The 144,179-nt window shown below is 38.3% G+C and overlaps 3 protein-coding genes and 1 pseudogene across 4 annotated transcripts in view; 2 read left to right on the forward strand and 2 right to left on the reverse strand.

Moving 5' to 3' along the window:
• LOC129065595 (putative bifunctional UDP-N-acetylglucosamine transferase and deubiquitinase ALG13) overlaps window positions 1-4,788 on the reverse strand; it is a 14,235-nt gene extending 9,447 nt beyond the window's left edge. The window contains 1 exon segment of the mRNA XM_054566842.1: window positions 4,757-4,788. Coding sequence (XP_054422817.1) covers window positions 4,757-4,788 — 32 coding nt within the window.
• A 3,190-nt stretch (window positions 4,789-7,978) lies between these two features.
• On the forward strand, window positions 7,979-87,854 carry GIPC2 (GIPC PDZ domain containing family member 2). 2 transcript variants are annotated; one of them, XM_054566897.1, is made up of 8 exons: window positions 7,979-8,288; window positions 36,659-36,844; window positions 45,200-45,380; window positions 55,580-55,600; window positions 67,130-67,161; window positions 70,300-70,365; window positions 75,856-75,937; window positions 87,698-87,854. In XM_054566897.1, the coding sequence occupies exons 1-8, from the start codon at window positions 8,049-8,051 to the stop codon at window positions 87,847-87,849; spliced, it is 960 nt and encodes a 319-aa protein (XP_054422872.1). In that variant the 5' UTR covers window positions 7,979-8,048; the 3' UTR covers window positions 87,850-87,854. The 2 variants fall into 2 exon arrangements, with proteins under 2 accessions (XP_054422872.1, XP_054422871.1); XM_054566896.1 differs by lacking the exons at window positions 55,580-55,600; window positions 67,130-67,161 and having other exon boundaries at window positions 70,259-70,365.
• Window positions 87,855-106,499: 18,645 nt separating this feature from the next.
• LOC129065596 (E3 ubiquitin-protein ligase RNFT1-like) lies at window positions 106,500-107,296 on the reverse strand (annotated as a pseudogene).
• Window positions 107,297-110,078: 2,782 nt separating this feature from the next.
• Window positions 110,079-110,631, forward strand: LOC129065597 (non-histone chromosomal protein HMG-14-like). Its single transcript, XM_054566843.1, has one exon. The coding sequence runs from the start codon at window positions 110,079-110,081 to the stop codon at window positions 110,535-110,537; it is 459 nt and encodes a 152-aa protein (XP_054422818.1). The 3' UTR covers window positions 110,538-110,631.
• Window positions 110,632-144,179: the final 33,548 nt, after the last annotated feature.

Consider the following 144,179-nt stretch of genomic DNA (forward strand, 5'->3'; position numbering starts at 1 on the left):
CAATCCCTTCACTGTGCCACTTTCTGTTCTTCCTATGCAGCTGGACTCAGTGGGACCAAACTTTGCTTTCACTGGTTTCCTTATTGGCAGAGCCGCTGTGTGCATGCACGTGCAAGCACAGGGTCCCTGTCCTGTCTCACCCTAGCTCCCCTTTTAAAAGAGTCTCTCAATGTGGCCCCCACACTACAGCACCGAGTCCTGGGCTGGTCCTCTGCATGCTCCACCTCTGCCCCGAAACACAAAGCCTGTCTCGGTCAGGGCTGTCCACACACTGCCAGTGCCTCTGACAATTTTGGAGATGGAGCTTCTCTCTGTGACTCTCCCAGATGGTGCTACAGCTATGAACATGCTGCTCACTGTGCATGTAGCCTAAGTCTCCCAGACTTTGTATGTCCTTTCAAGTCTCTCCTGATTAGGGTTGGTGGTTTCCCTTTGTGGGATCAGGGCCCTGTGCTGGGAGGGCAGGGAGCCACTAAGCTGCATTTTCTGCCTGATCTTCCCTCTGCTGCAGGTGTCTCACACATGGCATTTCCCCCTCAACTTATAAAATCTCTTACCAGACTGTGCAAAGCATCCTCTGTACTCCTTGGCTTCAAAAATTCACTTCAGCTGAGATTCTGTTAATTGTTCAGGTCATTTGCCTGAAGATCAGCAGAAAATCCGTGCTGGGTGTACAAGCAAATGGCTCAGCTTCCACCTACTCAGTTGCCATGTTTTGAATCCTCTCCAGTTTAGCTTAAAACTTTAAATACTTATTTGCTAAGTAAATGTACTTCAGGATTTGATTTAATGAGTAGATAAAAATGTGGTAATCAGCATAACCAAGTGTTGAAAATTTCTATTATACTTTAAAATAATTAGATTACAAGTGTTTTTAACATTTCTCTTATAATATATTCAGTATTTAAACCAACTTTTCTTGATACTATAAATACTATAGTACAGAAAATACTACAGGATTTTATAGTATTTCTCATCATGAACATCTATTGTGCAATAATAACTAATATTTCTTAATCATTTACTATGTGCTAGGTACTATACCACTAGATTTACAATGATTATTTCATATAACCCTCACATTAACTGTAAGTTAATATCTTTAAGTAAAAAAAATTAGCCAAGAGGGATTCAAAGAATTGCCTAAAATCATTGTTAGCTACTATTATATAATATCAAGAATCAGAAGTCTTAATCTGAAACACAGACACTTAAACAATAACCTGAACAACAGCTTCCCTGATTTATAACAGTTATGGAAAGTAGGGGAAATCATACCATCTCTGTATAACTTCCCTTAAGGCTGATTTTTCCATATATATTCACCATTCCTATTTGCCTTCTTGACTTGAAAGAAAAATGAGAAGCAGGATGCCCACTTAAAAAGTCCATTTGGATCTTCAAGTTATATCCATGCCATGCAAATCAACATTCTCTGCATTCTGTTTGGCAGATACAAACTTTGGCCCTTTCTCTGCTAAAATTATAGCAAAACCTGAATTACTTTATCTTAAATTACTGAGATTATATTATAATGATCAGTTTTCAGATTAAAATCTTAATTTTAAAAACTTTCTGGGTAAGTTCAATGTTCTAATTTTAATTACCAAATGTGGCAAAATACTTTCGGATGACATTTACCAAGATAATTTTTCCAATAAAACCAAGGAACAAAATGAAAAAATATTTGGCATATTTGAAAACCTCTCTTTTGCATGTATTTCAAGTTTAAAATAGAATAGTTGGAAACAATAATCTCATCATCAGCTAATGATTCGTAGGTCCTGACAAACTTTGGCCTTTCCCTCCAGCAAATGGATAGTAGAATGACCCCAGATTTCATGTTTGGTATATAACACCATCACTTTAGAATTTCTCCTCTTATGTGAATATTTTTTCTTACAGAAATTAGATTTCTTTTTGTCTTTCCTATATCTTGACCTTAAAATCGTTATGATTATCTTTAGAGGTTTTTTTTAGGTTATTGTTTTCATTAAAAATATTTGTTTTACTCTAGGTACTATTTGGGTACTGTATAAAAGAAATTATTTGCCCAAATCTTAAAGAACCATCAAAAGCTTATGTCAACTAATTACTATTTTCAGTTTTGTATACAGTTCTTGAATGATTAAAATATGTGGCTTTTGAATGTGGCTACTTTCTAGATCCCATGCAGCCCTTCCATATTTATGTTATGTAGAAGAACTTATATTATATTAGCTTTCTGTTCTTGCTTCTTTACTATTTTATTTACCATAACCTTGGAGATGTAGAATAATTTGGATTCCTTGCCATACAGTGTTCTCCAAATATCCATGGATAATAATGCATGTGAAATACTGAGCATTAAGTCAGACTCACAGTAGGGGCTCAGTAAACACCTACTTATTATTACTAATTATTAACTTTATACTTCCCACTGTATCACCTCACTTCCACTTCTTCTTCCCATTTTCCAGTTCTCTATTTCCAATTATTCCTTAAAAAGTCTTTAAATTTCAGCTATTTAAGGGCTATTTCCTTGCCCACCAGTCATCTTTCATTGTTTATTGTTGCCATGCAACTATAAAACATGCTGTCTTTAGTTCCAGAGAAAACTGCAGACAACTTAACACATCCTGTTTTTTTTTTCCTTCCAACTCTTTGCTTGCTGGGTATATACATAACTGGGGTGGAGGATGGGAAGGATGTTGAGGGCTGTGGGCAGTGTGCATTTCTTTAGAACTAATGTTACAGGTTTTAATGAGAGGCTATATTTGCTGGGAAAATAAATTAGTAATTTATCTTAGGATTCATTTGATGACTACATGTTTTCTTATAAACAAGGTAATATTATTGCTTTTGGCAAACATATAAGGTTATATTAATTTAATCCTAGTATTTTTTTAGATTCATGAATAGTTGATATTTTTAGGCTGTTAGAAACACCAAATGTTACTGAGTGGAAATACTGTAGGTCAGTAATCTAGGTTGAACTGTACAAAAGTGAAGACAATATTTTTGATTACTTGTAGTTAATTTATTTATCTTAGGTAGTAACAAAGGTCACCTTATTTTATGCAATCCTTTTTTACTGATATCTATTACATACATAATATTATATGAGAATCTGGAAAGGATATTTAAGAGGAATATGAAAGATGGTTTCTATTGTTGGGATTCAGAATGAGTTGCTCTTAAGATGTGCTTTTGCGGATTGTTTTGAGGTAAGGAATCCAAGACACCGAAGGCTCAGGGAAACTTCCCCCATTCCCATTAACCACTTGTAAGAATTTGAATTAGGGGCCTTGCCCATAATAAGAGATTATCAGAGATAGCTATTTTTGACCCATCTATAGTGTATGGCAAACTTCTCAATTACCGAACATCTGCTCTTCTTACCCTCCTCTTCCTCCCCTCTGAAGGCCCAAGGTGATCCTTAGCTCAGAATGTCATACATACCTCAATTTCCCTTTGTCTTTGACCCTCTCATGTATTGTGGGGTTCCCATGTGTACCTATGTGTTAAATTTGGTTATTTTCTCTTGTTAATCTGTCTCATGTCTATTTGATTAATAGACCAGCCAAAAGAACCCTGAGAGTAGAGCAAAATTTCTTGCTCCCAAACTATCAAAGAACTGTGTGGTTAGGTAGACAATTTACCATATGTGAAAAAAGCATACTTGAAAATACAAAAATCTGTTGTAAAGAACTATTCCTAGTATAACAGATGTGCATTAGGAATTTAGGAAAATGAGGAGTTAGGTAGGCTGGTGTGCCCAATTTGGTGTTTTCTGGAGGCATCAGTAGCCTGGGCCATATCAACAGAGACTCCCCTTGACCCCAACATCTGAATAAGTTCAATGTTGAGTTTAGGTAGGTGATCTGAGGGAGGGAGAATGAGGTCATTCTCATCTGTGGGACCTGGGTCAAGAGTACATATGGAGGCCCAGATACCATATCCAACTATTGAAAACTAATTGCTTAAAAACAAACTATCAAATAATATGTTCTGTTCTCCTATTCTGACCAATTTATTTTCGTAGTGATCTGAAAGGCCAAGTTCTAATTACAGTTCATCAGCGCTCCATGCTGGAATGTAGACATGGGGATAAACAGGTTTCTGCCTGCAGCTTACCCCAGTCTTTTCTTACCCAGTTCTCTTTTGCCACTCTGTAATGGCGGGGCAAACCGGGGCGGGGGGGTTCCCAAAATATAGAAAAAAATCCACACAGCCCTCAATTGGGGGAAGGGGGAGCAGATGACACTGCCTAAGATACTTTGCATAACAAAAAGCAAGTTAATAACTATGCTGCCACCCAGGGCTAAAGGCACACTGACTTTCAAAATAAATAGTAACTCATGACATGGGTGGGGGTAGCTCATACAGCGCCTGTGCAAGAGGCAGGGAGGTGGATGTCCATGTGTCACCGAGAACTCTTGTCCTGACTATACATGGCAGCCAAAAGAAGGTAAAAAATACAGGGGGCCTGGCAAAAGTAGCACATTGTAGGAGGGGCCAGATATGCGGACATATACGAAGTCTTGGCTGAGCATTTAAAATAAGTTTGGACTGAAAAAGAAGGGAATTCCACCATGAGGGCGAAAGAGTAGGGAGGCAGCTGTGAGGAAGAAGCCATGAAGTAGGGGTATCTGGCCATGAGGTCTGAGGAGGAAGCAGGCAAGCAATTATTGTTTGTAGTGAAGTGGTCTGCCATGAGGGCTGATGAGTAAGGTAGAAGGCATGCTGGCTGGGAGTCAGGGTTCCTCTATGCTACCTGGAATCTGGGGTAGTGAGGAAGGCAGCCATGTGGGCTCAAGAAAGGGTGTAAGGAGAAAGCTAATGGAGCTGTGCAGGGATCTGGCAAACCTAGCCGAGCTGTGTGGGAACCAGCCCAACCAAGCACGGATTTGTGGAAGCTGCTTTGGAACTGAACTGTGACCAGGAATGCAGATTTCTGCTTCTCCGAAAGACATACGGAGAAGCCAATCTCTTGGGACGTGTGCCTCCCTGGACTCCACCATGATCCAGCGTATTATAGCACGTTTCCTGGACTCCTACACGGAGCCTGAGGACAATGTACCCCAGATCCTGAAGGAGAGAGCAGCTGTGAAAGGGTGATGATTCTGAAACCCACAAGTGTACCATCCTGAGGGGATTGAGAACTGTTTGCACCGCTGGCGTAAGAACAGATAAGAATATGGGGGAACTTTTGAGCATGTTTTTGGCTTCCAGCCTGGTTGGGAACAAGGGAAGTGCTGGGTCTTGTGGGAGAATAGGGCTCTGAGCAAGAGCGCTCTCAGCCCTCCTTTCCCTGAGGTTCGAATCCTGTAAATAAAACCCCGATTCCTTCAACACCAGTTGCTGGGATGTGTATCAAGGCAACAGGGAGATGGGTCCCAGTTTGGTCAGTTACAGCTCTCCCTTTCCACCCAGGCAAAGAGCTGCTCCTTGGCTACCCCCAGGCATAGGCTTGTGCACACCAGTTGTGCTGGTTGCCTGGACCCTGGGAAAGCCTATGCAGTTTCTGGAAGCGGACTTGTGGCCATTTGGGCAGGGAAATCCAGGATCCCGGGTATCCAGAACATGGCCTCAAAGGAAGGGCATGAGTTCTGGGTGGCCATGCCCCTTGACCCTCTGGACTGTCTACATTATAGGGCTTTGTGTACCTTGTAGGGCTGAAGCAGGCACGTCTGTTGCTCCTGTATAATGGTAACACTGGGTCAGATTATGTTATGAGTACACTTTGACCACCACCTGCCAGTTCCTTTATTAAACAATTGCCAACTAGTCTTGAGTATACCATATGTTTCCTTCTATAAATACAGCTGATACAGCTGGTTCTTTAAATGAGATTTACAGATATTGTCAACTTGATGTAGGCCTTGAGGGAAACTTTCACTTTCTAGACAAAGAAAAACAGGATTTAGAAATTAAAGAGAAAATAAAAAAGGAAATTAAAGGGGATTGAAAGACTACAGATTTTAATGTTCCTACCATATGCCAACAGTTTTGCCCTATTTATTTAATATTTTATTTGACACAGCTTATAGACATTCTTCTTTTTGAAGTTATTCTTAATTTCACACCCCCTTATATTCTCTCATATTGTTTAGGTATTGATAATGTACCTGCCAAATATCCTATGATGACTCCCTTCTCTTCCTACTTTTCTTTAATCAAACTTTAGTAAACTTTTTATCCATACACTACATTGTGAAGTCTTTTGGCTCTCACTCAATAGGAATGCATCATTTACTTTTTAGGTTTTCTCTGCTCTTTTCTCATTAGCCTAAGGCAATTAAAGTAATAGTATTTGGTTTTATGGCAATCATAAACACAAAGGCAAATTCAGGCCTTGAGCTCCTGTAGCAGTATTCCATTTTCAGTGAGTATGAACCAGAATATGTTTATATTATTTTTTTAAGTCACAGAAACATAAAACACAAACATTTTAAAGTTACTCTAAAGAAAATAGGCTCCTCTCCCCTCTGCCAGTACATCTACTAACCTTAATTTGAGAAACATGAATTTCCAGAATTGAATTGATGTGAGAGGTGAGGGAAAAGGGAAAAACTTGGTTTGGTGACTCAGAGATGTTTGGTCTGGGCCACTGGTTATGTGACCTCATTTACTGAAATCAGGAATAAAAAATAAAACGAAGCTTTCAGGAGAATGGACAAGTTTGTACAGTCTCAGTTTGTGTTCCGCAGTAGATTCCCTTTCTGGTAGACTGAACTGCAGATATAAAATTGGAGTTCAACAACAAAAAACCAAGGTCAAGTACTGAAACCAAGAGAATAGATGTAGTCATTTGCGGAGAGCAGCAGGCAAAAAAGAGAAGATGGCCAAAGAAAACTAGTCTGGGAGAACATAGTTTCTGTAGAAGAGCAAAGAGGGGGACAGGTAAGGAAGTCAAAACAAAGGCTTGATTTCAGAATGAAATGATTATTGCAGTCAGACACTCTTAAAGGAGAAGATAAAGACTGAGAAGAGTGAATTATCTGATGAAGAAGCACTGATTACAGTACGAGCAATTTCAGTGGAGTGTGGAGACAAAGTCTGATTAAAGCGAGTCTAAAGGTTAATAAGAGTAAAGAGGAAATGAGGAAATGCAGCCAGTAATTCAAGAATGGCTTGCTTTGTTTTGAAAATGTAGCTAGAGGCAACTACAGGAATGGAGGACTTGAAAACAGTGTAAGAGATGAGGGCTTTTGACTACCAATGAGGCATCAGCTATGGAAAGACAGGAGTCAACAGGTAGTTTACAAATAGCTATCCATAGGAGTGAAGATAGATTAAGTATCAAATAAAAAGAGATTTCTTCCTAGTTTGGAGAGGGGAGACGGGTGGAATTACAGACAAGGGGTAGGGAATTAAGAGAGCTCACACATCACAGTCAACAACGGTGACATTCTCTGTAGGACCCCTAGGCAGGGTCCACAGCAGAGACCTAGAAGGGAGGAAGGGGAGCAAATGACTTGGGGAGAGTGCGGAAAGTTTAGGGGAGGAAGCTTCCCAGGAAAAAGAGAGAGAGGAAAAAAAAAAGGTTACTGAGAGGTATTGAGAGTATTTGAGCATGAATTTAATCTCAAAGCTTCCTTCCAGTTCTGCCCTGCAGGATGTAAGGCACATAGAAGGCAGATGAAGGTGGATTTGAACTTAAATTCATATCCCCAATGGCTCCCCAAAAGGCCAGCACGTTTGTGTTCTAAGACTTGTTCTATTGCTTCAGCATCCCAAGTTTTAAGGAAATCGAGCCATCTTTAAAAGAAGCGGGTGGGAGTTGGGGAGAAACCTGGAGATGAGAGCGGGAATGGATGCAACTTTTCTTCTCTCCATATTCATCGGGAGGGATGACAGACGGCTGCTCAGGGTCCAGATGTCGTTCCTCTGGGTGGAGGAAGGGGCCCGGCCCCGGAGCGACCAAGCGGAAGCACCTCTGTCATTGGTCCAGCGGCCGCTTTCACCTGCGTGGAGACGGGGGCCGCGAGTGCAAACTCCGAGGCGCCCGACCGAAGCAGCGGAGGTCAGCAGCGCAAGTGGGTCCCCGCCCCCGGCCAGGCAAGATGCCCCTGGGGCTACGGGTAAAGAAGATGGGCAAGTCCAAGGAGACATACCGGCTAGTGGAGGGCGAGCAGGCGACCGCGGACCGCGGCAGGCTCCCGGCGCCCCCGGTTGCCCGACCCAGGATGGTTTTCCACACGCAGCTAGCGCACGGCAGCGCCACGGGGCGAGTGGAGAATTTTTCTAGCATCCGGGAGCTCTACACCAAGATCGCGAGCGTGTTCGAGATCGCGCCTTCCGAGGTAAGGGCCAGGTGCTCAGGCTCAGCCTCTCGCGCCCTTTCCCCTCTCTCCCACCCGCGGCGCTGGCGGAAATTGGCCCGGCCAGTTGAGACCCACGGGGGACGCAGCGGGACCCCAGGGCGGGGAGTGCACCAGGGGAAGGGAGAGGAACTTACCCGGTAGGGGAAAGGTGAGTCCCAGGAGCTGAGAAAGTCGCATTCCCAATGCTCGGAGATCCGGTTTCTTGCAAACCAGGGCAATCTTTGTTACGCAAATGAGCATGCATTAGTAGTCCCGGATTCCGCTACTGGGGCCTGGGCATGTTCCCAGGGTCCAGATATGGCTGGGCGAAAAAGCACCCTCCGCTTTACCTTGACTTCAGTCTCCTGCTTCTTCTTCAGGGGTGAGCGAGCGACGCTGAGCATCTCCCAGCTTAAGGGAGTGGGGCGAGGTGGGGAGAACGAAGTGGCTTTCAGGGGATACCAAATGGAGGCCCTCTTTGCCCCAATTTGCCCGTCATATGCGCGAATACCAGAAACTCTTTGGCGGCATTTCCAATTAGTTTATTATACAGGGGTGGATAACTTAGAGTTATACCTAAGGACGTGGGACTAGTTAACAAAATTTTTAGAGGGAAAAATCAGCCCTAAATTTTACACCATATCCTTGAAAAGGGACCGAAGTTTGCCTTAATTAGGTTGAACTAGAATTCGATATCACCGTGATTTTGAAAGCACTAGTTTTCCGTGGACGTTTATGTGACCACTTCACTTACGCTTGCCCAAGCGAACCGCAAAAGTAGGCGTGATAAGTTAGCCCAAGAAAGTATGTTGTCCATATTTCAAGGAAAAACACAAGATCTTGTTGTCCTGGACTCCCAAGGGCAGGGAACTGACTTTGGGTGGCACCTAAGCAGCCTTTGGATATCTGTTCTTTAATGTTGTTTATCAGTTCTGTTCAAGCGAAATTGAGGTCAAGGCAAAATTCCAAGAGGAGATTAAAGAGCTCGAAGTGTAACCTGTTGTTCTTTCAGGGTTCCTAGGTACAGAGGGGTAAATCACAAACCTATTTTGAGAATTATTTGTATTGGTATAGAGTGGTAACAATAATACTTCACGTTTGTAATAGGAGGTTTCAATTCAAAAAGCACTTTCATAGGAATATGTCCTTTGATCTTCTCTAGGAAAGGTAGGTGGCAGGTAATTCACTGGGTCGCTAAGGACAGGATATGAAGACTCATAAACCTGGATGTGGATCCAGGTTCTACCATTTATTGGCTGTGTGGGCTTGAGTAAATTTAACTTCCTTCGGTTTCAGCTAGCTATAAAATAAAGATAAGAACATCTGCTGTGAAGGGTGATTCTGAACACTGGAGTTTATATAGAAACTGTAGGGATTCGGAACTAGTAGTCCCAAGGTGTGCCTCTGTGGTATGTGGGTTGTTTTGAGCTAAACACAACCAAGACCCTTCCAGCTCAACAGAAACTTCTTTAACTGCCCTCCTTTAACTGCCTGAAAGAACCTGTTTTCCTGTGTCCTGTCTATTTGATTGCGAGACCAGCAGAAAGAACCTTGAGGGTAGAGGAAAGTTTCATCCTCCCCCACAAATCCTAATCACATTGCACGGTATATGGTCAGTGCTTAACAAATTGTAACAAACCTTATTAATACTTAACAGTTAGGCAGAGGTGCAAAGTGATTGGACCTTGGCCATGTTCAACGTTTTCAGTTGTGAATAAACTGACTTGCAAGATAAAATTCCAAGATAGTATTAACAAGGTTTTTTTTGTGCTTTATCAAAGTTCATAAATTTTTATAACCACAGGTACATATGAACATTAGGATGCTTATGCATATAATAGACATTAATGCACGTTTTCCATTTGGATTAAAAGGAGTTAAGTATATCCATGATAAAATTCTATTGGTTATGATACAGTAGTATAGTATGTCATAAGTATCTCAGCTTTGAAACAGAAGTCATTTATTAAAATAAAATGCACACCAGTTATCAATTAAATGAGATCCTATTTCTCATCCCATTCCCTCCTCAAGAGAAATAGTGAGGTAAGCTTTTGAGATATCACTGGGAAAAAAACAAAAAAATTTTCCCCTTAATAAATTACATATAAGGTTAACTCAGAAGTCCAACCTTTTCTCTAGAGAGGTGGCTCTAAGGGTATAAACAGCACTGTATAAAGAGCTCTTTACTGAGGAAATAAGGGAAGGACTTGGCCTGACCTGATGTCTGGTGCAGCTGATGGCTAACTATGAAAGTCTAGTGTGACCATTCCGTTCTTACCATAGCAGAGAGGCAAGGATTCTTTTCATTTTGCAGTTGAGCTAAGTGAGCCTTTGAGCATCTTGTCTAGAGTCACTGGGCTGGTGTGGGGCAGAGCTAGGATTTGAATCCAGGTTTTCTGATTACTAGCCCATTACATAGCAACTATGAGATTCTGGGTAACTGAATTCAAATTCCAAATACAACCCTGGAAAAGGTTTTTTGTTTTTTTTTTTTTTGTTTGTTTTTTTTTACTAATGATCTCTTCAATTAAAGCTTCAGACTTGCATTGCCTCAAAAAGATGCTGTTGTGAAACTGACAATTCTGGATATTACTTATTTCATGGTCCCTGTAGGAGGAAGCTAATGAAATTTATGAAACACTTGCAGGGTGCAGCCTGTGATCATTACCTTTAAACAGATGGCCAATTATGCAAAAATCCCTTACCGCCAACATTGTTTTTACTAAACAATGAAATGAGTAATTCCATAAAAGAAAAAGAAAAGAAAGTAAATTAATCTTGTCTAAAAGAATAGTTAACTCATAAATGCAGGGACCGTTTTATAAAAAGTTTAATATCATTTAAAAAATATTCAAGTTATATAAATGACTCAAACATTAATTTCTTGAGCCGTAGTCATAAAGTTTATTGAAGGGACATTTTGAATAATTGACCATTCTAGTTATTTTGCAAGTAGTTTCTGCTATGACATGTTTTCTTACTTTTCTATTATGGGAAGAGGTTGTAGCAAAAGATAATTAGTTTGAGAGAGCTTTTTAATAAATCAGTTTTTCTTTTTGGTTTATAACATCTATTTATTTTTAAATGTTTTCCTTTTAGTTTAATTTATTGGGTGACACTGGTTAAAAAATTCTACAGGTTTCAGATGCACAGTTCTACAACATATCATCTGCACACTATATTGTGTATTCACCACCTCCAGTCAAGTCTTCTACCATCCCCCACCCTCCAACAGCCCCCACACCCTGCCTGGCAGTCAACACCCTGTTGTTCCTGTCAATGAGTTTTTCTTTTTTTTCCCTCTATTTCTCAATCCCTCTGCCTCCCCTAGGTCCCCCCATCCTCCAGCAGCTGTCAGCCTGCTCTCTATCTGTAAGTCTGTCTCTATTTTGCTTGTTAGTTTATTGGATTCCATATATGAGTGAAATCACATGGTAGTTGTCTTTCTTTGACTGGCTTATTTCATTTATCATAACGTTCTTCAGGTCCATCGATCCTGTCACAAAGGGTAAGCTTTTCTTCTTTTTTATGGCCAAGTAGTATTTCATTATGTAAATGTACAACAGCTTTTTTACCCATTCATTCTACCGATGGACACTTGGGCTACTTCCAAAGCTTGGCTACTGTAAATAACGCTGCAGCGAACATAGGGGTGCTTATATTCTTTTGAATTAGTGTTTTGGGTTTCTTGAGATAAATTCCCAGAAGTAGAATTGCTGGGCCATAAACAGTTCCATTTTTAATTTTTTGAGGTATCTCCATACTGCATTCCCACCAACAAAACGTGAGGGGTCCCTTTTCTCCACATCCTCTCCAACATTTTTTTATTGATTTATTGAGGATAGCCATTCTGATAAGTATGAGGTGATATCTCATTGTAGTTTTATTTAATTTCTCTGATGGGTGTTCTTGAGCATTTTTTCTCATGTCTATTGACCTTCTGTATGTCCTTTTTGGAGAAGTATCTATTTAGGTCCTTTGTCCTTCTTTAAAATTGGATTGTTTGGATTTTTATGATACTGAGTTGAATAAATTCTTTATAAATTTTGGATATTAACCCCTTATCAGATGTAATAGCTAATATGTTCTCCCATTTATTGGATTGCCTTTTCATGTTGTTGATGGTTTTCTTTGCTGTGCAAAAACTTTTTATTTTGATATAGTCCCATTTGTTTATTTTTTCTTTTGTTTCCCTTGCTTGAGAAGATATATAAAAAAATATTGCTATAAGAAATGCTCCAGATTTTACTTCCTACATTTTCTTTTAAGATTGTTATGTTTCAAGTCTAACATTTAAATCTTTAATCCATTTTTCATTAATCTAGTTTGAATTTATTCTTGTGTATGGTGTAAGATGGTGGTCTGGTTTCTTTTTTCTTTTTCTTTTTTCTTTTTTTTTTTTTTTGCATACACCTGTCCAGTAATTTCCAACACCATTTATTGAATAGAGTGTCTTTATCCTATTGTATGTTTTGCCCCCTTTGTCAAATATTAAATGACCATAACAACATAGGTTTATTTCTGGGCTCTCTGTTCTACTGCTCTATATGTTTTTATGCCAGTATCATGCTGTTTTGATTACTGTGGTCTTATATTATAGTTTGGTATCAGGTAGTGAGATTCCTCCAATTTTGTTCTTTTTTTCCTTAAGATTGTTGTGGTTATTCAAGGTCTTTTGTGGATCCATATGAATTTTGGGATTATTTGTTATAATTCTGTGAAATATGCCATTAGTGTCTTGATAGAAACTTTGTTGAATCTGTAGATTGCCTTGGGTAGTATGGCCATTTTAAACAGGTTAATTCTCCTTATGCATAAGCATGGTACATGTTTCCATCTCTTTGTATCTTCTTCAGTTTCTTTCTTCGGTGTCTTATAATTTTCTGAGTACAGGTCTTTTACATCCTTGGTTAAATTTATTCCTAGGTATTTTATTCTTTTTGAAGCAATTGTGAATGGGATTATTTTCTTAGTTTCTCTTTCTGATAGTTCCTTATTGCTGTATAAAACTGCCACTGATTTCTGGACATTTATTATGTATGCTGCTACTTTACTGAATTCATTTATCACTTCTAATAGTTTTTTTGGTGGATTCTTTAGGATTCTTTATATACAGTGTCGTGTCATCTGCAAATAGTGATGTTTTCTTCTTCCTTTGCAAATTTGCATGGCTTTTGTTTCTTCTTCTTGTGTGATTGTTATGGCTAGGACTTTTAATATTATGTTGACTAAGAGAGGTGAAAGCAGACATCTCTCTGTTTTAAGGGGAACAATTGTAGTTTTTGCCCATTGAATATATGATGTTGGCTGTGAGATTGTCGTATATGGCCTTTATTATGTTTAGGTATGTTCCCTCTGTTCCCACTTTGCTGAGAATTTTTATCATAAATGGGTGCTGGATTTTATCAAATTTTTTTTTTTTTTAGATTTTACTTAATTATTTTTTAGAGAGAGGGGAAGGGAGGGAGAAAGAGGAGAGAAACATCAATGTGTGGTTGCCTCTTGAGCGCTCTCTACTGGGGACCTGGCTTACAACCCAGGCATGTGCCCTAACTGGGCGACCATTTGGTTCGCAGGCTGGCGCTCAATTCACTGAGCCACATCAGCCAGGCAGATTTTATCAAATTCTTTTTCTACATCTATTAATGTGATCATGTTGTTTTTATCCTTCATTTTGTTTATATGGTGTATCACGTTTATTGATTTGTGAATATTGTACCAACCTTGCATCCATGAGATAAATCCCATTTGATCTTGGTGTATGATATTTTTAATATTGTTGTGGATCTGGTTTGTTAATATTTCATTGAGGATTTTAGTGTCTATGTTCATCAGGGATATGGGCCTGTAATTTTCTTTCTTTGTAGTGTTTTTATCTGGTTTTGAAATTAGGATAATGCTGGCCTCATAAAATGAGTTTGGAAGTCTTCCCTCCCCTTGCATTTTTTTTGGAATAGTTTAGGAGGGATAGGCATTTGTTCTTTTTTGACTGTTTGGTAAAATTCATCTGTGAAGACTTCTGGTTCAGGACATTTGTTTGTAGGGAGTTTTTTTGATTACTGCCCTCAGTTTTAGTATTTGTAATCTGTCTACTCAGATTCTCTGATTCTCTTCCAGTTTTGGAAGATTGTATGTTTCTAGGAATTTATCCCTTTTTTCCTATTGTGCAATTTGTTGGCATATAGTTGTTCACAATATTTTGTTACAATTTTTTGTATTTCTTTGGTATCAGTTGTTTTGTAGTTAGATATAGATACTTTACATGTCCAGTAACTGAAAACTCAAGTTTCTTTATAGATTTCAGAAATTATTTCCTTTAACTTGGTTATATTAAATAAATAGTTCATTGAATGAGTGGATCAAACAAATATAGCCCCTTCTCAATACATAAAGGCAGTCAAATGAAGCAGTATACTTGGGAAGCAGAAAAGGCAAGAATTATGATTGTAATTTCAAGCCCTATATTCAACATAAAATCGTGCTATTATTTCTCCTGAAAACAAAATAGACCTTACCTTTCTTGCCACCTGCCCCCATCCCTTATGCTATTACACCATTTCTCCCTTATAGCAAAACTCAAAAGGTGCTGTCTCCAATGAGATACATGCTATATCTCATCTCCCTGCTGAAAACTCTCCAATAGCTCCCCATCTAACATAGAACAAAAAGACAAAATCTGATGATGGGCTTTAGGCACTGTTCCCTCTCCAACGCCTTTTTTTTCTTTCTGCTCCAGCCAGTCTCCTAGCTATTTCTTGAACTCTGGAGCCTAAGGGTTTTTGCACTGGCTGTAGTCTCACCAGAACCTCTTCCCGCACATTTTCTTCCTTTATGTCTGCTCAGATATCACCTTTTCATTGAGGCTAGTACTGATCATCCTATTTAGAATTACAACACCCCTATTCCCTTCCCCACTGAATGTTCCTCTGTGGCACTCTAACATCCTATGTATATTTAACTTTATCTATTTTGTTTATTGTCTTTATTCCTCCATGTACTATTATGTAAGCTCCATAAAGACAAGGATTTTGTCTATTTTGTTTACTGATGTAGCCCCAAGGGCTTAGAACTGTGCCTGAAATATAATTGGATTCAAAACGTATTTATTGAATAAAAGAATCCTCTCAAATACAGTCCCTAAAGTCCTGTAGCTTTAGCACAAAGCTTTAGTACTGGTTACAATACCAGTGTCTTGTGTAGGTGTTCATATTTTAATATTGTAGTACGAGGAGAGAGACTAGTCCGTAATGGGGGTTGGAATGAGGAGCATTACATGCATCCTGAAGTGGGAGGAGGAGAAAGAGGGTGAAGTATGGAGACTGGGAAGCTAAGTAAGAGCTATTTGTATTGAACACATGCGTTTCTACAAAATTCATAAATTATGGATTTGGAGGCTGTGTTTGCAAACAAAATCGCTTCTGAGATGAATTACAGGGTATGGAGACCTGCCCTGTGAAGCTTCCCAGAAGCTGCTTCCTTTTCTCAACTTGCTGGCACCAGCACTGAACTCTGGTGAAAGTCAATATTCTCTATTTATGTGCCACTTCTGGAGAACATGAACTGCCCTGCAGACTTTATCATTTCCCAGCAAAGCAGATACTTGGCAAGTGAAACCGTGTCTTTCTATTTCATAAATGGGAAATCTGAGAAGAACAGAGCAAAATAGGATTTACTGACTTTCATATAGGCACCCAAGGAAAAACAAACAAAAACACCAAAAATGGGGGAATTCCAGTCAAGATGGCAGCATAGTCAGACATGGCTTGCCTCTTCGCATGATGACATCAAAATTACAACTAAACTATAGAACAACCATCAGTCAGGAACGTCAGAAATTGGGTTGAATGGAAGTCTGACAACTATGGAATTGAAGAAACCACATCCATCCAGACTGGCAGGAGGGGCGCAGATTGCTGAACAGGCCGGCCCCACACCCATGTGAATAAAAATCTGGGAGTGATACCTCAGGAGTGAGGAGTCCCAGACCCACACCAGGCCCCCCAGCCTAGGATTCTAGTGCCAAAAAGATAAGTCCCCACAACTTCTGGCTGCAAAAACCAGTGGGGATTGAGTTGGTGGAGCAGGCTGCTGGAGTACCTTGCGAAAACCACACAGGGACTCAGCTACTCAGATTCTCTCCCTCTGAGCTCCAGCACTGGGTAGCAGCTTAAAGGGGTCCAGTGGTGTACAGGGAGGGGCTGAAGTGTCTGGCATCAGAGCAATCAGAGGCCATTATCCCTTTTTAAAACCCTCCCCCCACAGAGCCAGTAGGTTGGTGCCATATCTGAGACTCCATCAACCTGGTTAACTCTGTGGGATCCACCTTGGAGATCCACAGAGGCTCTACCCCACCCAATATATGGGCCCACCCAAACTGTTTTTCCATAAGAATGGCTAGTCTTGTCTCCTAAATCCTATCAAATGAGGAACAGCTGGCGTCAGTGACGCTAGCAGCAGCCAGATTAGAATCACAGCTTGATTTTACCTGGGACTCTCCAAGTCCGGCACAAGTAGCAGCCATATCATATTGCTCAGGCAGGGTGCCCTGGGCAAAACACAGGTGGGGGTTGACCTTGGACTGCACCACCCAGGAAACCCCAGAGCCAATGCACTCAATGGACAGCTACAGACCACATCAGAGCACCACCACCCTGCCCTTGCACAGCTGATCCTCCATGGAGGGCGGAGGTTGATGGTTAGTGGTCACAGTCAGTTGTTGCAGTGACTAGTCTGGCTAAATCCCTCCCATTGATATACCAATAGCAAGAAGGGCTTAAGTACAAGAGGAGGGTGTTCTCAGCCCATATAAAAGGTGCACCTTGAATACCCAGCTTGGGTGATAGAAGAGTCTGTATCTCTGGACTGTACAGGACACCTGCTACATTAGGCCACACTACCAAGACACAGAGTCAAAGCAGCTCTACCTAATAACATGTGAACAAACATATGGAGGCTGCCAAAACAAGGAGACAAAGAAACATAGCCCAAATGAAAGAACAGATCAAAACCTCAGAGAAGGCGCTAAATGAAATGGAGATAAACAATTGCTCAGAAGTAGCATTCAAAACCCTGTTTATAAGGATGCTCAAGGAACTTAGTGACGACCTCAGCAGCATAAAAAAGACCCAATCAAAAATGATGGATACATTGATTGAAATAAAGAACAATTTACAGGGAAACAACAGTAGAGTGGATTTAGCTGAGAATCAAATGAATGATTTGGAACATAGGAAAGTGAAAAACAACCATGCAGAACAACAAGAAGAAAAAAGAATCCAAAAAAATGAGGATAGTGTAAACAGCTTCTGGGACAACTCTCAGAGGTCCAACATTTGCCTCATAGGGGTGCCAGAAGGAGAAGAGAAAGCAAGAAACTGGAAATCTATCTGGAAAAATAGTGGAAGAAAACTTCCCTAATTTGGTGAAGGAAAGAGACATGCAAGTCCAAGAGGCACAGAGAGTCTCAATTATGATGGATGCAAAGAGGCCCACTCCAAGACACATCGTTATTAAAAGGCCAAAGTTTAAAAGTAAAGAGAATCTCTTAAAAGCAAGAGAAAAAAAGTTCATTACCAGAAGGTTGCCAGATGGGAGGGGGGTGGAAGAGAATGGGTGTAGAGGTGAGGGGATTAAGAAGTGCAAATAGGTAATTACCGAATAGCAATTGGGATGTGAAGTACAATATAGGAAATGGAGTAGCCAAAGAACTTATATGCATGACTCATGGACATGAAACATGGCGGGGATTGCTTGAGGGAGTAGGGGGTGCTGGGTGGAGGAGGGCAAAGGGGAAAAAATCAAGAGAACTTTAATAGCACAATCAATAAAATATCATAAAATAAATAAGTAAATAAAATCTTTTAAGAAATTGTACAAAAAAAAACCCTACCAAAAATGAAGGAATTGGGAATTCAGCGTGAATTATACCGTTGAGCTCCAAGGATAAGAAGCAAGACCAATAAACCTAGTAGAAATAGTGTTTGAGAGAGAAAAGCAGCCCCTAGCACCTGGGAGCTGGCCTGGCACAGGTAGGACTTGGCATTCCCCTGTTGAAGATAAATGATTTTACAGAACATCAACATCTGATAAGACCACTCTGAGACTGTGATGGATCAAGACAAAAATAAGACTACTTTGTAATTACGTCTGGACAGAGACACAAACATGAGTGTTGTCTAAACCACAGAAATGACCAGGTGTCTTCATTGCCCCCATTTCCTGGCGCCACAATATCCAGAGCAAACCCATGAGTCCTTGAACCTACCCCCAAATCATGTAACACAAGCCTAGTCCTTTTCAACACCCTATTACTGAGACTTTCACAGTTCCCCATGGTGTGCTGTTTCCCTTGTAAGCAGCAAGAAACTAGAAATGAGAATTCCTGATGGTCTTGTTATAGAAGAAACTCCCAGAAACTTGGTTGTTCTTGCCAGTGCAGTAAAACATTAGAGATCCTTAAGTCTATTAGTGTACAAGTAGGGTTTACTGGTGATCCATCTTCATGGAAGAGAACTGGCCTAGTTAAGGTGGGGGTCGGGGGCTGGAAGGCATAGAGTCAGGGCAAAGCAGGACAAGGATGGTGAAGACAAGGGCAGCCAAAGGCAGGGTGATGAGTGCAGGGGTGGTGGCTGAGGCGGGGCAACATGGCCTGGTCATCACAGAGCCAGGAGCACCAGAGAGCCAGGAGTGCCAAGCCCCAAGCCTTTTGTCCTGAGGCCTTATATATATAGTTGGCAGGATGGGGGTGGTTGAAGAAGTCACATATTGATTGACAGGTAAAGGTGCTGCTCCTCTCCAGGACAGGGGTGTGAATACCCAAAGGTATTAATGGGCTTCTTTAGGCACTATGGGCCCTTTTGGGCCTTTCAGGCATTGGGATGAAAGCACAGTTTCAAAGGTTTTCTTTCCCAGATAATGGAAAAGATACAGAGAATTTCAAGGACTGCTGAGCCAGTGGGTGGGACACGTATCCCTCCTCCCTGCCTTTGTTTCCCCTCTGGCTGCAACAGTCCTTGGCTGAGGGCATGGATGGTTGTCACTGCTGGATTGTTGTTACAAGGTGGTTTCTAAAGAGGCACCCTGAATATGATTTCCTTGATCCCACCATTCCTCTATTTTACTATTTTGGTGTTCTAATTGCCAGTTACTTATAATACCGCTGACTGGGTAGATTACAAACAACAAAAATGTATTGCTCATAATTCTGGAGTCTGGGAATTCCAAGGTCATGACACCAGAATGGTCACCTTCGGGTGAGGGTCCACTTCTTGGTTCATAATTGAGGCCTTCTTGGTATGTCCTCACATGGTGGTGGGGGGCTGATGATCTCCCTGGAGACTCTCTGATTAGGCACTAACCCTATTCATGAGGCCTTCACCTTCCTGACTTAAGAAACTCCCAAAGACCCTACCTACTACTGATATTATCCCCTTTGGGGGTAAGGATTTCAATATTTGAATATTTTGGGGGGGGCAGGAGGGACACAAACATTTAGATCATAGCACTCACAAATGAACCTCCACCATCCCACCAGCCAAACAATGTCTCCGATTCTCGCCTGCCTCTTGAGTCCTACCTGGTGCCTATTGCTGCAACCTCATGTAACAGTCTGTCCCCTCTTTACATTCTGCAATATTTCGCTGTTTCATTCCGCTATGCATTTCTTTAGGCTGTTCTCCCTTTTTTCTGATAGCTCCCACCTACCTCTCTAGTCTCAACTGTTACCTCCTCCAAGAATCCTCCCTTGTGAATCTGCCAATCTAGATTAGGTGTAGTGCTCACGATGGCGGGACTTTAACATTGCACTAGCATGCCGAATTGAATTCTTTCTGAGGGCTAAGGCTTTAAAAATAAATCTTGTTCCTAGAGTCACAAAATGGTTTTGCTGAGCTATAAACGTCTGATGAATAAAAATGGTGGATACAGTAGGAGATGAAGTTGAAGATACAGAAAGTGAGACTACAAATGTTCTTAGAGCTATATGGATTTTATTCTATAGGCAATGAGAGTAACTCAAATTTTTTCAACAGGAATGACTTTTGACTCATGTTGTATAGAGCAGAAACACAACACAACATTAATTCACTATATTTTCTTTATAAATGTTTGGTTTAAGTTGAATATAATGGTATTTTCTAGAATTTCATGGTATCATCTGAGAAATTCAAATATATTATAATCATTATGTATGCTTAGTATCCATCAGCCTTATTTGTGTATGAAAAACTCAAGCAAAACAAAAACAAAAACAAAAACAAAAACCCCCAAACATGACTTATTTTGAGAAGTGGGAGGATAATAAAACCTGCCTTATAGACCTCATTGCTATCAGGAAGATAAATGGATTAGACTGTTGCTTTTTGTTCTCGAAATCCCCTGAAGTTTCTGTGGCATGTGAACAATTTTAAAATAAAGCCCAAATTCTTGGGTAGGGGTCAACCACTCCCAAAGCCCCTGCTACCTCATAGGCTAATGGCTGGCCCCTTCACCTTCTTTCACTGGATCCCGGCACTCCGGCCTGCGCTGAGTGGGTGTGGAAGGCTCTTGTAGGTCACAAGAGATGGAGGCACTCAGGTTAACGTGGGCAATTTGTATGTATGTATTTGACTGTTTACATGATTAGGTTATACAGGGAGGTAAGGAAGCTTGGCAGAGCAGCGGGCAGCCAGGTTCCTTGGCCAGCTGACACATAATTCATGCTGTCTAGATGAAAACAGTAGCTCTAGACTCTGGAGAATTAAGAGCACATTTAGTTGTCTTTCACCTTCCATCTCAGCCTCTCTCCCTACTTCTTACCCTGTTTTTGACTGATTTTCTCTTCCCCTCCTTTTGACTCTGCTCCTTGAAGGGTCTTATTGGCTCTTCTCTTTATGTCTGTTGTTTCTCTGCCTCTTTTTCTTTTTCTTTCTTTCTTTCTTTCTTTCCTTCCTTCCTTCCTTCCCCCCTTTCCCTCCTCTCCTTTCCTCCCTCCCTTCCCTCCCTCCTTCCTCCCTCCCTTCCCTCCTCCCTCCTTTCCCTTTCCCTTTCCCTTTCCCTTTCCCTTTTCCTTTTCCTTTTCCTTTTCCTTGCCTTGCCTTGCCTTGCCTTACTCTGCGTCAAATTCCACCTTCCTCAGAGAGAATCTCTGTGTTGGTGAGTTGGGGTACAGTCCAGGTGGGACAGGACTCCTGGGCCTCTGGGTGCGGGCCTCATCTCTGGTCTAGCCTGCAGGGTCCTGTGATACAGTGGACAAGGAGTCTTGTTGGAGAGGATCATGGGAATGACAGGTATTTTCAGATTTATTGAGTTAGGGGTTTGGCAGATATCTTCCATATCCTATCCAGAATGTGAAACTTTTTCAGTTCTCTATGACTTTTATGCATTGTCTATCCCTTTCCCTGAAAAGTTTCCCCTGCTCTTTCCCTGTTGACTCTGTTGAAAGATAAACTGAGAGATATGAAAAAATTTGAGTTTATTTGAGCACAAGTTGATTCAAATTGGGCAGTATCAAACCAGAATTGGTTAGGAGCCCTACATAGACAGCAGCTAGGGGCAAGGTTTTTATAGAGAAGATGTGGAAGCAAAGCAAGGAAATTATTTGATTAGCTACAGCATAAGCAGTTACATTATTTGAGAAAACCTCAGTGACTCTTTGTCCTTAGCTTGTGGGCATTTATAGGCTTAGTTTTGGTTTGTGTCTGCTGAGGTATGTGAACCACCTCAGTCTTATGTCCTTCTTGTTGAATTAATTTTAAGAACTCTTTCTTAGGCTACAGGACTCAGGAGTCACTACAGAAAGCCTTTTCCCACCTTGAGGCTGGGTTCCATGCCTCTCCTCTGAGCTTACATAACCCTTATCAGACTGAAAGGTAATTGTTGATTTACTGTCTGTCTCCTCCACAAAAATGAGAGCTGCTCTGGGCAGGCACTAGCAGTTAGCATGCTGTAAAAACATTTTTTTTTCTTTTAAAACTTTTTATTATGGAAATTTTAAATACACGCAAAAGCAAAGAGAATAGTGTGATTAAATTCGAGGTGCCCAGCTTCAAGTTACGAACATTGGCTAATATTTTTTTATTCCCCATTTTAAAAAGTTTTTATTATGAAATGTAACACAAGTTGAGAAAAGCACATAAAATAGATGTACAACTTAATGGGTAAGTAGAACACTTTTGTAATCACCAATTTCAGAAGATAGTCCTTGCCATCCACTCCAGAATCTTCCATATACCCCCTTCCCTCCTGCCCCTAAGAGTAAAAACTATGCTGGCTTTTTGGTAATGAATCCCTTTTTAAAAAGAGTTTTATCTTTTAATATGGTTTAAATATGGTTTCATAAACATCATAACATCATTTTGACTGCTTTTAAATGTCTTTTAATCCATAATTCCCCTCTCCTCATATTTTTTCTTTTCCAATGTATTTGTTGAAGAAGCCAGACTATTTAACTTGTATAGTTTAGTTTTTTACAGTTTGTATTTTCCTGATTGCATTTCTATAATGTAGTTTAGCATCCCTTGTCATTGTATTTCTTATAAATTGATAGTTGTGTCTTAAGGCCTAATCAGATGAAGTTTGATTTTTTTCCTCTGAATGAGACATTATCAAAAGTATAGTTAAAACTTTTACTGGTTGAATGAATGAAATAAAAATCAACAGGGAAAATAGGGTTAGTTATTTTATAATGGTGTTAATATTCCTGCTGGAATAGAATGTAGCCATTTTGAAAAATCCCTTCTCTATTCTATTTTTGTTGCCTATACAGTGAAGTCATAGTGTCTAAAATCTTTGAACCCCTGGCTAGAATTCATTGGGAGTCCTTTATCCTAAATAAACCCTGCCAGCCACAGCCTTGGCAGAGCCACACAACTTCTTCCTACATCGGAATGCTGGCAGAATTTTAATTCTCCAGAAGATATCACTGGGGATATATTTTTTCCTCTATGTGTGTGTGTGTGTGGAGAACCAAATGCTGGATGAAAAGTAATGAAACCCTCCAACAGGAGGCGTTCATCATACAAAAGTATATTTTTATCATTTGTATCTGTTATGAATTTGTAATAGGAGAGAGTAATTATAATTTTTTAGTGGGTACACATATTAAGCCTGTTCATTCTTATCCTTCATTAGAAATTTTTTTGATTACTGAGTTTGCTACTTACTCCTCCATGTCTTGGTATACACCAATGAGCAGGACAGACAATGGTTCCTGCCCACGAGGAACTTCATTCTACCCTCCTTCCTGTGAGATGAGTGCTTGTGGAGTCGTTGCCAATACCAGCCAGACTAAATACACTGGGCATTTGTTGGCCTGTTATTCTGTGAGCCCTTATAATGCAGGATTCCTTTTTACAGCCACAGGTCTTGCATCTTAAGAAAAAGGGACCTAGAAACTTTGCGAAGCATGAGGGGAACATAAGCATGTCTATCCCCTTACTGGAAAACCCTCTATCATTTATTTGGTCACTTTTATATCTTCTCTGTGCCATGTACTCTGAAACCTCCCTTTTGCTTAGAATCATTGAATTACCATACAGCTTGGTGACTGGGAGTGCCGCTTACTCTGTGAGACCTTGGCTAAGTTACTCGCTGCTCTGTTTCTGTTCCTCATGTATAAAACGGTGTTAATAATAAAACCCACCATAAAAGATTGTTGTGAGGGGTAAATGAAATAATGTGTGCAAGCACATAGATTAGTGTCTGGCACATGGTAGGAGTTTATCAAATGTTAATTGTTACAATCTAGAGTTGAAAGGGCCTTCATTGTATTCCAACTTTTAACCTGTTTAACCACCCAATAAGTAACCCATGCCTGATTACACTGAACTAATCTTTGCTAAAGGAATCTACTCATCTAAGTCTTACTAAGAGTTCAGTATTGTGCTTGATGCTGGAAACTCAAGGATAAAAAATTGTTCAGAATTGTTTTGTATTGCATTTGTCAATGCTTATTACTTCTAAGCCAAAAATGACTCCTAGTAATACCCATATTTCTTTGTGCCATATTTCTAGGCATAGAGAGTACCTGTGACATAGTTTGTCTCAGCATTTAATTCTATCATTCTTCCCCACTGAACATTTAGAACTCATTTCCAGTTCTCCCCACACTTATCAAGTCTCCTAGAATCTTAATTGTGCTCAAGTCAGAGATACTGATCTTTGCTTCTGGGGAACATTACTTAGATGCTAAGGGACAGAGGAGGAACTCTACCACTGCCTTTCCTCAACATCCAGATCGTTTTTTTTTTTCCTATGCTGTCTTTGTCTTAACTATTCTGAAATGTGAACATATTTATTTGATCTCATAGAAGATGCATTACAAATAGGTGAACATATAATTTATATTCCTAACCCAGACACTTTGTAAACTGAGACCTATGTCATCCTAATTATAACAAAATTGCCTACTAGAAAGCAGGAAAGAGGAAAACTATGTGTGGTTCATCATACACTTGTCAATTAAGCACGAACGATATGCAAGATCAGTTTCCTGGGCAGTAAGGGAGGATGGGGTGGGGAGGGGCCAGTGTGGTCATAAAAATAGAAGCAGTTAGTGAGGTCGCAGTGTTAGCACCAAGCCTGGAGCCAGGAGACTCTGGTACTCCTTGTCCTGGCTCGGGCGTGGTGGCACATTCCTGGGAGTTGAGGATGGAACCCTGTGAGAGCCTGCCAGCTCCTTCGGGAAGCCTCCTGACACTGCTGGGTCCCCTTCCGTCTGCTCTAAATGCTGGGCCTGCCCTGCCCAGCAGTCTTGCAGGCTGGAATCGCAGTAATGTTGGCAAGGACAGGGTGGGAAGAGGCCGCTTAGAGTGGGGAGCGGGAGCTGGTAATAACTGCAAACAAAGGTGACAGTTTATCACCAGGACTGTGCCTAAGTGTCTTTGATTCTGTGACAGAATTCTATTCTTGGCAGTTCCTTTCCACCTCTTCCAGGTCTCTGTTCTTGGGGCTCTCTATCCTGCGTGTAACAGATTGTTCAAAATTGAGCATCCCTGAGCCTAGAAGAATCTTCACACACACTCCCCGGATTTAGGGCTAAACTCACCTGTGTCGAAGTGGCCCCATCGCAGGGGAATTGTGTTTGTGGTGGGCAGTGGGTTAGCCTTCACTCTTGTCCCTCAACACTGTCACCTCTCACCTAGGGATCCCTGTAGTACAGTACATTTTCCTTTGTCAAGTCTCACCCTGACCCTCTGTAGTACATTTTCCTACCATCTTTCAGGTGTCCTAGTTTAGAATAAAAATCAATGTCAATCTTTCTCTCTGAACATGTTTATAGTTCTTCACATGGCCCATTTTTTTTTCTCCATAAAATGATCATCTCTTTTTGTCAGAAATCCTGGTCTAGGGAATAGTAAGGAATAAACTACCCTCCCCAGTCACTCCAGCTTGACACCTGAGTGGCTCACCAGGCTTGCTTTCCAATCTCCATGATTTATTTGGGTGGTTTTAATATATCACATGCTTTGTAGACATTTAATTGTTAGGGTTGTAAGTCTGCTTCCTAGGCTAATATGAAAGCAATGCTACATGAGAATTCTGTCAAACAAATTTTAAAATTTTGTTTGAGGACCCTTTGGGATCTAATGGCCATTTTAAAATAAATAGTATTTGTATATTTATTTGGGAAACTGGAAAGTTTAATCACAGGTCTCTTTACTATTGTTACAATTTATCATATTATTTTTCTCTTTACTATTGTTACAATTTATCATATTATTTTTCACAAACCACCCTACTGTATCATTCTCATTGTTTACATGGAGATGTAAAGCGTCTCCCTGTTATAGCCTCTCCTTGCCCTTTTCTGTTTTCTTCCTAAGTGTCAAACAAGAGGAGGCCTTTGAGAAAGTAAGTGGTTTAGAAAGCTGGAAAATTTGAGACTGCACCTGACAAGGGATATAGCAGTGATTTATGATCTCTTTAAAATTGGCATGTAACCTTACAGCATTATTAGAGTAGGAAAAAGCTCAGTCGGATATCTCCTCTGCCTGGAAGAATATTGTGGAAGAGGATGTTATATTTAGCCACACACATTTGATTTATCTTACTTGTGGGTTTAGTGTCTGTGTAATGTTCACAAGGCAAGACTAAATCCTATCCCTATTCTTTTAACTTTTTCTTGTGTTTCAATAATTGATTTTGAGATTTTTCACTTTCTTTGATACATAGTTGCTTTGATTAGATTTCATTAACAAAAAATGATTTTTTTTTGTTACTCTGGGAGGTTGTTTGGCAGATTAAAAGTGTGAATTTTTTTTTTGGATAAAGTTATTTTTGTCACATTATTTTTCTCATTAAAAATACTGGGGGAAAAATGTAGTGGAACTGGAGAAGGAAGAGTACAAAGATGATTCACCTTTTATTTAAGACTTGCCACTGCTGACCCACAGCTAATTTAGAAGTGAATCATTTATAGAAATTTCTACACAGTTCGAGGCAAGGCTTTGTACTATATCCTCTTGAAGGTCTAAATAGAGCATACAGTATCAGGTTTCTAAATCTCTGTCTTGTAGCCAATTTTATATCTTTTCTAAACTGTGAAACTTGTTTCTAGATGACTGCAGCCATTGACAAGGTTAAGGCAAAGACACTGTTTGATAAAATAATGTGTATTTTTAAAAACAAATCTTAGAAATTTATTGTGTGTATCATATTGGGAAAATAATAGGCATACGATTTTAAATGTTTCTAATACGAAGACATTAATGGAACTAGTTTGGAAATGATTTAACTGGAAGAAATAATTTAAAAATTACTTACAGTAAATCCAATTAAATAATGTTATTAATATTTCTATGTTTATTAATTATCTAATACATTTGGCTTTTGAAGTCCAATTATGAATAGCTCCTTTTTGTAAGCTGTACTCACTTCTTTCAGGTAGTGGGTGGTTAATTAAATATACACAATGTATTTGGCTTTGTAGAGATGAAAACTCTAGTCTCTGCCTTCTAGGAGTTTTAAATTTAAAGCTGAATTTATATTTACATCACAGGTACAGTATTGTGGGTTAGAAAAAGCCCCAAAGTCCGAATTCCAGTTGGTACTCTTTTATTTACTAGCCATGTGTCTTAGACAAATTAGCCAATGGGTCTGAGTTAATTTTTGTCCTGTGCTCCCAGGGCATAGTAATGCCAGCCCTTATGACCTGACTCACTAGGATTAGTTGAGCTGATGCTTTAGGAAATAATCAGTAATTTAGATGACTGCATGCAGATATTAGGAGGAGGAGAGGCATCATTGCAAGGAAAAGAGCTTAGAGTTGAACAGTCAGAGCTGGAGTTACATTTGTACCACATACTATTTAATCACAAGCCATTTTACCTTAAATCTTTATTTTCAAATCTGTAAAAAAATGGTTGTAATAATACCACCCACAGAGTTGTTGAAAAGATTAAATAAGATAATATGTGAACGTGCCTGGTACACATTAAGTAACCACTTAATGTTTCCTGGACCTTAATTTTGATTGTTTTCATCCTTCTAGAACTTTATTTCCCCAGTTCTTTCACTTTCAGAGTACTTTACTGGAAGTGGGAGCCAGTACCCAAACTGGATGAGCAGGTATCCTAGTCTGTGACTGTAATTGAAGAATTATTTGAGTTCTAGAAGCTCTTTGGTACAACACATTTACCAAATATTTTGGGGGAATCCTGTAGGATAAGACACCCAGAGCTTTGGGGAAGAGTTTTGAGTAAAATAAGCCTGTCATGGCGGCTTGACTAAAGTTACTTCCTTGTTTTCAGGCATTCGGGGTAATTGGGTAATCTTTCTCCCCTCGTAATTATTTTGTTCTTAGTTTCAGGTTATTGTTAATTCCTGATATTTTAAGGATAATTAAGTAGATGGAGGTAAGATAATCTTTTTTATCTTTTTGAGAAAGTCTTTGAGACTTAGATAATAAGAACAGCCCAAGTGAAATCTTAAGTCATTAATGAAGGAAACATAATCCCAGTGGTTTTCTTGTATATAAATATATGGTCTTAACTTCTGATGAAAGTTTGGCTTAGTTAATTACTAGGTTTATTATTATGTACTTCCTCTTTTTTATTTTCTGTAATGACATTGGCTGATATGTTTTATAATGCTTATTTTAGAACATATGTAAAAAGTTAGCAAGGTTCTTGGGGTAGATTGAGATGTAGAAAAATAGTCATATTAAAATATTTAATAACACTGCTGTTTTAAATGTCCATAAGACATAGCTATTCCAGTTGCTTATATTTAAAATCATATCCACAAATAAGGTAATGCAAGCAATGCAAGCTACCCAAACCCATAATTTCTTCCAGAGATCTTTGGAACGTGTGGAATCTTGGGCCAACTCAGTTCCTGTTTAAGGAAAGCATTACACAAAAGAAAATAGAAAATCGACTTCCTGGAGTTGTAAAAATGAATTTTGATATGTTCTTTGAGACATTTGTAACCTGTTTGTGGACCAGGATAGCTTTTGAAGCACTAATGAGAAATGATTTCTTTAACCCTATTCACAAAGTGCATTTGTGGCATTATTATATATAGTGCCATCAGAGAAAAAGCAATACTAATTTATGTTAATGGGCTCTACAGAGTAGTTCAGTCTTTATCATCCTAGCCATATCGAGTTTCAAGGGTGCGTAATCATGACCATGTGAGAAGAGCTAGATAGTAACAATTGATCTGTAAAGGCATGGTAAGATTACTGTCTATGAGTTACCCTTCCGCAACAAAGAAAGTTGAAGGATAATGTAATTTATGGGAGAAAATGAAAGTCATCATGGTTATGACATTAGAAAGGAGCAAAATCTTAAATCTTTTGGAGAACTAATATAATTTTAAGAAGCTGTCAAGCATAGGTATATTATTTGAGAAACATCTGTATTCCAGGAATAGTAATAATAGCCTTTATATAGAGTTTTTTAGTTTAAAAAGCACTTTTATAGATAGTCTCTAATTGTCTATAACTTTGCAGGTAGACCAAGCTTTAGTCATACACATGAGTACCAAGGAGGTCAAAAGATTGACTAAGTTCACTTTGAGTACAGACCTGGGGCTAGATCCGCAGCTCTTACCTCTTAATCCATTGTTGTTTCTCTTTCCTTGTAGCATCTTTTCTTTCTTTTTAACAACCGTTACAAGGATGACATAACTCCTCTTTAGAGATCTATTTATTTTGCTGATATTGGACATATTGTTACTTTTTTGGTGCCTGAAATTTTTGATAGAGGGGATAGAATATGAACTTAATATAAAGAAGTGTAATATCTCAATGCATTAAAGGAAACAATTTACCATGTACCTCAGACTTTTTTTTGAGTAGGTAGAAAGCACTTTTAAACCATGAAGAATTATGAAGATCCAAAGGATAATAATTCTATTAGTCATGAATCTTTTAGTGGAAAACAGCAGAAAATTCAACCCAGAATGGACTGGTGAAATTATTTGCTCATGTAACTAACTAAACATTCTGGGATAGGACTGTGTAACAGACAGGGTGCTTTCAGCTGCGAGTAGCACAAAACTATTTACTCAAAGTGGCTTAAACAAGATGAATCATATTTTATGTAAGGTGGAATGGGCTCACCAATGTCAACAGCCTAGGTTTATTCCATCTCTGCTTTGCTTTTCTTGACATCAGTATCTTTGCTCATTTGGTTGGTAAGATGAAAGCTGGAAATTCCTAGACTGTATACAGACAAGGCATCATCCAGGGGAAGAAGCAGATATCTTTTACTGTGTTTGTTTCTTAGTAAAAGAAATATTTTCCATGAGCTTCCTAGATGTCTTTCTCCCATAGCTTGTTGGCCAGGATTGGGCCACATGCATATTCCTAAATCACCGCTTAAACTAGTTTAAGTCTTATGTCTAAACAGGGGATGTGAATCACTTTCTTCTAGAATGCATAGGTATAGATATCTGATATCTGAAGGTTATGCTAGGAGGGAGAAGGACGGACAATTCTCAGTGTCCACTGCTGACTGTATTTTGATAAGACACTGGATCCAGAGGCTCTGCCCTGATCCACGCGTCAGCCTGATCCCCAGGCTCACTCTTCTAGTGTTGCAATGGCGGCTGCAGTCATTTTAGACTCCAACTGGGGGTGAGGGAGGGGGTGGAGGGGAGACGGGGCAGAGGGGGAGGGCAGAGAGGATGAGAGACAGAGAGACCTTTACAACAGTTTCTATCAAAAAGAGAAGATTCCCCAGAAACCCCAACAAATTCTTTCTTGGATATTGTTGGCCTAAATTTTATTTTGAATTAGTCATTAACTAATTTAAACCTAATCATAATTCATTCCCCATGGAACTGAGGATGGGGTCACTCTCTCCCAAGCTACCATATAGCTTAAAAACGGGGAAGGAAAAGATTCCAAAGGAAAATCAGGGGGCAAGGGAATAGATATTGTAGATACTGATGTCCAGCACGAAAATAGTGCTAGGTCTCTGTCATGCAGCCCCAAAGGACAGTAACTTTCTCCTCCCATTGATACATTTCTCGTGTACCTAAGGCACACAATAAGACGAATAAGACAGTAAGATAAATCTTTACCTACTAAAAGTATACAAAGGAGTATATGATAAGTCCCACAAAAGATGTATGAAATTTAATAAGTATATAGAAGATGGTGAAGTAATGTTAGCCTATGGCGATAATAATGGAAAATGTAGTATTTTAGCTAGACTTTATTGGATGGGGAAAATTTTTTTGACACACACAGACTGGGTTTAGAAGTTGTATTTAAGCGATTACATTTTTGACCAAGGGAATGACATATGTGGATATATGGAGATAGAAAAAATACAAAGTATAAAATTGATAAATACAGAAATTCTAGAATTGAGCTGCTTAGTATAGTAGCTGCTAGTCAAATATGGGTAAATGTGTCTAGTTCAAATCAAGGGTAAGGTGTAAGGGTAAATACACCCTACATTTTAAAAACTTAATAAAAATGTAAACTACCTCAATTTCCACATTTATTGTATGTTGAAACAATATTTTGGGTAAATGACATTATATAATTGAGGAAATTAAATTAGATTAACTTAACCTATTTCTTTACTTTTGTTAATGTGATCAATAGAACATTGCAAATTATGTGGCTTGTCTTGCATTTCTATTGGGCGGTGCTGCTTAAAAAAATTGAACAGTCATGATGTTACTGAACAGCCAATGGGGTTCCCCTGCCTGCTGCCACCCTCTGGGCAAAATTCCAGAGGCAAAGGTTTGGTGATAAAGGAAAGGAGTCTTTATTTAAAAGCTTCACTATTTTGGAATAACAGCTTTCCACATGCCTTATTCACTTAAGCCTATCAATTAAAGCTAAACTCTAACACCTGAGTTCTCCTAGTTTTTCCCTGTTAGTTTTTTGTTGGGAAATGTTCTTCTGGTTTCAGGAACTGCAGCCCTGCTGACAGGCGAGAGGGCCCCAAGGCTGGAGCTAATCAAGGAGGACTTGGGAAAATAGGCCACTGAGGAGACAAAACCTGTCCCCCTGGCAGGGGCGCAGCTCCTGCCTACCTCACATCACCCTGTTTGGCCCTGGAGGATGGCTGGCTAGTCAATGATGGGTAAGACCCCTCGAAGGCAGGGGCAACCTAAGACAGGCACAGCCTCATGGGGCCATCAGGGAAGGGCTTGGGGGACACAGAGAAAGGGCAAAGAACCCTCAACCTTCAGCTTTGATATGGCTGGAGTCCTCATTCTATCTCAAAGAAGTCTCCTTATCTCTTGGCAGCTCTGATCCCCCGCCTGGATCAGGTTTGAAACAATACTGGAGACAGCCCTAACTTGGATTGGGCAGTTCCTGGGGGAAATCAGGCCTAGAAGTAAATTCCTTGAAGCATGCTTTGTTTTTTCCCTCAAAAGCTATGATAGCCAGCTCATGCTGGGAAGGAAATTTACGCTATTCACAGACCCTGACCCTAAACCCTTTGGCATTCTTATGTTTACACTTTCATGTTTACTCGTCTCCTCTTGGACCCATGTAAATCGGCGTGTTCCTGCCATTTACTTTCTTCAAAACATCATCTCTTTTCTGTAAACATTAACATACTGATGTAATGAGATCACCTGTACATTCCTATTACCTAGTCCCACTGATAAGCCTTTCAATAAAAGCCATTGGAGACAGGTATTCGGGGCCTTCTCCACTAGAGGGAAGTGCCACCTCTTTCCCTGGGAGACAGAGAAGTGTCTGGAATGACTTATTTTATTTCCCACATCCGTGACGACCCTGGGACAGGCTCTGCGGGATCAGAGTTCGACCTCCACCTCAGCTGGCACCGAACAAGGACCCTCAGATCCAGAGCCCTGCGCCACCTCAGTTTTTAATTATTTCTATAGGGTTAGTTTACAAACTAAAACAATATAATATACAAAAGCTGTACAATTTTAGAATGGCAGGCTTCTGCCTCAGAGCTTGTCCCCTTTAGAACATCCAAAGAATAACCCTGCCCCCCTCTACCAGGCCAGCCTGATCCTAAGCTGTGCTCAGGGTTCCTTTCCATCCCAAATACTGTCCTTTGGAAAATGCAGGCAGCTGCAGCATGGTCATCCAGGCATCCTTGAGGAAAAAGAGAGCACCAGCAAGCCAAAGAACCCAAGAGCCTTCTTGTATTTCAGATCTTCTGGCCCATAATTCCATGTGCTCTGGAGGCGTTCAGCTTCTCAGCCAATCCTGTCCTAGACTGTTTACCATCACCTTGGGCAGCCTCTTCCTTCAGCCCCTTCCTAGTTCTCTCCAGTGATCTGATCACATCTCTGTATCAATGAGTACTTGGTCTCATGAAAACCATCAATGAAGGTGGTAAAGCGCTAAATATAGATACCGAAGCATATGTTAAGGATTACATTTTACAATGAAAAACATTAGAAAGGTTTTATCTAATGGATGGATCCTTTTCCCTATATGATACCTTGCCTTGTGTTACTTTCTTTTGATCTAGTTTGTTCACCAGAGAGTATAAAAAGCAATGTTAAGTATTACATCTTACTGCCTTTTATCTAGCATATTTACACTCTGGTGGCAAATTTTTTTTTTAAAAGAACATTGATAATATGACTGCCTCGCTGTTTCTTATTTTTTTTAAATAGAAATCTTTTAACATTAAACATTTATTGTCTGTGTTGATTGGGCAAAATTATAATTTTCTTATCTACAGCATGAAGATAATAAAGCCTAGTACACAGGTATGTTGAATTAAATGAGATAAGTGAACATGTATATTAAATACCATTCTGATATAAATGGAGCAGGGCACTGTTAGCTGTTGTAGGAGAGAGAAAGATGACTAAGATCTCATATCTCTCAGAGTAAGAGTGACAAATATGTGTTATACCAATTGGACTTCAAGGCAAAGTGACTCAGACTCTTGAATGAGGCACTGGATTTAAATAATGTGAGAAAAACAAAAAGAATGATTGATTCTACCTGGGCAGTCATAGTTGAACAGAGTGTCAAATAGACAAGGGCATAGGAGTGGATTGGGCAGACAGGCATTTTAGATTTCGGATTGAAGGAGATGTATGAATGAAGGTAGGAAAGTTCATAATATGTATTTGAGTTTCCTTTGTTTTAAATATTCATGGATTTTGATATATTACAACTGGCTCATGTTGCCTCATGCTACCTCACTGGAGCATCTGCCCGCCAGGCAGCTCCTTGCACATAGAGACTGGTCATATTCATTTTTGTACATCCAGAGTGCCGCACAGAACCTGGCAAAAGGCAGGTGACCAACAGGTAATTGGAGAGTAGATGAATGAGCACCAACTTTGCAACATTCAGAAAGTGGTGTATCATTTATTTTCTAGATTGAAATACAGTACAGAGGATGTGTTTGAATTTCTAGGCCCTTTGTCTATGGCCAAGCAGCAGTGAGTGTGCCTGGTCTCATCTGAATTTCTAAACCTTTTATCACATACTTACAGATAGGTTTGCTTTGCCGATAGTTGTGCATTGAGGGTGTGTGAGTGTTAGGTCTTCAGTTTTATGTGAAGAGTTGACCCAAAGCCATGGAGCTTTCTTTACTTGCTGCTGCAGAGGGCTGGCTCTTATGCCACCTCCCAGGGACCGTTCCATTCCTGAAGGTATTCAACACAGCTTCCTGTGGAGCTCCATTCCCTGAAGGTTAGAGCTGGCTCCACTCTTTCTCCCAGAAAAAAATGAAGTCTTGCCTGCCAACTTTTGGCTACCTGGACTGAAACATTATTTTGCAGGAGAGGAAGCACAATGGAAAAGGGGTGTGTCTCCAGGAAATCTAATTGCTCTGCAGTGAAGCATGTGAAAAATGGAAAGAAAGGAAGTGGCTTAATAACTAGAATTCCACTTTGTGTGATATTTCCTTTTTGGGTTTTGTCTCCTGCTCTGTTATATTACCAGTATGTTTTAATGTTTTATTTCTTGTCTACCTGGTAAATTGCTTTTATATATATTAGCAGTGTTTTGGATCCACTGTGAATAGATTCACTATAAGAAAAAAAACAAGAAGAAAACTGTGTTTATTTCTTTATTCATTTCTCATGATTTTGAGAAAGGAAGTCAGGAAAAGCTGTTTTCTACGCATACTCCCTTCACACTCTACCCATTGTTAATGATCTTTGTTAGTGGACTAATTAAACCATTGATGTTACCATTAAAATATGAAGTAGCCATTCTTGGCTTAAATGACTTTTTTTTCTGTGAATAATACAATTTTTGCATTACAAATATTTGCAAAAACTTCCTAACAGCAAAGTCAAATATATTATGTCCTCCCTGAGAACACAAAAGGTTAAATTTAAAGGCCAAGCAGTTAGCACAGCTCCACAGATGTGGATCAAAAGAGGAAAGGGTGGGGCAGTAGTTTTTCCTTCCAGGCATTTATTGTTTGTCCCCTGCAGGCCTCTTCCTAGACCTCATTACTAACTTCTTTCACATACCCCTCGGGTTTGGTCAGAGCTGGGTTTGGTCAGAGCTACACTGACCATGCTGGACTTTTAATTGTATAGCAGGGAGAGTAGTTCCAATTTAAATACACATTTTGATGTGACTTAAAAAGCCATTTAGTAAGTAGTAATCATCCCATTTGTGAGACTCATGAGATTCATGGATATATTAAGGCTCAAGATTCCAGGGGGAATTAGGAATATTTATTAGGAATATATGGGGGAGAGTTGGAACAAGGCTCAAGGATGGAGGAACAATCCATCCTTGTTCCTCCAAGGAACAATATTTGTGGCAAATATTACTTAATGAAAAAGTTAAAAAACTTTGGTATAAAACAGCTCTATTAAAATGGCCTTCTTTGGTTTGGTACATTGAAGGTAGTAAATGTTTGTTGAAATGTATTTCTAAACCAATGCCATATTTTCAACCCTCCTTCTCTTCTTCTGTTTTTGTATTTGGGCCAACAAATTACCCAAATTATGGTTGACAAACTTGAGAGTAGCACTGCAGAATTTAGTAAAATGAATCATATTTTTGAAGGAAAATGAGATCAAATAAAGACTTGTTACACATAAGAAGTCCTCTGAAAATTTCTGTATAACTTTCCAGTGCCCAGTTTTTTTATTCTGTCCCTACCATTGTGTGAATTGCCAGGTTGCATTAAGCTCTCCAGACTTCAGTTACCTCCTTTTTAGGATTAAGACTAACTTTAAGGCCCATTTTAGACAAACTTTAGACATATTCATGTTAGCACCTCGTTCACTAATTAAATTACTTTTCTCGAGCAGAATAAATGCAAGACAAATAAAATTTTCCTCATTAACTTTTTTAACCTGTTTTCAAAAATAGTCTTGCCTGTGTTTTCATTGTGGTGTACATAGCATGACATTACCTCAGGGGACACAACCTTTGATTGCAGCATTGTAAGTGGGAGGTAACAGAGCTTCAAACAGCTTTGGAGTTGGTGAGACCTGAACTGAATCTTGACTGACAAGTACTGGCTTAATGACCTTAGGCAAATTATTCACTCTTACTAAGGCTCCATTTCCTACTGTGCTATGGAGCTGATGATGTATTTATAAAGTTATTGTGAGGATTAAACAAGATTAGGAGGCACAGAGCCTGGTTTATGGGAAACAATACATATTACCTCATATTGATGTAACCTTTTTTAAAATTGTTTTTTAAAATTACAGTTTACATTTATTGTCATTGTGTATTAGTTTCAGGTGTACAGCAGAGTGGGTGGACAGTCACGTACCCTTCAAAGCGTTCCTGCAACTGTATTTCCAGCACCCAACGGGCACCGTACACAGGCACTGCAACACTATTGACTGTATTTCCTGTGCTGTACTTTATTGATTTAACCTCTTATATCATAAATTAAGGACTATTTCACTCAAATACTTACTAAGTAAACTAATGATTAGAATGTTTTCCTTATGGAGACTGACCTAAAATATTTTTTTTCTCCTTGCAGATCTTATATTGCACTTTAAACACACCAAAAGTTGACATGGAAAAACTCTTAGGATCACAAATAGGTCTTGAAGATTTTATATTTGCTCATGTGAAAGGGATCAAAAAGGAAGTGAGTGTGTATAAATCTGAGGATTCACTTGGTCTCACCATTACAGATAATGGTGTTGGCTATGCTTTTATAAAGGTAAGTCTTAAAAAATAACTGTGTGACCTAACTGAGGGTAATATTTAAGAAAACCTACCTAGTCAAAGAAAGTTGGAAATGGTTTTCAGCGTGAAGGTCATCTCAGAAGGGATGGACAGATTGGTAATGTTTTATTTTAAAATGTTTTAAAGATGTCATTTTTTGTTTACCCTTTTCTTGAATTTCTTATGTTCAGTTTCAACTTCCTCTTGAAATTAGAACTTACTGAAACCTGGCCCTGCTGCCTACTCGTTATCCCTATGAGCTCTTACTTGCAGGCCTTTGGGTCATTAACACCTGATGACTTCCATGCTGATTTCCTGATTTAGGCCATTTTCCTAAGAACTGAGGAGTGGTAAAAAGAAAAATAGACTCATCTCTTAAAACTAACAGTTCTATTATTGTGATAAGTAGCTGTAATAACACTGACTTACCATGTACTAGGCACTTTGCATACATTTTTCTCACTTAATCTTTACAATAGTTCTACATGGTTGGTAGTATGTTTTTTATTTTATTTACTTTTTTGCTGAGGTGTAACAAATTTTTAATGTACAGCTTAATGAACGTCTATATACTTACACCTGTGTGACCACCACCCAAGTTAAGGACAATTTCATTTCCGCCGCCCAGAAGGCTCCATTGTGCCCTTTGCATTCACAGTTCTGCCCCACAAAGGCAGCCGCTCTTCTGATCCTGTCGCCATAGTTTGGTTTGTTTTTGAACTTCATGTAGGGAGAATCATATATTATGTACTCTACTGTTTCAAGCTTCTTTTGTTCCACATAAGTTCCAAGATTCATCCATGGGTAGGCACTGTTATCAGCCTCTAATTTACAAATGTAGAAAACAAGATTAGGTAGCTTGCTCAAAGTTTTGCAGCTGGACAAATTCAGGGTTTGAGTCCAAAAGATCTGACTCCAGAGTTGGCAGTCCTAGTACTGAGCTAAGAAAAAGTGATAAACTCCATGCAACAGAGCATGTTTTCATGCTTTTATTTTGTCCAAATCCTTGCTTTGCTGAAGCATTGTCATCATTTAAAAAAAAACAAAACAGTCTTAGGAAAGTCATCTTCTTAACTGTAAATAGTACCTTATTTAACTTCCCATTTGATAGAATGGCTATTTTTAGCTCTGCAAAAGATATGACTGTGCTGAAGGTTGAGTGGGTGACCAAATGGAAAATCCGTGAGTTGGAAAGACATGTGGGATTATCAGGGGGAAGCTCAGGACATGAGGCACACGCAGTAATGCCTTTCTAATGTCAGCAGGGAAGGGCTTGGAAGTTTTGCAAACATGCATGAGTTTTTTAGATCTTAGCCTCTGATGTTCAGAGCTTGTGTTTCTATTTTTTTATGCTTTGTCAAACGTGTGCCTGCCTCAGAGCGCTAGTCACTAGCCCTGTGGAGATAGAACACATGGTGGCATGGAGACCTGGTGCATAAATTAAGCTGCCAACACATAGTTCAACTCTGAAGAGAAATGAATATTATACTGTGTATGCAGTTGATAGGATTTTTTAAAAATTGAAGGGGGGGATAATTTCAGACATACTGAAAGAATGTAATAATAACATAAAGAACTTCCATATAACACTTTACTGAGATCTCTAGTTTCTACCATATGCTACATTTGCTTTTCTCTCACACATGTATTATGTGCATATATACACACATAGACATATATATAATTTTCCTTGAACCATTTGAAAAGTTGATTGCCTATATCGATAATCTCTTTATCCCTTAATACTTTAGAATGTAGTTAGTTAGGACAAAGATGTTCTCTTACATATAACTATAGTACAACTATGAAATTCAGAAAATCGATCAGTGATATAATGCTTTTAAACTAATCTAATATGTCCATATTGCAATTTTATCAGTTGTCCTAATAATTTTATCTATAGCATTCCGCCCCCCCCGCCGGTATAGGTCCAATATAGGATCATGTATTTCATTTAGTTGTCATATCTCATTAGTTGTCTTTATTCTAGAAAAGTGTCTCAGCCTTTTGTAGAATATTCCCTCAATTTGGGTCTTTCTGATTTTTTCTTGTGTTGAAAAACAGATTGAACATTCTTGGCAGTAAAAGTAGGTAAGTGATGCTGTGCCCTTCTTATTGCACTACATCAGAAGGTGCATCATGTTGGCTTGTCTCATTTATGATGTTAATTTTTGTCACTTGTCTAAGGTAGTGTCTGCCGATCTTATTCATTGCAGAGTGATATTTTCCTTTGCAACAATTTGTGGGAAATACTTTGAGACTAGGAAAATATCCTGTTCTTTTATTGTATCCCACAGATTTTGCATCTATTGGTAAGTCTTGCCTGAATCAGTTTTTATTACAATGATTGCAAAATGGTGATTTTCCCCCCCTAATTCCATCACTCTTTATATATTTATTTTAAAACATTCTATTGAAAAAAAAGCACTCCATTTATTAATTTGTTTATTTATTATCAACAAGGACACATGATTTCTTATTTTACTCAGTGATTTATAGCCCATTACCATTATTCATTTTGGTGCTACTCTGAGAGTAGCCAGCCGGAGTCCCTTTCAGCTGGCACCTGTACCTGTTGGACATGGCTCCTGCCATTTTAGTGATCAGGTCCTTCCTTTTGGCACAAAATAATCTAGACTCATCTTACATCTTTTCCTCACGTCTGGAATCAACCATTTCTTCTAGGAGCTTTTGTGTGTGTGTGAGGACTGATATTTCAAAATGCTGTCTAGATGCTAGTTGTACTCATTCATTGCTCCTGCAGTGTCATTGTGTCTATTCCTTTCATTGGCAGGGTCAGAAAATGTGCAGTTTAGAAATTATGACTTTATTATTAGGCTTCCAATTATATTCCTTCTGCACACAGTTCTTGGCTTCCCCATAATTTACTTTCCAAAATTACTCATTTGCTTAGTCCTATAATATACACAAAATAGTTTTAGAATTGCTATATCTATACTATGCAAAATGAACCTATTAAGAAGTTTTCAAGATTTATATGTATTTGTTGTTTTTAAACTATATATAGATATATATTTATGTATATTATATATAAACTATAAATATATATATATTTTTAAAGTACTCTATTCAAAGATTACTTGGAATATATTTTCTCCTGTTTCCTCTCCCCATGATTGTTACTCGTTTGAAAAACTATTGAATCTAGTTGCTTTTCTGAATTGAGTTTGAGTTATTCCTCATTCTTGTTGACTTATTTTTTTCTGAATATGTAAAATATTATCATGATTCAAAAGTTAAAGCTATTTTAAAAGATCTATTCAGAGATGTGTTTCTTTTCCCCTAGCCCTTCTATATCATTACTCATTCCCCCCACTCCTAAGAAGGAATCAATTTCATTAATTTCTGGTTTACCATTCCAGAGTTTCTTTTTGCCAAGATAAGCAGACAAAAGATGGGACTTTCCAAGAATAGCATGGTCTCTGCACAAGGATGATGTGCAGTTGTCTTTGTATAGGTCCAGTTTTAGTGTATGTGCTGCTGAAGTGAGTACTAGATATGCTTTTAGCCATGGCTGTACGTCAGGGTAGGTTGGAATTAGAGTAGAGCAGTGTGCTAGGGCTTCAGATGAGAGGGTAAGGTAGGGAGGGAGGATTCCATGATTAGGAAGGCAGTGTAGTGTGATGCATAGGAGCATGATTTCGAATCAGACACGTCTGCTTTCAGTCTAGGTTCAACCACTTATTAACTCGCTGTGTGACCTTGGACAAGTCATTAAACTTCTCTATGCCTTCCCTCAAATGGGAATATTAGCAACAACTTTATAGGATTATTTGGGCATATAATGACACACATGAAATGTTTTACAGTACTCGAAGTAGATAGCTAATACTTTAATGATAACAATAATAAAAAGTCATCACATATTTAGGAGATGAGATCAATGCAGAGAAATATATTTCATGGTACTGCATGGTCCTCACAGATGAAACTCTTCAAGTGAAAAGACAGCAGACTTAAACATTTGTGATTTTAGTAGTCAAGTGTCAACATTTCCTAGGAAAAAGTATATGAGTCAATCAGAAAATTGAGTATATTTGAATAAGAAAATCTATAAATTCCTTTAAGACTGGAGTTGGCAAACATTTTCTATAAAGGACCAGGTGGTAAATAGTTTAGGCTTTGTTATAATCTCTGTTGCAACTACTCGACTCAGCCATTGCAGCACAGAAGCAGTTATATACAACATTTAAATGATGAGCACAGCTGTATTCTAAGGAAGTAAAACCATATTTATGAGTGCTGTAATTTGAATTTACTATAATTTTCACATGTTGCAATTATTCTTTTTTTTCTCCCAACCATTTAAAAAGGTAAAAATCACTCATAGTTCATGAGCTATATAAAAAAAGTGGCTATATGAGCCATTGTTTGCTGATTGCTAGTTTAAGAGAAGACTTTGATTCAAAGTAGAATAAGGGCTTATACCATGTAATTAAGAAATGAGGCTGAATTGACTTAAAAAACTAAGTTTATTTTGAATTAAGTGATTTATAAATAACCACAGAACTCTCAGTCTCAGAATATCCTCTTATAGAAATCTTTAATGTGGGGTACTTTTACTTTAGTAGAACAAAGTTAGTCACATTTTAGCATGATCTTTATTCCAAGGAAGATGGTAGTCATGTATTTCTAACTTTCTGATCACTTGATTATCCAGATCTAATAATCAGCAAAGTTGGAATACAGTTCAAAGGGGCAGAGGATTCTAGGATGGAAGGTAGGATCTGTGAGAAGAGGGACATAAAGCCAGAATAGAAGCAGTGATCTGGGAAAACAGATATTGGAGATCTAGAAGCCATGATAGAGATGAGTAACAGCTTTAGTAGAAATAAGTGAAAGTAAAATGGAAAGGTGGGGGTTGTTAAAATAGAGATTTCAGAGTTCAAAGGTGATAGGTCATTTTCTTTCCCAGCTTTATTGAGATATAATTGACATATAACATTGTGTAAGTTTAAGGTGTAGAGCATATTGATTTGATACACTAATATATTGCAAAATGATCACCAAAGTGACAGGTCCTCTTGGATAACTATAACCCAAAACTCTGCTCTTGGGGTCATCTCATCTGACTTTTCTTTCTTTTTTTCTTGTTTCTTGTTTTTTTTTTTTTTTATTATTTTAACTAACTATTTTATCTTGGGTTAGTTAGATCTATCTGATTCTGAGTGATGTGTGGAAAGAACATACATTTTACAATTTTACCACCTCCATTTGAAGCCCAATTCTCTTGTTTATTAGCTGTGTTATTTTGGTTGAACCATATTTCGTTGTGCTTTGATTTCCTCATTCATTAATGGAATATTAAATATTTCCCTCCCAAGCTTGTTGTGAGGACCAAATGAAGTAATTATTTCCAGTTGATATATGACTGTTAGTTTTTTATTATGAACAAGGTTTGAGGCCAGTGTTAGGAGGGTCAGCAGCACAGATCTCAAAGTTTCTGACCATAGTGGAGGGACACACAGCTCTAACAACTTTGATTCTAATGCTGAAGACTTTGGGAAGTGTAGGTTGATCTCTGTGATTCTAGTTCTGCTGATATCTGTGATAAGAAGAGAGAGTTTTGTGCCTTTGAGATGAAACAATGGAAGATACTATAATAATGGTCTGAAATGGTTGGGAACTTCTAAGTTTAATAATGCAAATCTTTATCTTCCAAGAAATATTTAATGCCTTCTTCTTTGCTTTTTTTCTTTTTAAATCCTCATCTGAGGATATTTCCATTGATTTGGTAAAGGGAGGGAGAGAGAGCCATCCACAGATTGAACCTGGAACCGAGGTATGTGTTCTGACTGGGAAAAGAACACGTAACCTTTCAGTGTTTGGGACAATGCTCCAGCCAGCTAAGCCACCCAGCCAGACCTCTTCTTTGCCTTCTTTGGCTTCAATCTCCAAAATCTCTCAAAGATGAGAGAAACTTCTAAGTGTTGTAGAGAAAGATATGAAGTGACTCAGTAAATAAAGTATAGAGATAATGCCTCTTTTTTTTTTTGCCTTCCTAGTCCTTTGTGCCTGAGTAGCACTTTTTGCGATATTATTAATCTCTATCAAGTTATTGTATGGCTATCAAAGTATATTAGATTTCAGAAATTTGTCTCAACTGCCATCGCCTTTATCTACTTAGGAAGCTAAGGCTCAGGTAACCTACAAGATGTATAATCAATGTCTCCCTCTTTGCTCCTATGTCTGGTTCACCTTGTAGTTCTCTCCTCCAAGTTTATTCTGTTGATTTTCCTGTCTCTTCATCCCAGATCCTTCTCCGCTGCCCCTGATGATTACGTATGCTTTGACTTTTCTCTTTCCCACCTGGATTCTCACCTTGCTGACTGCGGACTTCTGGTAACTGCCTTTCCTCTCTCTCCCGGGGCACTGTGCTGGTGACTCCTGTGGCTGCTCACAGGGCCAGGCCAACTTACATTTCTGTCACTCTACCCTTTAATTAACTGGTAAGATTCATGCATGTTTTTAAAGTTTTTCATTTAATTAGTTTTATATAATGTTTATTTTAAATAAAATTATAGCAATGTCTTAAATGAAAAATAATATGTGAAACTGAAATAATATGTGAAATTTGTATGGTTGTAGTTGATTGAAGAAAAATATGTTCAGACTCTATCAAGAAATAGAATAAAAATTGAGAAGAAATTTAGAGTTACAAATTTTCACATTCTCAAATGATTTAAGAATGGTTAGGTGACAGAATATTACAGATTTTTTTTTCTTTGTTTCTTTGGACTCTAATGTTTTGTTTGATCTTGTTTATGTTTCTGTGAGTTGTGCATTGTGGCTACCATTGTTTGTTTTTGTGGCTTAAAAGACTAATATGGACTTATAATAGAACAATGTCAGTTAGATATGAAATTGCTGGATCCTTTGCTTTATAATTAACCATTTGTAACGATAAACGATAAGCTCTGTTTGGGCATTCTTGTGTCATTGGTATAAAGCATATTACTAGTTACTACTACAGTGAACATAGCAATGTTCTTAAAATTTCGGGGTAAAAAAATACCTATTGTGAGTTTTGGAATATTAGTAATAAAGTTTAAAAATTAAGAAATGTCCAACCTTCCCAAGTTAGTCTTTTACAAGTCTTTTTTTTTTCTTTTGGCAGTATTATAAAGATGCTAGGGTACATGAAATCAGTTCTCTTAACTCTTGGACACAGTGATCCATCAGCCTGCTGATTCAGATAGTATTCTTCCTCCTGGCAAGAGTGGGGAATACACATACTTTAATCACATAATAGCAGCAGCCCCTGATATTTCTATCCTATTATTCCCATGAAGGATTTGTGATACCTGAGGCAGACCATGGCTTTCATTTTGCTCCATTTCTTACCTTTGTGCAAGAACTTGTGCATCCTTTATAGGGTTGTTACTTGTGTACTTTTCTGGAGTTCCTGTCCCTAAAATCCCTTTAGCAATTCATATTGCTGTCTTAGGGAGTCTTAGGCCTCATTTTGAGACTGCAATAGAGATGCATTTTATATAAGTAAGATAGATTTTAAAAAAATCAATTTGAAATTTCTCCTTAGGTGAAAGGTCTTCTCACCTAAAATATATAAATGTGAAATGATAGTATAAAATCATTCTTATTGGCTCCCCAAATGGTAACCACACCTGTCTTTTATTAGGTATCATTTTTTCTTAGCTAAATTGTGCTAAGTCTTGAGTCACTACATTTGTAACTAAGGTTTAAAAAATATAGCAAGTAGAAAAATATCAAGCTCTATCCTTATGTAATGGGCTTCATGTTGAAATAATTCAGTAATCATTTATGGAGGGACTTTCCTCTGCAGGCATTGTGCTAGGTACAGGGCACACAATGGTAAATAAGTTCATCTTCTTTCTCAAGGATATTATACTTCAGTAATGGAACCTGAGAGGTAAATGAACATTTGCACTGTGGTTATGTTGAACTTGGCAAATGACTTGATCTTCCTAAGCCTCAATTTTCCTGATCTATAACACGACAGTCATTAAGGTTGTTAAAATTAAATGAGATAGTAATGTAAAGTTCTTAGCTTAGAACTCTAGCATCTGCAGCAAAAAGCCTTACCTAATCTTGGGGAAGCAGCTTTGGGAGATGTCAGGAAAAGCTTCTCAGCAGAGCTGGTGACTGTGGGGGAGCTGAATTCCGGAGGGTAAGGAAGAATGGTTGGAGGTAAGATGGTTGTCTTTTGCTGCTTGGTCTTCCCTCTTTAAGTGAGCATTAAACTGCATTGTTAATATGTTAATATAGTTTATATAATGCTTCAAGAGCATGAAAAGTAATGTTATGCAATACTATTTTATATTAAGAGTTATCCTTAATTTCCTTGTAGAAAATTAAAGATGGCAGCATAACTGACTCAGTTAAAACAATCTGTGTGGGAGATCACATTGAATGCATAAATGGAGAAAATATTGCTGGCTGGCGTCATTTTGAGGTTGCTAAGAAGTTAAAGGAATTAAAAAAGGAGGAACTCTTTACCTTGACGTTAATAGAACCTAAGAAGGCATTTGGTAAGTTGTTTTTATGTGTGTGTATGAAATGTTCCTTTCCCCTGACTTTCCTCCTTCCCTCCCTCCCTCCCTCCCTCCCTTTATTCCTTCTTTAAATCATTTTATTACCACTATTTATATCATAGTTATATTTTTCAGGGCTCTGTGCTGATTTGTTTTTACATTTTTTATTTAAAAATTTTTTAAATTCCAGTTTACATTTAAAATTATTTTGTATTAGTTTCGGGTGTATAGCACAGTGTTATTCAGTCATACCTTACACAGTGTTCCCTCTGATATTCCCAGTTTCCCTGACTTAGCTCTCCAAGGAAAATGAGTACTTCAGGGTAGTCATTATTGCGGTGTGGTGACAGATGCTGCTGGTGTATCCGTTAAAAACATAGGAAATAATAGATAGGATAATAGACAGTACTACTTATAAGGAAAACAACCACTGAAGGAAAAAAAATTTCCTAGAAGGACATATTCTAAAGAAAGTATTTGGAGTTAGGAAGTCTTTGAATTTGATGTGGCTGTTCCAAGCTAACAGCAGCACATTTTATTGTGTTCGTCCTCCTGAGCAGTAAGGTTTTTATTAGGCTCTCTAAACTATACCAACTGTCATTCATGATCCTCAATAGCAAAAACTTTGGTTACACACAGAATTGGTATTTAAAGTAGTTATCTAGTCTATTTTAAAGACTTCCTTCAATACTTTTCTTCCATTGGCATTTTGAATTGGCAGGGTGGGACAGTATGAAATTACTTCGGTGTGACATCTGTACTTGCTTGTGGCAGCTGTGTTCTGACTCTTGTTCAAGCCCCTGGGGCCATCTCATCTCTAGGAAAATGTGCCAGCTTCTCTCCCAACCCAGCACTATTTCAATAAGCCAAATGATAGTCTCGTGTTCATCAGTGTTCAGATACCATCTTCAGAGTCATTCTGGGCCTGCCCTACTCATCCACGACCCCACCTACTTTCTGTTCTTTCCTTTGCTAACAGAACAGGACTATTCCTTGCAGTTTGTCTCTAATGGCTATTTTCTCTCTCTTTAAAAAAAAAAATATGTATATATATGTATATACACATATATACATATTTTAATCAAGCTGCACTAGTAAATTCTTTGCTATTCAAAAAAATGGAAATATTTTAACATGGCCATGAATATGCACAAATTCCTTGGATGAAGATGAAATGATAGTCCCTTGAAGCTGTGAGACAAAGTGAAACAACAGGTAAACCAACCAACCAACAAAATCTCATCATCAAAATCAAGCTCCTGTTAGATATATGATAAAAAGGCTAACTGGAATTAGCAAACTAGTGTCATGAAGTTTTAAAATTTACATTATTGTAACATGCCAGAACCCACAAGCAAATTGTCCACCTATTAGCATTACTGATATGAGTCAGGCCCCCTACCCCCCCCGCCCTTTATAAACAACTTTTACTTAGAGGTAAAACTCATTTATAATAAAGTGTGTAAAGCACACTAGTCTTAAGTATACAGCTTGAAAGATTTTTACGAAAGTACACATGACTATGACCATCACCCTAATCAAGAAATAGAACATTTATTCCTTCACAGAGTTTCTTTTTCCTTCTTTCCAATGTTTTTGTCCTCCCTTTCCCCTGCCCCTACCAAAGGTGCACCTCTGATTTCTATCACTGTTAATCTTGAGCTTTATATGAGTGTAATTGTTAATGGCTATTTTCTCAAGGTGGTTAGTGACAATGATGGGAAAATGTAGTGGATCCGGGGAATTACATTTCTCCTTCCTTTAGCAAGTAAGTGGCAGAGCCTAGCCATATGGAATTGGAAATTTTTTTCTGCTTCCAAGTGATTCTGTGCCATTTAATAGAAATACAGTATAGGTTATATTACTTGTGGACGACAAAGTTCCAAGAAGATGTAAGAAAAGAAGGCTTTATGCCAATACCTCTCCCGGAGGCACCATTCTAGAAACCACTGCCTTGGACACGATGGTGGTGCCCAGCGCATTGTGGCAGCTGAGCTCACTTCTAACTGACACAGGTGGGCCAGCACTTGGATTTCTGTCTAGCAGCTCCTTTTGAAGTGGCTTTGCTTGGTAACCAACTTCCCAGGTCTCATAGCATATAAACTGATAGTATGTGTCCCTGACCGGTGTGACTCAGATGGTTTGGCCTTGTTCCACAAACTGAGCAGTTGCTGGTGTGATTCCTGGCCAGGGCATATGCCTCAGTTGTGAGTTTGTACCCTGGTTAGGGCTTGTACAAGAGGCGACCAACTGAGGTTTCTCTCGCATATCAATGTTCTCTCCCTGCTCTCGCTTTTTACCTCCCTCCCCTGCTCTCTAAAAATAAAGAAATAAAATCTTTAAAAAATTGATAGCATGTAGGGAGTTGGAGAGAGAGATTCTTATTTGATTTAGACCCTTTGTAAATGTAAGTCATTCTCATAGTATAACTCAAGGAAATCTCTACCACGTAATCTTGTTTTCCAGAGTTAATCTTTTCCTATTTTTCTCTGTTGCCTCATAAGAATTCCATGAATAGATTTGAGAAGGACACTGGACAGATTTCCTAGTGAGGGTGTATTATTTCAGCATTCCAAGTTCTGGTGGTGCTGTGGGTTAGACTACCTGGAGGTTGATTTTTGAGACAATGATGGCTTTTTATTTTCCAAGGTTTCTGTGACAGCTTAACACAATTTAAGACTACCGGTCTACATGCATTTCCCCCGCTGTGGGTTGATCCTTGCCTCTGCGCCCCAGCCTGGGGACTTTCCTCTTAGAAGTAGGCCTTGCTGCTCTGCTCATTCGTCAGCCCTTAATTTTGCAGCTTATCTTTTTGCCTCTGAAAGAAAGTCAACACTAGTTTGTTCCTCACCCTCTGGCTTCATCCCAGCGCTTAGCTCTTTGCCAGGGAGGGCTTATACATCAGGAGGTACCTGGGAGACCAGGCTTCCCCTAGTTTTCTCAGTCCCAATCTTATCTTTTGCTATGTTTTCTTCCTTTTTGTGTTTTTCTAGCGTTATCCTTGATGTAGTAATTCAAATTTCCTAGTTTATTTTTTTTGTGATTATCTGACTCTGTCATCTTGGATTTCTACTAGGAGAAAGGGCCACTCTAGGTGAGGTAGAATTTTTTCTTCTCTGATTTAGATAGGCCATCTTGCCTGAAGCTAAGTATTTCTGGGATTTTACCAAAAGCTGTCAGGAATGGCCACACACTGCAGTATTTTCTTTCCTTCTTTTTTGCTTTTTAATCCTCATCCAAGGACAGCTTTACTGATTTTAGAGAGAGAAGGGAAGGGAGAGAGATAGAGAGGGAGAGAAATATTGATGTGAGAGAGAAACATTGATTGGTTGCCTGTTGTATGAGCCCTAACCGGGGACTGAACCCACAATCTAGTCATGTTCCTTGACTGAGAATCGAACTTGTAACCCTTCAGTCTATGGTACGACACTCGAGCCAGCTGAGCCACACTGGCCATGGTACCACTGTTTTCTTATCAATTTTCCTAAAGATTTAGCCTGAAGAGTCATGTGGATTGCGTGTGTCCCAAAATGCAGGAGGAAGTAGTGTAGTTAACTGTTTTGTAATGATGTAACATGAATAACGAGCACAACTTCTCAGCCATGAATAGGGTCCACCTGCTCCCATTTCTATATTTAGGTCTACCACTAGCCACATCCTACTTTAGGGGCATTATATGTGTCAAGATTTTCTGAGAGTTACAGAGTAAGCACTATCTAATTGAGAAAAAAGGCATTTTTTTTGAAAGTCTTAACAGGTAGATCTCAGAAACAAAGGCTGTTGATCCAACCTTGGGAAGCTTAGGAACCAAGGCTGTTTAAGGGATGTGTGAATCAGGAACCCTTCATGGTACTGGCTTAATTAACTCTTTCCAATTATTTTCTGCCTTCATGTTACTTTGCTTAGGGTTCAAATTCTTAGGATAGAGGGGGCAACTGATTAGGTCATATGCCCACCTTGATAGCTGGGATGGTAAGCTACATGATTGATAGGCCCACCAAAGTCACACAGAACAGTGAAGGGGAAATTTCCTTTTGGGTAGGAAAAAGGCAGATGCTGACATTATCATTCTCCTAAGCTGGTACCTTGTACTTTAGGCAGAGCAATGTTAGGTTTCTCTTGACTTTAAATCTGACTCTAGCCATGAAAGATACATTCAGTCTGGGTATATCAGAATGAATCTGAAGGGATGAGGGTATTGTCAGTTGGTTTTGGGTGACTGGTCTTAAGGATTTTTCTGCTAAGTGTTGGATACTATAAACGTGGTTGTCTGACAATGGACCATCTAGAAACTATGACAATATCAGCATTTTTTAGGGGTAAAGCCATCTTCTTTGTGCTGGCCAGCAGATTTGGAAGGGGCCATGCTCCACAGATGCGGACTTATGCAAAGGTCCTTCATTTATGTATCTCACCAATAATTTGAGGATCTTCTGTGTTTCAGGTGCTCTGCTAGTCAAAATAAACACTAAGAAAGAAGACTAAGTTATAGTTCCTGTCTTTGAGGGCCTCACAGGAGACCGTTATGTACTAAATTGTGCCCCCCTATAATTCATATGTGGAAGTTTTAATTTCCAGTACTTTAGGATGTGACTGCATTTGGAGATAGTGTCTTTAAAGAGGTAATTAAGTTAAAAATAGGTCATTAGGGTGGGCCCTGATCCAATGTGACTGATGTACTTATAATAAGAGGAAATTTGGACATGAAAACATAGAGGGAGAAAGCCATGTGAACATGAAGACAGTCATCTGCAAGCCAAGGAGAGAGACCTCAGAAGAGAGCAGCCCTGGTGTCAGCTTGATCTTGGACTTCCAGCCTCCAGAACTACAAGAAAATATGTTTCTGTTGTTTAGGCTAGGTGTTGCTTTGTTATGGCAGCCCCAGGAAAGTAACGAGGCCAGTAAGCAAAAACAAAACAACAACAAAAAACAAAAACAAAAAAAATGGTGCAATTTCTTTGACTATGGCAGTAGATCTTGGGCTCCCTAACAATCTGGAGGATACAGGTTTTGTATCTTAGCAGTCCTTAGGCCTTGGGCAGATGGCAAGAACATACTAAGATGTTTTCATTCAATAGGTGTTTGAGTAATTAATACATGTTGGTCATAGGGTGCTAGTTGGGATAATAGTCACTGTTTATTGGAGAGCTGCTGTATGCTATCACCATACTACATGCTTGGTGTATCCATGAATAAGATCCAGTTCTTGCCTTTAGGATGTTCATGACTAGTGGGGAGGATGGATATGAAAAGAAATAAAGCCAACGAAGGCTGTTAGAGGTGCTAAAACATACTAGAAGTATGAAAGTGGCAGACATCAAATCTACCTTAGGAGTTCAGGAAACACTTTCTCAAAAAGGGATTTGAGCTAAATCTTAAAAGAGGATTGTTCAATGAACAGATCAGGGAAGGTTGTCCTAGGGAGTAGGAACAGATTAAGCAAATGTGTAAAGATGTGGAGCAATGCTATATATCTGGGAATATGATGACATATGTCAGTGTGATTCGAATACAGGTTATAGGTGGTTGTGTGGCAAGAAATGAAGCTCAAGTATCAGTAGAGACCAAATTATCAAGGGCCTTATTATGAAGAAAAAGAGTGGGCAGTGGAAAACTAATGAAGGGCTTTAGGTAGGGGAGTGGCATCATGAAACTTGATTTTAGAAAGATATTTTGGAGACTGTTCCAGTGGAGGGGTAGGTTATAAGAGAGTGGTTTGGAAATCCATAGATTCAGTTGTATTAGTTGAGAAAGAAGATGAAATCCTGAATTAAAGCATGAAGATAAGAAGTAGTTCAGAAGAATAGACAGTGGTGTGCTGGAGCCATTTGTGCACATCTCGTCCTGCTTAATGACAGTGATACATTTTGCAAAATGTGTCATTAGGTGACTTTGCACTTGTGCAAACATCAGAGTGCACTTGTACAGACCTAGATGGTATAGTCTGCTACACACCTAAGTTATATGTTGTAGCCTATTGCTCTTTAGGGGAGGAAAAATAAATTTTCCTCTACCTTTTTGAGTTGTTGGATGAGACATCCTGTAATGAAAGATTCACAGGAGAAAAAACAAGCAAAAGTTTAATAACATGTATACATCCTGTATACCGAGACCCAGGAAAACTGAGTAACTCATCGCAGTGGCTGAAGTCACCACCTTAATTACCATCTTCAGCTGAAGACAAAAGAAGATGCTGGGGGTGGGGAGATCAGTTATGGGAAGTTACCAGGAAAAGCACAGCGAGCAAAGGTGAGGTGCGAATTTATCCCCCTCTTGTGGTACACCTTGAAAGACACCCTTACAAATGGAGATTTTTCTTATAAATGTAAATTTCTTCTGCAAAGAGTAACTTCTACTTGCTTTGCAGAGCTTCTCCCATGTCTGCTGTTTCTTAAAATTAACTGGCCTAAAATAATCCTTATGCCAAACAGATATTTTGGGGTGGCAACTTCTGTTCCCCTATAGCTGCTAGGCTACAAACCTGTACTGCATGTTACTGTAGTGAATACTGTAAGCGGCTGTACTGTATCTGTGAAAAGACCCTCACCCAGTTCCGAAGACTGAATTTGCAAGACAGGCACTGGGGAGAAGGAAGTGTTTTGCTGGCAATTCAAGAAAATGGGTGTGCTTTTTTCCGCAAAAACCCATCTTAATAATATCAATGCAGGCAGAGGCTTTTATAAGGATGGAGAGGAAAAGCAGCACCAAGAGTGTGGGGAGAGGAATGGGAAGTGCCACCTCTCCTAAGAAAGGAGAGCACCAGGGAGGGAAAGGGCTGGGGGAGTGCGAATCTGCCTTTTTGAGCTTTCTCCCCTCGCTAGGCTGCTCTCTCTCTTCAAAGAGGAACTTGTACATTTACTGTGGACACCAGCAATCCTTTCTCCCCTTCCCCACCCCCAAACAAACTTCTCTAAGCTATAAAAAAAAAGCTAGACAAGAAATGAAAACACAGGGCTTTATTTACATACCCTAAGAAAACAGTGTTGGCTATAGCCTTGATAGAAGGCAGAACACACACCCTTTATTGCTTAATTGAAATGGTTTTAATAACACAGTGGTAAGTATTTGTGTAATGCGTTGTGCTACAACAATGCCACTAGTGACAGGAATTTTTCAGCTCCATTATAATCTATGGGATCACTGTCATATACGTGGCCCATTGTTGACCAAAACGGTAAGTGGCACATGACTGCAATTTGAAGCCATGGAAATAGATCCAATTACTCATAATAGTAGGAGAAAATGATGAAAAACAGAGCTGTGGGGGAACCCCAGCATTTATGGTGTAGAAAGAAAAGGAGCCAACGCAGTGAGGAATGGCGGACATGGAGGAAGACAGCCTTCCACGTGGCCTTTATCCAAGCACTCAACAAGTCACTTGTCCCAAGAGCAGATGCTGCATTGCAGCTGTCCTAAAGTTGGCTGTGGGACTCTGAGGGAGGAATAGAGGCCTTTATAAAAAAGAATATTCTCAGAATCTCCTATCCTGGTTTAAATCACTGTTTTTCAACCAGTGGGTCTCAGCCAGTGTGTTTAGGACGCAAAGTAGAACACAATTGATGCTTTCACAGTGCTTTGTGCCTAGTAAGGATGGGTATTATTTAGATAACATTGTTTGTATGCATATGTGTGTGTTTCACTTTTATTTATATATGTGTGTATGAATATGTATATTTACTTATAAGTATATACTTATGGGTCATGATATAATCTATATATTTCTCACTCTGTGTCATAGCAAAAAAACATTTGAGAGCCATGGGTTAAATGACTCCCTTATTGAAAATCTGTAGTTTAATGAGAAATCTCTCCCATACCTAAGATGGTTTGTTTTGGTCAGCTGCTTTCTGATCCAAAATTTCCTTCTAGCCCTGAGTTGATGGAAACTTTCCTAGTCCTTATCAAGTATTGGCTGGGATGTCTCTAGTGGTATTTTCTTTTTTCTTTCTTTTTTTTGGGGGGGGGGGCACGGCTCACTTCCTTTTCTCTTTCACCAATGAAAGGGAACATATCTCCAAAATGAGCTCAACCCTGCAGTTTGTCCTATAAACCTAGGTTTTCCCAAGGCTATGAAAATTCACTCTTCCAGTGAACTGGCTTAAGGACCAGACTAGTTCAACTGGTTCGCTTTTCTATGAGGCCTTTTAATTGCAGAGAAATAATTATTAAATGGATGAGGCTCTGCTTTAATTTTACTTAGAGAAGTCTCTGTGGTTTATCCTGGAGAATGTTTTTGAATTTTAACTGTTGCCCTTTGTGGAGAGAACTATGTAGAAGGGGGACTGAAATGTTTCTGCAAAGTGTTTTGAAAATGAGAAACAGAGTTGAAAGAAAGTTTAACTGCTAAAGTATTGATAGTCTTTATTTTGGGGTTAGATTTTGCAACAGAGCTCTGGACTATGTCTTCTTTTAGAGGCTTCATTTCTGTGCTATGTGTCCATCAGAACAGGATGTTCAGTATGTGAATTATGTCCGAGTCCTTTGAGTCATTCACAGCTGGAAAACTCGGCCCTCATCTTCATGATTCAGCTTAACTGATGTGCTCATTTTTAAACACTAAGTGTATTAGATTTTAAAGAGAAACTTTGGCTTTTAAGTTTTATATAACTTTTTAGATATTTCAAACATTTAAATGTACTTTATATTATTAATATTACTTCAAACAACAAATGCTTCTGGTTTTTTCATATGTATGGAATTCTACCAAATATCCTGGGGAATATGAAAAATGTTATAAAAGAGACAACAAAAGTACAAGTCATTAAGTACCTAGACTGCCACGTACAGCTGTGTGATAATGTGACATTGGGTGAATTACTTAACCTTTCTGTGCTTTGGTTTCCTCACACATAAAACTGAAGATGATGATATAATATCTACCCCTCGCTAGGCTGCTCTCTCTCTTCAAAGAGGAACTTGTACATTTACTGTGGACACCAGCAATCCTTTCTCCCCTTCCCCACCCACAAACAGACTTCTCTAAGCTATAAAAAAAAAAGCTAGACAAGAAATGAAAACACAGGGCTTTATTTACATACCCTAAGAAAACAGTGTTGGCTACAGCCTTGAGAGAAGGCAGAACACACACCCTTTGCGCTGTTGTGAGTTTTAAATGATTAAACATCTGAAAAAAAATCATAGAACAGTCCTTGATGCATTGTAAGTCTTCAGGAGAAGTTAGCTGACATCACTACTGTTATTTTGAAGGGTAACCTTTTCTTTAAGGAGTAATTTTAGAAACAAGATGAACCTACATGAAACAAGAAAAACAATGTGGATGAGTTGCCGATTAGCAAGTATTTGTTAAGAATTTTGGCACTCTTCTAGATCCTGGAAAGACTGATGGTGATATTGCCATCTCTTATCAAGTAGTGAAATATATCATCTTATCGCTGGCATAGCTGCAGTTCACTAAGTACTTGTTAAGCAGGAAATCATTTAATACTTACAGCCATTCTAAAAGAATAAACAATTTGCTCCAAGTTTTGGAGCTAGCTAGTGAGTGACAGAGGCAGGCTTCTAACTATGCTGTGAGTCTCTGGAGACTAGCTCTCTAACAACTGTTACGTTGTCAGCATGTTTGTTCTCAAGGAGCTTACAATTTACTTAAAGATGCAGATACATTAAAAAATCAAGTAATTCTGTTAATGGCAGTAATAGCTACCATTTATGTAACGCTCATTAGAAACATATGGTGTCATGTTCTAGAGCATAGAGTCTGAGCCAAACTGCTTGGGTTTAATTCCTGTCTCTGCTGTTTATTACCTGTGTGGTTTTGGACTAGTAGTTACTTACTCCTCCTATGCCTGTTTACTTATCCATAAAATGTTGTGAGGATTAAATGAGTTAATGTATGTAAAATACTTAGAATAGAGCTTGGCACACAATGCTATGTGTTCGTCATTGCTACTAGGACTACTACTGTTAGGGCCTGATTTAATCCTCATGCCATTCCTATGAAGTTTTCTAGATAAGTGGACTGAGGCTTTGGGGAGTTAAATACCTCACTGAGGTCACTCAATGGTGGGCGGGAGGTGCAAGGATAATATTTTAGTCCTGTTTGTTCCCCAGGCTTTTGCCCTTAAACATAAGTGTTACTGCCTCTTTAGAACTGTGATATGTGCTGTAATGCAGATTTAAACAAAGTGGAATTCTGCTGCAAGCTGACCTGTCTACGATTGGGAGGGTTTAGAGAGTGATGGTGGCTAGGAGAAGTGGTAAGGTTGGGAAGAACTTCCCCAAAGAGAAAGCCATGGGATAGATGATTTTTGACAGGTCCCACTATTGCCAGGGACTAGGGTCCATTCCCAGGTAACTTCCCTTGAGAGATGACAGGATGCCTCATAGAGTCGCTTGGAGATGTTAGAGCTGTCAGAGCAGTGGCCTTGCAATCTGAGGTGAAAGACTCCCTGTGCCCTCGGCTTGGCACACGGACTTGGACATAGAGCTTCAGGGCAGAGTCTGTGTAAACAGCCTAACATCAGCTCTCCAGACCCTGAGCCCGGGAGAGAGACTTCTCAAGCATAACCAAGATTCAAACCTGCTGCGCAGGGAACTTAAAGTCAGGTTCAATACCACATTTTTCTCCCTAGAATTGTGGAGTAAAATTCAAATCCACTGCAGATGTTTCAATGGGTGTTCAGAGAAGGGAAAGATATGAGTGGGCTGGAATAGATGAGAAAGATTCCTAGAGAAGATTACACTTGAACTTGGCCCTGGGACATGGGAAGGGTATAGACAAGGAAGGATGGTTTCCTTTGGGAAGTGTTCAGGTCAGTACGGAGTCTCACCTTGGAGGGAGTGCAACAAATCAGGTTGCAAAAGTAGCTCCAGGCCATGTTAAGAGGAGCTTTGAAAAGTAGGAGGGGGACCTGACCTTGTCTTAGAGAATAATAGGGAATCATTTTGATATTAGAGTTGAAGAATGCCATGCTAAAATAGATTTTGGGGAATTCAGCCTGGAAGAATAATGATGCTATATTTGATTAGAGGAGAACCCATGTAAGAGGCTGCTGCAACAGTTCAGGGGTAAGTGATAAAAAAGTCTGGGTAATATGGCAAAGACAGAAATGGGGGGCTAGGAGGTGCCTGGAAGATGTTTTGCTAAAGCAGAGAGGAGAGAAAGTTGAGAAGAAACAAAGGTAACTCCCAGGATTTCTACCCTCAGAGCCTGTGATAAAAGTGATAATTGGAAAAGAGGCAATTGAAATGTAGGGCTGGGGAACTTCAGGGAGAAAAGTACCGTTTGAGATGTTTTGCATTTTATCTGACAGCGGCACTCTCTTTCAAGTATTTTTTTTTTTTTTTTTGCAATGGTTTAAAGTGCTTACAATGACAAATTTGGGGGCAGAACATGCCACTTAATCTTTTTGTGTCATAGAGTTTGTTCTGACCTTCTATATCTATCTAGCTACACATGGGTTTGGCATCTACCACAAGATATTATGGGAAAAGATAAATGAAGAACCAAGTTCCTTTGTGGGGTGTGGCAGATGTGTTAGATGAATACTAAGTGTAACGAGTATGTGTCCAATGTAAAGACCCAGCTGTTAAGACCCAGACTAAGTATGCAATGCACTCTTTTCTACTCTACTTGCTATTGACGTAAGAATGTCCAAACTTGTGGAGGATTTCTTTTTTTTAAGATTTTATTTTTATTTATTTTTAGAGAGAGGGGAAGGGAAGGATAAAGAGAGAGAGAAACATGGATGTGTGAGAGATACATTGATCAGTTGCCTCTTGCACGCCCCCAATTAGGGACCTGGCCTGCAACCCAGGCATGTGCCCTGACTGGGAATGGAACTGGAGGCCTTTTGGTTCAAAGGCCTGTGCTTAATCCCTGAGCCTTACCAACAAGGGATGTAGAGAATTTAAAAAAATATATATTTATTGATTCTGGGGGTTGGGGGCAGAGAGAGAGAGGGATAGATACATATGTGGGGGAAACTGATTGGTTGCCTCCCACACACGCCCGAGCCAGGGACTGAACCTGCAACCGAGATATGTGGCCTGACTGGGAATCAAACCCACAACCTTTCATTTTATGGGACAATGCTTCAGCCAACTGAACCACACCATCTGGGCTATAGAGAATTTTAACAAAAATTTATTTAAGCCAAGCAGAGGATATATCATGCCTGGAAGCAAGATCTCAACAGACTGAGAAAAATGCTTCTCAGGATGACCATTTACACCTTCTTTTATGCATTTGGAATAAAGGAGGGAACAAAAGGAAGAGTACAGAAATGCGGGAGAAGAAAGCAAGGTGGGGATTGGATTACCTGGGATAGTTAAAGGTTTATGTGCCCTCTTGAGAGTGTTTTCTCTCCTGACTGGTCTGATGGGAGGCATTTCAAAGGTGTGTTAACCTAGATGCACAGAATCAATGGGCAGGGCTTAAGGCAAAGATAAACCTTTTACTAAAGAAGTTATGTGTCTGGGGTGTGACGTGCACATTTAGGCCTCTATGGACATACCATTCTGTGAGTTTACTTTCTGTACAATCCCTTTAGTCCACATTGTAAACTCTCATTAAAAGAAAAGTATAGTAAATCCTCATGTTTTTAATCTGAGAAAAATGCAATTAGCATAATTTATAGTATTTCAAACTTTATAATCTGTATTTCCCAAGATACGTCCCTTAAACAGTGATTGATTTCTTAGAAGGATGTTTAAGGAGCATTTGGAATGAATACCAAACTAGAAGGTAGATAATAACATTCAGCTGTTTTTAAGCTTAGCAATTAAAATCAGAATGTATGATGGTGTTGAAAATACTGCTAAAATTTAAGCAGGCTCCTTAAATTGTCTGAACAGTATGAATATAAGGTAACTTATTAGAAAAGCAACAATTATACCAATAATATATATTTTACCAGAAAGTATCTGTACAGTGAGAATTGTCACATAATTATAGGAAAATGGATTTAAGAAATTATGCTCAAAATTGTGATTGGAGTATGTTTTTAGAAAATGTTAAGTGGATAAGCTATTCTCTTTATGTATGAAAATAATGTTTGATATAGTAAGTAAAAAAGCAGATTATAAAGCAATGTATAGTACTATCCCATTTGTAAAAGCTGTCTTTAAACGTAGAAGAAAAATTACTTCTACATGTATGTATATTCAAATATTAACAGTTCTTATCTTTAGGTGCTGAGTTTATGAGTAATATCTTTCTTTAGACTCGTATGTGTGTGTGTGTGTGTGTGTGTGTGGTCTACATTTCAAATATAAAATGAACAGACAAACTTTCATAACTAGAAAACATTTATTTTAAAAAAGAAGGCAAGATCGGTTGAATAGAATAGAGAACCCAGAAATAAACCCACACTTTTATAGTCAATGTTTGACAGAGGAAGCAAGCACATACAATGGGCTAAAGATAGTTTATTCAATAAATGGGATTGGGAAAATTGGACAGATATGTGCAGAAAAATGAAACTAGACCACCTTATTACACCACACACAAGAATAAATACAAAATGGATTAAAGACTTAAATGTAAGACCTGAAACCAAAAAATCCTAGAAAAAAACAGGCAGCAAAATCTTGGACATTGCTCATAGCAATATTTTATCGGCTATGTCTCCCCAGGTAAGGGAAACAAAAGGAAAAAAAAAATAAACAAATGGGATTTCATTAAACTTAAAAGTTTTTTACATCAATGAACTAAAAAAGACAATCCGCACAATGGGAGAACATATTTGCCAATACATCTGATAAGGGGTTAATAGCCAAAATTCATAAAGAACTTACAGAACTCAACACACACACACCCACACACACACCCACCCACCCACCCACCCACCCACCCAATTAAAAAATGGTCAAAGGACCTGAATAGACACTTCTTCGATGGGAATATACAGATGGCCAATAGGCATGAAAAGATGCTCAACATCACTAATCATCAGAGAAATGTATATTTAAGCCTCAATAAGATCATCTCACACCTATCAGAATGGTTATCATCAATAAATCAACAACAATTACTGGCGAGGATGTGGAGAAAAAGGAACCCTTTTGCACTGTTTGTGGGAATGCAGAGTGGTGCAGCCACTGTGGAAAACAGTATAGAGGTACCTCAAAAAATTAAAAATGGATCTGCTTTTTGACCCAGCAATCCAACTTCTGGGAATATATCCAAAGGAACCCAAAACATCAATTTGAAAGAACACCAGCACCCCTATGTTCACTGCAGCATTATTTACGATCACCAAGATATGGAAAGCAGCCCAAGTGGCCATCAGTAGATGAGTGGATAAAACAACTATGGAACATTAGCACATTGGAATTCTACTCAGCTGTAAAAAAGAAGAAAATTTTACCCTTTGTGACAGTATGGATGGACCTGAAGAACATGCTAAGTGAAATAAACCAGTTAGAGAATGACAAGTACCATATGATTTCACTCATATTTAGAATATAATGAACAACCTGAACTAACAAGCAAAATAGAAACAGACTCGTAGAGAGGAGGATTAGGGGGTGGAGGGATTGAGCAAAAAGGAAAAAGGACTCATGGACGTGGACAACAGGGTGGTGATTGCGGGGGGCGGGGACGGGATATAAGGGGACTAAACAGTAATGGGAAAAAATACAATAAAAAAATTAAAAATAATAAAAAGGCTGGCATTCCTAGGCTAGGAAGTTGAGAAACTGAATCATTCTACTTTTAGCGGCTTTATAATTTTTAAATATGTGATTATTTTCATTTTAAAGTTTTCTTTAATATTATTATAAATGGGTCCATGTTAGAAGTGTGGTAGAATATTAACATTGTTATCGACTCTTTAAATTGGCAGGATTGTTTTTGTAATACTTTTCTTGACTTTAAAGAACAGGGAGAAAATATGTGTAATAAGCCATAATAAAAGTGAACAATTTTTTAGTTTTGAATTTTCATGATAAAAGTCATACTGTGGAATAAAAGTTTAAAAGGGTAAAAAAATATTTTAGCCACCACTCTTTTTTTTTTTAAACTCTCACATATTGTAGTTCAGAGGCTTGTGATCTGTTTTTTAATGTAATTCCCTATGGATTAAAGTTATGAACCTTCTTCCCAGAGATGCACATTAATTATTGCCTGTAATTTCAGGGAGTTATAAAAACATGGCTGGGTTTTTCTCAAGTGACACCTTAACTAAAGACCAAAGAGATTCTGGGTACAGTTATTCTACTTCTGACACTTGTCATATACTGTTCAGTCTCATTAAAGGAATATTTAAGAGTAACTTCGGTTTTTTTTTGGGGGGTGGGGTTGGTTCATGTGTTGCCAGTTCTTTTGACCCAACATACAACTGATGCCTTGTGCATGTGGCTTCCTCAGGCCTCGTTTTCCTTGCCGCCTTTCTGCCCCAGCACCCAACCAGCTGGACTTTAAAAAATCCTCAGCATAACAGAAGCCCATAATTATTCTTAAAGTAGTCATTTCCATAGTGGCTGTACCAGTTTACATTCCCATCAGCAGTAAATGAGGGTTCGTTTTTTCTCCACAACCTCTCCAACTCTTGTCATTTCCTGTCTTGCTGATGATAGCCATTCTAACAGGTGTGAGGCGGTATCTCATTGTAGTTTTGGTTTGCATTTTCCTAATAGCTAGTGAAGTTGAACGTCTTCTCATACATTTGTTGGCCAGTTGTATGCTTTCTTGGGAGAAGTGTCTCTTCAGGTCCTCTGCCCATTTTTAATTGGATTGTTTGTTTAGTGTTGAGTTGTATGAGTTCTTTATATATTTTGGATATTAAGCCTTTGTCAGAGCTCGTGTTTGCAAATATCACCTCCCATTTGATTGGTTTCCCTTTTATTTTGTTGTAGAAGCTTTTTAGTTTGATATGGTCCCATTCATTTATTTTTGCCTCTATTTGCCTTGCCTTTGGGGTCAAATTCATAAAATCTTTAAGACCAAGGTCCGTAAGTTTAGTGCCTGTGGTTTTTTGGTATGTATAATACCTTACTGTTTAAGATTTTATATTTAGGTCTTTAATCTAGTTTGAATTAACTTTTGTACCTGGGGACAAACTGTAATCTAGTTGCATTCCTTTGACTGTCGCTTTCCAGTTCTCCCAGCACCATTTATTAAAGACGCTTTCTTTCCTCCATTGTGAGTTTTTGGGTCTTTTGTCAAAAATTATTTGCCCATATACTTGTGGTTTTATTTCTGGGCTCTCCATTCCATTCCAGTGGTCTGTGTGTGTGTTTTTTTCTGCTAGTACCATGCTGTTTTGATCACTGAAGTTCTGTAGTATAGTTACAAGTGAGGTTGTGTGATACCTCTGGCTTCGTTCTTATTTTGTTCCTCAGGATTGCTTTGGCTCTTTGGGGTCTTTTCTGGTTTCATACAAATATGATGATTTTTTTTGTTCTATTTATTTAAAAAATGACATTGGGATTTTGATGGGGATTGCATTAAATCTGTGTATTGCTTTGGTTAATATGGCCATTTTAACCATATTGATTTTTCAAATCCAAGAACATAGAATATCTTTCCATTTCATTGTCTTTTTCAATCTCTTTCCATAATGCTTTGTAGTTTTCAGTATATAGGTTCTTCACATCCTTTGTTAGGTTTATTACTAGGTATTTATTTTATCCTTCTTGTTGCAATTGCAAAAGAAACTGTTTTTTTTTTTCATTTCTTTTTCTGAAATTCCATTGCTATTCCTCATTCCCTGGATGATCTGTTCCCAATGAGCAGGAGCAGAGTCCAGCCCCCAGCCCTGGGGGAGGGGATGTGGCCCAGCCTGGGGGCTATGAAATCCCATCATGGCGCCACGCTGCACAGCCTGGTGATCTAGTGTGCCTCACAGGGCTGCTTGGAGGTGGCTGTGCCAGTCTGCAAGCAGGCACTTGAAGACCTAGAAAGGATATTGGGCCATGACCACCCCGATGTGGCCACCATACTGAACATCTTGGCTCTGGACTATTGGGACTAGAACAAGTACAAGGAGGCTGCCCACCTGCTCAGTGATGCTCCTGGCCATCCACGAGAAGACACTGGGCAAGGACCATGTGGCTGTGGCTGCAGCATTAAACAACCTGGCATTTCTGTATGGCAAGTGGGGCAAGTACGAGGAGCCCGAGACTCTGTGCAGGCGGGCACTGGAGATCCGAGAGAAGGTCCTGGGCAAGTTTCATCCAGATGTGGCGAAGCAGCTGAGCAATCTGGCACTGCTATGCCAGAAACAGGGCGAAGCTGAGGAAGTAGAATACTGCCGGTGGCACTGGAAATGTACACCACAAATTTTGAGCCTGATGATCCCGATGTGGCCAAGAGCGAGAACAACCTGGCTGGCCTCCTGCTATTGGAAACACGGCAGGTACCAGGATACAGAGACCCTGTACACGGAGACCCTCACCTAAGCTCCTGAGAAGTCTGACTCTGTCAATGGGGTCAACAAGCCCATGTGGATGCACACAGGGGAATGGGAGAAGAGCAAGGAGAAGTGCCAGAATAGCCCCCGCTGTGGACAATATGGCAGCTGGTACAAGGTCTACTTTACTCCCCCCTTGTCATCTCAGGCTGAGCCCTGAAGGCTGGGCCTGCCCCTTATTTATTTCTTCCAGCAGGGCCCCCTCTTCCCTAGGTTGAGGGCCAGTGAAAGAGGCTGGCTGGGGTCTTCTAGATAGAGACTCAGTGGCTGGCTATCCCTGACCTCCAGAGCCTAAGAACATTAAGCATCAGCCTTTGCGTCAGCATCCCTGGCCATTGCTTCTGCATATGGAGAAATAAGGTATTGGCTGCGCGCCTCCCCTCAGACCACAACGGTACTGTCCAGGCCTCCAGTCCCCCCGCCTGTCTTTAGTGGTACCGCCCAGCTCTTAATCCCACTCCGTGTGGTGGTATCTCCCGGGCTCTACTAGACGTCTTGGGCTTCCAAAGAAGGTTCACTGGGTGTTGTTGCGCTGCTCTGGGACTCAGAAGGGTGCGTGCTGTTCCGCCATTGCCCCTTGCCCCAGGACAGACAGCCCTCCCCTTTCCCAAAAGAGGAGGTGTCCTCCTCCAGCTTTAGGATCTGGCTTCTTAAAGCAAGTGCTGTTTCTCCTTCTGGAGCCACAGCCTGCTTGCCGGCGTCAGCCTCTGCCGCGTCCCTGCTGGCTCCTTTCCCAGCCACTGTTTCACCTGCCCCAGGTACCACGGCTGAGCCCGCAGCTTCAGCTTCTTCGACTGACTCTACCGCCCCTCAGGAGGCTCCGTCAGCCTTCCCAAGAGCAACCAACGGAGTGAGAATGGCACGATGCTCCCCTCGCAGGGTGTCCAGCTCCTGGATGACGGCTTTGGTGCCCAGCCTGCTCTCATCCTGGGTCAGCTTCTCCTCTACAGAAGCGCCTTTCTGGAGTGTAGACTGGTACAGCCACTATGGAAGACAGCGTAGAGGTGCCTCAAAAATTAAGCAGAAGCTACAATACCACATGACCCAGCAATCTCACTTCTGGGTATCTACCTGAAAGACTCCAAATTATTTGCAAAGATACATGCACCCCTATGTTCATTGCAACCAAGACATGGAGACAACCAAAGTGTCCTTCCAAAGAAGATTGGATACGGAAGATGTGGAATACTACTCAGCTATAAGAAAAGATGGAATACTGTCATTGCAACAACATGGATGGACCTTGAGAATATTATGCTAAGCAAAATAAGTCAATCAGAAAAAGCCAAGAACCATATGATTTCATTCATATATGGGATATACAACTGAAACTCATAGACACAGACAACAGTATGGTGGTTACCAGCTGGAAGGGGGCATAGTATGGTGAGGTATGATTTGACTTTGAGTGGTGGGCACACAATGCAAAGTGCAGGACGTGTGGCTTACAGATATACAATTGAGACCTATGTGATCTATTGGCCAATGTCACTGCAATAAATTTAGTGGGAAAAAAGCTATACATTAAAGAAAGAAGAAGTCTGAGAAATGTTGGAGAGAGAGAGGACACATGGAAAAAGGGAATGTACAGTTCAAATGTTAAATTCTGGGTGATTGCTGGGGAGAGAGAGAGGAGGCGATAGAGGAAGTTAAAGGGGACAAATGTTGATGGAAGGAGATTTGACAGGGTGGTGAACACACAGTGCAGTGTGCAGGTGATGTGTTGTGGAATTGTGCACCGGAAATCTGCATAATTTTGTTAACCAGTGTCACCCCTATAAATGCAATAAAAAGAAAGATAAAATTTTAAATTCTGGGTTGTAAGGTAGATTTTGTCAACTATTCTCAGAAAAGTGTGTGTGTGTGTGTGTGTGTGTGTGTGTGTTTATTGTATGTATGTTGGCAGTGAAAGTAGGGAAGGGAGCTCATGCGATGTTTATAGACAGTACCATTTGTGTATGTCCAAGCTCTTAGGAATATGTCAGTCTCCCAGAGAAACTTAAAATTGGAGTGTTTATGAGGGATCCCCCACTTTTAAATTAGATATGCAGTAAGATTGTGATTATATAAGAAGGATAGCAGAACTCTGATTTGTGTCCAACGTTTAAATATTTGAGAACTAATTACAAAAATTTGAAAACATTGAACATACCACAAACATGTCTGTGGACCCCATGTAACTGTGAACTACCTGTCTGCAGCCTTGGCCTAAGAGAATTGTCCTTCATGCCCAAGTCTTTGGTCTGGTAGCATCCGTGCATACTAAGCTTCTCAGGTACCCATAGGAAGAAAGTGTTAAGTGAATCATTCCCAGGAGGGGTAAAGGCCTACTAAACGAAGAGTCTTTGAATCCATGGGCTGGAACGACTTCCCTTCCCTTCCGTTTTCCCACTTAGTCTTGCTGTCTTAGTCCTTGATGGCTGGGTCTCTGCTTGGACATCACTTTTGCCAAGAAGTTCCAGGCTGATGAGATGAAACAGGGAAGCCCCTTGGACTTTTGCTACCACCCCTCCAATGGGTTATAACTTGATGACATCTGTTCCTTGTGAATTTTGTGAGTGTGACTCAGTCCCTGAGATTCAGGTCACCTCTGGGAACACTGGGCAGGGGGGTGGGGGGGGGGGGAGAAAGAAAGAAACAAAACAAGAAGAAAAAGAAAAGAGAAGCATTTCTGGGCTTGCCATGCTAAGGAACATTGGTGTACATATCCTGCAAAATCCTGTCAGAGTTTCCATTTGACCACTATTTTGACGTTTCTCGTGATGTTGTATAGCTCTGGAGATGGAAATTACAGAAATAAATTAGTGGATTTGGTGGGGTAGCTTAGTTCACCCTACATGGGTGGGTACGGGAGGGGGCTGTTTGTTTCCGTTTTTAGAATGGAGCGGTCCTATGTTTGGTCACTTGCTCACATGGTGTCATGTAACTCACTGGGGACTTCTGTGTATGTGTGTGGGGTGGGGGCTGCGGTCCAACGCAAAGGGCTCTGGAGGGCCTCCTGGGCTGAGTACCCTTAGGATGGGCTGGGCTTAAATTCAGCCACTTCGTAGGCTGTAAATTCAGCCACCTGAGCGGAACAATGGGAAGGTCATCTGTTGTTTCTACCCTCCTGTAAAATTGAAGTGGGTAAATCATAGTTTTATAGAAAAGATAAAATAGGATAAAATAGAGACCTTTGTATTTCAAGTGACAATTTTCTGAACAATTGAGAGACCTTTGCATGTTTCTCATTTTAAAAGGGAAAACCAGTGCAATTGGTGTTAGGGAGTGGGAAGAGCAGAACTCTGTCCAGCAGCCCTCACTAGTATGAGCCAAGCTACTGGGCTAAGCACCTTTCAAATATTAGCCCCTTGGATGCTTAAAACAATATTGTACATAGGTGTTATTCTTATTTTATAGATAAGGACTTCTCAAGTTCACTCAATTTGTAAATAGAGGAGATGGTATCTTAACTCAGGTTGTCTAATTTGCCATCTCTTGTTCACTGAGAAACTGCTGGATACGGCTGTGTCCGCCTGTGCCCACCTGCCATTGACATCGTGGCTCTGCCCCTGCTACGAAAGCTGGGATCTGTACTCCAGGCCAGCCCGGCCCTTGTGGGACCAGAGCAAGGCCTTGCTCTGTGCAGAACCGGGAGAATGCCCAGCTTCCCCACTGTGTCTTCCTGTGTCACTTAGGGCTCTAAGGCATGTTGCATGTGCTTCTCCTGAAAATAGGGCCTCGGGCCTCGGGTGGGACTAGAGACAGACATTTTTCTGCCTTCTCCATTTTCCCATCTCTCTGATACAGCAGAGACTGTGGGTTGGTCTGTTTATTGAAAATGCCAGTTGAAATAGGGAATTATAAAGAATGAAATAAGTGTTTGTGAACATTTTAAGACAGATAAACATACATTCTTTACCACTCTTACAATGTAAAAGGCCCTTTCTTTGAGTAGAGGACACAAATCAAAGTTCTGCTAGCCTTATGTAATCACAACCTTAACGCAAATCTGTGGGTTCTGTTTCATTTCAAGAAGCCATATATGTAAAATGGTGGCTGTTTAAAGATTTTTTTTTTCCCCTGATCTAGCGTCATCTTGCCCACACCTAATTTTTTTTTTTTTTAACTTGCTCTTATGGAGTCTTTCCAAAGCAGTTAACCTAGTTTTCCCTGCAATAATAACTCCTTGTTTCACACTTATCAGCTCATGTGCTATTAATTAAATTACATAACTAGAGTAACAGATATAATTGCCACAAAAGGGTTTCGGAACAAACATGCCTGCTTCTTGGTGCCTGGGAGCAGCTGTGTACCCACCAGCTGCGAGTGTCTTGTGCCCTAGGTGACCCACAGCAGACAGGCTCTCAAGGTGCTTAGGAGGGGCAGGAGCCGGTGGGAGCCCGGGGTACCTAGCTAGTCCAGCTAGCTGCATTACTAGTGTCTACTGCATGAAGGGCAGCCCTCTCATTATTCACCTCCTGGAGAGGCCCCATGCAGATCCACCCATGAGAAGTGAAGCGATCGATTTATGGCTTGGCCTCATTGGCCTTGGACAAGGCTGCATCCCAAAAGTAGGCTGGACTGAAAATATTCACAATTTTCCAAAAATTCAAAAAACATAGAACTTGTTTTCCTCCTGCGGGTAAACAGAACTCTCCTGCCTGCTTTCATGTAGGAAGTAGTTGATTTACATTCCTGAATCACAGGATCATAGAGAAAGATGGAATCTCTTTCCTTAGCAGTAGAAACGGCGTTTTTGGAGACCTCCAAGCCAGGAATTAAAATTTGACTTTTGCTTTGGCGCCACCAAGTGGTTAGTTGTGAGATACCACTCTCGAAGAGAAGGCTGATTAAACACAACGATCGCAAGAAATCTGGATGAATAGCCAGGTAGAGCACAGAGGATTTTTAGGACAGTGAAACTATTTTGTTTGACATTACAATAGCACGTACATATCTTTATTTTTTGTCCAAACTCACGGAATGTGCACATTAAGAATGAACCCTAACCTAGGCTATTTTGAACTCTAAGTGATGCTGTGTCAGGGCAGGTTTGTAGATTGTAACAGTGTGTCACTGTGGTGGGGGCTGCAAAAGGGGGAGGCTCTGCATATGCGTGGGTAGGGCGTGTATGGGAAACCTCTGTACTTTCTCCTCACTTTTGCTGTAAACCTGAACCCGCTTTAAAACATAAAGCTTATTAATTAAAAAAACCTATTCTATATACATTTCCCCTTTGAGCAACTGGTGCTGCAGGAAGGAGCAAAGTAAGATAGAGACGTCCTCTAGGGAGGCTGGCTGACTTCCCTTCAGGAAGCTCCCACATTCCAGAGTCTGGGCCCTTAGCTTTGTAAATTCCAGGAAACTTTTTCAGCGTATCCGGAGTTGTTCAGTTTTCCAGGGTTATATCACGCTCACCAAACTTGTAAGAGACTCAGTGCTAAGTCAGAATGCCAGCGTATCACTTTACACCTGGAAATGTGTAAGTAGTGGTGGACCAAAGCACATTATCCAGCAGCTCATTTCCCATCCACCAGGAAATTTATATGGGAAGACATATTATACTGATAGGTCCTTTGGTGAAATCTCTGGGGTGGAGTATATGTGGTAAGGGGAGTGGGGAGTATAAGACTCTTCATCTTGGAGGTTAGTGTTGTTAAGTTGACACTGTCTGGATCAGTATAGGTCTATATACAACTCAGCTGAGAACACTCACGTTGCTGGGTGGTACAGAATCCGGGACAGTGCAAATGACAGACTGACCTTGCCTGTTTCTTTGGGCCCTCTTTTGGAAAGTCCATGCTGGGCATCTTGCTTCTATTAATCCGTTTTCGTCAGACAGGGCACAATGTAACTGGTAAGACCATCGCTGTAGACTTGATGATGCAGCCCTGGTCTCCTGAGAACCTGGTCACCGTGATTAGCATTAGCATCAGCAGTCGCCATTTATAGGTTTTGCTTAGGGGATCTGCTCTACTTACCTCACGATCATTTTTAATGCTTTCATTCTCAGAGGAAAACTTATGTTTTTGGCAATTCTGTCCCTGAATGCAGGTTAGAATTAATATGTAAGATCCTTAATCACTTTGGAGTAGATTCTCAATAGCAAAAGAGTACTTTCTGAGGGTGGGAATTATTCTAAGGTTCTGAGTCAGTACACATGCATTCGTGCAGGCCCACCGGGTGTCTTGTGTCTTGTGTCTTGTGAGCTTGAACGGCCCTCACCACCTACTTGTATTTACCAGCCTATGCTGTGATTCCTCACTGGAGCTCAGTGGTCTCCAGGTCTTGGTGCACCATCTCCCCACTCCTACCTCTCTTCTTGCCCCCACCTGCTCTCACGTACAGTCCTCCGTCAAGGAGACTTGGACAGAATTTGCAGAGGTTCTAAATTGGTGGACTGTCATTGGGATTTGACCCACAGATCTCTTTTATTTTTGCCAAAATGTTTTTAAAAGTTTGACGCAATTGCCGGAACTTAAACATCAGGAGATTCATGAAAAACCCCGAGTATTCAGTTTCTTTGCAAACAGGTCGATCTGGCTAGGCAGGGCCTGTTGATACATTCTCGCAGGGGATACATTACTAGAGTGACCTGGGTAGGGCATGCCCTTTCTGCTTATCCTGAGCTCCCAGCCTACCCTTTCACTCATGCATGTAACTGCTTGGTATTGGGGGCAACTCTTCGTGAGCTGGAAAATTAAAACCAAAAATAAAACACAGACACAAAGCAAGCACAAGGGAAAGAGTGGCTTCCCATGGATTCTTGCTCCCTGGCTCTTGCCTGCCCCCTGAGGGACTGCCTTCCTTGGAACCCATTTCCAGCCCCTTTTTCTTTAGATTCCTGCTTCTCTCATTCTGTCACCGCTGAAATTATCCCTCCTGCTTCCAAGTGGCGGGTGTTGGAGTGTTGAGGAAAGCAGACAGACTTTGGGATCACGGGACTTGAATTTGAATCCCAGCTCTGCTTCTTAGTGAGTTTTTAGTTTCCTTTTCTGTAAAATGAAGGCTACAACTTGCCTCATAGATTGGTATGAGCATTAAATGGGATTTTGTATATAGGGCATCCAGCGGAAGGTAGGTACTCAAATAACTGTTTCTCTGTCCCTCTTTTTAAAAAACTTTATGCTGATACGGTTCTTTCTCTTCTTCACATCCTTGAAGAAGTCCAGCTGAACTTTGCCTTTGCTTTCCCGCCATGTACACCTCTTTACCTCATAGTAAAACCAACTATTTTATTTTTTAATTTCTTATAACTTCCAGTATTTCCTATCTGTACATTTCAAATATTTCTCTTTTCCTTCTGTAGCCGGATCTCTCACAGAGACTCCTGTGAGAATAATGAATGACAGGTGAATTTGTTTTGGGAAATTCTCTAAGCAGCAATATTTTTTATAAAATCTCTATAATAACGGTATATAGTTTTGTGATAGAAGCTACCATAACTTTTACAGCAGTCTGTCAGAATTTTTTCTGAATATATACACCTTTCTCTCCCCATCTATTGCATCTTTATAGAAATAGAGCCAAGATCAAAAGCTGGAAACTCTTCAAAAGAGAAAATTGGTACAGGAAGGGAGACACTTCGCCTGAGATCAAAAGGTCCTGCCACTGTGGAAGAAATGGTATGTTATGTTCAGTTAGTCTCCATTTTGTTTGGACATGTATGGATATTTATGGTTATTGGAGCTGGGAAGAAAGGTAAAACCGTGAGGTCAAATTAGATGCATTCTAATTAAAGCACGGACTTTTCATTCATTGCCCACTTAATCAATATGAAAATTATTGAAGGATTTAGGAAGGAACTACAGAATCTAAGTGCATGAGCAGAGACTGTGATCTATAGCAATCCTCACCTACCTGCAGACAACTTTTTCTGGAGTCTGTACACATCTGGGCTGGCTCAAAAATGTTCAAGATACCACCAAAGATCTAAGAACCGAGAAAAAGTCTCAGAGCCACTTGTAGGAGTAAACATACTTAAGATTTTGATAATGAAAGATACTATTCACAAATTCCAGTCTCCTCAGGTGAAACATCTTGTAGTCAGTCATCTTTGATCGTCCCCCGACAAGTCCCACACCCCTTCCATCAGCAAATCCCGGCGGGTCTGCCTCCACAGCCGGCGGGGATGCAAAGGGACTCCCCACCTCTGCCCCCACCACTCTGGCCCGAGGCATCCATGCCTTCTCTTGAGCACTGCAATTGCCTAGCCAGTCTCCCTGCGTTCACCCTGGCTCTCTTTTCCTCTGGGCTCAGCACAGCGGCCAGAATTATCATTCAGAAACATCAATGACGTTATGTTACTTTTCTGTTCAAAACCGTCCAGTAGCTTCCCATGTCACTGTGAATCAAAGTGGAAGTCCTCTGGATGACTGAGAAAATCTGACGCTGCATTTCCCCTCTGACCTCTTTTCCCAGCTTCCTCTGGGTCCGCCCCATGGGTCTCCCTGCTGTCCCTCAGGGGTCCCGATGTAGGCCCCCACAGGGTTTCTGTACTGCTGTTTCCGCTCCCTGGATGCTTAGCGCATTTATGGGCGAGGCTCCCTCTCTTGCTTTCTTCAAAAGGTGCCCACACGTCACCTTCTCTAAAAGGATGCCTCTGAGTATCTTGTATAAATAGCTATTTCTGCTGCCCCTCTCAATGTCCAATCGCCCTTACCCTTAATTTTCTTCAAAGCACTAAACACAATACAGCTCCTTATATCCCTGTTTCCCTTTTGTCTATTGGCTATCTCCTTTGCTCACGCCATTTTTAAAAATTTATGTTTTTATTTTATTTTTTCCATCACCATTTCTTCCCCCCGTACTGTCTTCCACCTCCATGCCCCCCCTACTGCAGTCACCACACTGTTGTCTTTGTTCTCGAGTGCTTTCTCTCTTTTTCCTTTTTTTTGCTTAATCCCTCCACCCCCAGCCACACCTCCCCACAGGTCTTGTTCACTGCAGTATCCCCAGCTCCTAGAACAGTACCTGACACATCAAAGGGTCTCAAATGTTTGCTGAATTAATACATCATTCTTTTAAACTTGAGTAAGGGTTTCACATATTGACTGGGTCAGTATTTGAGTGAAAAACACCAGAAGCGGAGGAGACAAATGTCAGAAGGGGGGAAAGGGACAGCAGGAGCGAGGGGCAGGATTCACAAGCCAGGGGTCAGGCCCCTCACGGGCAAGGAAGACGGGGGTGATGCAGTCGTCCTGTGGGCACTGGGGAGATGAGGCAGGCGGTGGAGGCCAGGGCGGTCCTGAAGGCAGGGGCACTGGCCCTGGGCCTGCCTAGTCCCCCTGTGTGTGCCTGTTGTTCTAGGATTCCCCCGGTGTTTGAAGAGCAAAAGTGTGAGACAGGTGAACCGTGAGGAGTCTCTTTCTATACAGCCAATTCCCAGAGGTTGTGGGGTGACCAGGGTCAGAGTCAGCCATGGGGGTGGCTTGATGGAGCAGACACTCAAGGAAAACTGAGGCCAAGGTTGTCCTTTTGAATTTCCTAGTCACCTAGGATGTCAGTTTGGGGGAATCCAGAAGAAGATTTTGAGTGAGAAAAGAATTGATTTGGAGGCAAAGGGCAGCAAAGAGACCAGGGAGTCAAAGTCAGTTTGAAAGTGAGATATGATGAAGTACGTAAAAAGAAAAAATAAACAAATAAATAAATAAATAAATCCAGGGCAATGACTTCTGGTCATTCTGAGTCTTCACCTTTCCTTTGCCTGGCACACTGCCGGGCATATTGCTGAAGGCCAGTAAATGTTTATTGAATGAATGAGAAAACCTGAGTGGAAGGAAGGGATGTATAAGAGGATGGAAAAAACAGTGGGAAGGAGCTGGCAGTAAGGAGCTAGGGAGTGAGGCTGTCAGAAAAGGACAGGCCCTAAGGCAGCTGCAAAGGTAGCAGGGGTGGCAGGGAAAACTCCATATCACTTCAGGAGAAGTGTCATCTAATAGTTAACATGGTTCATAAATATTTTTTGAGCACCTGCTATGTATAAGCTGCTGGAATGAAAAGGGTAGCTGAAGATCTCTCTGGGGAGATAGGGAAGATGCATTTGGAGATAAACATCTAAAACTCCACTCCTATTTGCATAGCCTGTTTCATTAAATAGGGCAATTAAAATAGCTCCTAATGGAAGGAAAGAGCTAATTTAGTACTAATATTAAATTTGATACAAATGACTTAACAATCAATTTCAAACACTGAAGCATTTACAGATCTAAACAAATCACGCTTTCATAATCCAGCGCAACTTCTGACGTTAATTAGACTTACTGGGATGATGATTTTGTGAATGATACTCCACCTAGGTAGCTCATAATTTATTCAATGTGTGGTCCAGGAGCCAGTGATGCAAAGACAAGAACAAAGACCATGTTTTCTTCTAGAAGGAGAGAGGCGTGGAAAGAAGCTGTTATGAACCAGGGGAAAAGGGTTAATGTCACAAAGCAGGGGCTGATCAGCTGCTGTCAGGGAAAGAGGTGAGGTCAGAGAGAGGTCCCTTCAGAAGAAATGACCGGGTAGGTTAAGGATGGTGAGAAGAATGTTGTAGGCATGAAACAATGACGGGCTTGGGGGCCTCATAAACGTTCATGGGACCAGAGTGTGGGTGCTGGAGGTACGACGTGGTGGGAGTTGGTGAGGCTGGAGGGGAGGCCTGGGTCAGGATGTGAAGGGCCTGTGGACAATGGGCGAGCCATTCGAGATCCGTGAGAGGGGCAGCACCGTTTTGCATTTTCCAAACATTCCTTAGTTCTGGGGGTGGGTTGTTGAGCACAGTGGATTTGAGAAAGTGAAGGTTGTAGACAGGGAGACAAACTAGGAAACCTCTGCAAATAAGAAAAGATGGAGAGTATTATTCAACCATAAAAAAAGAAGGAAATTCTGCCATTTGCGACAGCATGGATGAAACTTGAGGGCATTAGGCTAAGTGAAATAAATCAGACAAAGACAAATGCCATATGATCACACTTACCTGTGGAATCTAAAGAAAACAAAAGAAAACAAAGCGAAACTCATGGTTACAGGGAACAGATTGATGGTTGCAGGAGGCAGGGTGGGGCATAGGCAAAATGGGGAAAGGCAGTCAAAAGGTACAAACTTCCATTTAGAAATACACCCTTGGGATGTAGTGTACAGCATGATGACTGTGGTTCACAATACTGTATGGTATATTTGAAAGTTGCTAAGAGAATGAATCTTAAAAGTTCTCACCACAGGAAAAAAAATGTGTAGCTATGCATAACTATGGATGTTAATTAGACTTATGGTGGTGATGATTTTGCGATACCTATGTATATCACATCAGTAGATTTGTACACCTGAAACTAATGTAATGCTTTGTCAAGTATATTACAATGAAAAAAAAAGATGAGATGTTTTGTCAAGTATATTAAAATTAAAAAAAAAAAAAAAAAAAAAGGAAAGGCGAGCGCTGAACCCAGGCAATCAGAATGTGGATGGAAGAGAGGTGATGAGATCAAGAGCTATTTAGGATAGTAAGAGTGGTGATGATTTATTTGGGAAGTACTGATACTTGTTGCAGAACTTACAAAATGGCTAGATAGAAGCAAAGGTAAACACCCACATTACTTTGCATAGCTTGTTGCTTTCCACAGACCATTCAAAAGACACTGTAAAGAAGGCAAGAGTGACATATTGTATCTGTTATTGTTTTAAAGGCTTAGTAAATGTAAATAAAAACATGAGAAAGTTGTAACAATATCCTCAAGGAAATAAAAATAAAATTTTATTTACATTAAAATGCAAATATTTTAAATAAGTTTTGAGAATACAAAGCAACATACATTTATAACAATATTAGAAGTATGAATCTCTTACAATGTAATTGTGAATTCAATGTTTGTACTTACAGATTTTTAACATCTTTGGGCATTTCTTTTCAGCTATGAAGTCATTTAAAATCAAATTTTGAAATAAATTGAGCATAGGACAAGACTAGCAAATACAAAACTTAGATTTGAAAAGAACAATATAATACAGGGTAGGGCAAAAGTTGGTTTACAGTTGTGAGCATGCAAAACACAGTTTATTCTTGTATTATTATTCATTAATTATTGTATTGTGAACATGAACAATCATAAGCCTACATTTACTCCACCGTGTATATCCAGTCATTTTTTTCACTGAAAAAATTTTAAAATATTGAGTTGTAATGTTATATTATTGAGGTTTCCAATATAATGATTCGATATTTGTGTATATTGTAATTCACTGAAACTTTTAATAATAGTTTTAGAAAGAACAAAAATGTTTTGGTACTATTAATACATCAGACAAAAATGACTTTAAAAATATTTCATCATGATCTTAACCTTAAAAAATTCCATTTTCTGTATTTTTATAACGTGCACAATAGATTAATATGGTAATACATGTGTATAATTTATAAAAATTGCATGTAATAAAATTAAGTAAAAAATAACCAATAAGGTTATGCGTTCAGAAATGTTTTAGTCTGGGGTGAGCCAGTAAAAGGTTTGGAGACTTGGCCTGCAGGGTAAAGACCAGCGCCCTTTTCATGGCACCCTGGTGCCCTTAAGGTCTCGTTTGTCCTTGACTATGTCTCTCATCACAATGGACTCTTTTCAATCCCCATAACATGCTACAGCCTTTTATCAGCCTCAGTGCCCTCATGTAGACTTTGTGTCTTTACTGCCTTCTTTGTGCTGCTTATCTGACACCAGTTCATCTTTGAAAACACAATTCTTGTTAACTTCTTTCTAAAGTCTTCCATGACCCTTTGAGATTTAAATTTACTTCCTCCATGATGCCTCTGTACCTTAAATATCTTTAAAAATTGTGCTTATTATTGTCACTTAGCCATTTGTTTTCACATCTTCACCCCTTTTAGATCGTTAGCTACTGGGAGACTGTGTTCTTGGCTTTTCTTTGAATCCATAACACTTAACGCTGACACTAAAAATACGTGCTCACTGTATAGATGTGTATTGAGTTGCAGAGCACATTCTAGATATATTTTCATTCAAATTAGCTGAAGTAAACAACCATGAACTAGAAGCTCCATCTCAGATTTTCCTCTATTTATGCCTTGACATTCAAGAAATTTCATACAACTATAATATCTTCTCTTTTCTTTGATAAAGCCCTCTGAAACCAATGCCAAGGCAATTGAAAAGGTTGATGATCTTCTTGAATTGTACATGGGAATTCGAGATACTGATTTAGGTAAGATTGTACTATTTTAAAAAGTCTTATATATATTTAATTTGACGGAACTTAATGCTCATTTATGTCTTTCTTGCATTTATAGTCAGTGATACTTTTCAAGATAAAAAATATTGTACAGTGATGAAAAGCATAATGAAAAAATAAAGATAATACAGAATAATGAAAAGGCAACCTGGCCCTTACCACTTACTGGCTGTGAAGGCTTAGAGCCAAGTCAACCCTTCTAAACTTCTGTTTTTCACCTATTAACTCTAATGATATTTTTTCCTAGGCTTGTTTTATGGATTTAAAAATATATATGAAAAGAATTTTATAAATGATACATATAAAAGGTATTATTTGATATATTAGCTGTATATCAATTAAATTGTGTATATTATATTATCATATTTTGCCATGTATAATGCACACTTTTTTGCCCAAATTTTTGAGGGAAAAATAAGGCTGCTCATTTTACATGGGTAGTGCCTGAAATACCTTATGTCTGTTCTTGTGTTTTGTAATTATTTGTTACGTAAAGTTTCTTGTACCATAATATGTTCAAAAATAAATGCTGAAATTCCCTTATATTACAAAAAACAAGTATCTATAAATAAATTAAAAATTGAATTTAAATATTAAAACCAAAGATTTTTTTTACTGAAAGTTTGGGCCAAAAACATGAGTGTACATCATACATGGGCATGTGTTATACCCAGCAAAATGTGGTATCTTAAATTTGTACACATTCATAAGGTTAATGAAACCCTGTGATAAATGAATCAGGATTATGAAGAAAAAGGACACACCTGGTATATGATTGTTAAGGGCAGTTGAACAGTGAATTTCTGTGTATTTCTTATGAAACCATTAGGATGGCAGAATCTTGATTTATCAATTAAGACTATCAGTTATAAGTAACAAAACAACAAAAACAAGAAAAAACTGAACTCCAAATGACTTAAGGGGGGAAAAAGCGGGGGAAATGTGTTGGTTCTTATACCTGAAAAGTCCAAAGGTAGATCCTGGCTTCTAGAATGACTAGCTCTGAAATTCTCATGCTATCACGTGATTTCATTCCTGATGTTTGGATTTTATCCTGATGAGATTTCTCTTCTTAACAACTGGTTTCATTCCACATTATTGGCAGCTTCGGGCCCTCCTTCATGGAGTCAAAATCACTGATGGTCCACCCTCTTCATCTTGGTGTCTAACACAATAGGAAAGAGGCAGGGACTTTGCCTAGTCATTCAAACAAAATGCCCAGGATTATCTCTGATCGAGCTGATTTGTTCACTTGAACCCATCACTGAGGTTGGGAGGGATGGTTAGGTCTAAGTCCAACCTCTTGAGTTGAGAGTGATTTCTGAAATATGAGAGCTGAGATTGTACAAGCTGCTGACCTCTTCTATAAAGGAAGAAAGATGAATATTCCCTGGGTAACGAAAGAGTAAATGTGCACTTAGTGGTGGAGTTTGTGCCCGTATGCCTCCTTGTGTGTGTGCTTGGGTTTGTGTTGTATCAGGTACTTAATTAATTTCTCGAAGTCAAAGACTTGGACAATTTTGTTTACTTGCTACCAGGTAAAGTATTTTAATTAACCTCAGGTAGAATATTGAAGCTCATTCTTCCTTTTCTACTTCTGCTTGTCTTCCTTTTTCCTTAGAGAATTTATACTTATTTTTTTCTTGCCTTTCTGAACTTTTAAAATAAAATTTCTATGTTAGGTGTACAGATGATATCTATAATTTAAAGAAAGGTGGTACTTGGTTCTAGCTCTTTGAAGATAAATATAAAATTTGCATATAATAGATTCTTGCTCCACACAGATAAGAAGTTAAAGCTGAGATGATACCATAAAAAGCCAGTATCTTAAAACTTTTCTCCCCAAATCTTTTGTATTTGGAAAAATACAGATGTTTGCATAAATGATGTGGGCTGTAACAGTTATAGAAATGCCTACGCAAAAGAGGGTAAAGGAGTTTTAGAATCATCAGTGCTGTTAAACTTAGATTAGGTAGTATTTGTTGGAAAAATAATATGATACTATTTCTACTAAATACAGTTGAATAAATAACTGAATATTATAAGTTCAGGAAGTAGCACGTCAATTGTGGATAAGTTCAAATTTAGGAGAACCATACTTTAAAACATTTTTTATTGAATTTATTGGGGTGACATTGATTAATAAAGTGATATAGGTTTCAAGTGTACAATTCTGTAATATGTCGTCTGTATTCTGTATTCATCATTCCAAGTCCTCTCTTTCCAACACCATTTACCCTCCCTTTACCCATGTCTGCCTCCCCTAACTCCTCTTTCCCTCTTGTAGTCACCATGCTGTTGTCTGTTTCTATGAATTTTTCTTTTTGCTTAATCCCTTCACATTTTTCACCTAGCACCCCAACCACCCTCCCCGCTTATAGCTGTAAATGTGTTTTTTTAAATTTATGAGTCTATTTTGTTTGTTTGTTTATTTTGTTCATTAGATTCCACATATAAGTGAAATCATATGGTATTTGTATTTCTCTGACTGGCTTATTTCACTTAGCACAATGCTCTTCAGGGCCATATGCACTGTCACAAAAGGTAAGATTTCCTTCTTTTTTATGGCCGAGTAACATTCCATTGTGTAAATATACCACAGCTTTTTTATCTACTCATTTACTGTTGGACATTTGGGTGGCTTCCTGATCTTGACGATTGTAAATAATGCTGCAGTGAACATAGGGGTGCCTATATTCTTTTGAATTAGTGTTTCACATTTCTTTGGATAAATTCCTTAGAAGTGGAATCATTGGTCATAAGGCAGTTCCATTTTTAGTTTTTTAAGGTAACTCCATACTGTTTTCCACAGTGGCTACACCGAACTGCGTTCCCACCTGTAGTGCATGAGGGTTCCCTTTTTTCCACATCCTCATCAGCACTTGTTGTTTGTTGATTTTTTTTGATAACAGCCATTCTGACAGGTGTGAGGTGATATCTCATTGTGGTTTTAATTTGCATTTCTCTGATGATTAGTGATGTGGAACATCTTTTAATTTGTCTATTGGCTATCTGTATGTTCTCTATGGAGAAATGTCTATTTAGATCTTTTGCCCATTTTTTAATAAGATTTTTTGTTTTTTTGGTGTTGAGTTGTATTAAGTTTTTATAAACTTTGGATATTAACCTTTTATTAGATATATCACTGGCAAATATGTTCTCCCGTGCAGTGGGTTGTCTTTTCAAGTTAATAATGGTTTTCTTTGCTGTGCAAAAACTTTATTTTGATGTAGTACCATTTGTTTATTTTTTTCTTTTGTTTCTCTTGCCCAAGGAGATATATCAGAAAAAATGTTGCCATGAGAAATGTCTGAGACTTTACTGCCTATGCTTCCTTCTGGGATTTTTATGGTTTGAAGTCTAACATTTAAGCCTTTAATCTATTTTGAGTTTATTCTTGTGCATGGTGTAAAAAGGTGGTCTAGTTTCATTTTCGCATGTGTCTGTCCGATTTTCCCAACACCATTTATTGAAGAGACTGTTTATCCCATTGTAAGTTCTTGCCTGCTTTGTTGAATATTAATTGACCATAAAGGTGTGGGTTTAGTTCTGAGCTCTCTATTTTTTTCCACTGATCTATATGTCTGTTTTTATGCTGGTACCACACTGTTTTGATTACTATGGGCTTGTAGTGTGGTTTGATATCTGTTTTAGTTTGACATAGTTTGGAGAACCAGAGTTTTCAAAGGTGAAAACTTAGAACAGCCCTTAACTTTAAAACTTAATTTTAGATATAGGCCTCATAGTTATTTAACTATAAATTGGGACAAGTTAAGCAAATTAGTTTTGCTCTTTTGTTAATAAAAAGACACAAGTATATAGGGAAGAACATTAGAAAGTGATACAGGCAATTATAAGTGAATTAAGAAACAGTTCTTTAAAAAGCAATTTTCTTTCACTCTGACAAATTCAGGGAACTAAGTGTTCCTCACAAATTCCTTGTAAATTAACTACTAATCCCTTTACAATTAATCATCTGTAGCAAATTCCTCCAATGACATTAAAAGTCATCGTCATTATACACGATTAGCAATATGATCAGTCACCATGGGAGGTAAAGTTTAAAGGAATTTATCATTTGAAGAATGTAACCATTGTTAAATTATGAATTCCTCTTATTCAGATCTGATTAGCATGAAATGTAAATCACGAACATGACACTGCTTCAACAGATGAATTATTTGTATTTCCCATGTTTCTTAGGTTACAGAAATGTTAATTGTTAATGAAAATTACATTGACATCATGTTATTCTGTAGTTGTTAATATAAGTTTATATTAACTAAATAAAATAACTAAAACCAAACACTAACCTCAAAAAAAATCTTTGGGATGTATTTACCATTTGAAAATGGAAAGTAATTCAAATGAGTTTCTGGAGCAAGTAACCCTGAAGATCAAAGTACTCTGGTTGTAAAGTTGTGAACTATGACTTTTCAAATTACGCAGTGCCACAAGGTTGCCTTGGAATGTTACCCATTGGAAAAAAGTAGGTTCTGGAAGATTTTGAGTTAAGACCTTATATAGGATTGACTTAACCTAATGGAAAATTGTATCATATAAGTTTCTTAATGAATATTAAGACATAGCATAAATTGTATAAAGAACTGTAGTATTTTCTAATAATATCAATTTAGGAGTTTGGTGATTATCCTAACAACTTCAGAATTTTTACATTTCTAATTTATAAAGAGATCCAGAAATGTGTAGAAAGGAAATCTAAGTGCTGTTTCTAAGTCACTTTTTTCCTATAAAGTCTTTTTAGCTCTTTTAAAAATATATGATAATGGTATTTTAATATAAATGATGGCTTTTCTTCCTAGGACGATCTTTCTTTTTTCAGTGAATTGAAAACAATAAACATTATAGAAAGTTATCCTTCTCAGATAAAGCCAATAAAGTTTTGGAAATAGATTTTACTTTTAAAAAACTCTATTTGCTGCTTTGACTACATTTGATATTTGACTCATGTGTGAATTGTTTGAAATGAATTGATATTTATGGAAAGTCTTAGAGAAAATAAGTGCTGAAGACCTTCCATAGAAAGAGATACAGTTTCAGATTTAATGGTTAAATGAACACTGGTGATGTTAACCTTCACCTAAATTCTATGTGCCATTTTATTAAAACAGATTCAGAGAAATCTGGTAACTTGCTCAGAGTCAACTAACAATTTAAGAGCTGAGATTTGATTCTGGCACTTTGATACCAGGATTTTTCACCTGCAGTAATGTTGTATGTCTAAAGTTCTGTTTAAGTATTTAAGAACTTAGTGGAAAATATAGATTGATCAATATCACCAAAATAAATGTCATTAATAATGTAAAAATAGTTCAGGAACGTTAATGGTGTAAAGATATTTTTGAAATAGCCACGAGAGGTCAGCACTTAGCTGTTATATGTGGTATAACAATTCTCTTAGTGGGGTATTTTTGCCAGCTTTTATCCAGATGTTAAATATTTTTGCAGTATATTGCAGATCTATTATAGTTAACAGATGAGAGACATTTTATGTTATAAATGTAATACATTTTCTTCTTTTGCTTTCCTCTTAAATCAGAGATACAACCTTTTATTCAAAGAGAGTACAATCATACCAGTTTATTTCTCCTGTAAGGATGTTTTTTGCACATCCTGGCTATGAGACCAGATGAGACCAAAGTTCTGGGCTTCACTTTCCCCAGTACACGACCACTGTTCCAGGTCCAACATTATTTTAGTGTCATTACAAAGGCTCCTCCTGTGCCTACCCGTCTACTGGCATTTACTATGCATAAAAGACTGAGTAAGCTATTCAAGATCCAATGAGAGTTTATTTTCTAATGGAACAGAAAATATGTAAGTGGAAATGACGACAATACAGACAATACAGAGCAAAGTTAAATCTGTACGGTAGTACCTTATTACTCAGACTGTGCTCCAGGGACTGGGAGTTGTTGGAAATGCAGAATCCCATCTTCGCTGCAAAACTACTGAGCAGTATCTGCATTTCTGCATTTTGCCGGTATCCCAGGCAATTTGTTCACACATCCAAGTGTAGAGAACAGTGGCAGGATGTTTAGGGGATGAAGGTATTTATCACTTCCTGTTGTGGACACAGGGTTTCCTGGGGGAAGGAGCCTTAAAGGAGAGAAAAGATTTTGATGGTGGAACTAGTGATTAGGAGGAGGTAATCCTGGGAAAAGAAGGATGGCATTTTGAGTGGTTAGATTTATGAGGGCAGAGCGTTAGGGCAGGGAGTACAGCCATTTGGGAGCCAGGGGCGCTTTGGATCAGAATGCCAGACGAGGGTTTGGAGTTGTCAAGATAAGCATTGGCAATCCAAGGAGTATCTTTCTGTGTGGGACTGACACAAAAAGACTATCTCAGGGTGGAAAGGATCTTCCTGGGCCTTTCGTCTCATTACTTAATGGGATCCGAGATGTGCTTTAGGAAGAGAAATCGACTGTGCCTGTGGGGTGATTTGCCGACTAGACCTGAAGATTAAGAGAAAGGCATGGTAGTGGCGGGAGTGAAATGAGAAGGAGCAGACTACGGTGATGGCATAGGTAGAATCGGGGGCGGGGGGCAGTATTTAGTGCACAAGCAAGAGGAGAAAGGTAACAGTGAGAATGATTGCCTACTAACAATGATGGAGGAAGAGTAGGGATGATGACTTTTTAATTTTTGGACATGCTGGTTGATGTGCTAACAGAACACCTGGGAAGACTTGTCTACTGTTTATTCACAAGTGGATATTTGGAACTCATGAGAGAAGTCAGAGGTGGAAGCAAAGGTTTGGGACTTCTCTGCAGCAAGGTCATGGTTAAGTTGGGTTGTGGCTAAGACCTCTGAGGCAAGATGGCCTAAGGAGAGGAGGGACACAGACAGAACCTCCAGGTTTATGGGGAAGATCAACAGAGTAATGCTTTCCTGAGCACTTGGCTTCTTATCTCACTGAGGGCAGCTTTCCTTCTTTCTTGACTATAATACTTTGTCGAAAGAGCTGAAACATTTTTTATATATATTACTGTAGTTTTTTTAAGGCTTTATTTATTTTTAGAGAGAGGGGAATGGGGTGAGAAAGAGAGGGAGAGAAACATCGATGTGAGAGAGAAACAGATCAGTTGCTTCCCACACATGCCCCAACTGGGGACCAAACCCACGACCTAGGCATGTGCCCCAACTGAGAACTGAACTGGCAACATTTTGCTGTGTGGAATGATGCCCAACCGAGCCATGCTGGTCAGGGCTGCCGTATTTCTTGATGACTTAGGAAATAATTTCCAAAATACAGTTAGTAATCATGAGCATACAGAGTAATTTTACAAGTCACCCATAGTTTTATGGCATCAAACAGGCCCTAACTTAAAACAACAACAAACTTCCTCTTTAATTTGAGTGTATCTACTACATTTTAAGTTTTCTTCCATTGTCTGTGTAAAGGTTCCTCTCCCTAACACTAGATTTTATAATTGAAATTTTCAAACACACAGTACAGTTGAAAGACTTTTTAGTACGTACTTTTACACTTACCACCTAGATTCTACCATTAATATTTTATTATAATTGCTTTATCATGTACTTCTCCATTTATCCATCCTATGTAGAGATGTTTATAAAAACGTAGTTGTGATTGTAATATAAAACCTATGCATTGCTTTTTCAATAAATATTAAAACAAAAAGATTTCCTCAAGTTATTTCAAAGTTATTCATAAATGTTGTTTTCAATGATTTCAAACTATATCATCAAATATTTCATCATACTCGAGGTAACTTAATGATCCAACATCTTAGGTTTTTTTTTAAAATACTGTTAGGCCCATTTTTATGGTAAATTCTTTTCTGTTTTTAAGATTTTTTGAAAAGTACAGATTTTCTTATATCTGAGGGAAATAAAAACACTATGTCTCAGAAACATATGCACCCCCATGTCAGTTGCACACTATTCACAAGAGCCAAGACAGAAGCAGCCTAAGTGCCTATGACAGATGAATGGGTAAAGAAGTTGTGGGGTGTGTGTGTGTGTGTGTGTGTGTGTGTGTGTACTGGAATATTCAGTTGTCAAAAAGAAGGAGATCCTATCAGTTGTGACAATATGGAGGAACCTTGAGGGCATTATGCTAAGTGAAATGAGGAGACAGGGAGAGACAAATGCTATAGAATCTCACTTACATTTGGGCTCTAGTTAAAAAACAACCCCAAACCCAAACTCATAAAAAGGAAAAAAAAGATGGGATTTGTGGTCAGCACAATTGGATGGAGGGAAAATTGAATGAAGGTGTTCAAAAGATATAAACTTCATTATAAGTAAACATTAGGGATGTATTGTTCAACGTGATGATTATAATTACCTCTACTGTGTGATATATCAACATATATATATATATATATAGAAAGTTGTTCAGAGAGTAAATCCTAAAAGTTCTCATCACAAGGAAAAAATACTTTTTCTTTTTCATTTTTTTTATCTATATGAGACGATGGGTATTAACTAAACTTTTTGTGGTATTCATTTCATCACATACACTGGGGTGGGCAAAAGTAAGTTTTCAGTTGTAATACAAATAATACAATAATTAATAAGTAATAATATAAGAATAAACACTATGTTTCACATATTCACAACTGTAAGCCTACTTCAGCCCACCCTGTGTATATGTGTCAAATCATTGTACTATACGCCTTAAACTTACAGAGTGATGTATGTCAGTTATATCTCAATAAAGTTGGAAGAAAAAAATATGGATTCCCAGAAGTGGAAATGTTAGTAGATCAAATGATATGAATATTTTAAAGAATTTTGATACATGTTGCCAAATTGTTTTTCAAAAGCCAAACTTACAAAAGTCAAACCAGTGTATCTGAGTGTTTGCTTCACTCTATTCAGGCCGGCCTTGGTATATCATTTAAAATAGTTTATAAAAGTTTTAATAAACATGGCAGGGCCCCTGGGCTGCAGCAGAAGGTCCAGATGAAGCTGAGGACTTCCCCCTTTATGAAGTGTTAGCCTTTGGGTTAATGATAAATGAAAAATGTTTGGGTCATGGCTGAGGCTTGGGGTGTGGTGGGAGAAAGGGCGATGGTGATGAAGAGGAAAGATTCGATTTCTCCTCACATTTTGTGTTTTCAAAAAATTTTTTTGAAGCAATCTCAAACTTACAGGAAAGTTACAAATACAGTACAAAAACTCTTTTCTCTTGAACCATTTCAGAATTTATTACTTTAATGATATCCCATCTCTCCAAATATTTTAGTGCATATTTCCTATACAAAGGGGAAGGGGATTAAGAAGCAGAAACTCTCAGTTACAAAATAAGTCATGAAAATGTAATGTACAGCAGAGGGAAAAGAGCCAATAATATAATAACTATGTATGATGACAGATGGTTACTAGACATTGTGGCAATCACTTTGTAAAGTATATAAATGTTGATTCACTATGTTGTACATATGAAACTAATACAATATTGTATGTCAACTATAATTAAAGATGAATTTAAAAGTAATTAAAAAACCAAAAGTTATTCTCTTATCTAACCACAATATTCACATCATGAAGTTAGTATTGATGCATTACTACCATCTAATGTTCATATACTATTTATATTTCACCAAATGTCTTAATATCCATTATAGCAAAAGGGCATACTCAAAATCACGTGCTACTTTGACCTGATTTGGAATAGTTTCTAACTCTTGATTTTCATGATTTTTATGGTTTTGGAGGGTACAAGCCAGTTATTTTATAGAATGTTCCTTAATTTTGGTTTGTCTATTTTTTTCACTGTTTATTCAGATTACATCTCTTTGGCAGAAACATCACAAATGTGATGCATAATCTTTTCATTACATCTTATCAGGAGGCACAGAATTTTGATTTATTCTGTTATTGATATTGCTCATGTTGATGACTTTTTTTAAGTTGGTGTATGTGAAGCTCTACTGTAAAGTTATTTTCTTTGTAATTAACAAGTATTTGGTGGAGATGTTTTGAAACTATGTAAATATCCTCTTCTTCATGAATGAACCCTTTTCCTTACTTCCATCTGTCAGTCAATTGAAATTTCATTTTAGATTCATTGTTTCCTGTTTTGTTCAATGGAATTATAATTTATTACTACACTAATTCTGATGCTTAAGTTGTCCCTGATTGGGTCAGTGGGAGCTCTTCACTCTAACTTTTGTGCCTTTTTCACATGTTCCAACCATTTTGACACTTTCTTACTTGATGGCAGAATATATTCTTGGTTCATATTGTACTTTGCCTGCTCCCGGGTGGGTTGAGGAATGTGTGTACATGTAATTACCTCTATATTTTTTATTTCTTTATTGAAATATATCTATTTAAATTATATATAATATAATGTATATTATTTATTATATATAATATATAAAATTGTATATCATTCCAATTCCATTATATATAATATATATTTTTATATATATAATTACTTATATTATTCCAATTTCATTCTGGTTTTTTACTTTTTCCTATTTATTTTTCTCTGACAGTGACAAACCTGGTTTTCATTATTTCACGTGTGTTTGTGTTTGTGTGTATGTGTATTTGTGTCATCAGTCCCCATGTATGCACCCAGTCTCATTAGTATGGCTGCAGTCCATCCCCACCCCGGCCCCCCCACCTCAAATCCAGTGCTGGCCTTACCACATCTGGATTTTCCACTGGGGCTGTCCAGCCATGTGGAAGCCTTCCTTACCTTACTAGGCTTTGATCCCTGCACCAGGTCACCCCATCTACATCCTACTTTTCCGCTCTGACTGTGGTGCCCTTCTATGGGAATTGCCCCTTCCCCATAGCCCATGTGTGTTAAAGAACAGTTCATAAATGCTCCTAAGAGCCACGGTGGGCTCTTAGCTGAAAGACCAGATCTCTTGGCTCACTCAGAGAAATCATACAACCTCTGATTTGTTCAACCTTAACCTAGGAGGAAAGAAGAGGCTGGGGTTTGGTGTTTCCCTTTTACATGGAGCTTCTTCACCCAAGTCCCAAGTCACATCCACGCTGTCTCTTTTCTGGTTGCTAGCGCTTTTAGGGGGCTGAGAAAAACCCTGGCTGAGCCTCATGGGCTCCCAGCCAGTGGAGTCAGCTCCCATGGGAATGTGTGTTCCTGGACATGCTGGTTCCTCAGATGTAAAATATAGGATCCAGGCAACTTACTAGAAAAACAGAACAAGGGCACCATCTTCATTTTCTATCCCAAACTGGAAAGGGGCTCAGAAAATATTACCTTGTTTCCATAAATAGAAAGATATCTTCCTACCCTTCTCCCTGGCTTGATTAACCCATTGAAAACTGTTATCCTTTGCCTTTTTTCCTTTGGGGAGGGAGGACTGGGCACCATCATAGTTGAGGGTGGGTACTGGTAGAGGGGGCAGAGAGAGCTAGTGACTGTGAGAAGGCGGAAGAAAGTATGCACTCTGTTCCCTGGCTGGGTTCGTCATAGGGTTATCTTTCAGGGGTTTTGCTCCATGGAAAGGCTCCAAGGGCCAGTGGAGGAGATGGCAGGGGTGGCAGCTGCAAACCTGGGGCCAGTGGACAGATTGTTTAAAAAGATCTTTGCTACCTTGATATATGATGGAGAGTATCTTATTGTTTAAATTGGTACTAGAAATCTGTGATATCTGTATCTGTGACTTTTAGAAAGTAATTTTTTTTTATGGTGCTATTTTTCTCAGTCCTCTAATGCTGTCTTATGTATCAATAATTTTTAAAAATTATTTCTGATAGCTTCCACAATATTTGAAGCTGGAAAGGACAAACGCAATCCGGATGAATTTGCTGTGGCGCTTGACCAAACTCTGGGAGACTTTGCATTCCCAGATGAATTTGTCTTTGATGCCTGGGGAGCCATCGGTGATGCCAGACGAGGATGCTCATGATGCGGACGGCCCATCACTAGAAAAATGAACCATTGTTTCTTTGAAAAAAAAAACCTGTAAGATTTGCTTTTAGTCACTGTTATGGACTCTGGTTTGGTTTTATGTGTATGGAATACATTATTTGAAATAATAGTTTTGATTTCTGGGTACTTTTTAATGCAGTTGAATGTATAGTATGCTTAAGATAAATTACCTAAAATTTGATGAATTTTAATATTCATTCAAATGTTATTTTTTAAAGTAAGTTTTAGGGAGTATTTGCAGATAGCTGGTATTGATTCCCATTAATACCCATGTTTTGTTTTCTACATGTAAGGTTGATTCCGAGAGTTTTGTAGTTCTTTTGCAAAATTGTAATACAGTGAAAATTAAGACTGGAGTATAATTTGCTTCATTGCATCTTCATTTTGTTATACTGGCTTGAACAGGATATGTTCAGGAAATGAAATGTGAATTATACCTTTCAGGGGTCTACAAACATTGTTTTAATTTTTAATCCACCGAGTAAAGGAAGATTCCTACAGCCTGTTGATGTCTATGGTTTACTTTCTCTCTGTAAAACAAGAATTGATTGACTTTGATATTTTACTTCCTTGTCAACTGCTTCTTAAAACCTGTTGTTGAAATGTACTGTGCTGTGTAATTGTTTGCATGTGTGGAGGTAAGGTGAAAAAGGCAGATAGGGTAGATATTACTTGTACTTGATATTTGTAAAACATTTCTTAAAGCATTATTTCTTTTTCTATCTATACCTACTTTTTATGTTAACCTTTATAAGCACTCCAGGGAAAAGTAGAACTTTTCTTTCAAAAGATATTTACTCAGAAAATAAGTATGTTTGAAGCACTTTTTGGGTGCGAGGGCAACACTTTTAAAGCCTCTAAACTTTAGAGTAGATACTGTCAGAAATAGATTTCCCTCAAGTGGAAATACAGGAGGAAGGCAGTATTGAGAAAATATTATTAGCCTATTATCTTGGCGTTCTAACAGACCCCCTCTAAAACCTTCCATTATTGAGAAAATGGAGGGCAAATGATTGTCTTGTCACTTTTATTTGACATTTTACAGAAGTAAGAGAAGTGGAAAAGAATGGTTTCAACAGAAGTCATGTAACAAGGCAGTGCCTGGTGTGACCAGGCATTTTTCTGAAGTGTTAGATGGAGAATGCTGTGTGCTGTCATGGTAATCAGAAATTAGAGCCTGTGAGGGGTGTATTCCAGGAACTCAGAAGTAGCTCGCTTCTATGCTGGACTCATGTTTTAATAAGTCTTGTTCTCTGGCGCAACTTAACTTTCACTGTCATCCACTCCCCTGTCACACAAGTTTAATGCTATGTATAGCTGATATTCTGTCTCATGAATCCAAAACCTGCACAGACGCTGTTTTAGTCATTAATGTGTAGCAAAAAGTAATTATAGAATGTTGCTCTTGCCCGTCATTTGAAAACAGGATCCAGCTTAGGCTGTAATTTGTTGCTACTTGTTTTATTTTATTTTATTTTTTAAATAGAGGTCCCCAAATGCCTATTAATTTTAATACCTCCTCTCTTAGAAAGCCACACACTAAAAAGAATTAATATTGTTTAGGGACGGGAAGGTTATTGGATGACTTAGAAGGCCCATACGACAACAGTTTGGACAACAAAATGAATTTCTTGGTACTAGAAGTTAGATTTGAAATGGTGAGTCATTGTTTATTTTTGGCAGATCTCAGTTTCTTCTTCCTTTTTGGGCATGCATAAAGATCAACACTTGGTGCTGATTCCCTGTGGTTTGTGGAATCTCTAATTCACACAGTGAGTGTGCTCACCATGATCTCTCCTTGACTTTGGTGTGTGCGGTGCTGATGCCCATGTACAGCGGTAACTGTAATTGTCAGCATTAAGTGGGCAGTTATCAGTCTTAAGGGCTTCAGAAGGCTGAGCACAGGTGCTGTAATACTAACAGATTTTTTTTCCTTCAAATGTCTTTATCTCTTACTTCTATTGCTAAACTGATAGTAAGGTGATTTTCTTTATCTTGTTCTCTTACCTGAAAATATATCTATTTGTCAACTTTATGACTTTTGGTGACTCTCAGTGCACAAAAGGAGCACACTCTCCCTTTATTTGTCACAGTCTAATAGTGTGGGCTCCCCATCTGCTGCGACAATAAGACAATTCATATAGTTTTAAAAACGTGCCATTTCATTGGCAACACTAAATGTTTTCAAAAGGCTTTTGTCGTTTTCTCTTGTTTTATAGTCGCCCCGGCCGGCCCAGTGGAGAATGATTATTTTATTCTCGATTTCCTTCCCTTCAAAACGGCATCTGTCCGTGGACACAGAGAGCACACTGTCTGTCCTCTCTGTGGCAGAGCATGTAGATGATGATTGGTATCAGGGTCAGTGGGCCTTGATTATAGCTTGGTCCTCATAAAATGTACACAATCTGATGGTTACAAATAGGTGCATTTTGAGTTTTTGTGATGTTTCAAAAATATAATGATATGTTGTACAACTCTTTAAGGATTCAATTAAAAAAGCAGTAATCAGTTAGCTCCTTGGGGTTGCTATATATAGTCTGTTTGGTTCTACTATATCCAATAGTATAATATTACTGACTAAATAGAGCTGAGTAAATAGAGATAACTTAATTTTTCCAAATGGTTTTTTAAATCACAATATTTTTCCTGTAACTTTAACAAATAGATATTTTTCAAGTAAAGCATGCTTTATTTAGGGCCAAGTTCGTGTTACAGACCTTCATCAAGTCTATTGAGAGCCTTCCTGGTAGGTCAGTTATCGCTGCCTATCTAGCAAAGTAGCAAAATGAATTTCATCTGCAAATGGTGTTTTCAAAATGGTGGTTCTTCTTAATCAAACACAGTTATCCAAAAAAGATGTAAAAGATTGATCATATATTGACCCTCTTACTTTCTAATACATCTAAAAACATATGGGTACCAATAGCATTACTATTATTCTGGTGGAAGTAATAGGTTAGAAGCTATGAGTGAATAAAGAGGGAGGAGGTGGTATTAACTCCTAGTCCCAAGTATTAGTGCTCTGTGTAACATTTATTATCTTCTTGACTAAAACTAAATTAAACTAAAAGAGGTGTCAGAGTAATTACAAGTCCTTACACATATCATGGTTATAAAATGTTTCTAAGATTGCGAAGCATACAAATGACACAGCCTGTCCCTACCTATTACTTGAAGACCTAGTTCTAAGAAATGACTTATGGTTATTATTGATTAGGAAGATCAAAACTGGAGATGACATCTTTATTTTAATTGGAGATATTAAGTCTCTGTAAGACTCAAACACAGCTATAAATATTTTTTGAGGTTGTAATAGAAAAATAAATTAAAAAATTCTGAAAGACGGTTTACGTAAACAATATTTTGAATGGTTTGTGCCATGCAAAGGTATTGGCTATATACAGGTTAAATATTCCATTTTTTTTTTTAAAAAGAAAGTTTTCCTTTGTCATAAAATTCATAGCATATACTTTAAAATGTATTTTGAGATTAAATTTTAGAAATCTATTAAGCAATATGTGAAATTGTAAATTATATTTTGATATTGTTTAAAAATGTATTACTGTATTTCTACTTACAGATGTATACATCTTCATTTATTGATCAGAAGTACATTACTTGTAAAGCTAAAATAATTTTATATTTCATATATTTAAAATGACTCCTTAAAATAAAAACCTTTTCATTAAAAATGTGATAAATGTTTTTATCATGAAAATGAAATAAAGATTTGAGGTTTTAATTATTAGACCTTTTAGTTTTCTTTAAATGAGGGGAATAACACATGTGATTGTACAGGCCTGTGTGTTTTTAACATATCTTTGATATATTTTTTTCTCAGCTTATTTTGTTGAAGGTATAACTTCTAAAGTCTTTTAGTTTTAAAATCCCCCACTTTCTCTATCAATTCAGTGAAAATGCTTGAGATATGCACTGCCACAGTATTTTAGGATAAAATAGTCATAAGCTCTTCCTGTTATAAGATGGAGGTTTAGCCAGGGTGACACTTCCCGCTTTGTTCAACCAATTTTAAGGTAGTAGTTTCCAAATAATAATGTGAGTAAGAGAAGGTGTATCAGCCCATAGCTCTTAGGTAGTTATGTATACCTTTAGATTCATTATTTCCCTGATATAGTTCGAAGGCCCTATCGAGCTGATACAAATATCATGTCTCTTTACAAATATCTTGCTAATTCCATATGTTTGGGGTGGGGTCCAGGAATCTGCATTTTGACACATCCTCCAGATGATTCCAATGGAAGTAAATTATGGAGCTTTACTCCGTGGTTTCTGATGGTCCTGGCCTAGCATTAGGGTAGAATTATAGATGTGACTTCAAGAACTCTAAACCAATACATAAAAGACATCTCTAATACAGTTAGATAAGTGGAAAAATGAATGTAAAGTACTAGGGGAAAAAGCTATCTATGACTGTAGGATTTATTTTAATTTCACTAAGTCGGTGATTTTCTAAATGTAATTTGGTATTCTAGAAGAATTTATCTTAGAGAAATAGACTTCCCAGAGATTTTCACCAATAACACATCTAATAAAAGGTTAATATCCAAAATTTATAAAGAACTCACAACTCAACACCAGAAAAACCCACACAACCCAATGGAAAAAAATGGGTAGAGGACTAGAATAGACACTTCTTCAATGAGGACATACGGACAGCCAAAAGACATGAGAAGATGCTCAACATTACTTATGATCAGAGAAATGCAAATAAAACCGAAAATGAGATATCACTTTGCACCCATCAGAATGGATATAGTCAATAAATCAACAAACAACAAGTGGTGGCAAGGATGTAGAGAAAAGGGAACCTCATGCACTGTTGGTGGGTATGCAGATTAATGCAGCCATTGTGGAAAGCAATATGGAGTTTTGATTAGAGAAAGGCTAAGTTTGTAAAAATGCTACTTGAATCCTCCTTGTGTAGATGTTTTCTTAGCTAGGTCCCTTCATGTAGTGGTAAAGTGCTGAACATGATTTTTAAAAATCATCCTATGTGTCATCTAAAAATATGGGGAAAATAATGTTTATGATTTTAAAATATTATAGATCCAATGAATTAATTTAGCATTGAAAAAGTGGTTTCTCTAAAAGTTAGAATTTTTAACCCCTTATTGTTCAGATAAGTTATTATAAAAATAACATGATTGTTTTAATTTTGATTTTAATAGCTTTCCAGTGAAAAGTAAACAGAAATATAAAAATGAAATAAATCAAAGCTTTTGTTCTGCATTAAACAAAAAGAAAACTTCCTCTTCTGCACTGGAAAAATAAGAGAAAATAAAATCCTGTACATTTAAAGAATAGAGGAACAATCATGGCATACTTTAGCTTTGGGAGGAGGTTAATGGGAACACTGTAGCCATCTTCCTTCAGTGTCCTTCCCTCCTCTCCACTCCTTCCTTTCCTGCCTCTTTCGATTCTACCCAACCTCCCTCCATGGGGTTCCTCAGGCCTTGGATCTGAGTTTTTATCCCCGACTCTACTCTCTGCTCAGGCGACTCATCCATTCCTATGGCTTTAAACATCTTCATATTTACAATGCCCAAATATATATCTCCCATTTGGATCTCCCCTTTGAGCTCTATACTTAGATATTCAACTACTTTCTTGACATCCCTACTTGGTGTGTCAAAACTTTAACACACCTAGGATTAAACTTCAGCCTTTCCTTAAAAGTCTTATTTTCCTCAATTTTTTTTTTCTGACAGGAAGTGGTATCATAATTCACCTCATTGCTGCTTCACCTACCACATCTAATTCAGCAGCAAGTCCTTTTTATTGTATCTTCAAAAATGCCTCAAAAGTACATCCACTTTTTTCCAGTTTCCTGTCGTCTGTTTACTGCACACCTAGCTTCTCATCAGGGCTGCTACTGCAGGCTCTGCATTGCTCTCCCTTCTTTCACTCCTGCCCTCATCTAATTTATATTTTACATGGTAACAAAAATGCTCTAAAAATGTTTATTGAAGGATATGAGTGTTCATCTTTCTGTAAAATGAAATTGTCTGTCTCATTTTTTTCTTCTTTGGAAGGGTTTGACATTAAGCTCTTTTGGTCTTTTAGGGAAGACTTGCTAGATTTGGGATGGTCTGTTGTACTAATGGGCTCACAGAGTCTACTAGGAAAGAACTAGGAGGAAGGAGAAGGCAAGAGGAAGAACTTGCACATTGTGGCTAGACGGAATGTTTAGACCCACAGCAACCAAAGACTTCTAAAGATTCCTGATCTCTCACTATGGCACAGAGGCAGGAAGACCCACAGTGAGAGGTGTTGTCTGACCACCCAAGACCATTGTGGAAGCTTGAGTCATTGACCAGAGCCTGCCAGCTGTCATGGAACCAGCATCTCCTACCCGCTGTTTGTTTCTATCATCGATGCTTGGTGAGAATTTGTTTGTCAGCCGTTTTGCTTGTTATTGTCCAGCAGGAGTGTCACCCCATTAACCCAAACCACTGGCTTATTTCAGTGGCTACTCCCAGGCTCTTTTGTGCAATGATATGACCTACATAAATAAAACTTAGAAAAGAGAAGCGGTCCTTTGGATATCTGCTGGAATGGGGGAAACGTTTGCTCTGTACCAGGGAGGTTAAACTGAACTAGGGCAAGACCCCGGACTGGGACATGGACAAACGACCCTTTGTGCTTCTTGTTAATGGAATCACATCACTCTTCTCGGAGCTGGGTACAGTGGCTTCAAAGCCCTGCCCGCCTCATTGCAATAGGCCCTAGTTTACATTGAACTTTCTTTTCACTTCTAAGCTCTTCTCAGAGCTTTTTCACTTGCTATTTTTTTTCTGCCTTGAACACTCTTCTTCCTATTTGGTCAGATCCTTGTCCTCTTTCAGTTATTAGTATAAATGCCTCTTTTTCGAAGAAGCCCTTTGTGACCTTCTCCCTCCCTTATTGTAAGTTTGGTTTCAGCCCTTGTCTATTTTCACCTAACACATCATTATTTGTAATTATTTTATTAGCTTTTTTTATTCTATATTCCCCATTTGAATATTGGCTTCTTGGGGGTAAGATTGTTTATGTCTTTCTTACCATTGAATCCCCAGCATGTAGCATGGAGTCTGGGATACATTAGGTACTAAAAAAAAAATTATTGATGAGGAATTTAAACCAATATTCGTTGTGTCTACTGTGTGTGCAGTTGAGGATCAACTCACCGAATCCTCAGCAACCTCTGGGGTAGGTAATGATTATCCCCATTTTAGAGATAAAGAAACAAGATGAGAAAAATTAAATAACTTGCTCCAAGGCACATACTTGGTTAGTGGCAAAGGCAGGATTTGAATCGGGTTTTGAGTTTAAGTCCTGAAATCACTTCAAAATTGATCCTGTTAATACTTTACCAGAGCAATGTACTGAGTCACTCAGCTGAAGAATGTTGTGGAGGGGATTAAAGGCTGGAGAACCGGGTTAGAGATTCAGTTAACCGCTCTCCTCAGCCTGAGTAAAGGGGGACACTCTGCAAGGTCAGGCCAACAAGTCAACTTAAACGGCTAAGTGAGAAATTTTAGGTTAGAAACCACATGCTGAAGGATTTCAATGGTTCTTTTGGTTAAACAAATTATAATTGGTAATAATTGCCTGGATATTTTAAAAATTGTAATCACTGGCATGATAAGTTTTTTTCTAGATTTAAGAAAAAAACTTAAGAAAAGAAAAGTTCTGACCATTTTTTGGAGAGTGAATACTGGCTTCAGAAAGCCTTCAAAGCTGGTTAAAATTATTTTATGATTTAATTGTTTTGACTTCAGCTGTGGACATTTTGCTTCTGGAGTCATTATTGGGTAGTTTATGGTTCAGAAAACTATTAAAGGGTGATTGCTGTGTTCTTTAAACTTTTTTTTTAATAGTGTGAAACAAATTTTATAAAGTAACAGCTTGTTATCAAATGCTCTGTGTGTCATTTACTGTTTGAAAATGTCATTAGCATTTGATGTTTCATGAACCATGGAATCTCATCATTAACCATTTTTAAGCCTTTAGAGGTCTTAGGACCTTTGAGTTCTGAGAAATGAGTTGGAAAGTGATATTGCCTCAGAAGGCCCATTTCTGGATAAATCTCTAATTTATATTCTGAAGGGGTGAGTTTATAGAGATGATTATAAATTCCCTGAATATATTCCCTTCTCAATTCTTTTCTATACATAAGTGTGGTCAGTTTCAACATATTAACTTTTGAGTTAATGAATAGGGAGTATTTGTGAGACTTCCCTCAATATTAAATCCAAAATAATCTTATTTGTAATTGTGGGATTTAAAAATGAATTAAATCATGCTCCATGCCAGTGAACCAAATAGTCATTGTAATCAGGACATGTTTTTGAATTCCTATTTAAATGACATCTGGAGAAATTCTGAAGTAAGATATTATACTGATGAAATAGAGACAGGTGACACATTTTTAAGAGTGATCATTCTAAAATTCTATGGAGTATGTCTTTGATCTCTTTTTTGACTTTCTTGATAATTTCATTGTTAATCACCTTGGTTTAATCTTTTAAAATAAGTTAATTAGCTTCCAGAAAGATTCCTCCAGGTAATCTAAATCTTATGTTACTGATTAGAAGGAGACATCCCCACTCTCCACTACCTTGTCACCCAATATGATAGAAGTGAATTCACTAGGCAATTTAAAAGAAAATCTACCTTGGCTGACCAATGGGTAGTATTGCCTGCCCTGGCTGCTGCCTCAAGTCTACCAGACCCTGAACAGCTAGTTAGTTATATTTTATATTCTTGTATTTGTTCTGACTTGTTCAGTCTGATTTTGAGCTCCTGTGATCCCACTGAGGATAGCCTCTCCACAGCTAAAGTGTCTCTGATATCCAGATAGCTTCTCCTCAGAATCTTAGGGATTATATCATGTGGTCGTGGGGAGTACTCAGAGCAAATGACTAATTCTACAAAACCAACCAAGGTTGCCCTAGACTTGTGAGGCAAAGAAATGACTGAACACTGAAGTACTCAGAGGTGATTATGGTTAATATCCTGTGAAGTTATAGATGGCTTCATAACAAGCATAAAATTAAATAGGTACATTAAAAATTTTAAAACCTCATTCTGACTTCAAAACTTTTAAATAAGTTTCAAGCAAGCAGTTAATTTTGAACTTTTTTGTCCTTTGCCTGAATAAATAAAACAAGTTGAATTTCTTTGCATTTAGTAGTTAATATTATGTGGATAATATTGATTCATATATTATTGTTTCAACAGATGTCATTTCAATTAACTTTTCTTCTCTGATGGTTTTCACATTTAAGTACTTTACCCATACTTTTGAGGCTTTGTACTTATCATAGGCTATTTTCCTTTTATTTATTATACATTAGCTCTATAATCACCTGATGTTACTTGAAAGAATTATTAGCTATAGTTAAATGACATTTATTAGAAACTAGAGTTTTCAAAGTTGGAATTGTAATATTTTTCCTATAATTATAACATACAACTGCTTTCTTTTGGACTGATCTTGTCAATTTATATCCAGGGTCTATAGGGATGATTTCCTGATGCTGTATGAGGTAGAGCTGCCCCTGAGAGAAGCAGCTGAATCACAAATCAACACCATCAACTCAAAATTTTTTCTCTAATGTTTATAACTGGTCATAGTATAATAGTGGCTCACAGACAACAGTAGAGATGTAAAAGTCAATGGAGAGGTGAGTCAGTAGCTTCTAGAGAATTTCCCTTTCTTATACCTGCTGAAAGGCCCTGCTTTAAGCAGTAATCTTATTTTAATGTCCAAAATATTTCATGTTGCTTTAATAAGGATCTCATAATCTCTGGAGCTTAGTAATTCATTTCAGGGATAGCATGGACAATTAGATGATAAATGGACATTAAACTATTGTTAAATCCCTTAACATAGCTGAGCTGTGGCTCATTTTTGCACTACTGTTTATTTTCTCTGGCCACAGTGTTTTATGAGGTGTGGCAAATTTCTCCTAGTTGGAAACAATTATTCCAACCAAATGTTGGACTTGGATTTCAGTAGCCCGTGAGAGACCATGTCTCCTGACAGTCACAGGAGTCTATCTTTGCTCATTTTCTGCAGATCTGGAGGATTATGTGTCACTTCTTCAAGAGCACAACTGATTTTGAGCAGCAGTCACAATTGCCCAAAGAGAGCATCTCTGCTGATTAATGATCTGGGATTCTCATTGTCCCTGAGTCACTCTAAGCTGAATTTTATAAAAATCATCCTTTTAGTCAGGATTCAGTTATGGAGAACAGAATCTGCTGCAGCTGTTTTAAGAAGAAAGTGATGTATTGTATGTAGGCTATTAGATAGGCCCCAGAATTGTCTGAAGGACTCAAGAGATGACTCTAAACTGAGGAGGCAGACACACCAGGATGAATTCCCAAAGCCTCGCTGCCCAACCAGGTTGCTAAAGGAGCTGCTACCATGGTCAGAAAGCTGCTTCTGCTGAATCAGTACCAACTCTGGGGCCAACAATTTTGCTCTGTCTGCAGCAGCACAAATGATACCACATGACCTCCCTCTCACCCCGTGAACTGAGTTCTGAATTCAAGTCTTGAGTGCATGCGATTGGCAGAGCTTAAATCATACCCAGAACCCCTAGCTACAAGGGAACTTGGAGGAGGGGGGAACTTTATTGCCACTATAGTATCAGAAGGATAACACAGGGAAATTGGAATCAATGTTGAGCATGCCAATCCACAATATTTGTTACTAAAATAATCTATATTTAAGTCAGACGAACCCAACTTGCTTCCCTAATTCACAAAAATTTATCCAGCCTTTTTGGTATGATGCAAATTATATTTCTTTGGATTGGTAGACTATTCTTTCCTTTATCTATGCTGTCATGCTTCTACTTTTAAATAAAATCAGTAGTTTAATGAATAATAAATAGCTAACCTCTTTTATTGAGGCTTATGTAAATGTCAGTGAAATATTGGACATAAAATAAAACAATACCACCCAAGCAGGCTCCATTGCCCTCAGACAAAATCATTGACATTAGAAGATTTTCTTCTCAAAGACATGACATGAAAGTGAGATTCACAGATAAGTTGTTGAGTTGTGTGGTGTGAGGCAGCTTGTTGGTACAATCCTTTCTCTGCATTTCTCTTTGGGATATGGCACGTATCAGGGCTGCTTTTAGTCTGGGACCCAGTGAGAGGGCAACCATATGCTATGCTTTTGTTTCATTTGTATTTACTTTCCTGACTGGGTAATTGAAATATTCTAATTCTCTTACTTTTCCTTTAAGAAAATCCTTTCTTCCTCTACAAGTGGTGGTTCACTTGAAATAATTTTATTAGACTTGCTTCATTATTATAGACTATCTCAGTGCAAAGGAAATAGACAAATTACATCAAGAAACCAGTAGGCTATTAATTGACCTAAATAAGTAAGTGGCTTTTCTGCTTTCTCTGGTCCACACTACAGCATCTTCTCAATGAATTACATGTTTACTTTCCAAATTGGATTTTACAAGCAATGCTAAATGGTAGTGATATTTTCCTTTATTTGTGCTAAGAACTGATCTAAGTGAATGTTTATTATCCTTTAATTATTTTAGTCATTGACTCTTAATTAGTACAATTCCATCCCTGATAATTTGATTGTTGAGGCACTAGTTCAGTCATTCCTATAATAGGTATTTTCACTTTTGTTTTGAACATTATAGACAATTAATGTTTATAAACTTTAACAACATAAAATTTGGGTAGTGAAATTGTGGGCAACTTGTGTGTTCTTCCTTGTGCCTTTGTCTATTTTCCAACTTTTCTATCATGATTATGTATAATTTCTGCACTCAACAAGGAATATTATTCAGAAAGAAGACAGTGGCTATATAAAAATAAAGGCATGAAGGATATAGTAAAATTGATAACATTTATGAAAAAAGATTGATTAGACAATTTTACATGGCTAACATTGTCCTCAAAAAGCTTTGATTTTAATTTTTTCTTTTCTTCACTTTCTATTTAGTCCCTTAAAAGGTGAAAAATAAAATTAAAGCAAATAAATTGTATCTGCTAGAAGCCGTGGAGGAAACTAAATTGAAATATAGCAATGCTCTTGGTGATATTTTAATGTGGATGAGCATTCTGTTTTAATATTTCTGTCTGCTTCCCATAATGTGACAAAAATAGAGAAGACTAGTTTACTGAATATTCAGTCTCAAATAACTTCTATCAAAAGTTTAAGGTAGGTACCTATAAATTAAATGCGTTAGAAAATACTATTAGACATTTTAAAATGATTCAGTATAGCAAACAGAAAATGTTTCATGCTAACTTAAATTTTATGTTTCCAAAGTAACAACTTGAATTTAGACCTAAAGAGGTATCTCTCTGCATATAACAGACACTCAAATAGTACAAGAAAAAATGAATTTGTTAAAAAATTTTATTAATTTATACTCCACTCATTTCATGCTCCAGAAAGATTTCATCTGGAAGGATTTTTGAGTGTTAATTCTCTCTTTTGTTTTTAAGCTTATCAGATACTATTCTCACAGAATCATAATATTTACTTACAATGATCATTGTAACTTGCTCAGCATTCTACATCTTTTAGAATTCATATATAATACTTAAATTTCAAAACTGGTATGTAAGGATTATTCAAAGATTCTATTAGGAATTTGTGGATAATATTGGTCATATGTATTATTTAGTAAATATATATTAATTTTAGATATTGCTTTATTGAGGGAAAACAAAATGTTATTGCTCATTATTTATAAGTAATAATAAGCATATTTAATATAGATTTAATAAATAAAATAATTTATCAATATGTTAATAAAATATTCAGATTCTGAAAGTATTATGAAGGGGAAAGTCATTCAGATTCTGAAAGTATTATGAAGGGGAAAGTCATTTGAGGTTTTAATACCTGAAGATAAACATTGTTAATATTTTGGGGTGTATACTTATATATTTTAACAGATTGTGAATATATTCTATGTATTGCCTTATGTTTTGATTTTTTTCATTTAATAATATTGAAGGAGTTTCTGATGTCATAAATGTTCTTCTAGAACATGACTTTAGTGATTAAATATTATTCTCTCTCTATACATTGAATATTTAGGTTCTTAAAATAGCTTGCTGGTATGAATAACATGGTGATAGAGTGTTTCTTTTTATCATTAAAAAAAATACAAAATCCCTTAAAGACATACACATACCAAAAAAACCATCAATTTATTATCACAAGAATATGACACTTAAGTTATTTATTTTATCTAAAAACCTTAAAGTATAAAACAAAAAACTTGAATTTTGTTATATGTAGTTTTATAAATTTATAGACTGTAAATAATGACATTTGATGTAAAGAGAACTGATTTAAAGGTACACCAGAGAAATTACAAGCGGGCTAATTGGAAAGAATGAAGTGGGAGGCCGACTTCTCAGATGGTTCCCTATAATCCCCCAACTTGGTGTTTCTGCCATTGTCTAATCTTCTCTCCTTGAGTGTGGGCTGCACTTACTGGCTTAGTTCTAGACAATAGACTATGACAAGGGTGATTGGCTGTTACTTCTGTGATTGAGTGACAAAATATTTTAACGTCCATCTTGCAAACAGATCCTCTCTGCTGTCTTCTTGGTTTCCATGTTTTGATGAAGCAAGCTGTGTGGGAGAGGCCCACATTGCAAGGGAAAAGAGAAACCTCTGGCCAACAGCTGGCAAAGAATTGAGGTCTTTAGTCTAACAGCCTGTGAGGAACTAAATACTCCAAACAACCACTGAGTGAGCTTGGGAGGTCTATCCTTCCCTGGTTGATCCTCCAGATGAGCCTGTAGATCATAGGCCAGCCCATTGACTGAGAGACCACGAAGTAAAGGATTCAGATAAGCTGTGCCCATGATCCATGGAAACCGTGAGATAATTAATGCATTGTTTTTATGCTACTAAGTTTTGGGGCAAATTCTTATGCAGCAATAGGAAGTAATACAGATTGGACTAGAAAAAGGGGTTAAGAATGAATTCAAAGACTATAGAAAAATGCTTATACTGAAGCTCGTAGAAAACATGGCAACTTTTACTTTTTCAGGTATCTTTTGCTAAGTGAACAATAGTGACTATATTTTCTTGTTAAAATTATTTTTAATCTGATAAATAACACTTTCTACAGAAAAGTTAGAAAATATGGAAAAGTTCAAAGGAAAGATAAAAAGCACACAATTTTATCTTAATAGAGCTACAATTATTATTTTGGTGTACATTTTTCAGTCCTTTACCCTGTCTCTACAAAATCAGGATTGTATACTAATAAAGTTTTCTAATTTAGCTTCTAAGCTAAACATGTCTTACATTTTCCATTTCAGATTCCTCTACACATCTTTTAAATGGTTGTATAATTGCCCATTTTATGATATATGACAATTTATTTAACTAAACCTCTCTTATTTGGCACTTAATACTACATTTTAATACATGAAATTTGGATTATCCCAGAAAATCAAGGTTACATGGATGAAATTTGTGGGGTTTTTTTTTTTCATACTTTGCTTTATCTCAGAGATGTGATAAATTTTCAGAGCTAAAGGAGGACATATTTTTTAAATCCAGTTTCCCAGGCAAACAGTAGATAATTCTCCAGAAAAATCTCATTTGGGGCTTTCCTGTTCACTGTTAAATGAAGGGACTTAGATAATCGAACTAAGTAGTGGAAATAAGCTTGAGAAAGTGTTAAGCATCTATAACCTCATTTAAACAAATTCTTTGACTCCAGTGGGAAAGTAAGTCACCTTGTGGTATGTAGCTAATGTAAAGAAATAGACAAATTTTATAATAAAACACCTGCCACTATTGGCCTTAATAGAGCCTGAAGGATAAGCAGCTGACCTTTGTTATTGGAACAGGGATCCCATTGTGAGCACTAGAACCAGCAGGGCCCCAGGCTGTGACCATCCATGGCTTTCACATTTGATGAAGTAGAGATGTAAACACGTATCTGAATTCTCCAAATAACCAGCTTCCTAAATGTTTCATACTGTACTTTATTGGTTTTTGGCAAGTTTTTTTTCTTTTTTTCTTTTTTTTAAATTCAAGCTGGAAGTAAAATTGCCAGTAACTTTAAAAATGCTAAAGTCAGGCTTTTTTTTTTTTTTTATTGCTGGTTTCCAAATAGATTTCATTAATCATAAAAAAAGAATTAACAAAATATGGATAGTCATGTGTCTAATGAAGTGTTTTGCCCTGGAATCTAGATGGTTTGTTACCTCCTCCAATCCTAAGATTCTATGATTTTATGATTTAATTAGTAAGAGTGATTAGAAAATTTTGGGGTGATTTCTAACCCTGGGGTTAATGATTTTCATTCTTCTCTGACCACACCTCAGTTGTAATGAAATCTCTTTTTCTATATGTACTTTCTAGTGAACTGACTGTGTGTCTACACAATTGGCTGTGCTTATTCTTTCAGACAGAATAAAGGAGTTTGAAGGATCTTTAGGCACTTTTCTCAGATGTAAAGTTCCTAAGCCAGAGTTTTGCTCTTGCTCTGAAAACTTTGAGATGACAGCTTTATATAAATGGTGGTTTATATATATTGATTATAAAACGTTTGGGTTTCTTCCCAGGATAGGTATATTTTCACTATATTAAGTGAAAATACTTTTGAATTGCTATATTTGTATCTAGGAGAGGGTTCTGTGGTTTTGAAGGAGTGTGTGACCTCTGATTGCATCAGAATTCCTGTAATGCTTCACATAAAGTGAAGCTGACCTTGCATTTCTACTTGGAACTGAGATTGACAAAAACCTGTGTGTATGTGTTTCCAAAAAGATTTTCTGAGGTGAAAACAAAGCCCAAATATTATATAAAAAATTATAAAAAAGAAAAAAATAAAAATTTATTATTAAAAATAAAAAAAAAATAAAATTATTAGAAAATATTAAATTTTTTTATTTAATAAAAATTTATTATTAAAAATATTAATAAAAAATTAATAAATTTTTTTTTAGAAAGAAAAAGAGCCAGTTGCTTTTTTCAATGCAAAACATCTAGTTCTTTATTAAGTTAGGGGTGTCTCTGCAAGTTAGAGCATTGACTGAACTTTAATTCTTGTTATAAATGAGATAAGAAAACTACACATGATTTTCATGTTCTCATAGCTCTGAAATGGCTTTGTTAAATGGCTTTCATTAAAAGAAGTGACTAAAAGCAATACTCTTTTACTGAAATTTAGCTCTTACCATAGAAATGTGAATACAGTAGTGATTTGAGAACTTGCTTTCCTGTAAACTCTACTTCTTTGATTATACAATCAGGTCTTGAAGTCAGCGTCAGTGACCCATAATCCTGTAACAAAACCTCTTCACACGCCTGAACATCACATGAGTTTCTTTTGTCTTTTATTCCCTTCTGCTAAGTTGCTTTTCTCTAAATATCCATTCTTTTTTTAAACTTCAAAAACTTACAGAGCACCAGTTTGTAGGGCCGGGATGCATTGTGGCCTACGTGGTATCTCACAGTCTTGCAGGGGACCCTGCTCAGCCCTTTCTCTCTGATGAAGCTGACAACTTGTGACCTTGACATAAATCTTAACGGGCCAATTTTCTGAAAATAGTGGTCTGAATTCTCATAGTATCAAGACTGATTTTTTAGATGTAAGACTTTTATTTTTGCATGCTTCCATCAACCAAGGAAACACATAATGACAAAAACATCTAAGGATTCAGGGACACTTTTAAGTGAATTTACATAACAAACTCAGATATTACCCAAAGCTCCCAGGTTCCCCAAGATCAGATTAAATTAGGCTAGACCGCCACGTCCAGGGCCGGTAACAAGCAATGTGCTACTCATGTTTCCTTGAGTTTCCTACATTTCAGTTCCTCATACTTCTCTTTACTTCCACTGTCTTGCTGTTCGGGATGAGCCCTGGGTCAAATCCAGAAGCTCAGCCCATTAAACATTTTCCATAAAAAATTTAACCTGACTATGTGAATGTGGTAACTTTCCTGAAGATCTGAGAGGTTCTGCTGCTCACAAAACAACATTATGCCATCTTGCTTGCGGTATACCCGTCTCTCTTTTTGCGCGGGGCCTTTCAAAGCCCGGGCTTCTGCCATGACCTCTCCCACTGATCACATGCCCTGGAAAATCAGTAGAGTCCTCTCCCTCCCTCTGTGGCTCTTTCCACATAGTGTGTCCCTACTGGATCAGCCTGTTTGGCTTCTCCAAACTGAATATTTTGTTGCTCATCAATAAATCATCTGTATTTACATCAAATAGGAGTACATATGTATCATTTGTATACTCCACATACAAGGTTTGCTGTGTATATGTATTCAGCATCTCCTTATAATAATTACAGTGGCCGAAGAACCCCAGAATCTAGTTGGTGACTACTTCCACAAAAATCTCTCTACTATCAATAAACTTATGGAGATATTATCCATTGTTTATTTATATTTTTATTCTTATCTGCATTTGTCTCTTAAGTTAATGATTACCTAAAGTCTACCCCTTTAAAAACCTGTATATATTTCTATTTACCCTAAATTTGTCCTCACTTAAACTTTAAGCATGTATCTCTTTTATTATATTCCAGATTTTAGTGAACACATTCAGTATAATTCAACATTTTGTTGACATGGATCTTTCCTACTTTTGACTTTGATCATTTCATACTGAATAGTGATTTGTCACCATGTTTTAGCTTCCAGTTCTCTTATCACCAGTGTGGGAACACTATAGAAAATCAATATTTCCTCCCCACTCACCTGCTAATGGTACATCCCTAATGTTGATACCATTTGCTAATGGTACTGATATTAGAAAGGGAAAAAACTGCCCATTTTCTTCTCACTGGATTGTTTAAGAGAAAACACTGATATGACATTTTCAAATTTAATTGAGTTTCTTCTATAAAAATAGTTTTGCAGTAAAGAAAACTTGGAGAAATTGGATTTTAATTTCTTCTAATCAGTAAGCTAAAATATTGGCCCACTGGACAGTCTTAATTTTTGCAATACAACTAAGCACTATTTTTATTTTTCTTGTTAATTATCACGAATCCTCTTACAAAATTGCCATCCTTCTATGAGAAAACATCATATGCTACCCAACAGTTAAGGTCTGGACCAAGAAGTGCAATGGCTACCGGTGTGCACAGAGTCAGCATCCCCAAGGGGCGGGATTGCAGTTTAGAGTGGAGATCAGGCGAGACCAGCAAGCCAGAAAATAGCTGTGATGCAAGGCAGAGTGGTAACTGCCTGAGTGACAAAGAGAGATGATGGACTTCAGAGGAGGTAGAAAGCCCATCCCACTGGAATCAGGGAGGATTTCACAGGAAGAATCTTAGTAGCACCATATATAGTTGCTGCTTTTGGTATCATTAATAAGAAAACACATTTATAATTTTATACTGCAATTATCTGTCAAGTAATTAGGGGAGAAAAATGTTCACATATACATTAGGTTGAATACAACTTATTTTTAAAAGCACTGTTTTCTTTCACTCATTTAATTTAAAAAGTTGAAATACATACCTAAATCTTATTCTAGTATTCAAAAACATTTGGAAAAGATTTTCCTTAATTTTTAGCACTGCAGTCTACCCTAATGCCTTCAGCAATAGTCATTGTAACCCAAAGATTGATTTATATTTGAAGGTGTAATGAAGTAGCCCCTCTTCCCATTTTAAATATTTATATGGTCTGAAATCATAGTTTTGCACATGAGACATGGACTGTAATACCATAAGGTAATACATTCTTTGGAAAATATAGGCTGACAGATGGGAGGAAAAAGCTGACATTCAGCTCAGCGTATGGAACAAATATCATCTACATCTGAACAAGTCAGTACAAAATGTGGCTGTGTAAAAAATATTCACAAAACCTGTCTGAAAGTTCTCAGATATCCAAAAACTTTAAAATAAGGTAGAACAAAGCCAGTAATATCCCAAGAATCTATCTAGTTATACCAGCAAACTCGCCATAGCCAATAAGTGAATGAAGTCAAATTGATATGGGAACAGAATTCAGTAACATTGACATAATTCTTCCAAGAACATATAGTAGCAACTCATGGATTTAAAAGGCACTGGGAAAGAAGACACCAATAAAATAAAGCATTTTGCACCTATGAAAAGAATTTTCAGAATTAAGTCTAAGTCCAACAATCTAAAGTGTTTCCTAGAATTTTGAATGATCCCAAGTAGGGCTTAAGAAGATTAAGCTATAATAAAGTGACAGAATTAAAGAGAGCAGAAGGTCCTACCAAGGACACCAGTAACCAAGCATACCAAATCTTTGAGTACCTACCTGTCTCTTAGAAAAGTCTGGCTTACAGTGCCTTCCCCTCCACCTCCATAAATATTAGTTGTTAGAAGCCCAATTCCAAAGAAATTCCAGGTATTTCTTGAGCTTAGATTTTCAGCACGTCTTTTGGGCATGGAGTTTACCTGGATATGAACATTTCCAGAAAAAAAGACAAGGCTGTTCTCCCAGTCATTTCAGTGCATAGCGTTTGTACAGTTTTCTGAGTTGGGCCCCCAATTTCTGGATCCTCAATCTCTGCTTGCAAAGTAGCCAATTATTTCCTGAGCTCATCTCCTGTAATACCTCACCTGAAACAAAGTAAAAGCGAGCCCGCCGTTATTCTCCGGCGGACAACCATTTCTCCCCGAGTTAGAGACTCAATAGGCATGTGGTCTGCTTTCCCAGGTATCTCAGGCAACAATTCTTCCAAATATTTTGCCCCTCTATAATTTGGGTGTCCTTCTTTACAGCTCTGTTATAGATTCCTTTATAATAAGTCTTGACATCAAATGGTGCAGGTCTTCCAATTCTGTTCTTTTTAAAACTCTTTGACTATAATAGAACCTTTGAAGTTCTAGGTAAATTTTAGACTCATCTTTTCAATTGCTACAAAAAACCATGCTGAGATCAAAAACTGAAGCAGAAGTAGGGGGTCCGGGATGAGAGTTGGCAGATCAGGGCAGTCGTTAAGTGACTGTCCTGAAGCACCGGCATCAATTAAGTGAGCGCTCCAGGGGAATCTGCTGAGAGGAGCCACAGAAGGGGCTGGTGCTGACGCCCATGGAAGGCTGCCACCTGGTGCTAGCTCTTACCTGTGGGTTTGCTGTCAGGCACCTGATGGTGGGCTGCTGCAGGTCAGCAGGGTGGGCATAGGGGAAGAAGAGCTGGAAGAGAAGAAGGGGCAGAGGGGGGAAGAGCCAGGACAGACTGGCACCTGCTGGCATCTCTGCATCTGGCTTTCCTCACCTCTAACCACAACAACCTTCAGAGCATATTGGCTGCTGCTTGATGTCACTTTCCAATTCTTACACAAGTTTTGGCTTAGTTTAACCCAGAACTGAACAAGATGGATGATTCTAAAATGTAGTCTTGCCCTGGCTGATGTGGCTCAGTTGGTTGGAGCATCATCCTCTAAGCAAAAGGTTGCAGGTTTGATTCCCAGTCAGGGTACATACCTAGGTTGTGGGTTAGATTGCTGGTCTGGGAACTTTCAGGAGGCAGCCGATCTTGCGTCAATGTTTCTCTCTCTCCCTTCCTCTCTGTCTAAAAGCAATGAAAAAATGTCCTTGGGTGAGGATAAAAAATGAATGAATGAATAAGTAAATAAATAAATAAAATGTAGTTCCAATTTACTGATACTGACAAAAAAACCCAGTTTCCTTTTGACTGCTCCCTCTGCGACATCATTGTTATCCAACCAACCATCAACCCCAGTTATTCCACATCATTAAGAGCCCTGCATTAGGACCCTTTCTCTTCTGCGTCACTGCCCTTCTTTATTTAGTTCCACCCTTCATACATTTTACATCTGGATTACTGTAATCCCCTCCGAAGTGCAGTTGCATTAAATATGGCCGTGCAGGTTGACCACTGTACAACTGCAGGGTTCCCACTCACATCTAGCCTCACTTCTTTCTCCCAGTAACTTGGGCCATACTTTTAAAGGGCAAAACTGACCATGTCATTCTCTTGCCTCAAATTCTTCTTGGCCTCCCATGCTCTTGAAGGTGACGTTTAAATTACTTAGTGGAGCATAAAGATCCATTCATGATTAGCAGACGAGCCTGAGCTCTGCGTTCAGAACTTGTACTTGGAATGTATCTTAGCCACTTGCAAAATATAAGATGTTGGGCAAGTTATTTAATCTCACTGGGCTCTGTTTCTTTAACTGTGAATTGGAGGAGGAGGGTAAGAATAGTTCTTTCCCCTTCAATTTTTTTGTCAGCATACACTCGGATATCAAGGACTTAGTGTAATCACTAACATATGCTAAATTTTCAGTAATAAAATTTGAAACGTTATTATTGTTCCTTCTCTAGTGCAGTCTTTCACCATTGTCCATCCCCACCCTAACTCTATGTATGCGTTAGCCTAATAGAACTCCTTGTAGTAAGTCTCCACGTCATGACCCATTCTGCCTCTGTGCCTTTACACATGCCTGAATTACCCTCTTTTTCCTGGTTAGACCCTGCTCATTCTCTAGGACTCAGTGACTCTTCACCTCCTCTTGGAATCCTTTTCTGATTCCCTCAGTCTCAATTAGTGGCTGCTCCCTTGGGTTGTCGTAGCATTCAGTGCTTGATTATGTGACAGTGAGTTCTAATTTTCTTGTTATCTACCTATCTCCCCCGCTATGTAAACTATAGACTAACTATTTCACCTGCTAGACCATGAACTCTACACCATGTTTTTCTTGAGAGTAGGAACTGTTTTACTTGTCTTTGTAATCTGAGCTCCTAATGTAGCACAGACTAAGTTCTTTTTTTTTTTTTAAAGAAAATATTTATCTATTTTTAGAGAGAGGATAAAGGGAGGGAGAAGAAAAGGGAGAAAAGGGAGCAAAGGGAGAAACATTGATCGATTAAGGCATGTGCCCTGACTTAACCGATTAAGATCGAACCCATGACCTTTTGGTTTATGCGAAGACACCCAACCAGCTGAGCCAGACTCAGTTCTTAAGAATATTTGTTAGTAAGTTCTTAAAAATGTTTGCTGAAAAAAAAGTTTATTGAATTGATAAATGGTGATGCATGACGAGGGCTCCAATAGGCATTGTTATACTCTATGGAGAAATAGTAAGATGACAGAGAGAAGACTCTGGGATAATGCATATTAGTAGGGGTTTGAAAATTTAGTGCTTTGGTAGATTTTAAGGTGTACATGCTTCTGCTAAGAAGAGAAATTTTCTTAAGAAGAATGACTATAGATCCGGTTCTCCCACCGCCCTCATCGCGGGTCCGAGCAGTTTGGGCGGCGGGAGAAGAGGTAGCGGCCAGACAGCCCAGATTTGCAAAGATGCTCCGCGCCGCGGCCCTTAGGCACCCTGCACGCGCCGGCCCCGCCGCCACGACGCCCAAGAGGAAGGTCAACTCCGCCGAGGGGGCGGCGAAGGAGGAGCCCAAGAGGAGATCTGCGAGGTTGTCAGCTAAACCTGCTCCTGCGAAAGAGGAAACCAAGCCAAAAAAGGCGGTAGGAGAGGATAAATCTGCAGACAAAAAAGTACAAACAAAAGGGAAAAGGGGAGCAAAGGGAAAACAGGCTGAAGTGGCTAACCAAGAACCTAAGGAAGATCTACCTGCGGAAAACGGGGAGTCTAAAAACGAGGAGAGTCCAGCCTCAGATGAAGCAGGAGATAAAGAAGCCAAGTCTGATTAATATCATATATCATGTCTTATCAGTGGTCCCTGTCTCCCTTCTTGTACAATCCAGAGGAATATTTTTATCAACTATTTTGTAAATGCAAGTTTTTTAGTAGCTCTAGAAACATTTTTAAGAAGGAGGGAATTCCACCTCATCCCATTTTTTTTTGTGTAAATGATTTTTTTAAAGAGGTGAAATCATTTGCTGGTTGTTTATTTTTTGGTACAACCAGAAAATAGTGGGATATTGAATATGGGAGGCTTTGGTTGTCTTGGGTGTCAGCTTAACATTCCATAGATGGGGGTAGTTTTTATATCCTATAATACAAAGCATACTAAATGGCAATTTGGAGTCAGTCGTGCATTTACTATGTCTTGAACATTTTAAATTACTTCGATTCTCATATTTTTGGTAGAGTTGTTTCCTAAAGAAAACCACTCCTTGATCTTGGCTCTCCCTGTCAGAATTTTGTGCACTCTGTAACATCTATGTTGTGGTAATCCAGTTTTTCTAGTAACTTTGTTAATGTGCTGTGAAAGATTGAAAATTTCGATTATGTAGTATATATGATATTAAATTGTGAATTAGTCGGACTTGTTGATACGTAACAGCATATCAACATTTGCAGGTATTGGTACTTGATACTATATTAAGAAAATTATTCCCCAAATTTTAAGCTGGAAAGTCACTGGAATAACTTCAGAAAAGAATCACAACTACATGAATTTACATTTTTGGTACGTATGTTAAGAATTGTGTACAAATTGAAATGTCTGTGTACTTATCCTCAAAACAACTAATAAAATCTCACTTATGGGAAAAAAAAAAAAAAAAGAAGAATGACTATAGACGTTTTGGTCCAGGCACAGTTCACTAGCATTTATTCAATATCCATTACTTTAAGACCTCTTACAAAAATACTATTAAATTTTAAATTCTTTAAAGAGTATTCTGTTTGTCAGTGGTCAATTGTGATACCTAAAAATAATAAATTTATTATTTTTGGCAAATTCTGGAACAGTATCCTGGGAACTATCTGTTAATTCTGTAATGTCTGTATGAGTTCAATCATTCTAACAGTACACCTTCTCTCAGCCAATAGTTTATATCGGAAGTTTCTAGACATCTTTTAATAGAGAGAACAAGTAATTACTCTGATTTTTTTCTCCAAAATTTCAGCTTCCCATGTGCTGAATATGTTTGAAATAAAGTACATCTGTAAGGATTTTTTTATATTCAAAAGTTTTAGAGCAATAATCAAATTTCTTAAAATGTGGAATAAAAATGCCAGTGCATACTTAATATCAAGAGATTAAATCTAAGCACTCTGTGGGCTATAGATATTGACCTTTTCTGAAAACCTGTCTATTTTTTCAAATAGATTCTTGCTTTGTTATAAGTAAAAGTTGTAATAAATATGGAAATAATCACTCTCAACATCAGTATCATGCTTATGATTCTAACAACCACTCAATGCATCACAATTCTAAGATTAAGAAGAATGACTTGCTTAAAATTTTTTTCATCTTACAAATACATAACAACATGATGAAAACCTCACTAGAGGAATTAGCAAAAAGCATATCAAGGGAGTCAGAAAAGAGGAAATAAAACGGTCAATAAATATGCAAAAAAAATTTAACCTCACTAGTAAAAAAAAAATGCAAAATAGTGATAGCATTTTAATCTGTCACAATAGCAAAGGGTGTGAAGAAGTGGACACTTTCACCCCTTGCTGTTGGGAGTGTAAATCTGTACAGTTTTTCTCTACAATTTGATAGAAATGCTTTTAGCTTTGACTTAGAAATCCCACTTACAGAAATCTGTTCTAAGAAAAAAATAGGACACTTGCACAAAGGTGTAAATGTAAGCATATTCACTGCAGCATTGTTTTTCAAGTGACATTGGGGTGGGTAACTTTCTTTTGCCTGATTCCTCTGTGGAAGGACAGCCACTCCTGTGATACTTCTAGACCCTTTCCCAACACCCACTCTCCTCCATGGGAAAAGGAGTAACTTGTTTGGCTGAGGAGGCAGGACTCTGCTGCCTCCATTCTCCCGCTTTGGGATCTGTCTGCCTGCAGAGAGCATGTGCTCTCATTGGCTTCAGGCTAAGTGGAACTTTTGTGCGGAAGGCCTCCCGCCACTGGGAAGCCTGTAGTTTTCTCTCTGCCTGTGCCTGTTTCAGGAATTCTGTTTAATTCTAGCTGCCATGTTAGGAATCCCATTGGGCTGCACACCTGATCCATGTCCTCCATCCAACTTTCACAAAAATAAGGCTATTTCATTTCCATCTGTCTTGATGCTTCTCTATTGCTAAGTTAGTATTGAAGTAGGGCTCCCAATACACCCAGGAAATAACAACAATAAAAAATAAAATTTGGATATCCAAAACCAGGGAATTGATTGAAAAGTTATGTCTATAAAATTGAGTATGATATATCAATTCAAAATGACTACATTGATGTATATATTGATAAGTGAAAATGATTCTAGTATAACATTTTACATATAAACAATCTTAATATACAAGGCATGTCTGGAAAAAGTCCAACCTTTGTTTCTATAACCAGAACAGTTTGCGTGACATTGGTGTAACGTGGCAGCCAAGGAGAGCGGTCTGCAGTGTGCATGCTGAACAATGATGACTTCACTGTACTAGTCAGTGGGGACGGTAGGCACTGTTGAGTGAGCATGTGTACTGTGTGGCTGCCACATTCAAAATGACTGCTAGTAGGGCAATGAATCCGCATCAGATTTTGTATTAAGCTTGAACATTCTTCCCTGGAGACTGTTCAGATGATTCAGAAGGCTGCAGCTATGGACAACTGGTGATGGGCAGCTTCATCAGAATAATGCATCTGCTTATACATCATGTCTCAGGCAGAGTTTTTTTGTGAAATACGAGATCACCCAGGTAATTCAGCCCCCCTACAGCACAGATTTGGTGTCCTGTGACTTCTGGCTTTTCCCAAAACTAAAATCACCTTTGAAAGGGAAGAGATTTCAGACTGTCAATGAGATTAAGAAAAATATGATGGGGCAGCTGATGGTGATTGGGAGAACTGTGTGAGGTCCCAAGGTGCCTCCTTTGAAGGGGACTAAGGTGCCATTATCCCATGTGCAATGTTTCTTGTATCTTATATCTTCTTCAATAAATGTCTCTATTTTTCATAGTGGCTGGATACCCTCTGGACAGATTGCATATATTTATATAGTCATTTGATATATATTTATATAGTCTGCTCTCTTCCTCTCTTTCTTAGCTATATTTTCTAAAGCTTTGTCATGACGTAAAATAGATTAATTGTATTTTTGCCTATATAGGCTGTATTGATGGCTGTGTTTACTATGTTAATGGTGGCTGATATGTGCTTTCATTTATTCTTTTGTCTCTCAGGCAGTTTCCTTCGAGGGGTAAACAGGGTCAATGGTAGGAGATCTGGAATTGGGTCAGCTTTTTCCAGATGGACAATAGCTGCTTCTTCTTCCTTCTTCCTCCTCCTCTTTCTCCTTTCTTCCTTCTCCTCCTCCTTCTTCCTTTTCTTCTTCTGCTTCCATTTCTTCTTTTTTTTTGAGGCATCAGGACTAACAAAAACTTTTAAATTTATATTTTATAATTTTGTATCAAATTTATCGGGATAACAGTTAATAAATGTCATTCCAATAAATTACATAGGTTTCAAGAATACGACTCTATAATACATCATCTGTATATTGTATTGTGTGTTAACCACCCAAAGTCAAGTCTCTTTCTGTCACCATTTAACCCCTCTTAACCCTCTTCTACCTCCCCCTACCCCCTTTCCCTCTGGTAATCACCATACTGTTAGCTGTGTCTATGAATTTTTTTCTTTTTCTTTTTCTTTTTTTTTGCTTAATCCCTTCACCTGTTTCACTCAGCCCCTCAATCCCACTCCCTTCTGACAACTGTCATTCTGTTCTCTGTATCTAAGAGTCTGTTTCTATTTTGTTTGTTAGTTTATTTTATTCATTAGATTCCACATACAAGTGAAATCATATATCTGTCTTTCTCTGACTGGCTTAGTTCACTTAGTATAATATTCTTCAGCTCTATCCATGCTGTCACAAAAAGTAAGATTTCCTTCTTTTTTACAGCTGAATAGTGTTCCATTGTATATAAATTTACCACAGTTTTTTAATCCACTCATCTACTGATAGGCACTTGGGCTGCTTCCAAATCTTGGTTATTGTAAATAGTGCTGCAATGAACACAGGGGTGCATATATTCTTTTGAATTAGTATTTTGGGTTTCTTAAGATATATTCCTAGAAGTGGAATCGCTGGGTCATAAGGCAGTTAGTTCCATTTAAAAATTTTTTGGGGGAAATACCATACTGTTTTCCACAGTGGCTGCACCAGCCTGCATTCAGACCAGCTGTGCATGAGGGATACTTTTTTTCCATATCCTTGCCAACACTTGTTTGTTGATTTATTGATGGTAGCTATTCTGACAGGTATGAGGTGATATCTCACTGAGGTTTTAATTTGCATTTCTCTGAAGATTAGTGACATTGAGTATCTTTTCATGTCTATTGGCCATTTATGTATCCTCTTTGGAGAAGTGTCTCTTCAGGTACTTTGCCCTTTTTAAAATTGGGTTTTTTGGTTTTTTTTTGTGTTGAGTTGTATAAGTTCTTTATAAATTTTGGATGTTGATCCCTTAGCAGATGTATCATTGACAAATATGTTCTCCCATTCAGTGGGTTGTTTTTCATGTTGATGGTTTCCTTTGCTGGGCAAAGCTTTTTAGTTTAATGTAGTTCAATTTGTTTATTTTTTCTTTTGTTTCCTTTGCCCAAGGAGATACATCAGAAAAAATGTTGCTACAAGAAATGTCCTAGGTTTTACTGCCTATGCTTCCTTCTAGGATTTTCATGATTTTGAGGCTAACATTTAAGCCTTTAATCCAGAAGCATAAGAAGGTGCTAGTTTAATTATTTTTGCATATCTGTTTCATTTTCCCAGTGCTATTTATTGAAGAGACTGTCTTTACCACATTGTAAAATATGTTCTTGCCTTTGTCAAATGTTAATTGACAATAAAAACATGGGTTTATTTCTGGGCTCTCCAATTTGTTCCACTGGTTTATGTATCTGTTTTTATGCCACTACCATGCTGTTTTGATTACCATGGCCTTGTAGTATATAATTTGATAGCAGGTAGCATTCTTCCTCCAACTTTGTTCTTCTTTCTCAAGACTGCTCTTCCTGTTCAAGGTCTTCTTTTATTCCATATATATCTTTGGCATATTTGTTTTAGTTCTGTGAAGCACACCTATTAAGGTATCTTAATAGATACTTAAGGTATCTAAGAGGTATCTTAATAGAAAAATTGCATTGAATCTATAGCTTGCTTTGGGTAGTTTGAACATTTTAATGATGCTAATTCTTTCTATCCATGAATACAGTATATGCTTCCACTTATTTGTATCTTCTTCAATTTCTTTCTTCAGTGTCTTATAATTCTTCAAGTATAGCTATTTTACATCCTTGGTTCTATGTTTTCCTAGGTAGTTTATTTTTGATGCAATTATAAATGGGATTATTTTCTTAGTTTCCCTTACTTACTGTTCATTATTGGTGTATAAAAATTCAACTGAGTTCTGGATATTAATTTATATTCTACTACTTTATTGAATTCATTGATCAGTGTTAGTAGTTTTTTGGTGGAATCTTTGGTGTTGTCTATATACAGTATCATGTCATCTGCAAATAAAGACAGTTTTACTTCTTCTTTTCCAATTTGGATGTCTTTTATTTCTTCTTCTTGTCTGATTGCTGTGGTTAGGACTTCCGTTACTATGTTGAATAAGAGAGGCAGAAGTGAACATCCCTGTCTTGTTTCTGACCTTAAGGGGAACACTTGTCATTTTTGCCCATTGAGTATGATGCTGACAGTGGGTTTGTCATATATGGCCTTTATTATATTTAGGTATGTTTCTTCTATTTCCACTTTGCTGAGAGGTTTTTTTTAAAATCATAAATGGGTGCTGGATTTTATCAAATGCTTTTTCTGCATCTAATAATATAGTCATGTGGTTTTTATACTTCATTTTATTATGTGGTAAATCACATTTATTGATTTGAGAATGTTGTACCAACCTTGATTCCCAGAATAAATCCCACTTGGTCATGGTATATGATCTTTTTGATACATTGCTGTATTTGGTTTGCTAATATTTTGTTGAGGATTTTAGTGTCTATGTTCATCAGGGATATTGGGCTATAATTTTCTTTCTCTGTAGTGTCTTTATCTGGTTTTGGAATTAGGATAATATTGGCCTCATAAAAGGAGTTTGGGAGTCTTCCCTCCTCTTGAATTTTATGAAAGAGCTTGAGAGGGAATATGTTAGTTCTTGGAATATTTGGTAAAGTTCAGCTGCAAAGGCTTTTGTTTGTTGGGAGTTTCTTGATTAGTGCTTCAATTTCACTAGGTGTAATCTGTCTATTGAGATTCTCTGATTGTTTCTGATTTAGTTTTGGAAGATTGTATGTTTCTAGGAATTTATCCATCATGTCCAGGTTGTCCGGTTGGCATATAGTTATTCATAATATTTTTTTTACAATCCTTCATATTTCTTTGGTTTCACTTGTTATTTTTCCTCTTTCATTTATGATTTTATTTATTCAGGTCTCTCTTTTTTTCTTGATTAGCCTGGTTAAAGGTTTGTCAATCTTGTTTATCTTTTCAAAGAACCAGCTCTTGGATTCATTGATTTTTTTTGTATCTTTTTTTAGATTCTCTTTCATTTATTTCTGTTCTGATCTTTAATATTTCCTTCCTTCTACTCACTTTGGTCTTTGTTCATTGTTCTTTTTCAAGTTCCTTTAAGTGTAAGGTTAGATTGTTTATTTGAGCTGTTTCTTTCTTTCTTTTTTTTTGAAATAAGCCTGTAGTGTTATGAATTTCTCTCTCAGGATTGCTTTCCCAGTGTCGCACAGATTTTGGACTGTTGTGTCCTCATTTTCATTTGTGTCAAGATATCTTTTGATTTCTCCCTTGATGCCATTGTTGACCCATTCACTGTTTAATAACATGTTATTTAGCTTCCATGCCTTTGTGTGTTTTTCAGTGTTCTTTTTGTGATTGATGTCTATTTTCATTGCATTGTGGTTAAAGAAGGTGCTTGATATGATTTCAGTCTTCTTATATTTACTGAGACTGGTTTAGTGTCCTAACATGTGGTCTGTCCTAGAAAATGTTCCATGTGCACTTGAAAAGTATGTATATTGTGCTGTTTTGGGGTAAAATGCTCTGGAAGTATCAATTAAATCTATTTGATCTAGTATGCTGTTTAAGGCAGCTATCTCCTTGTTGATTTTCTGTCCAGAAATCTATCCATTGAAGTCAAAGGGTGTTAAAATCCTCTACTATTGCTGCATTTCTGTCGATCTCTCTTTTTATGTGCATCAAAATTTGCTTCGCATATTTAGGTGCTCATAAATGGGTATGTAAGTGTTTACTAGGGTTATATCCTCTTGTTGGATTGTTCCCTTTATCATTATGTAGTGTCCTTCTTTGTCTGTTACTATAGCCTCGGTTTTAAAGTCTATTTTGTCAGGTGTAAGTATTACTACTCCAGGTTTTTTTCCCTTTCCATTTCATGAAATACCTTTTTCCATTCTTTTACTTTTAGTCTTTGTGTATCTTTTGATCTGAGATGTGTGTCTTGGAGGCTGCATATATGTGGGTCTTATTTTCTTAACCATTCAGCTAATCTATATCTTTTCCTTGGATTATTTAATCCATTTACATTTAAGGTGATTATTGAAAGAAACATATTTAGTGGCATTTTATTGTTAAACTCTTTTCCTTTGTTGTTTTTTCTTTCTCTTTTTCCTCTTCTTCTTAAAGCAAGTTGGACAAGTCCTTTAACATTTGTTGCAATACTGGTTTGGTGTTAACAAACTCCTTTAGTTTTTCTTGTTTGGAACGCTTCTTATTTGTCTGATTTTAAATTATAGCCTTGCTGGGTAAATCAGCCTTGTTGTAGATCCTTGTCTTTCATCACCTTGAATATTTCACACCACTCCCTTCTGGCCTGAAATGTTTCTGTTGAGAAATAAGATGACAGTCTAATTGGTGCTCCCTTGTAGGTAACTACCTGCTTTTCTCTTGTGACTTTTAGAATTCTCTCCTAGTCTTTAAGACTTGTCATTTTAATTATGATGCGTCTTAGTATAGGTCTCTTTGGGCCCAAATTATTTGGGACTCTCTGAACTTCCGGGATTTATGTGTCTTTACTTCACCAGATTAGGGAAGTTTTTTGTCATTATTTCTTCAAATAGATTCACAATCCCTTGTTCACTCTTCTCCTTCTGGTACTCCCATGATGCAGATGATGTTATGCTTCATGCTGTCCCCAAGGTTTCTTAATCTCCTCATTTTTTAAAAATTCTTTTTTCTTTTTGCTGGTTTGCTTGGGTGTTTTTTCTACCTTGTCTTGCAAATCACTGATTCAATCCTCTGTTTCATCTAACTTACTGTTTATTCCTTCCAGTGTATTAGTTATTTCAGATATTGCATTCTTTTTTTTCTGACTGGACCTTTTTTTTATGGTTTCTGTGTCTTTTTTCATGCTGTTGAGTATCCTTATAGTCACTACTCTAAACTCTCTATTTGATGAATTGCTTGCTTTCATTTCATCTAGTTTTTCTTCTGGAGAATTCTCTTGTCCTTTCAGTTGGAGCTTGTTTCTTTGTCTTCCTATTTTGGCTGTTTCTTTGTGTTTGTGTATGTATTAGGTAGATCTGCAAGACTCTGGTACAGGCCTAAGTCAAGCCCTGCCTGCGACTGGCCCTGGGAAACCTGTTTGGAGCTATCAGGTTGTGACTCTGCTGGGCCTGGGTGTGTGCAAAAAGAACCAGGCTGTGCACCAAGGCTGGCTTTTATTAGCACCAGGCCCTGGGAAGGGTCAACTAAACTATCAGATCTCCCAGTGATCAGCCTCTGCTCACAGGCTTTCTGTAGGGTTAATCAGTAAATGTCTTCCAGTTGTACTCCTCAACAGAACGGCTTAACCTCCACAGGGTGGGGCAGAGTAATTCCTGTGAGAGGGGCTATTGCTTCCCCCAGGCTGATGTCACTCAGAGAGCCTTTCTCTGCCTGAGAAAGATGACTTCTGCAGTTTGGAGAATGACTCAGCACAGGCATCCTGGCAGCTTTTCCTTCATTTCTCTCCCCAGAGCCACCAGGCCCAGGTTATCCTCATGTGTCTTTAGTCCACTGTGCCCTCCCTCTGCCGGAGCCCAGGGTAAGTGGCTACAAATGGAATTTTGTGCATTGGCCTTTTAAGAGGCTCTCTGTGCCTTCAGCCATCTCTCCCTGGTGGTCAAAAACCCTGCTGATTTTCACAGCTGTGTGTTATTTGGGTTCTTTTCCTGGATTCGGTGCTGCAGGTTGGGGAACCCATCTTGGCATTTAGACTCCACAATTTTTGGGGAGAGGGGGACCCCTGGCCACTAAAATATCCCTCCAGCACTTCAGCTGCTGCTCATGGGAGCCTAGCCAGCCCTCTTGAGCCTCCTTCACACTCCCCACCAGTCACACTGTGGTGATGTGGCTGCTTCTGTCTGCCCTTGGTTATAAGGTTTCTCTTTAGCTAGTGTTGAGTGGGTTATTCAGGATGATTTTCCTATAATTTAATTGTAATTCCAGTTTGGTCTTAGGAGGAGGTTAGTGTAGCTTCCACTTACTCCTCCGCCATCTTCCCTCTCCTCATCTCAGGCCCACAATTCTGCAACACATCACCTGTACACTGTATTGTTTGTTCACCACCCCAAGTCAAGTCTCTGTCCATTGCCGTTTATCACTCCTACACCTTTCTCCACCTCCCGCCACTGCCCCTCTGCTTGGCAATTACCACACTTTTTTTCATGTCCCTGAGATTTTTTTCCTTTTTTGCTCAATCCCTCTACCCACTCCCTACCCACTACCCTCCCCCATGCCCCCAATTCAACTTTCTAATCTTGTTCACAATGAAATGTTTATGAATTCAGGATCCGTTCCTGAGGCTGTCAGACTGGGAATCATAAGCTCTTTGTAAGAGGATCCCAAGGGGATAACCAAATGATCATGAACTCATCTATTTAATAACTCTATTCAACTAATTAAGAAAATAATTATTTTATTGGTTTTCTATTGCTTAAAATATAAAATACAATCGCTTTAACTATCAGTTGCTTTGGTTGCCTAAAAAACACCCAAAACATAGTGTTTTAAAATTTGGAAACTTTCATTATCTTTTATGATTTGTGAATCAGTGGGCAATTCTTTTGGTCTGGACTGGCTTGGATGGAGTTACATGGTCTAGGCTGGACTTACTCTTGTGTCTGGGGTGGCTGGGGCCTCTCTCCACAAGGTCTTTCATCCTCCAGAGGGTCAGCCTGGGTGTCTCACAAGGTTGCAGAAGGACTTCCAGCAGCAAGAGGGCAACCTTGCCACCCGCCTCTGCAGAGTATCTGTAATTTTTAAGCCTCTGCCTGTGTCACATTTACCAATGTTCCATTAGCCAAAGCGAATCACATTGGCTCCAGAGCATGTGTACAGAAAGGCCTAATGCATGGGGGTCATTACTGCAATGATCTATCACAGCATGCTCTGAACTGTCATTCTCACCCTGTGGTTCCCAAACTGTAGCCTAGGTGCCTTGGGATGCCATGGTGAATTTAGAAGGTGTGTTGGATGTTTTATAAATTTTGAGGGAAACATAACTATACTCTATGACTGTTACACACCATGTAAACTACTACATTGATGTAGGTCACACTGTCAACATTATAATGATACATGCCCTTTGATGCTGTTGTATCTATGCAAAGCTGGATTTTTGGTGGTTGCTGTGATAAAAAACAAGTACTGCATGAAAATCATTGTGGGACAGGAGGTGAGGGATGTTGTGTCCAATTTGATTCCAAGATTACAAAGTTGTACAGTGTCCAACAGGGGTATGTATGCTGTTATTAAGTAAATGTGCTTTAAGAATAAAATAAAATATTATTAAAATTTATGTGTATTTTTTCAAATGTATTTAAGTTATTAAGACATATAAACTTACAAAGCTGTTTGGACCTAACTACTTAAAAAATGTAAGTTTTAAGTATTTCTTTTGGTGAATTATTTTTTTGTGTGTGAAAATATTTAGCAAGACATTAAGGATGCTGTGAACCAGGAAAGGTTGGAAACTGCTATTCTAACATTTTCTACTTCTGATAAAAGAAGAAATGTGAATGAATTCAATTTTTTGGATATGATCAGTCTGAGGACCTAGTGGGTCATTAGGGAAAGATAAAGAACTGGGTTTCAGTTAGGAAGTTTGGAGTAGAGTTAATTCCATCCCTGAATAGTCATGTGCAGGATCCCTTCCTTATTGTTTTAGATATTGCATATATCCAAGGATTAATTGTAAAAAAAAAAAAGGTAGAGCTGCTGAAAGGGCCTAAAAACCCAAACTCAAAACCATCCTGCAGAGCAAATGTTGTTGGCTTAATATTTTTGCAAATTTTCAATGGATGCATTTTAATTTCCTTCTTATGTCATATTTTATTGCAAAGAACAGACCTCCGAAGAGGAGCCATGAGATTTAGTATCTAAGAAAGAGAAGATGAGGGCTTGACCTTATAGCCAGGTGTTGCAGAGGTAGAGGGTTTGCTAAATTACTTCATTTCCCATTTCACACATCACTGGCTGAGCCCAGGGAGCTCAGATCATAGAAGGGGTCCCCACTACATAGAGAAGACACCATACACAGTTTAGGCTTATAAAGATCAGCCTCAGGAAGAATGACATTTGGCCAAGGAGATTGTGGAAAAGAATAGGAAGAGAAGATAGTGATTTGTGTATTGTAATTTCCCCAATGGCTTGAAAAGGAGTCATATTACAGAAATGAGAGTAATAGTGAGCACAAAGAGGGGAACTTGACCATTTCCAAGTTGCGGGGCCCGGCAAAGCTCATCTCTTGTCCTGCTCACCTGTACCATCTTGGGATATGACAGCAACTTGGCCATGCACTGAGGACAGAAGGAGATCTTATGGTTTTGTTTTCCTCTGCTGCTCCTAATTCCACTACTCCATATTTTACAGACAGTGTGACAATAGCCAGTAGTCACCATCCAAGTCACCATCTACTCGCCTTGCCCTGACATGGCAGGTGGACTGCCAGGCCAGTAGACTGCAGCCAACATAGCATGGCTGAGCCATGCAGAGTTTTACTTGCTTCCTGACCAAACAGAAAGCTGCAGTGCATAGTGGTCATTGTCTTGATATCTATATTAATTTCCTAGTGCATGCCAGTGAGCCCCATGAAGCCAGGAGGCCCTTCCCTTGGTGTCATGAGGGCCCGTCTACACCTCTCTTGTCAGCTGTCTAGATATCACCTGAGGAAGAGGAGCAGGGAAAGGAGGCAGCTGTCTGAGGGCCAGCATGAGCTACTGGCCCCAAAGCAAAATGAGAATAAAAGCCTCTTAATCAAAAATGAAGAATTTTAACGCTGTGACAGCAGATCATTAATTCAGGTGTGGGGCTCCTTTGAGTGCAGGACCTGGTGCCACGGCACAGGTCTCAGACCCATGAAGCTGGCCCGGCTGAGAGCCCAAATAGTTTTTTCTCTTAGAGATTCTCAACATTGCCCAAAGGGATTGCTTAAATTGTCAGATTGAATTAAATTTTAACTGCATTGGACATATAGTTAATTCTTTCCCCATTAACCAATGAGTGGAAGCCTGGGAGAAATGCCAGGGTAGTTTATGGACAATTAAGACATTACTGAGTTGAGTGTGAGTTAAATTTGTGGTCCTGCTGTAAAGACATCATTTTTTCCTTTTTGTAGAAGAACTGGTGACCAGAGAGGTTGAGGGGTTACTCAAGGTTGCTCAGGTCATCAGTGGTGAAGTTGAGGTTTAAACCCAGGTATGACTCCAAACTCAGGCATGTTTTTACTCTTCTGATGAAGACGATACTATAGTGAAAGCTAGGTCTGAAAAGTTGAGTTTTTAAGTGAGATTTTTTTAAAAAATGTGCTTGTTTTTGTAAGTGTATGGATAAAAGTATAACCTTAACACCAATAGGAATGATACTGTCCCCTAGATGGTGTTTTGGAAAATTGGGGGATGTTGGTTGTCTGAGGGTATGCTTAGGCATTTTATGGGCAAAAGCTAGGGATATGAGAAAATTGCAATTCACAGGACAGGCCTGCACAAGGAAGAACTGCTTGATGTTCTGCATAATTTTTGAATTCCTAACTAGTCACTCAGAGGTGAGTCTGGAATGTAATAATATTTTATATGTAAACTCATAATATTTTTTGCAAGGTTTAAAAATAGGGTGAACCCTGGCCAGTGTGGCTTGGTTGATTGGAGAATCATCCTGTGCACTGAAATGTCACAGGTTTGATTCCCTGTTGGGATATCTACGTAGGTTGTGGGTTCAGTCCCCAGGTCGGGGCACTTAAGGGAGGCAGCTGATCAATGTTTTTCTTTCACATCAATGTTTTTCTCTCTCTCTCTCCCCCTTCTTTCCTCTTTCTTTAAAATCAATAAATGTTTCCTTGAAATAGGATTTAAAAAAAAAATAGGCTGAGTTTTTCCTTACTACAACAATATAAATTGAAGAAAGAGTATACATGATTTGTTTTGAAGTTTACCAACTCATTTTGGGAAACCACATCGCCAAAGGCCAACCTACCTTTGGCATTTGAATGACCAGTACAACACACCCAAATCAGTGTATGTTGATGGATGTCAAATTCCCATAAATTCTGCTTTATGGTGCATTGACTGCTTCTCTAGTCTTCTGGTGTAGCTGTGCCTGAGCCTACTGGAATGAACATTATTATATTATAAATTCCATTCATTTTATTTCACCTTTGTGTGGTAGTCAGGGCATTATGTTGTTTTGTTAAAAAGTTGTATGTGTTATGGTAGGTTATAATTTTGTTTGAATTCCATTTTAGGACAGTCATTGGGATCAGTAAAGAGAAAATTTCTTTTTGAAAGAAAAACCACAAGTTATTGACTTTCCCTGAAGGGCTTATTGGCTCTGAGGGCAATACTACTGGGCCTGATGTGAAAGAGTTATTAAATCTTTCAAGAGACTATATTCTGTGTGTTAGGCATCAAGATACTTGACCTAATTTACCCAGGGAATCAGGCTTTTAAGGTGACCATTTTGTCCTTCAAAGTTAATGTGTGTCCTTTTGGCTGAGCAAAGTTGTATTTTTCATTAGAGGGACAAACCTTGGCAGGAAAAATAATAGAAAAACTCCTTTGATTTAGGTTTTTCATTTTTTTTTCTTTTGGGAAAAATATCCCTCAGGAGGTAAAAATAACTGTATGAGACATTCATGTAGCAACGCAAAAGGCTCCCTGTTACTGTTATGAGGAAACTGGAATCAAGAGGGTTTTGGGTGAAATGTCCCAACCTGCTGAGTTTCTTTTTATAACTACAGGACCTCCCTTTGTGGGAGGAAGTGCCTTACTGCCTAATATTAACAATGCTACTTTTGCCAGTTGATGATAAAAATTGTTGAGAAGGTAAAAATACAATACTCTACTTTGGGTTTGAGTCTTATCTCCCAAACCGGGGGCTGGGACAACTCTGGAATGGCTGCTCTACTTGATTTGACTCACCCAGCTTCTCAAAGAGAGTGAGTTCTTTGTTCTAGACACTTGGAGTCACTCAATGTCGTGATGTCTATTATGGTCATTAGTGAAAAGTGTTCCTCTGCCTCCTTTGGGCCCTCTTTCTTCCTGAAACCTTGCGGCAGTGGGACAAGTATTTCCAGAGGGACTCGCCTCTTAGTCTGTTCCATTTTTGGTCTAGCTGATTGGTCAATTAGGATGAAAGAAAGGGGTCAGATGGGGAAGTTCCTGTGCATCTTTCAGGCAGGATATCTACCCCTTAGTGTAAGGAGTTTATTGTACAAAGTTTGAGAGCCCAGTCTCAGGAACCACATGGCCAGCATTTCAATTTGGCTCTACAATTAACTGTTGTGTAATTTAAATCCTCTGTGCCTTAGTTTCATCATCCATAAAATAGGAATTATAATAATACCTAATCCTCAGGATTGTTTGATAATTAAATACATTATATGCATAAATGGGAAGCAGGGTTTGGGAGGAAACCTTTTCATCACACTGAGACATTTAAACAAAACAATGATTTGTTTGCGCACTTCCCAGTTGGTGCTTTATTGCACATCAATTGAACTTAATTGACTTCTTTAATTTTTGGGTGGTGGGACTAGGAGAAAAACTGAATAAAAGCAAAATTGGAGTCATCATCTTGGGCTTTAGGCTTAGAGATTGGGCTTATTGAAATCTGCACTGCAGGTGGACCCATCTTAGTCCAGACAAATTAGGGACTGATAGGAAATTATGGCCTTAGTGAACATTCATTTTAATGATGAGCACCTGCAACATATCAAGTACTGTGCTAAACCCCATGGATACACTGGTGACTAACACAGACAAGACAATAAACAAGTACATAAAAAGTAAACAAGATAACTGCATGTGACATAAATATTTTGAAGTCAATAAAACCAAATTGCTACTTTAGTTGGAGGGGTCAGAGAAGGCCCAATCACCCTCGAGCTACGTGGTGAATGTAAAGATGGCAGGGGGGAAACATAAGAGGTACAGTGAACAGCAAATGTAGATTAAGTCCTGTAGATGTAGGACTAGTCAAGTTATCCATTTTTTCCTGAATGAGCTTTGGCAATGTGACTTTCCAGGAATTTGCCCATTTATTATAGGTGTAGAGTTTTTCATAATATTCTTTTACTATCTGTAGGGTCTATATTGATATCTTCTCTTTCATTCCTGGTATTTTGTAATTTGCATCTTCTTTTCTTGATCAACCTGGCTAAGGAGTTCACAAATGTTACTGATATTAAGAATCGACTTTTTGTTTTATTGTTTTTTCCCCATTGCTTTTCTTCCCTAAATTTTATTGATTTTTGCTGTTATCTTTATTCTTTGGGTTTAACTTTGCTCTTTTTTTGTAGTTTCTCAAGTCAGAAACTGAGATAATTAATTTGCGAATTTTCTTATTTTTTTTTAACATAAACATTTAATGCTCCAAATTTCCTTCCAAGTTCTGTTTCAACTGCATCCCACCAATTTTTATATGCTGTGTTTCATTCTCATTCAAGCTTTTTGATTAAAAGCCCAGCATCTAGAAACAAGCATACTTACTCTTTTGCTAAAACTTCAAAGTGGAGACTTGGGTTAATCACAAGCTTTCACATTATCTCCCAACCTCTCCGTCAGGCAGATAGGGAGAAGGATCAGGGCAGGGCTTCCTTCCCTTTTTTTTGCCTAACAAGTGTTTCTTCTTAATCTCCCTTGGTGGTTCCTTTTCTCCTGCCTGACCTCTAGGTTGGAAAGCTCCTTAGTTGTCAACTCTCCCCTTCCCTCCCCTCTCCTCCCCTCTCCTCTCCTCTTTTCCCTTCCCTTCTCACACTCACCCTTGGAAATCTCATTTAAAATACCATCCATCTGGCAATGATGCTACCATTTTTATGTTTAGCGCAGAATTCCTGGTGTTCCTTCATAAATTTGCTCCAGCCTCAGCCATCTTCTCAGTTGATTGCTACTTCATTCTTCTAGTTGATCAGGCTAAAATTTTGGAGGCAACTTTAACTTAAAAAAAAATAATCTGCATCTAACTCAAAAGCAAATCCTGTTGGCTCTACCTCCAGAATACATCCAAAATCTGACCCTTACCAACTGCCTCTACTGTTACCATTGTGGTACAAAACATCATCATCTTTCCTTTGGGTCACTGTAATAGCTTCCAAATTGGCTTTTCTGTGTCTTAGTATCCACTTTACAATCATTCTTAACACAGTAGTCAGAGTGATCCTTTCAAAATTAAAGTTATACACGTTGCACCTCTGTTCAAAGTGCATTGAAGGATCCCGATTTCACTCAGAATAAAAACCAAAGATTTCACTATGCCTACAAGGTCTTGCATCGTCTGGGCCCTTGTGACTTCTCTGACCCGGTAATGAACTGTTTTCCCCTTTGCACATTCCACTGCAGCCATGTTGGCCTTTTTGCTAGACTTTGTCTTGAAGAGCTGCCTTATTACCAGGGATGGGAATATGTATTCAGACACATGGTTCCTGGCACATGGGAAACACTCAGCAAATATGTGCTGAATTTTGCTCAGGGCTATTTTTACCTGTAAAAGTAATCAGAAGAATATATAATAGAATGTATTGGATATATCAGGGAATCTTACTGTTGGAAAGGATTGGGGTGATGTACATCCTCTTTTCTGTCCTTCACAGATAAGTAAAAATGAGCAGAGATGAGCTGAAATCTACCTTCCTTTAAATTCTGCCCTTTGGCATGCTGGATCAAATCTCTTCACTTTTACACATGAGATCCTTTCAAATATTTGAAGGTGGCCTTTGTGTCTTTTCTTCAGCAAAGTTAACATCTTCAGTTTCTTATCTAGCTTAGTTTCAAGAATCTTCACTGTCTTGGTCACTTTGTCACCTTGTTTTGGATAAAATACAATTTCACAATGTAGTTTTAAAAAGTTAGTGGCTGAAGAGGTTCACAATGCACCTTATTGAGTCTGATAAAATGAAATTCTTTTAATGAGGCATTATGTTGAATGCATTAGTAAGGACTCCCGGTCATGAATTATGAAAGTTACAGTGTAAATCAGTTTACCAAAATAAGTAAATATATAAATACGTAAGTAAGTTAACAAAGTAACTAAGTGCGGAGTGGGGGTGGGGGTGTAGGGAAGTATATTGACTAACTGTGAAAGTTAGAAGCAGGTCTACCTCTAGGAAGAGCTGGAGATCCAGGGGCTCAAATATCTGAACTCAGTCTTCGTTGCTTAGCTTTGCTTTCCTTTGTGTTTTTTCACTCCTGAGCAGGCTTTCTCCAAATATTTCTTGTTAGAAGCTCCAGGTTTACATCTTACCAAATTAGCAACTTCTGTTCTGTGCTAAGTGCAGAATTCTGGAGAAAGGCCAACATATAATGGAAGAGAAAGACACTTTGCTGATCTTCCAGAATATAAATTCTGTCATAAAGGAAATGATTTCAGAGTAGTGTGAGTTGCTATAACCAGCTCCACATTGGCTTTTAGTAACAGTGACTTCCTTTTGAAGGCCCCCACAATGCTTCTTTATTTTGTGTCTTTCAGAATTCTTCCTGGAGCTGACATCAAATTCATGATTGGAAAGTTGTAGAATCTATCCTTTGCAAATTTGAGAAATTAAGATATCATTTTCCCTATATTTTTTCCTTTTTATTTTATTGGCATATTTTATTGCTTTTCATGTAAAAAAAATTAGGGGGAGACAATCACATTGACAAATTTACTCTTCTCTATGATTAATTTTGATAATTAAACCCAAATTGGTCATTCTAGTGGCAGATAGAACTGCCTGTCTTTTATCTTTTGATCCTTTTTCAGTTCATACTGATTCTTCAGAGATCTATGATAGTTCAACAAACACTTATTGATTACCACATACCAGTATTTTCTTCATTCATGTTGGCAAGTTCTTGTCTTCTGAAATAAGAATTAATTTAGGCTTAGAAACTTGAATCTCTTTAAATCAGCTATAAACCATCCCTTTTACAATCTGATGACCTGCCTTGTCATACTAGTTCCACCTCAGAGAACTTCTTAACTTGGCTCTTTGGTTTCAAGAAACAGAGAAAAATCAAGTTAACTCTAGGCTACAAAGAAAGCTTTATTATAAGATTACATGTAGCAGCAAGGAAGAAAAGGAGTTCATAGAAGAGAGATGTGGATTTCAAGGAGGTTGGTATCTATGAGTGGGTCTTGAGCCACAGGAATATGTGAATCTTCCCTCTAGTATCACACCAGATTTTGACTCAATCAATTGTGCCTCTGATCTGTGACTATTTTTTTATTTTTTAAAAATAATAAAACAGCTTTATTAAAGTATAACTGGCATACAATATGCTGTACATATTTAGAGTATACAATTTAATAACTTTTAACATGTTATACCTGTAAACCATTAGCACAGTCAAGACAATGAGCATATCTATCATGCCCAAGAGCTTTCTCATGCCTTTTGTAGGCCCTCCCTCCTCCTTCTCTTTGTCTTCACTTCACTTGCCCCATCTGTCACTGTAGATGGGTTTGCATTTTTTAGACTTTTATATAATTAGAATCATAGTATCTGCTTTTTCACTATTATCACTCAGTATAAGTATTTTGAGATTCATTTACATTATTGTGTGTATCAACAGTTTATCCTTTTTTATTGCTGAGTAGTATTCCATTGCATGGTTGCTCCACATTTTATTTATCCATTCACCTGTTGATGAACATTTGAGTTGCTTGAAATTTTGGCCATTACAAATAAAGGTATTATGAACATCTGTGTTCAAGTCTTCGTGTATTTGAGCATAGGCTTTTATTTTTTTGGGTAAATAACTAGGAATGGAATGGTTGGATCATATGGTAGATATATACTTAGTGTTTTTATGAAACTATGAAGCTGTTTCCAAAGTAGTTGTGCCATTTAATAGTCTCACCAGCAGTATATGAGAGTTACGGTTACTTCACATCTTCATCATCTCTTGGTGTGGTCAGACTTTTAATTTTTAGCTATACTAGTGTAATGGTATTTCATTGTCATTTTAATTTGCATTTCTCTAATGACTAATGATGTTGAACATCTTTTCATGTGTTTACTTGCTGTTTATACAAATATATCTTCTTTGTTGAAGTGTCTATTTCAATATTTTTTCCCAGTTCTTGAGATATAATTGACATATAACATTGTATAAGTTTAAGAGCTACAACATAATGATTTGATAAATGTATATGCAAAATGATTACCACAATGAATTTAGTTAATACTCATCACTATACATAGTTGTAAATTTTTCCTTGTAGATCTCTTAAAATCTACTCTTTTAGCAACTTTCAAATATATAATACACTATTATTAACTATAGACACGATGCTGTATATTATATCTTCAGAACTTATCTGGTAACTAGAAATTTGCACATTTTGACCACCTTTATCCAGTCCCCTCACACTCGACTCTGGAAACTACCAATCGGATCTCTGTTGCTATGAGTTTGGTTTTTCCATATTCTATGTATAAGTGATATCATACAGTATTTGTCTTTCTCTGCCTGCCCTCAAGATCCATCCATGTTGTCACACGTGGCAGGATTTTCTTATTTTTATGGCTGAATATTATTTCTATTTTTGTGTATCACATTTTCTTTCTTTTTTTTTAGATGTATGTATTTATTTATTTTTAGAGAAGAGAAGGGAGGGAGAAAGAGAGGGAGAGAAACATCAATGTGTGGTTGCCTCTTGTGTGCCCCCTACTGAGGACCTGGCCTGCAATGCAGGCATGTGTCCTACATTGGGACTTGCACTGGTGACCCTTTGTTTTCTGGGCCAGCCCTCAATCCACTGAGTCACACCAGCTAAGGCACATTTTCTTTTTAAAAAAGATTTTATTTATTTATTTACAGAGAGTGGGGAAGGGAAGAAGAAAGAGAGGGAGAGAAACATCAATGTGTGGTTGCCTTTCACACGCCCCCTACCGGGGACCTGGCCCGCAACCCCGGCATGTGCCCTGACTGGGAATCAAACTGGTGACCCTTTGGTTTGCAGGCCAGCACTCAATCCACTGAGCCACACTAGCCAGAGCTGTATCACATTTTCTTTATCCACTTATTCATTGTTGAACAGTTTTGTAGTTTCCATGTCTTGACTGTTGTAAATAATGCTATAATGAACATGGTGTCTCTTCAGGATAGTGATTTTGTTTCCTCAGATTTATCCAGAAGTGGAATTGCTGGATCATTTGGTAATTCTATTTTTAATTTTTTGAGAAAAAGCCTACTGTTTTCCATAGTGGCTCTACCAATTTATATTTCCACTAACAATGTGTAAGTGTTCCCTTTCCTCCATATCTTTACTAGCATTTGTTATCATTTGTCTTTTTGATAATAGCCATCCTAACAGGTATGAAGTGATATCTCATTTTGGTCTTGATTTGTATTTCCTTAATGACTAGTGACGTTGAGCACCTTTTCAGGTACTCGTTAGTCATTTGAATAGTTAGTTTGGAAAAATGTGTATTCAAGTCCTTTGACTGTTTTTAATTTGGGTTATTATTATTATTTTTCTATCATTCAGGGACCAATGTTCCTCATTGTCTGATGTGCAGTATGTTGAAAATCAATGTTGAATATGTTTGTCTGGGTTTTTAGTTGTTTCAGAGAGAAGGATAAATCCCATCTTGACCAGAAGTTAAAGTTCTTAAGTGTGTCTTGTTGCATCTTCTATTCTTACCAATGTGGCTTCTTCTCTTTCTGTGCTAGTTTTATATTTTTGACTTTATCATTTAGTTTATTCTCCAGCACTTCTCAAAAAAAAAAAAAAAAAAAAAAGGAACAAGAAAACAAGCCCTGATTTTTTTCTATTTGCTGATTTCTCTGCTGTGAATAGTCCCACTTGGCCGATGTCAACCAAATGTGACTTCTTCAAACACAGAGCAGGAATGTTAACAGTTACCACCATGCTGTGAACCTGAAAACTAATACAAAATCATATTAAATGTAAACTGTAATTGAAAAATAAAATTTTCTAAAGTAAAAAAAAAAGGAGTCACCCCCAGGAGCCGTGTGAGCTGGTCCAGCACCCTCCTGATGGAACAGAGTTGGGCAGCGTACGATGCTAACTGCCCTCATTTTCTGCGGTCAACCTTGTGCACTCCAGTTAGAATTACAAAGAAAACTGGGTCTTGGGCTATCACCTAGTCCCTTGTTAGATTTATATTTACTCATTGATTTTGCTTACTCATTGTTTCTTTTTTTGAAACTGTGACTTTCTTATTTCTCTTTTTGTCTTTTTGTCTGCATCACTTTAGCTTCAGTTTTTGCAGGCAATGTGCAGATGACCTACCCTTGTGTTAAATGCCCTTCTCTGACTGAGCTGCCTGGAAGTCATGGAATAAGTTTTGTGATGAAAAACAAGACTGAAAGCACTTGCCCCATCTGCAACCAGATGCTGGACAGTTTTTTCTTTTTCTTTTCCCCCAGAGGAGCTGTTGGATAAATAGACCCTATGCAGAGCAAAGCCCATTTTACTTTATAGAAAGCAAATAATATTCTTTCATATGCCTATGGGCCCTCTGTATGTCCTCCTTGGAATAAGTGTCTGGTCAGGTCCTTTGCCCTTTTTTTAATTGGATTTTTTTTTGTCTTCCTGGTTTTGGGTCATATGAGTTCTTCATATATTGTGGAGATCAAACCCTGGTCTAAGGTATCATTGGCAAATATGTTTTCCCATACGGTTGGTTCCCTTTTCATTTTGCTGATGTTTTCTTTATCCATGCAGAAGCTTTTAAAAGGATGCTCAACATCACTAGCCATCAGAGAGAGGCAAATTAAAACCACAATGAGATACCACTTCACACTGATCAGAATGGCCATCATTAACAAATCTACAGACGAGAGCTGGCAAGGATGTGGAGGAAAGGGAACCTTAGTACACTGTTGGTGGGAATGCAGATTGGTGCAGCCACTTTGGAAAACAGTATGGGATTTCCTTAAAAAACTAAAAGTGGAACTGCCTTTTGACCCGGCAACTCCACTGCTGGGATTGCACCCTATGAACCCTGAACCACCAATTCAAAAGAACCTATGCACCCCAAATTTCATAGCAGTGTTATTTACAATAGCCAAGTGCTGGAAACAACCTAAGTGCCCACCAGTAAATGAGTGGATCAAGAAACTATGGTACATTTATGCAATGGAATACTATACAGCAGAGAGAAAGAAGGAGCTCCTACCCTTTACGACAGCATGAATGGAACTGGAGAATATTATGCTAAGTGAAATAGCTCTTAAGCCAGCCAGTGAAAGACAAATACCATAAATTACTGTATGATTTCACCTATAAATGGAGCCTAATGAAGAAAACAAACAAAGGAGCAAAATAGAACCATAGACATGGAAATAAGGAACAGACTGACAGTGACCAGAGGGGAGCAGGGAGGGGGATAATGGGGACGAAGGGGAAGGGTCTAGTCAAGGAACATGTATAAAGGACCCATGGACATGGACAACCAGGTGGGGATTGACTTGTGGGTGGGGACAGGGCAAGAGAGAGCCAGGGGAGAAAAATTGGGACAACTGTTATTGAACAGCAATAAAAAAGAAGAAATTAAATAGTAGATAAATAAATCAATTTAGCTTTGTCTCATCTTATGCCCTGTCACCATAGTAAAGGGTAAATTCCTTGAGAGCAGAGGCAGTATATAATTTATCATCCCATTCTTACCATCAAATATAATGACAGACTTAATATCTATTCTCATATCTATGGAATGAATGAGTATGTATCATCTGCATCCAAATGATCCTACCACTACTGGGTTTTTGTTTTTTGTTTTTGCCACAAATATAGCTCAACGATATCTCTTTCATTGTCCTCAGTCTTTCTTAGTTTTCTTATAATTGTCATTCTTACTTTTTATGATTTTATACTGTAAATTTCACCCCAGGAGATGGTTATTTTGTGACTTCTTTGCCACCTAAAAGAATCTAAACGGTGGCCTTTAGAGAGAGACTATTGAGTAAGGCTTTAGCCCTGATCCACTTATTCAAAATGTGCTGGAGTATGTCTTTGCAGAACCTATCTAATTGTGGTTGTGCTCATGTCCTTTTAACATGCTATTCTATGCTTATTTGTACTTTCTAAGCAACATTGTTAGGCTTATGGATTTCCATTTCCACTTAAAAGTTGTGACATGACCTGCGGAATAAAACTTAACCTAAATATGTTCTTAGTAGGAATAAACACTTTAGGCATAGCCTAAAATGAGTTAAAATAACAATTTGGTGAATAACTATGGGCATTGAAGAATGTTCATTTAAATGTTTTCATAGTTTTAAATACCAGCCAAAATTAACTCATATTATTTGTAAAGCTCTTAGCACACAGTCTGGCACAAAATGAATTTTCAATAAATGTTAGCTATTGTTGTTACAGTATTTTCCCTTGCATCATTCTTCTCTAGGTCTGTCGTTGATCATGATTCTCTGATACCATTTTATATGTAAATGCACGTTACTTAAAAGACCTGTGAAAGAATAGTTGACTTATGCTTTATATTTCATGCACTAAGTTCCCATTAGATCTGTTTTGCAATCCTTTCCCTTTACAGGTTCTGTATCATCTCCATCCAAACCCAGCCCAATCTCTTTGTCTCAACAAGGCCAATCAGTGGCTGCAGCTTCCTCAGGTACTTACAGCCAAAGCCTCCCTGCTTTTCTACAAACAACAAGCACAATAACAACCGCTAATATTTGTTGTCTGCTTTCTCTGGGCTGGACTGTGTAGCACTTAACATCTATTATGTCATTTAATTAACACAACACATTTTTATAAGTCAGTTTATGAGTTATGGCATCCAGGTAAGATAATGCTACTCTCACAGGTGGGCACAGGTAACCAGATTCTTGGTGACTGCAAACAATGAATTGAAACAAACAGAGGGAAAGTTTATAGAAGAGAGAGAGAGAGAGAGAGCAGATTTATTAAGTGATAGTACACTCCACAGAACATGGGAACAGGTCAACTCCGAGCAGAGATGGACTCTCGGTGGCCAGAGGGATTCTATTCTTACAGGGCAGATACTTCCTAGCTAGTTTTGGCAGGCCTTTATTGTGCATGTACATTACTTTTAAGCTATTGAACATGCAGTCTTCTATGATTTTCCTTAATTGCCCACTGACAGAGGGGGTCCCACAATGCTAATTTATTATAATGCTGTTATAATGAAGCAGGGGTCATGTAGCATCTTCTGCACAGCTGCAGTCATGATTCACTATGATTCAACACTTTCCCAGAAAGTGGGGACAACTGGTCTTAGAACAGGGTCTCTGTCCTGTATCAATGTCCCTTGTCCTTGTTCTGGGGCACCTCTGGAGTTTTCTTATTTTTGAGGAACTGGTCTTTGAACACGGTCCCTGTTCTATATCGATATCCTTCATCTTAGTCCAGAGGCGCCTCTGGAGTTTCCTCACCCCTGACTTTCTCTTGCCTCACTACTGTCATTCCCAAAATTTTGGTCAAGTCTTGGTTAAGTGTTCTATTCATGTCATAGCTTTGCTACTGGGTATCAGCATACAGATACACCTTGTCTGTTGATAAAACAGGGTGGGGTGTGTGGGGAGATAAGCATCAGCTCCCAGTGGCCACAGTGGAGGTGATATGACACTGAACAAGAAACACAAGCTTAGTCATAAGACAAATTGTTATTTTATGTAGCAGTAACAAAGAGTAAAATACTGACAATAAAAAAATAAAAAGAAATGAAACACAAAGTATGTAGTTTTCTGTTGTTGTGAAAAATTACCATCAATTTAGCAGCTTAAAAAATATAAGTTTATTATCTTATGGTTTTGTAGAAATCTAATGTGGGCCTGTCTTACTAGGCTAAAATCAAGGTATAAAGAGCAAGGGCAGAGTGGACTTTTTGGACACCTTTAATAATCCAGTGTAGAATCACTGTCAGCCATGACAGTTAGGTCAAATGCTATGTCAAGACTGAGTTAATGGAGTATAATGGGAATGCCCTTCGGCGGGACCTGAAATGCCCAAAACTACAGGTCTGGACACTTGGATTAGGACTCCATCTGGATACCAATATGAGTGAGACCTCCACCCTTTGTGGGCTATAAGAACTCAGAGCTCTGACCACCCAGTGCTCAGAATCCTGCCGGACTTGCACTCCACTGGATGGATGCCACTGTAGCCACCTGGCTTGATTGCTGTGGATGTTGCCAGTAACTGAGACTTCACGTAAGATGTGTGCTCTACTTTTATCATGTAAGCTCCCAGTCTGTGTGTGTAACCTGTGTATGACTCTATTGGTTTACTGGGGAGGTCTCTACTAATAAAGCTGGCATTGTAGAAAGATACAAACTTGTGTGAACAACTTATTTTGGGGATGCTCCTTATTCCCAGGACAAGAAAAGGTGTCAGCAGGACTTCATGACTTTCTGGAGGCTCTAGGAGAGAATCAGTTTCCTTGACTTTTCTACCTTCTAAGGGCTGCTGGCATTCCTTGGCTTGTGACTCTCTTCCACCTTCTAAGCCATTAATTTTAGCACGAGCCATCCTTATTCTGCCATCTCTCTGGTTCTTTCTTTTCTGCATTTCTCTTTCCTTGTGATTACTTTGGGCCCACTTAGATAATCTAAGATAATCTCCCCATTTCAAAGTCAACTAGTGAGCACTCAATTCCATCTTCAACTTTAATTCTCCTTTACCATGTATCCTAACCTATTTGGAATTAGAGCATGGGCATTTTGAACGATTGTTACTCTGCTCCCACAGGAAGTTAAATCCTTCATTTTAAGGCCTTGTGGAGTAGACACATCTCTCCCATGTCTTCTTACTATGGGGTCGACATTGGTGATCTTCATTATCCTTATAATAAAGAATGAAGACCTCATTGAGTGGCTATGTGCAACATGCCACAGCAACCACAGCAAACATTTTACTTACATTATCTATTTTAATTTTCACCGTGATCCTGTGTTGTAGTGGTTATACTCATTTTACATATGAGAATGTGTAAACTCAGGGATATATAGCTCAGGGAGATTAAGGAGTGGATCGAGTTTACTCAGCTACTATGTATTTGGTCTTTTTTTGCTATGTAATAAACACAAGAGCTTAAAACAATGCTTAGTTATTAGCTTATCATTCTGTAGGTCAGAACTCTGGTCATGGTGAGGCTGGGTTTTCTGCCCCTGTTCTTATAAGGCTGAAATATGGGTGTTGGCCAGGATTTTTTTTTTCCTTTTTCCTGGAGGCTATGGGGAAGAATCTGCTCACAAGCTTATCCTTGGTGTTGGTCAAGTTCAGTTCCCTGAGGCTGTAGAACTGAAGTCACTGTATTTTTTCTAGTTGTCAGCTGGGGGGGACACTACATTCTTTGCCATATAGCTATCTCCATATTCCACACCAGTGACTCTCCCTTGTGTTGAATCCCACTTGGGCTTTAAATCTCTTTTGCCAGGAAAAGCCCCATCCCTTTTAAGGGTTTACCTGATTAGGTCAAGCCCACTGAGGATCTGTTCAAGGTCAGCTATTACATACAATATAAACTAATTGGGGGCATAATATCCCATCATATTCACAAGTCAAAGGGAGAGGATTTTATAAGGGAATGAGTCACTAGGGATATGTTGTTAGAACTCTTCTTATCTCAAAAAGGCAAAGCCAGGCTTGAACCCATGTACGATGGATTCCAAGGCCTGTGCTCTTTTTATTAGGCTAGCTTGCATGTAAAGACAAAGATCCTTGTTTTTCCCAACACAATAGGTAAAAGTGAAGCAGCAGGTTGTGTTCAGAGAGCTGTTTCAGGCCCTAAGCACTACTGAAGGCCATGCATATTGTTTGACCTGCTGGCTCTTCCGGTTGGTGTGGGGCAGCCTCTGCGCCCACAGCTCCTTCAGCCCTTGCCAGATCTCCTCCTTCAACTTCTCTAAGTCCTGGGCCAAGAAATAGTGCATTCCTTGGTAAAGTTTCTTCCACACAGCTCCTGCATTGTTAGTTAGAGACAGATGTTGGTTTCAGTTTGTCTTTGTATGCTCCAGACTTTCCTTACCGGTTCCTGTTTTTCTTTAGGTTCTGGTTGTCCTGCTCTCTCATGGTTTATCTGCAGCTTTTTTCCCTTCATCTGTCAGATCTGCTGACCCACAGTGATTTCAGACTCACCACCAGACACAGAGGTAACTGTTTTCATTTCTTTGCCAGCTTCCATTTTCATGGTCTTTGGGTAGTGGCTTTTCTCTGATCCTCCAGCCTTCCCTTTCCAGACTTTTATTTTCATACCTTTTCCCACAGTTGTATAAGGTTTAATCTCTCCACAGTCACCACTCACTGTGCTTCTGCTTCCCTGATTGCATCCTGTCTAATAGAACATCTCTAAGCCTTTGTATATGCTGTTCCCTCCATTTGGGATGCCTTTTTTCCTGTTCTTTGTTTCAATTCATTCTTCGTTGATTAGTTCAAATATTGCTTCTTTTATTAGTGTATCCCTGATTATTTGTCCCTGAACACTGTTGCTTCTTCCTCTGAGATGCCATAGGACCCTGAACTCATCTCTTTTAGGAATTTCTGCTATTTTATGATAGCTTTATTAGTGTCATTATCTCTGGAGCCTAACACAAAATTAGGCTCATAAACAAGTACTTAAAGTTTATAGAATGAATAGTAACAGTGTTGTTCCCAGCATTTTGGAGTAAACACAGATGCATACACAGATTTACAGAAATTTATTATGTTTATTTTTAAATAATTTTTTCATTCTTACTAAATAAAACAGTATGTAAATGCCAGCACACTCATGACGTAGAATACTTCGTGGCTCCCAGCAGCTCTGGGCTGACACTTTGGAGCCAGTACCTAGCAGTCACTAGTATGTTTTCTCCCATTACAGTTTTGCCTATTCTAGTAGGTCAGGGAAACTGGAAAGATTGTGCAGCTTATGCTACTTGCTGTGCTGTGAGTGACCAATAAAGATTTTTTTTCTCTGTGCCCGAGTCTTACCTCTTCTACCAGTACATGTGACATCATGACAGGCTAACTTAATAGGAAGATTTACAAAATTTTAATCATATTCAGGGAGATGTAGGTAATGAGGACCCAAGTCTCTGAACTCCTGGTATTTCCAGGGGGCTAAAAATTTTGGTGGTGATTCTGAAAGTGATGCTGGGAAAATTGAACATTTTTTATATAAGTAGATATCTTGGTTAAAATATTGAGAGTAAGACTAAAAACTGGCTTACTAATAATGTATAAAAACATTACTACCCTTTTTACTACTTTAAAGAAATTAAAATAAAATTAGAAATAAAAATATCAACCACTTATCTTAGATGTCATAAATCTATCTTTGGTGATCTTATGATACATTGTATATTCTGTTGTTAGTTCTTATCATTTATTCTTCCAGCCATCCATCCATTTATCCATCCATTTGTTTCTCGTAAATTTGTTGAATAACTATTAAAGGATCTGTGCTATGTGTTTAAAAGATGCATAGGAAAAACTTTTTCCTCTAATGGTTTATGTATAGTTGGAGAGCTTGGGAAGGGGGGAAGAAAGACACACTCACATACATTATGTACAATAAAGGGTAGAGGTATGTGTTCTTTGTTGTTGTAAATAGTACACTCTTTACCCTTCTAATATCTCCCTCAACTACAGAGACACAATCCTAGAAACTACACTTCCCAGACTCCTTTAAAAGCATGGTTTTTGCTGTAGTCTACTAATTATAGAAACTCAATTGAGATTTGGAAGGTGGAAGGAAAGGAGAAGCCATGAGTTTACAGGAGGCATGCAGTCACTAGCAGAAAGGAGGTGTGAGTTTCCTGTGCCCATCGAACCCCCTCCTGGGGTTACTGCGGATGGTTTCAGCAGCAACAGTGACTTTCTGAAGTTTACTCATTTTGTTTCTATAGATATCTCTTGACTCCCTGTACTTGGAGATGTCCAGAATTGACATTGTGACCTTTAATCCCCAGCCTTCCAACAGTAGTATAAACCTCTATTTCCCCTCTATTAAACTTCTTTTTTGTTTTACTCAAAAAATCTGTGTGCCTTCTGTTTTTATGATGAAATTCTGCATGATGTAGAACAGTAAAAATCTCCAGCAATTTGAGAACATCATTTTAATGGTCCCAAGGATGTTTCAGTCAACGGAAAAACAGAAATGTAATACAAATTAAAAAAAAAAAAATGGAGCCAAGCTTAAAAGAAAGAAATGGAAATTTCCAGGTTCAAGAAAAGTATAGGTAACTCAAAGCCAGAATGACCAGGGGAAAGTGAAGCTGACGTAATTCTTGGGGATGGTGGATCCAGATAAGGCCCTTTTTGGCTAGGGTCTGGAATTTTAATGCTCTGACAAAATCAGAAGATGAGGTCTCAGGAATGTACTAAGAAAGGAACCGGAACTGAGACCAGTACCTAGAGCCAAAAGCCTCATAAGACTGCCCAGTCCATAGGATGGGAGCTAGAAAAATGTGGCTCACCAGCTCAGGAAAGTTGAATGAAGGGAGCATCCTGATTTCCCATCCTTGTGGGATGCCAAGAAATTAACATGTATATAGATTCAGAAACTGAATGCCAGCATAGACAAATAGGAAATTGTTCCCCGCACAGATACCACAGAACAGACATGAGACACATAGAAACAACCCTACTGAAAAAAAAAATTGCAGATCAAACAAGGAATCACCATAAAGGTGAGTCAGCCGATAAAACTAATAAGAGAATTAACACCATAAAGACTGCAAATAATGAAACTATCTAAAATAGACTTTATATTAAGTATATTTAATATTTTTAAGGATAAGAAACAAGAACAGTGCTCATAGAACAACAGGAGAGTATGGAAAATGAACCAGGAGATTAGAAAAAGAACTAAATAGAATTTTTGGAAATGAGAGTGACATTGGGATAAAAACTTAACTGTTCGGGTAAATCATAGGTTAGACATAGTTGAACATACCATTAGTAAATCAAAAGATAGATTTGAGAAAAATTAGTCAATGCGCTATACAGAGAAGAGATGGGAAATCTGAGAGAGTGGACAACAAGTTTTTAAAATATCTAATAGGATCAAGAGCAGAGCACAGGAAGTGGGGAAGAGGCAATATCTGAAGAGAAATGGCTGTTAATTTTTAGAATTGAAAAAAATAAGATAAATCTTCAGATTAAAGGAGATGATCAGCCTGGATCAAGATAAATAAGCTGAATTTATATCTAAAAACATTGAGGAGAATGTGCAGACCAAAGAGAAAGAAAAACCTTAAAAGCTTTCAGAGAGAAGATAGAATACTTATTAATGATAACCAGACTGATAGTGACTTCTCATAAGTATTAATAGATGCCAAAAAGAATGTCATTTTAATGTGCCAAGGAGAAGATAACAGATGCCAACCTAGAATTCTATAGTCAATGAAACTATAATTTAACAGAATGCTGGAGAATGCCTGTCTCAAAAACTTGATCCCCAAATTAAATATTTGCCACACACATTATGTCACAGGTTCAGCTGGAGATTTGTTTATCTGAAGAGTATCAGACAAAGGGTAGATGGCTTTTTAATGGCTTTTCTTTCTTGGGTGTTCCTTATTCAGGGCATGGGATGAGTGTAAAAGGATGAACAGAGGGGAATTCCCAATTTGCACAATAATATGAGTTGCTGTGTTGACAGACAGAAGTGCAGGTTATATACATGTGGTGGTGGTGGGGATGGGGGAACACTAGTCTTCTTTTCTCTAGGTTTGGGATATATTGATTCTGAGGCTTAATATTTGTCATTAAAGGTGAATGTGTATGTTTCTGAGTCAATAGTTAACCCTTGGATGATCAGGAAGTACGAGGAGTCACAATTGCCTGTCATAGCCAAGAGTGAGAGTGACAAGGCCGGCCTTGACCTGTCTTAAAGTGGTCCCCAGGGATGACATTCTTGTTTGAACAGCGGGTAATATTCTGTTAAGTAATCACTGGATCTGAAACAAATTCCGACTTTTCCCAATGGAGGAAAGTGGCTCTGAAGGGCCATTAAATTCTTTTAGAATGATAAGCATTTTTTTTTTTTTTAAACTTGAACACCTTACAATGTATCACCTTAAGATAACTTTCTTGTATTTGCATATAACCTTCCACTTCTGGACCACTTGCATATGCGTCCTCTTCCTAATACCGATGTAGTTAATAGTACTGTTCATGACATTTTGCCTTTTGTGTAACCTGGGTTTGAGCTTTTAGCTCTATTAGGAGCAGTGTGGCACTGACAAATTGTACAATCTCTTTGAGCCTCTGTTCGCTTTTTTTTTTTGGTAAAATCAAATGGGAGTAATATGAATTCCCACAAAAATATGTGATAGAGGGTCTAAATGCTAGGGATAGGAAGGTAAATGAGTGCTGATATGGTTCCTGTCTCATGGGCTTACAGCCTGGTTGGGGTTAGGGACAGTAACTTCACTGTGCAACTGTGATGAATGCTCTGGAGTGGAGGTTCATGGTCCTCTCCGAACCTGAAACCCAGGGATTTGATTGAGTGAGTTGATCAGGGAACCTTTCCTGAGGTACTGAAGCTTGAGCTGAAGTCTGGACAATAGAAGTAAGAATTAGACAAAGAGGTGGAGAAGAACGTACTAACCCAGGGAACAGCATGTGGGAAGGGCCTGTGGAGGGAGGGGATATACAGTGTGTGAGTCCAGTGCAGCTGGGCAGCAGAGGGGCACGTGTAAGAGGCAGACAGGCATGGCACGGTGGGGCTGGGACGAGCAGAGCCTGGAAAGAGCTTTCTGGCTGTGGAGAGTGGTATGAGGGGACCAGCATGGGTGTCCGCAGACCAGCGGGGAACTATTGCCATACTCTCCATCCAGAAGAGGATGGTGCTGTGGTGGAAATGGAGTGGAATGAATGGATTCAAGAGATATTTAGGAGTTAAATCTCAGGAGTTGGTGATGGATTGGATGGAGTGGAGGAGGGGCAACAGTTTCATGAAATCCTCTTGTAAGTGAATCAGATGGTTCTAAAAGAGCCAATGATGTAATAAAATGGGGCAGAACGTGGTTGCACAGCCTAAACTATACATAGATTTTCCTTTGAAGGTATCTTTGGAAAAGAATGAATAGAACATGTACAGATAGTAAGTTTTATGATATGGCTACAAAATTAATTAAGCCTTAGTTCCAGAGTATGAAAAGCATCACATTAAAAAGTCACATATGATTAAAGTCAGTTATTATTATCAGAATTACTAAGATTTTATCAAAAAAGATAATTTATAGTGGGAAAAAGTAAATTGAAGTGAGACTTCTGAAACTATTTGATTTAAGTAAAATCTACCTTAATTGAAACTCATTCTGCAGGATGATAAAGAGATGGTTTGTCCAGAGTTAGTCACGATGTCATGGAATAGGTGTGTTTGAGGATAGTATTTTTTTAAAAGAGAACTTACTTGGTAAAAGACATAGAGATATTATGAATTTTGATTCCCTTAGCATAATATATATTTTTGATTTAGTTATGACTTTATTCACCTGGTAGAACTGCATTTGACATGCAGTAATTCTAACACTGGACCAAGAGATTTATTCAAAATATAAATGCAGTATAATTTCTTTACAAAATGATTCACAAGAGCCTTGAAAATAACAGGTTCTCTGTTTTTAAAATAGGCAATTTACAAAAACGAAACTGTACACACATTTCAAGAACACTTCTACGATGTAAGCCTCATGGCTTTAGATACCATCAGTACGCTAATGACCACTACGTTCAAATTTCTAGCCCAGATGACTCCTTTTACTGTGGTGCTGGTATATCCACTACTTAGCAAATATTTCTGAGCTTTCTGCTAACTGCTGGATACTATGCTAGGTCTTGGATAAACAGTAATGAACACAATAGCAAGGCTCCTATCCTATCCTCACAGTGTTAGTGAAGGAGAGAGTTATGCAAGTAAACTCGCACAGGAATGTATCTTTCTAACGAGTGGCCAGGGTGTTGATGGGAGGGAGGCAGTGAGGCAGGAGAGCATAATGCAAGAGAT

The sequence above is a fragment of the Pteronotus mesoamericanus genome, unplaced genomic scaffold, assembly GCF_021234165.1.
Source record: "Pteronotus mesoamericanus isolate MK-2021 breed Mesoamerican mustached bat unplaced genomic scaffold, CSHL_Meso_final contig_181, whole genome shotgun sequence".
NCBI lineage: Eukaryota > Metazoa > Chordata > Mammalia > Chiroptera > Mormoopidae > Pteronotus > Pteronotus mesoamericanus.

Excerpts from the sequence above, each read along its gene's own strand:
- GIPC2 (XM_054566897.1), top strand. The coding sequence starts at position 8,049 with ATGCCCCTGGGGCTACGGGTAAAGAAGATGGGCAAGTCCAAGGAGACA. Across the intron at positions 55,601-67,129 it reads GATGGTGGCTAGGAGAAGTG|CCGGTGGGAGCCCGGGGTAC; the intron begins GTAAGGTTGGGA and ends GAGGGGCAGGAG. Across the intron at positions 67,162-70,299 it reads CGGGGTACCTAGCTAGTCCA|AAAATTGGTACAGGAAGGGA; the intron begins GCTAGCTGCATT and ends TCTTCAAAAGAG.
- LOC129065597 (XM_054566843.1), top strand. The coding sequence starts at position 110,079 with ATGACTATAGATCCGGTTCTCCCACCGCCCTCATCGCGGGTCCGAGCA.